Source organism: Sturnus vulgaris, chromosome 3, assembly GCF_052056855.1.
Source record: "Sturnus vulgaris isolate bStuVul1 chromosome 3, bStuVul1.hap1, whole genome shotgun sequence".
Lineage (NCBI taxonomy): Eukaryota > Metazoa > Chordata > Aves > Passeriformes > Sturnidae > Sturnus > Sturnus vulgaris.
Window position 1 is genome coordinate 35,541,757 of NC_142245.1, and position 121,896 is coordinate 35,663,652.

Here is a 121,896-nt window from a genome sequence, read left to right on the forward strand (position 1 = left end):
GGTAAGACAAGTTTGTCAAGCATAAATAAGGTTGAACTGGTTTGTTTTCCTTCTGCAACAGGGATAACACATCTTGTGGAAAGGGCAAAAGCAAGAGTTTCCACACCCCATGGTTCTAACCACGCCCTCCCCAGCACTATTCCTTTTGATACGACAGTTTAGGGAAGCACAGTTTGGATGGTTGGTTCTCTGTCTTTTCTAATGTAGAACCCCAAGGAACCTCACAGGGCTCTATAGTAAATTCTGCTTACTGAAAATATGCCAGCTTCTCTTTGCTACATTTCATAAACCCCTTAAAGGTGGCATATCCAAAACCTAAAGACAATACTTTCCCAATCAGTGGTTCACACAGAACAGCCACAGTACAAAACTGGTGACACAAATTACTACAGAGTAGCCCCTGGTGGTCCTCTACTCAGTGTAAAACATATAGAGGTGGTTTCTCTAGAATCTCATCTCAGTTTCCTCCCTCTCTAGGTAATGATCCAAAACACAGAGGCCCCTGGAGTCATAAATCATAGCTGGGAAAGATCGAAGGGGAATCAATAAGCTAATTGAAGAAGCTGAACTCACATCAACAGTGTTTGTCTGGTGACAATAAAGTAAATACCGTTCTTATAAAAGCAAGACTACAGACTGCAAGACATGAGAAATGACAATTCTGCTCTACTCAGTGCCTGGTAACAGCTCATCTGGAATATTCCTTGTGGTGGTCTGGCTTTCATCCCCGCAGATGGAGAAAGGCAAGGAAAAAGCAGCACAAATGACTACTGATCTAGAAAATACAACTTTGAAGCAAGATTGAAGGAACTGGTTTCTCAGACTGAAGGAAAAGAATATTTTAAAAGTCGGGAAGTTCTTTTATGTCCTTAAATATGTTTAATGTTGCTTGAAAAAGGAAATAAATAAGCTATTTCTCAAATTCACAATGAAAAATAGTAGGCTTAATTTACTGCAAAGGACACTAAACATAAACATTAAGGAAAACATTTCAATATTAAGGGTTGCAAGGTGGAGCCTTTGGTTTCCCTAAGGCTGTAGGTCTTTGAAACATGAGTCTGCCAGGATCAAAGGATCAAATACACATCATTTAGGTTTAGGTCAATGGATTGATTGGTCTCAGAAGTCTCTTTACAGCCTTTATTTCTAGGAGTCTGTAAAGCTGTTCAACTTAAGCTAAGATAATATCTGATAGCAGATTTCAGCCAGCCCTTTTAGCCAGGTATCTCCACTCAAAGAGATAGGATAATTTACAATAAGCAGTTTTTTATAATACTGATTTGTTGTACTATTTTGCTTGAAAACTACATAGATGAGACTATAAATCCAGATTGTATCTGCTATTTTATTTGCACCTGGGTTAAATTTCAGTTATGTCTTAGACTTTTTGTAACTTTGCCCATTTTTACCATTGTGGATCTACTTGTAAATCATTACATGACTTGAAAACCTTGACTGAACTCAGCATAGTACAACTGAGTAGATATTTAGTCAACAAACTTTGTTGCCTCTATTCACACACATCTGATTGTTTATGTGCATGCTGAAGAGCACAGGTTCCACCACTGATTCCTTAGGGATTCCACTGAAGTCCTTTCTCCAATGAGAAAATTCTGTTTTCCATTATTCAACCACTTATTGATGCACAAATTATCTTCCTTCTAACCACCTGGCAATTTAATTATTTTTGAAAAGCTTCAAAGGAATCCAACAGGCATTGTGACTTTTCTCTACACAGTATGAGACCTTTCCCAACATACCACATTTATCTCTGTGACTACTAGTCTTACTCTGTGCCATGACCCTGAGTGGAAGTCAGGATTGCTGCTCTGTTTCCTGGATTAAAAATTAGTGTCACATCTATCATCTTCCATTCCTGTGGCACCACAGCTGAGGTATTATGCCTAGATGGATTACATATCCAAGCAGTAGCTTCATGACTCAATATCTGAGTTATAGCTATATTCAGAAACCTGGTCTGAATAGCTTCTGGCCCTGCTAACCAGACATTATTCACATCAGCACTTCTGAAGTCTCATTTACTCATTCTTTAGTTAGAGGAAGGTTTTTTTGCCATAGAGGAAGGCTAAAGTCCAACACAATGAACACCAAAACTTTCCTGCTAACCTTATTGCCAGGGCCCACTAGCTGTCCTGCTTGCTCATTTTACACCTCAATATCATGTTACTCTCACCGACTTCTGGCTGTTAGGGTAAAATCCATCATGCTGGGTCTGACAGCTCAAGAGAGACGAGTCTGCTACAGCTCCAGACCCCAGGTCAAGCCAGCAGTGAGACTGGAAATGCATTCCCAGTAGGTACAGGCACACAAAGCACTCCAAGTCACTGAAATCCCTGCCTTTACCCTCCTTTGGTTCCTCCTCTAAGCATCTTGTCATAAGGCATGAGTAATTCCAAACTGCTTTTCCCATAATGTGCCCTAGAGCTCAAGACAGTGACGCCTGTGGATCAAAATGAGTCTGGAGAGCTGCTCCCAAGGACACAAGGATGGACTTCAAGTCTGGACACTGGGGCTGAAGTCCTCTGGGGGCAGCCCTGGGAGGAGCCTGGAGAAGTTCCTCCCTCATTCCTTGGGGATCCTTGATTTGGATTCCCACTTGCTCCTGGGCCTCTGTGATCCTCTGGCTTCTGGAGATGGACCTTTGTTGGTCTGATGGTCCCTGTGATGGTCCTGGGAGGACCTGGGCAGGGTCTTATACACCCCACAACCTCTGTGCTCCCCTCTGGGTGTGCAAATGAGCTTTCATTACATAACGCAACCATTTCCTGCTCCTGATGTGTTTACAAACACATCCTCATTCTGATGTGCTGAAAAACATTCAATATTAACTTTTGCCTCTGGTGACTTGCTCTTGAAAATCTTTTATCTGATCCAACCTTTTTATGTTTACGTGTTTACCTTGACAGACATCATCTTTATCCCTTGCTTGAAATAAACTTTTTCTTTTTTTTTTTTTTTTGCAAATTTCTGTTAGCTTCTGCTGGTTAATTACACGGACTTATTTGCCTTATCAGGGGTCTTTCAGAGCTTTTATTCATTTAAGAGATGCATTTACTGGCAATTTCTAAAATGGTGTCCTTAAAGAACCTCTGGGATTCCAATAAGATATTATCCTCAGTCCCTTTTCAATTCCTTATCAAACAGTATCTTCATTTTTTTTTTTTTTATAACTCTTCTAAAAATACAAAATAAGTCAATTTTGTGGGGTTTGTGCGTGTGTTTCTCTTTTTTGCTCCTGCCAGAAGGCTGGATTTAATACATTATGAGCCCTGGTCTGGGGTTCTATGTAAATAGTTACCCACTGAGCCACATGCCCTGCTGTGTCTTTGCTGCAGGTCCTCTAAGGTCATGGATGCAGCATGACTTTAATCACTTTAATTAGTTTGTGACACCACTGAAGAGGATGGTCTCCCCTTTTCCCCCTGCTGCTGCTCCTTCCCCTCTGGATCAGGAAACAGAATTCAATAAAACTATGTGACACTTAAAAGTTCCATTTGAAGCCTGCTGCCTTTCACTTTGGGAACAGCGTGTTAAGCAGGGAGCTGAGCTGCCTAAAGCTCCAGCTCAGCTTCCTTCCACGTTTGGCTGGGGCTGAAAGTGCTGCCAAGAGCAAAACTTTAACAATTTGCCTCAGGCTCAGCTCTCATCCAGTTTCTTGCCCTGGCTTACCGCAGACCCATTGGGCAGCACATCCTTTGAGTGGTCGCTTGCCGTGCTTGAGCCAGAGGGCCTTTGCTCGGCTCCTGGAAAAGCCAGTACAAAAGTTTCACGGGAGGTTTATCAGAAGTTCACCACCTGTTGGAGGAGCAGCCTTTTGCACTCTTCTGCAGCTCTAAGGGAAAGGTTTTGGCCTCCGCAGCTGGTAAATTTTTTGCAAAGAGAAGGAGATTAAAAACATCACGCTTCTTACCACCTTTGCCAAAAGCACTTGAAAGCAACTTCAAAGAACATCCTCCCTCCACGCTCAGAGGGCAAAACATCCCTTTGTAGGGAGTCAAACCAGACCAATGAAATGGGGGAGAGACATCTTCTTTGATCGTTTGTTGCTCAGACAAACTCCTGGGTAACAGTTTCTAGGTTAACTAAATGTTACTTTGTACTGACAAGCTGAGCTCGTGCTAAAGCCTCAGGATTTGTTTGTGTGGCTGAAAGCTTCCACTCCCTCATAGTCACAGCATAAACCACAAACCTTCCAGCCTAGTAACATGCAAACATAATAGCAAACAGCAAGATACAAGACCTGACCTCTTGGCTTGAGTACTGGCTTTGGGGAATGGGCTTCCCATGTCAAGAACTGGTTATCTTCTCAAAATCCATCTCTTTTCTTTCGGGAAAGAAGCATGCATTCAGTTTTTAGAAACGTTACCATTTTTTGTTTTGTTGCTTTTTTTTCAGCTGCTCCCTGATCAGACTGGCTCAGTTAACTTGCTTTCTCTGCAAAAAAGAAGAAATGGGGAGGAAGAAAAAAACAAGTCTTGCCTACTCCTTTTATGATTAGGGGTAAGAGGAATGGGCACGTTACAGATGGAGGGCTCTGGTTGTTCTGTGGCTTTCCCATTGCTTTCCCATGCCTGTATGCCAAATCTTTCTTGCAAAGCTGAATGATAGCACAAACATCCCACTGTCACGGGAGAAGCATTATTCCCGTATGGTGCTACTTATCTGCTACTTATCTTACTCTATCTGAAATAGCTCCTGTCATAGCACAACAATTAAAGCAGAAGTTCAGCAGTTTCTTGGGCAGCTCTTCTTTACCTGTACTTTATTTTGGGCTGCTCTTCCAAAGATTTCAAAAGGCTTCAACTGCAGGAAGGAACAGAGCTTAAAACGACCATGTGGTGCTGTGGATGTCAAGCCCCTGGTGACCAGCCTGGCTGTGAATGCTACCACGGAAAGAAAAGTGTTTCTTTCTACAGGGACACTGCACACAGCACCAGATGCTGCAATGCAAATACTAACCAATGTTGGGCAGCATCTGCAGAACAGCTCCAAACAGACAGGTGTCTGGAGGTGTAGCTGGCAAAAGGACACCAGGGTCCTGATTGCTAATATGTGCATATGGTGGAGCACATGCAAAGTGACTTAGAAAATGCAAGGTAGTCCTACTCACAGAATTGCCAACTACACTGTACAAAAATCCCACATCAGGCTCTTTCTTTATATAAAGGTTTTTAAATAATTACATTTTAAAAATATACATGGCTTTTTGCTTGTTTGAAACCTTTAATAAAAAACAAGTAACAATTTCAAGCTTCTCTCTAGCTCATAACAGCTAGAATCTGAATTACTCATTTAGTCAATTATGGGATTTTCATGTGTTCACTGGGCTGTGGGAGTCAGGGCCCTAAGAGACCCTCTGGAAACATGATAATTACAATAAAATGCCTTGGTTCCACAGAGCACACCCTTGGCAGTGGAAGGGCAGATCTGTTTGTGGATTTCATTCTAAATAACTTTTGGATTTAATTCTCTTCTCCTTCAGTTATTTACATTCAGGCAATGTGTGCCTCTCCAGGGATGGGCTCAGGCCTCTCCCACCAGCAGAGATAGTCTGGCTCTCAGCCTGACCAGCAAGGGCCATGGGAAACCCTGAGAGGGGTTTGGCCCCACTACAACACGAGATTTCTGTTGTCTTCACACTTGGGAAGGTGCAGAAAGCTGACAGTGCAGCTTTCACATGGGACGTTTTCTGGCAGAGCCACTCTCTTTTAAAGCATCTGGGTACTTTGGAACCCTTTTGAGCTGGCATTTCCAGAAACAAGAACTGCAAGTCAGCTTTTAATTCAGTGTGTGGGGATGGAAACCAGCCAGTCCTGTGACCACCATGTGTGTTCTTGCATTGAGACACTGAGCTCAGGACATGGGTTTCAGTGGAGATGAAGTGCTGGTGGTTTTTATCATAAAGCTAATTAAGATAAAATGTAGGCTGTGAGCATGTGGCCAACCTCAAAAACCAGCACTCAGTTACAATGCACCTGTGCCCTGCCTCTGTGAGGTTTCTATCAGGGCAGTTTTATTCCAAGGTAATAATTCTAAATATCTTTCACAGGGCCAGGACTCTTGGGTAGAGGCAGTAGAAATGCAGCTCCCCAGAGCACAGAAGAAGAGAGCAGGATAGAGGAAGTATCAGTCAGAAGGCCAGCAGAGCTCCAATCTGCGTTCCCAGAATTATTCTTGCTTTTTGTCCAAAGACGAGAGTGCAATGTGTAAGCAGACCTGCCCTCTGCCCTGAGAGCACTCTCATCCCTCAGCTACAGGCTCTTTCTTGCTGATTTTCTCTGATGTGGGTTTGAACATCCTCCAGCTGAGAAAAGCTTAAAAGGCATGTGTCACATTTTCTGAGCACGTGTTCAAACCACTAATATAAAAGTTAAGCATTACCACCAATGCCCTTTTTTTCTTTTTCCTGCTTTTGAAGGATGCAAAAAACTCATTTGGTTCTGCAAGGCAACACGTTAGCACTAACCCTCAGAAGAGGACCCGGGTTTGGGTGACCACAGTCTGGAGAGAGGGACTAGATCTCAGCCTTTCTCAAGATGTCTCTTGAAGGCAAATTGTAACCCATAGTATGCCTGGTTTCCAGTTCTCCTTAAAGGGTGCCAGACCTCATCTGTCTCCTGTATCAAAAGCAGGAGCTTCAGGTTCTGTTTCCAGCCTGGCTGCTGCAGCCTTGCAGTCCCATAGCACACTCAGGACTTTAGAGACAATTGTGCAGGCAGTGTGGTGGACCAAGGATCCACTTTCAGCTTCTCAGGTTCACAGACTGATGGCTTTCTCCTGGCATCCAGTGCAGACTAAAGCTTGGCTTTGAACTTTGGAGATATTACTTCTGGCTGCTAGGGAATCATAACAAAGAATTTAAAAGGAAATCAAGAATGATTTATAGCCTTCAAAATTATGCAATTGAAATTTAATAGAAATTATGCTTCTGGTGTCAGATACTTCATGATTATGCACCATCAGAAAAAATACATGTTTAGTGAAATTATGCATTTTAATAGATTGCTATTGCATAACAAAATTCTGATTAGTTTCCTTTTTAATAAATCACCTAAGAATTTTCCACACAGATTGAAGAGGCTAACCTGACCTGGCAGTCATGAAAGACAAAGCATGTTTTTAATGCAAAGGAGTCTTGTCTAAGGATTTACTTTCAGAACACTGTTTTGGTAGGGAAAAAAATTACCATTGCTAAGAAAACATTATGTATTGTCATTCTAAATATAAATCTGCTTTCTAGAGGAATACTGAGTGATCTGTTCCCATCTTCAGGATAAAATTATATTTTTACTTCAGCACAAAACAATACTCAACCCTTTCACGGTCCAAGATAAGAAAATCATCTTGCCCATTGCAGACAGAAAGAACTTTTCTGAATCAAGATTAGAAGACTGTTTTTTATATTTCAGGAAAAATTCAGGAATTGTATTTCTCTTCAAATTGAATACTTGATGATGTTGAAAGAAGAAAATATGAACATTTATCTTGTCATAGTCAAAGTGTACTTTGTTCTCTGAGCATGACATCACATCCAAATAATTTTTCAGATTCCCCGAGCAATGCAGCAAGCCAGTCAAGGTCCCAAAAATTTCAGGTCACCATGGGAGCAGGATCATGCTGTGAAGATGGTAAAATCTATGTTTTATTATAAATTTCTGTGCAACTGTCAGTTGCAGGGCCTCTCCTGCCCTTTTAATTTTTCTGAAGCTGATGCCTGCTCCACGATCAGCTGGACTGATAAAGCCTGGTTTCACATGGACCCACCTCCCTACTTCTACAGTCTGAGCCATGTTGCAGACTTTCCATAGGGCCCCCATCTCCTCCTCCTCCTCCTCCTCCTTCCTCTTCTCCCTTGCTGCAGACTTTGTGCTCAGCTTTCCCCCACTGCCTTCTCCTGGCCATGCCCTCAGCACCCCAAACCACTGGGGCAGCTGGCAAGAGCTGCAGGCTTTCCAGCAAGCAGGGTGAGGATAAAGTTGCTGGTCTGGTCTGGAGAAACAGAAATGGTGACCATCAACATCCCTTCAGGTGTTGTACTGAGCCAGGCACACTTGGATCCAGAACCTCCAAATCTCCCTTTCCACAAGGGATGCCCTCTCTCATACCAGAGGATGAGGAACAGGCTGATATCACACCTTCCTTCAGCACGAGCCAGAGCCTGTGAAATTGTCTGTGAGGGACACTGCACTTTGTTCACAGGATTTTTTGTCCTTAGAAATATTTCACAACTAAGAAAGGAGAAAAGTATTCATGTCATGAGTTCTGTCTGCAGACTCTCTCCCACTCCTTGGCAGTGGAATTTATTAGTGGTGCTTTGGCACCATCATGCTCTCCCAGGATGAAAAGATCGGTTGTTCTAGTTGTTTCTAATTAATACACAATTTTAAATAAATTTTCCACATAAATTAGATTTTTACGCTTTTCAGTAGTGCCAGATGGACAGAACCATCTGTCAGAGATTAACACTCACTAAAGGACAACTAGTATTAAAAAAAAAATAACAATAATGTAACATTCCAAAAAAATTTTGCTTTGTACATTGGTTGAACAAACAATTGCATGTAAAGCTGCTCTTATTTTTAAAGATAATAATTTGTGAATGCTTGCATAATACTTTAATGAATTTGAAACAAGAGATTGTTAGATGATTAACCCATTTTTACAGCTTGGGGAGATTTCTGAGGGTATCTGATCAGGGATGATGCTGCATAAAAAATTGGAGAACTAGAAATCATACAGCCATCATAAAGCCATAGACAAGTCATGGATTGCTGCAGGAAAGAGTGAAGCCCTGAACAAAGTGTCTTTTCCTTTGAACTGAAAAGAAGAACCTGTGTAAAAGTTAGCAAAAGCATTGTTTAAATGATGGGCATTGCCATTACCCCAGGCTCCCTTCTGGAGTTCTTGTTTGTATTTTTTCTCCTCTCTGTTCCACCACCAGCCAAAGCTTTGCACCAAGGGATCACAAATCCAAGTCTCGTACTGATCCCCCCTGGCACCAAGGGTGGAGGGAGAGGCTCTTTGGCTGCCACAGCCCACTCTAGGGCCACACTCCCTGGGGACTGTTCCCCCATCCTCCCCTGCCAGCCTCAGCCCTTTTTGCCAGCCCAGCAGTGGTGCTGCAGTCTTGCAGAAGCTGCCCAGCCAACGAGGCAGCAGCCACAGGCGTGCTGGTGCTGCAGCCAGGAGCAGCAACACCATCCTCTGTGACGGGGAAAGGCAAAAGGCAAACCCTCCAGGCTTCCAAAAGCTCAGCCTGCCTTTTCAGTGTTAGCAGCCCAGGGGAAGATCTTCCTGGCAGGAGCATGCTAAAGCAGGTTTGGCTTGTTAAGTGCAGAGACTTGTGTAGTCTCTGCATGATATTACTCGTTATGGGCACTGGAGATGGGACTTGCTGAACCAGGTTGTCCTTTCCTTCACACCTTTCTATCACTTAAATCTATCAATGTCAAATTCGTCTAATTTTTTTTTCTGTTTCCACTGGAGGGGTCAAGCTGTGATTGAACAGCTGACAGAACTGCCATCAAAAGAGAGATTTCAGGGTACTAAAAAAAGAGAAAGCTATCTAAACTTATTTTAAAATTTCAATAAATTAAACATTTCAAACTGGTTGCATCTAGTGAAATTCCCCATAGGTATTTCCACCACTGGCAGAAACTACCTGAGAGCTAGCTGGGGTTACCTGAGAATTTGGGGTGGGTCCCACAAAACTGATCAAGAGCAAATGGAGTGACGAGCTTAATAAAGGAGGGACAGAGAAGCAAGACAACTGCAGATCAGTTGGCTGAACTTTAGTACCCATAAAATCACTGTAAGAACAAACCAGGATACTCGCAAATACATGAAAGGTGCCAAGCAGATGAGTGACGGCAAATACAGATTAATGAGGAACTAACATTTCAAACCTTTTCAGGTTCCTTCTGTGAGAGGATTAAAATGGAAACTCTTCTTCTACATAAGCAATAGATGTGCTTTGACTACAGTAAAGCTTTAGCATTTTCTTACATGGGGTGTTAGAGGGGGAGGTGACTTGAGTCAACACAACACCATTACAAGGACAGTTCAGAGCTGGTTAGAAAATTTACTTCTAAGAGTCACTGTGAGTACATTTCTTGTCAAATTAAAAGGATGCATTGAATATGGGCTTCACTGAAGCTAGTCTATGGTACTACACTCCGTCTTCATTAATGGATACTGAGCTCCTGAAATACTATTGATAAATTTGAAGGTGATGGCTAGGGTAGAAGGACTTCTACTATACAGGAGACAGCCTAGAAATTCAAAATTACCTAGCCAAACTGGAGAAAATATCTGAAAAACAGAAGGTAGTTCGATAAGGACAAGAACAAGTGCAGAGCTGACATGGGTATCTAGAAGAGTAGACATTTAACAAGGCAACACTTGGCTATACAGTTGTTCTGTTGAATTTAGGTGTCAGTGTGTGCCACAGTGACTTGTTGCTAAGGAAGAGGGAGCATCATCCTGGGTCACACCGTGCAGTGGTGACATATGTGAAAACACGAAATTATACTCCCCCACGCTTGGCACCAGTCTGGTCTCAGCATAAATGAGTCATTGTGGATGCTCCACTTTGAGGAAGTGTTGACCAGCAGCCCAGAGGAAAGCAGCAAGAGCGACTAGTCATGTTGTATTGGAGAGATGGGGAGAATTGGGGCTGCTCCTGACAGGGAAGAGAAAAATGAGAAGAGGTACAATAAGGTTTTTGCAATCAAAACCAGCAGCTGCAAAGGAGGAAGAGTTTAACAAGTCTGCTGGGATAGGAAAGCAAATGGAATTAAATTGCAGAGAAGAGAGCTCCACCCAAATGCCTCCCAGGAAAGGCAGTAAAGCCATGGTCCCCCAAGACCACGCTGGGGGGCTGGGGATGACCACACCAAAGGTTTTCCACAAACACAGCGGAGAAACATCTGCCACAGGGAATTTAAACTTGGGCATCCTGAATGGGAGATGGGTGGTGAACCTCCCAAATGTCACATGATGTAACACTGCCATCTCTCCAAATGCCTGCAAGGGCAGCAAGGCTGGTAAAGAGTCTGGAACATGAGTCCTGTGAAGAACAGCTGAGGGAGATGGAGTTGTTTAGTCTGGAAAAAAAGGAGGCTCAGGGGGGACCTTCACTGTCCACAGCTGCCTGGAAAGAGTTTGTAGTCAGGTGGGGGTTAGTCTCTTCTCCCAGGCAACCAGAGACTGGATGAATGAGAGGACACAGTCTTAAGCTATGCCAGGGGAAGTTTACCCTGGAAATTAGGAAAAACTCTTCACTAAAAGAGTGACTGGGCACTGGAACGGGCTGCCCAGAGAGGTGGTTGTCCTAGAGACGTTTAAAAACAGACTGGATGTGGCACTCAGTACCATGGTTTAGTTGACAAGGTGGTCTTAGGTCATAGGTTGGACTTGATGATCACAAAGGTCTTTTCCAAACTAGTTAATTCTGTGATTCTGTGTAAAGACCCAAACAGATAAGAGTAGAGGTCAAATAATGTCTTTCTGCTATCAAAAGGAAGTCAAGTACCATGGTTTCTGCTATAAAGATGAGGAACCTCAGGCCTAGATCCTTGGTTGGATGTAAGTTCAACATTTGGTCAAGCACAGAACTGTGCAAGAAGGCCAGTGCGCTCTCACACAGAACATGCAACCCCAGCACCAGGGATTTGGCAGAGCAATTGCCCAGCTGGCATAGACCTTTGGATAAAATGATCAATATTAGAATTAGGACTTATTTTTGTGCCAACATCACATTGCTCAGGGAAATATTCAAGAAAAACATGATGTTTTGTTTATAGAACAATTTAGAAAAAAGTTTAATTCCTTTTATGTGGTATAGACACAAGAGAAATTGGGAAGATGACATTGCCTTTCAGTTATATGCAAAATTGATGTACCCCTCTTACTCTTTAAGGGGGTGTTTTTCCCCCAATAAATTTCATCCTAGAGTTAGACATTGCAGAAGGTATTTGTCTGCCATGCCAAAAGGGGCAGCTAAAATAAGATTTAATTCTTATGATCTATGAGGGCTGAAGAAGCTTTGACATACTCTGGAAGATCTCAGGATGGCCAAAACTGAGAGCTCCTCCTAAAATATCCTTACAAAGCATTTTGAAAGCTCATGATTAAAAAAATACCCCATGGCAGTGACTGCACCAGTACCCGACTCTGTGGTATCAGTGAGACTGAACCCAGCACATCAAGGGTTCCTTTCTTATCCCACATCATATCTGGACACTGTGTCCAGTATTACCTCCACCCTCCACAGATCAAGAAGAATATGAAAAAACTGGGGGCAGCATAGCAGGTTTGGGGAGGGGGGGGTAAGATGCCCCAGGGATGGCTGTAGGATTGGAGACTTTGACACATGAAGAAAGGCTGAAGGGACTGGGTTCATTCAGCCTGGTAAAGTGAGGGCTCGGGGATTCCATTCATGCCTTCCAGTGTTAGATACTGAGAGATGATGAAGGCACTCTCTTCACCAGGATTCACTGTGATGGCAGTTGAGTCGTTTCAGGGCAAATTTTGTCTCCAGACACAAAATACCCTTCTCATGTGAGACCAGCTAAAGGCTGGGACAGACTGCCTGGAGGTGTGGTGGTATCTCCCTAGATGGAATACACAGGGCTTTGTTTGGCAATGCCCTACATCACCTAAGGACCTGCTTCCAACTCACCAAGTCCAACTGCACTTTCTGGCCCCGGTCAAGCTGGGCTTTCCCCCTCAGTTTCTGTTTCTCTCAGTATAGCCAGAAGCTGTCTCTTACCTCTGTTTTACTTTTCCTCCTATGAGGGTACAGCTCTGCACTAGCAACAGCCAGCCTCCAAAGGGCATCTTTAGCATCCTGCCAGCTACACCAGTGCAAAAAAAAAAAAAAAATCAACACAGACGCAGTAGCTACAGTGCCCATTTCAGCACACACCTTCCTGCTCCTGAGGAAAGCAACAGAGAGCAACACCAGTGCTATGTCTGCATTCCTTGGTAAGGACTAGTGATGGCACACTCCAGCACATCAGGAACTGCCACAGCCCAGATGCTCTCCAGTGATTAAAAACAGCAGAGCATGGAAAAGAAAAATCTGAATTCCAAAATTTCTTCACTAGGCTAACTCTGTTCCACTTAGAGACATCTGTGGGGGGGGGAAGTGGATGTTCTCTTTTTTCTTTTCTATTTTTTTTTTTCTTTTCCAGCCTGACTTTTTAGACCCTCACCTTCTGACTTCATTCTGGAATGCTGCTTAAGTATAAATTAAGCTGGATCTGGCCTGAGATTTCTCTCTCAGATAAAGATGAGGTTAGCTAAAAGAAACTCTAGTCATGGAAAAGTGCATATGTCAAGAAAATCTAGATGTGTTTAAAAAAAAAAAAAAAAAACAAAAACCCAAACTAGCAGTTTGACTCCTATTCCTTTTTTAATGAACAGAATAATCTTGTAAAATAAACTGAAGATCAGATAAACGAAACTTCTGCTTAGGGCTAGACAGCATGGATATTTATCTCCAGATACAATTTGAGTACATCTTCTTCATCTCTGTTTTTGTTCCACTGCATGGGCTGCCAGCACCCTCCTCCCACAGTCCCTCCCCAGGTTACAATGGCTGACACCTGGCTCCCTCACCCTTTTCTTGAGCAGTTCCAAATCTCCTTAAGAATGTGAAGTCTGATATGTCTCCCATTGACTTCAGTGAGAGGTCAGATGCAGAGGTATTTTTTCAAGCTTTGAAAAAATAAATATCTGTGCAGAGGTAGGGTGCTCAAAGATACATGGCTCAGTGGGTGTCCCTCATCTCCATGGGGGGAACCCTCCACTTGCCCAGCTACACAAAACACACAGAGCAAGGCCTTGGGGTACAAGGGTGGGAGATGCCATAGAGGATGATCACATCCCTCCTGCTATCCCCAGGTCAGGCAGGGCAAGCTCCAGCTGCCCCTGTTGCCAAAACCCATGGGAGCTTCACCACCACTTTTACAGCAGCAGGAACACGTGTTGAACACTTTCCAACGGCAGGGCCACTTGCAGCAGAGCTTAGGAGAAGCCCTTGCCTCATACAGCTGCCACATTGTCCCGAACTGAAGAATGCTCTCTGAAACACTACACAGACCAAGTGCAGCAGCTTGTGCAGGACCCACAAAACACGGACTGGTTACAGCAGAGCAGGAAAGTCTGAGCCCAGAGGCACAGTGGGAGCTGTGCCCTTGCTTCTCGAGACGTGTTTGGTTATGAGCTTTGTCAACTCAAACATCTGTACACAGGAGATGCTGTTTCCATTTTCCCTGCGGCTTGTGACAGAGGTAACTCAGCAGGTGACGATCTCCAAACTAACAAACAAATAAGGATTTGCATTTACAACACAGAGGCTGTTGGCAAGGGGGGCTTTTGGATATGGGCAAGAAGCTGAGGACAAGCTAGAAGAGGCAAGGCCGTGTGTGATATCGTGCACATGAGCGCAGCTGCTGCTGCTGCAGCCGCCGGGGCTGTGGCGGCGCTCCCACACTGACACCTAGCGCCGGCCAGCCCTGCCCCGCTCCGCGCACTCACACAGCGCCTGCCTTTCGGCAAGGCTCGGGGAGCTGCTGGGGTTCCTGCGGCCTGGATTTATTTTTGTCTTGAAATGAGCATGGGACTACTCGCGTAGTCTCTATAAAGTAGATTTACATCTGCCACAACATACTTGTTTTCCACTGATATGGAATTATTTTCCCCAGCAGCCCAGCGCTTTGAAGTTGGCTTGGAAAGACGTGGGCACTTGTCAGTACTGCATCCCCTTGCCTTGCTACCCATCTGATGGATGCAACGCTGAGCCCATTCCAGAGCTCTGTGCTTACACACAACAACCAAGTCAGTTTATTTCAGGACAGCTTGAAAGCAGCATGTGGTTACATCGCAGCTCTGCAAACAGAAAACCATTCCCTACAATACAGAAATGTGCTTTCCCCCTGGATGCAGCTGTGAGGCCAGACTGCATTTCCAGACCACCCACTTAGAGCAGATATCTTACTGACAGATTATTTGTAATACCAACTCTTTGCACTGTGATCACAGAGAAAAATAAATTTTACCAGTAAAAAATATGCACGAGTTCAAGACTTATTAATCATAGCAGAGGTTAAAGGCTCACTCTTCAAAATCTTTATAACAATTTTGGAGACAAATAAAAAGTAGTTTAAGTTTCAGCCGACAAATCCCAGGGGATGGGTTTTCCCTACCTGCCCACACAGACCAGGAGCACAGACAAGCCTCTGCAGCCCAGGCACTAAGATGACAACACCCCACTTCCTGCTGCAAGAGTTCAGCGGAAAAATAAACACCTTTTACCAGAAAAGGGATTTCAGCCAAGAGCACTGCAGTTTTCAGTCTTGTGAAGTTACAGTCACAGGCTCAGAAAAAAAAAGAAATCTGAGAAGTTTAGGTTTGTAGAATTCTTAGTTTGATGTTTAACACAATGTTTTATTATTTCTGTCATTTAGGTCTTTATCATATACAGAGCAGATATTAGATCACTCAAGTCTAAAGTTTCATTACTGGCTTCCTGTCACTGCAGAATTCGAGGCTCTGGCTAATTCTTTTAAAGAGATCTAAACACAGTTACTAGGATTAGAATAATAATAAAATAACCTGGGCCCCACATATTCTGAAAAAGGTATCTTGAAGCGTTTATAAAGAATACATTTTTATATCAAGACAATTGGATTGAGAAAATTATCTTCTCCTAAATCCAGCAAGAATCAAACACATGACCTTAGAAACCTGGGGAGTATGGAGGTCCATCTGTCACCTTTGTGACAAGGAGGAGATACCTTTATTTACTTTTATAACTTAAAGTTTATTTCAGCATAGGATTCTCACCCCTGAATTTCAACAAACTGAGCTCCACTTGACAAGATACCTCCAGCATGCCTTCTCTTTGAAGTAGCAGTAACAGGCTGCCCACCACTGCCCACCTGACTGACAGCTGCACTGGGCAGTGCTTGGCAGCATGTCAGCTCCCAAACGGGATAGCAGAACAGCTGCTGACATCAAACTTGAAAAGCAATCATTTTCTTCCTCATCTTCTCATTTCTCTGCCCCTTCCAAAGAGACCCAAGCCTCTACCAACACACCCTCCTGCAATCTGCAAGAAAACAAACTGATATAATTGCTTTCTTAATTTGGATATATCAGCACCACAGCATTTTCATTCCTGGGGCATAAGCAATGGGAGAGATGTCTCAGACCCCAGCTGTAGGGAATGCACATGCTAAATAGGCACCAGAAAAGACATGAAGAAACAGACACTGAGTTTTCAGCTAATCGTGGCATAAGACAACTCCCAAATGACATCAGGTATCTGGAAGTTGTCTGTAGAGACAAATTGTTTTCAGAATTAGGCAAAAATCAAATAAGAAAAAAATGAAATAAAACGAACTTTAGAGACAATAGATTGTACATTACTGAGAGAATAAAGTAATTTCACCCCTACAGACTATTCCAAGTCATGTTTTGCAACCACCTATTGAAAAGGCCATCTGGCTACACTGTGGGTTCCAACCCAAAATATTTCACAGCTTTGACATGCACTTCACTGAGCCCCCAAATTCGTACTTGGTCACACTAAAAATCTTTTCAAGACTAACTTTCAGGAAGTTTTGCCACTCATGTAGGAAGACAAAGGGATTTCAGACATTTCTCCAGAAACACAATTGTTCCGGCAATTTTTTGAGAGTGGATCAGATGTTAGTTAGCACAACTCAGCCTGAGGAAATAGCAACTGCATGGTAACTGATACCATTTCAGAGCCAAGCTTCCTTGGATGCAGAAATGAGCTTTTTTTTTTTTCTTGGGGGAATAAAGGGAAAATTAGAAACAGGAAACACAAAAACCCTACAGCTACAGAAACATGCTAAAGTACTGTGAGACTGTGTGCAGGTGTCAAACAGACACCATCTTCCCCCATTTCACTACCTGACATGTCAATCCAAAATTCCCAAGTAAAGCCTAAAGCAATATGCAAGGCTCCTCAGCAACAAGCCCCTAACAGGGAACCAGTGAGAGCAAGAGCTGTCTAAAAAAGTGAAGTCAAACTCAACATTTCTGAAGGCACTGAGAAATGAGAGCTGCACTGCAGTAGAACCCCAGCTTAAACGATAACACTGGATCAAAGCCACTCAAGTCATCTTTAAAATAAACAAATGGAGTCAAACTGTCATTATAACTTAACAAAGGCTGAGAGTTGGAGAAGCTACACCCAACTCACTCCTTGCCACAAGGGTTTCAAAGCAGGAGGTGGCTCTCAATGTCCACAGAGCCGTTCACTGCCCCATAGAATGATGCTATTTCAGCTTCTGCTTTCTCCTACTTCTGCTGATCTAAACACAAAGCAGTGGAAGACCTATTGTGCCACTTCAGTGTCAAAAACATTGAACTGAAGAACTAGGAACTCAGTAGATAGTACTTGAAAAGGACTTTTTTAGGGAAGTGTTTAAGGGAAACAAAATACCTAAAGCACCTTTGTGAACATGAGAACTGAAAAACAGAGGAGTATTTTAATCAACATGTTCACAGAGTGAACATTTCTCTAAAATGCCAAAATTTTAAAATGGGAATCATGTTCCTGGCTGGATTTCCTGCACCAAAAGAGCAGTCAAAGCTCAGGCAGTCCATGCATAAAGAAACCTTCAGAAAAGTGAACAGGACTTAAATATTCAGTATTGTCTAAACAAGACACTCCATCCCAACATGCTATGTACAAATGTATATTTAAATGAGACTAAAATGTGTGGTAAAGCTAAAATAATGAATTAATAGTCTTGAGTGAAGATTTTTCAGAAGATTCTGCTTTTACTCCTCACACATCTTAAACAAACACACCAGCAAAAACTGAAGTCAACTCCTTCAAGCCCACCAAAAGGAAAAAAAAAAATAAAAAATCTTGAGTTCTTTGAAATCAGGTATTTCCTGCTTTCAAAAAAAAAAAAACACCAAACTTTTGCAAGGGCTTCTAAGTTAGAATATATTTCACAAAGCTTTAAATTTCTCTCTGAGTGGGTTTCTGAACTGTCATTGCTGGTTATTACTAGTAGGCACAGAAATTCCCATTTTAATTAGAAACTTTATTTTTAAATACATTGTACAGTTTACATGTGAAGTGCTTTCAATATTTAATAACATTATGCTGAGCAAAATGGCTGACCAATTTCCTCAAAGCTCTTCCAGTTATGGGCTTTTTTCATTAAAACTAATTTACAGAACTAAGATGCAACTTAGGCATTTGTATTCAGAAGCTAATTGCTATGTTTACCTTAGGGAGAAAGTATATACTTAACTGTTCCAATTAACTGTATGTTTCAATAATGATGTTAAGCATTTGGCATAAGACTGAAAGAATCCCAAGCCCTAATTAAACTTGTAATCATCAAAGATTTTTAAAAACAACTTCATGAACAAACTACTTTGTTAATAAGGCACAGTCAGACAAGTATTTACAAAGACTGGCTACCAATTCAGTTTTACCTGCATAGCCTTCTTGCTGGTCTGTCAACAGTAATCTGAAAGTTGTTTTCCCTGTCTGCTGCTGAGACTTTCCAAGAACAAGGCAGAGCAGTAAGGCAACTAAAAGAACAGGCATGCACAGGAGTTTGGCATTTGGGATGGATTTTCAACATCTGCAAAGTAGTTCATTTTATAAATGGAGCATTCACCTGCTATTATTAAAATGGTGGCCAGGTGTGATAAGGTAAATAGAAGTGATGCAAGCATAGGGTATTTTAATAGGAATAAACAAGATGTCTGGTATGCTTTCAGCTAAGACTTGGCATGAAGCAATTCCCACAACTTTCAGAGATAATCTAAATTGAATTCTGAAATTCCCCTCTGCTACTTAGAAAAGCTGAATGTACCAGGAAGTTTCTTGATAGCAGGTGAAATATCAAGGAATTAATCTCCATTTAGATAATGAGCCAATACTGCATCCTACTTTGCATTTCTTATTAGAACAAAAGGAAGTCTTTGGGAATGACAACTGAAATCATTACATCATTATTTTGGCTGCAAGAAAATTCAAGAACTTTTGACATGGGATGTTTAGAAAACATGAAACAATTTTACCCACAGTCTAGGAATAAAAAATAATAATGGGGGGAAAAAAAGAGAAGCCTTTCCTTCCCCTTCCAAATAATCTTTGAGGAATAATTGCTCAAGATTAGCACTGTATGGCTTCTGTGGCCTACAAATACCAGATAGATATTCTAAGAATTAGCATTTTCAAGCTACTGTTTGTTTTCAATTTTTAGTGATTCCAAACAAAAATACGTAGTCTATTTCACTTGAATAATCAAAATGAGCATAAAAATCACTAAAAGTCTATTGCTGATACAAATTTGTATCATATACTAAAAGATACTACTTCATAGATTGATTGTGAAACAAAAAAGATTAGACTATACAAAAAGTTTTCCAAATTCTTTTGCACAGCTGAACTCATAGTGCAGGTTTAAGATAAAAAAAATCTGAAAATGATGTAGTCAACAAATGTTGAATACAAAATACATTCTAAAGTATTTTACAGAATGGCTGAATTATCAAGCATAAGAACTGAGGATAAAGAATGTTAATGACAAGCAGCCACGTACAGAACACAAAGCAATAAGTTTAAATCAGACTATTTTGGTTTGTGTAGCCCTTTATTAGCAACTAAAATAGAAGATATCTGTTGTACATCACGGGTAGTAACTGACTATACTGGAGTTTTATTATATTCTAATACAGAATCATTTATAAATGCGTTGTTTTCCTTTTTTTTCTTTTATTAAAAAGCTTCCACCCCCTTTTCCCCCCCTTTTTCCGTTTACAACTTGCAAAACTATTCTGAAAGCTGAGTATATGTGCACAGGTCTGCAAAGAGTGCAAATTTAGGATATGGTAAATGCTTTACATGTTGTATTTTTAAGGACGGTCTACCACCATGCCTTCATAGCCATTATCTTTTCCAAAGAAAAAAAACTCTCACAAAAAGCTCTGATACCAGTCTTCCTTCCATTGTCCTAAACAAGAAAGCATTCTTAAATGAGTTGAAACTAAGGAAGGACTACACCTACTAGAAAAGAACAGAGTTCTATTAGTTTGAGGTTTCAGTATACCCAAAGACCAGGGACTGTATCTTTGTAAGGGCTAGGCTGGGACCCCGTATACAGAGTGTGTGCAGGTGCCATCCCTGAGCATTCAGCAGTTCAGTGGACCATAAGTGCTCCAGCTGCGTAACTCACTGAGCTGTCTTGCCAGTTTCGACACTGGCTTGACTGAGCATAATTCAAAAATGAAAAGCTCATGTTCATTCCATTCTTCTGGAGCTCGTTGATAGCCTGAGGAGAGAAAGAGAGCTGCTTAAAAAAGTTATCAGCGAAATTACATTTCCTAGGTCTCAAAGGTCCTTGCACAATGTCTCATAAGCTCACTAGATAAGCACCTCCCAAAAACTAGTGGACCTAGCCCATTTCTGGGCTGTTTCATTCACTGATGCTTCTCCCACTGCACTGTGCACATCCATGCAGTTCTCTAAAGCAACACTGAACCGTTCATGTTATCCCCTTTAGAAACAGTGCTTTCAGTTCCATGGGGAATTTATATAGAAATACAGATGCAACAGAAAAAAAAAAATCTAACACTATTAACACTTCTCAGATTCTCTCTCTTCCATTAAGAAGAAAGAAGGCACAAGGACAATTTATTAAAAGTGTGACAATTGGCAAAAGTGAATGAACAGAACTTAGCTGTGATTCACTGCAAAACTAATAATTATCTGAGGGCATGAGTTGGGTATATTTGCAGAGTTTTCATAGTACTGAACTTTGCTATATGCATTCCCAACATTGATATTGTTCATACAAACTTTTACAGGCCCCACTTCAAAAGGTTCCTCTCTACATTCTCCATTCAGAACACATTCCCAGTGAATTAAGTTTTCCCTTTTAAAAAAGTTAACATGTTTGCTGTTTCAGATTTGAGTTACAGTAAAAATACAGTGAGAGTCACTCAAGCAGTATGACCAATATGCAGCACTCCACCAGTGCTGTAAAGCAACTGTGACCAAATTTAGACAACTAAGTTAAGCCAGGTTTATGTTTGCACTGCATCACCAATGCAGACTATGGTAACCAGAAAGTAATCTGAATTCTAATTGCTGTTAATTTATGTGTTAATGGTGTTCTGCACTAGTACTTATAGAGGCCATCTCTCACCATATTTGCAAAACTCAAAAACATTGCCAGACATCACAAGGCACTCACAATAGCTAGCTAATAGCAATATACAGAAAATAAATACACTGTTCATAAGTACTGATTCAAAAGAGTAAGTACATGCTTCTTCAGGGAGATGGATTTATTTGTTCATTTATTTAGGGCCAAGAGAAAGTGAATTATTGCATTTCACTGAAATTCAAAAAGGATTGTGGTATCTCATCTCCCTTAGGGAACTGAAAGCCCTCAGCCCTTTCAAGAGCTTATATTTGTCTAAATGCAAGACACAAAAATCAAAGACCAAATTGAGAACACTTAAAATTAATTCAAGGCCTGATATTTCAGAATTAAGGAATTCTGCAGCAATATTGTGTTTTACAAATACAAGTATTTTTCCAGAAGTTACATTCTTCAACAAATCAAAGATTACTTACATTTAATAGCACTCCAATAGGATGTCTTCCACATATTGTATTATGGTATTTCTTCAAGTAATTGCTAAAAGATACAGGATCTAGCTGCTCTATAATGCTCATACCCTGAAAAAGAATTGATAGCAATAATTACATCACACATTCACAAGCAGGTGTTTATACATCATCTATTTGTTACAACAGAGCAGGAGGCGAAACCCTCTACTTTGTACCAAGGATATCAAAGGAATCTTAACATGTGAGCTCTAGCTTGTAGTCATCTTGTTTCCATTCCTTGCCAAACTAGAAGTGCAGGAGCTCTTCCAAAGTTGTTAATAATCCACAGATCTGTGAAGTTATCTTTGCAAATACCAGTGAAGTTCATGTTAAAAAACATCATCCTGCAGACTAATTGATCGTCACCAAGAGTGCCCTACTTCTGTAAGATTTGGTACAGCTATAACCAGACATTTACTAAAAGGGCAAAGCAGGAAGAAATTGTGCCTCCATCTGCTCTCCCTGGTAACAAGTTCAGGGCCAAGCACTTGTCTGGGACTTCTGGGTGTCCAAAAATCCTAGATAAAATCAACACTATACACATGCAATTCACACGCATAACAAGCAAGATAGATCCCAGACACATCAGGCATGCAAGGTAGTTGAATGGCCAGGGAATGGCCTGGCCATTTGCCTAGAGCATAAAAATCAGATCCAGAAAATCTCTAAAGCACCATCAAGTTGGTACACAACAGAAATGTAAGAACCAGATGATGTTACTTCCACTTTACATGAGACAGCCACCCTTTCCTCCATTAAGGGCGAGACCCATGATCCCATGGAGTCATGCTAAGAACACCAGCATGTGTGTGGGAAACAAAACCTTCCACATATACAAACATTTGCATTCTTAAAAGCAAAAAGAATCTTACAACTCCGGATACAGCCTACTCTTACCCCATCCCATAAAGCAAATCAAACATCATGGAAGTAGTTTAAAAACAAGTCTAAATCAATTATTGTCTCTGTTTCATCATAGGTTTGCTCTTTTGCCTGTATTATCTTCTCCTTCCTCTGAAAATTAATTCCCTTCACCAGGGAAATGAGCTCCAGACACTCACTAACTCAATAAAATACAGTTATGCTGCTTCTGTTGGTGAAACAGTAAGTTCTTCCTTAGAGACCAGAAAAAAAAAACATACTCTGCATGGGAATAACTAGAGATTGATACCAGAAAGGAAGATAATTTCTTCTAAGAATTCTCCGTTTGTGCCAGCTCTTTCCCTACTTCTGGGTGATAGATAGATAAGCCACAATGCAGGAAGCAGTCAGTCTGAAGTCTCCACCTCAAGAGTGAAATCTCCAGAACACTCTGCAAGGGTGTTGGCTGATCTGGCAGATATCTGCTAATTATACAGGCTGGATCACAGCTTACAGTGGAGGAGCAGAAGATTCCCAGGAGAGCTGGGAAAATTATAAAACAGCAACGATAATCACTACCTTGAGTAGTTTTTAGAAACAGACATAAGATGAATTCACAAAGAAATACATATTATGGAAAAACAAAACCAAGCTAAACAGGCCAATTGGTGGTAAGAGCTCAGTTCTTCTGGAGTCATGGAGAGGGTGTTTGGACCCCCCATCAGTAATTACAGCTGTTAATCACTCCAGACCTACACAGTCTAAATAAGTGCCAAAAAATTAATGGTAGCTATTCTTTAACTAGTAGTGATGACATAGATACCATTGCATTTCCAAAGTTTCCAAAGCATATCTTTCAACCATCCATTTACTTGTAGATTATACATGTCAATACACAGTTAAAGAAAGAAGAACTAAACATGACTACATACTCAAGAGAAACTAAAGATGCATAAGGCACTTACTCAGATATTGAACAGTTCATGAGAATATAGTTTATCTGTTTCTAAAACCTTTTCATGACCTTTGAAAAAAATGAAAATGGCTGCTCAATTAAGAGACTCATTTTACAGTCACTGGAACATACTGGGCAGAGGCATTTGAGCATTTGTCTCAAATGAATGGACATGGATTTATGAGAATGCCTAGTAAGCTTATTTCAATGTACAGTTCAGCACTGCAAAACATTTACAGCTATGCAGTTCATCCCAGAAAATGCTAAGAGTTCCATATATCAGAGATTGGAGAAATCTATAGGAAATTGGTATGAACAGATGTCCTATAAGCATTAGGTTGTACAGAATTTTTCAGTCTTCTGGATTTAAAAATCATTGTGGCAGAGGAGCAAAGACTATCAAGCTTGTTTTTCAGTCTAAAATGGTGTTGAGGAACAAAGGAAACATTTTTGCCAGGTTGAGTTTTGTAAAAAGCAGAGGTATGAACCTAAAAACTTTCAATACTCAGAACAACTCAGCCAGGTATAGTTTAGAACAGAGTTAAAACACATAAAACCCATATGATAAAACTGTAAGCACAGTTCCACGGTTTATCACATGGTCATTATGGCATCACACAGAAATTGTATACCTCAGTTACCCAGATACACCTAATGGCATCTACAATATCCTAGCACAGTGCACTTAACATGATTAAAAAGTTACTATTAAGGGATGACATTTTAAAATGTATCTACAAGCCTACAAAAAAAAAACTTTAAAAATAATCACCCCACACACATAACCCAAAACAAACAAAAATGCCCTCCAACATAGGCTCATTTTATATATATGCCAATAATGCTTTGACTGGTCATGTTAAAAATTTGTTACCAGTTATTTCAGCTATTTCTTCACACTTAAAGGTCTAAACTAATAGTACTCTAATGGTAGTGGAAACAAACTTGGCCTTAGTACTATCCAGCCCAACTATATTTGCATGTATGAATCTCTCAGACTACACAACAAATAACCACCAGGAAAAGTACTGTCTGGGCACAGACAAGAGAACAGGGATCTGGGCATCCAGGCAGAGACTCAATCTTATTTTATGACCAGCCTAAGAAGCCTTCCCAGGCTGGAGCACTGTGGAAGGTCCTGCACACTGCAGCAGCACTGCAGCAGCCACCAGAATTCATTAGATCATTAGAGGCACCTGAGAAGCATCTGTGCTGAGCATTTTTCCTGGCTATTCCTGCACAGCACTCTTCAGTGCCTGCATTTTCCCCCATCAGCATTCAGGGTAACACAATCCTCCCATTGACTCAAGTGAGGCGTAAAGTATCCCATACCAAATATATGCTCATATAAAATGAGCAATGTGGTAGAGAAGATTGAAGTGAGTAGTCTGCATTTTCTGGCTAGTCAATCAAAAACAATTACTCTTCAGCAATGTCTTACAAAATACTTTTTCTACTTCTATGTAAAAACATGGTGTGTTTCAGGTTATGATATGAAAACTATTGCACATAAGCTGCTCAGTTGTAACTCTTCATTTGAGGATTCTCCCCTAAGTTTCCCTTCTAAGCACAAGGCTATTCCCTCCTTTTGCCATTATATCACAGTGTGCTGTGGTGGCAGTGGTCAGATCAACAATTACCATGGAGAAACTGATGTCTGCCCAGCAATATTTAGTATTCTCTATTTGTTTTATGCTGGGGACTAATGGCTCTAAACTTCAAGGCCCAAAGTGTTCAGCAGTTTTTATGCACTAGGTGAGAAAATGCATCTATATGTAAGGTCCAGTCCAATTAAGGAAAAGGCCATCACGCTCCCACAAAGGCATTTCTAAGGAAAATTGATTTCATCTTGCCCCAGAATACCTTCCTGCTTACAAAGTGCTCAGTTGACTGCTTCCCAAGTTAGGGCCAATAGAATTAAGCCAGTTTTAGTACAGTTTTGTCTCTATCTTAATGCTGTTTTGTCTGTGTAGAGGCCTACTGGTTACAACAGTACAAGTTTGTTTAGAACGTCAAATTGCATGAAAAAAATCCAATACTTATCTAAGGAAGCAAGAAGTAGCCAAGTGGCACATAAAATTGAACAAACTTCCAAAAACTGGAAAAATGTGACAGGGAGATATTTGTGATATCGCTAACAAGATATCTCTGAAAATCCTCCAAAGAAAACCTCCTCCATACAGCGTCTGAATATGGAGTCATGTGTTCAGATATGGCATGATATAAACAAGCAAAAAATAACCACAGTATGCTGCTATACAGCTTATTTAGTTTTCTAGTTAAACTAAAGATTGAAAAAGCATTTTCATAGTTATTAAACAGTAGACATGATTTTCCATGTTACAAAAAGTGTCACTTCTATTTAGCTTAACAACTACCAAAAGTAAGAGCTGGTGCAGCAATATATTCCCTAAAAGTAATTAAATGCCAAAGTCCAGATTTTCTTCAAGCTTTCACCACAGAATTTAACAAGGGGAAACTAATGTTTGCTAATGCACTATAATCTGTTCTCCTGCAAAAACACTCAAGGCTGCTGATTCTGGGATTCTGTAGAAAAACACTTTTCTTGATAGATAAACCTCTCAACTGGCTACAAGAATTATTAAAAATGGGATAAACAGAATGAAGGCAAGTTATTTACTGTTATTATCTCTATTCCAGCAATTAATAGTAGAAAAAAGAGGTTAATATGTATACACAAAGCAAGAAAGCCTAGAGATCTCTCCAGCAGATGGGATTTATTCCTTCAAGACATGGAAAAAATTAACACACCATGAATAGGAACAGCTCTCTCTTCTAACAGATTCTACAGAAGTTACATAAATTATGCAAACAGTTGTAAAACAAATTTTAATGTTATGTATTTCCAGAAGAGTTACTTCTATTCTGTGCTTTTAGTGTTCAACATTAAGTTGTTGGGGGTTTTTATTTTAAAAATAACTCCTTAGTTCCTGTGACTGCAAAAAAAATGTAACATAATTGGCATTGGACCTATATGTATTTAGCATTCCTTTCAGTCTTTGGCCAAACCCAAACTGAAGTATGGTCTACTGCTTTTCCCCCACTGCCTACTACAGAGTAAGGAGTAGGGGGAAGGCTACTCCCAAGGAAACACTGGCTTTCATTTTCCTGACCAGTGCAATACCCTACAGCCTTTCCTCCTCCAAATGGGTGTTGCTGAAACCTTTGCATGATCACAATGCTGTTTCTATATGCAGGTATCACAGCTACCAAGCTGGAACTACTACAATTCTCCATACATAATTTTTTTTGATTTTCAAAAACATAAGAGGGTATGTGGACAGAAGTCATGTTACATCAGGGCATTTTAGGTAGGTGAACATGCATTTATTCTCATTAATTATGCTTACTAGTTTATACTCGCAATATAATTTTATGCAGTCAGTAAAAGGGAGAATACTAGCTAAAGGCAGCAGCTAAATTCTTATTGTGGTAAACAAAGGAAAATTATACATTCAATAAAATAGCTGATCTATAATATCTTGTTAGAGAAACTTCTCAAGTGCTCAAAGAAATGGAATGTACAGGAGAAATTTGTTAGTTAGTTCCACCAAATCTGAAAACTTACCATTTTATCTAGGTGCTCAATGGATCTATAAATTTCTCCTTGGGATTCATCATAGTAACTGTAACGGAACCTCTGACCTTGAAACAAAAATCATGTATAAAATAAAAAAGGGAAAAATTGTAGCTAAACCACTCCCTAATACTTACTAAATATTTGAAAGTATAATACTTATAAAGTAGTAATCTTCATTTATTTTATACTTTTTAGGTCCATTGAGGAAATTCTAGGGCAACCATGAAGTAGCAGCCCAGAAGTAAAGTAAAAAAATACATGATGATGGGTGGCTAAATTCCTAAAGAGAAATCTATATAGAACTGACACCAAAGTATCACTCACTAGTTGCCTCTTATTGCCTTAGCATCTAATTCTGTAAATTAAGAAGTAAAGCAACATTTCATTTCCCTATCCCTCTTGACAAAGTCAGCCATGGAGTCAGGCTATTTCTGCCTGCACAATACCCACAGCAAATGAAGGTTAAAAGAAAAAATTCATGATAATTCAATGAGCAGTTCTAAATGGGTCATTAGCCACAACAGGACCAAGTCATTCTTATATACACTTCCACCTACTCCACAATTCAAAGATGAGTGAAACATGCACTTAATTAAGTTGACCAAAGATGACAATGGAAAAAAAAGGAAGGTCTGTTGTGTCACATATCTTTCTGAAGCAGTCTCTTTTCCAGCTACTATCACACTTAAAAGAAAAATAAAATTATAAAGCAGGACAGAAGTCAAGGCTTCTGGAGTCTTTATATCTCTGCCACCAAGATGAACTGGGGTAGCACTGGTGAATTGGCATAAATAATCCATCTGCTAGCTTATACAACAGTAAAACATACAGAACTTATTTCTGCCAGAGCAATGTGGCTGTGCCCAGTGAATTTTTAGCTAATTAGTTTTGAAAGTTGTTTTGAGGTGCTTCAAAGAAGAGTAAAAAGAGCAAGCAACTTCAATTATTTCATTGCAACAGTAAAGTGATGTATATAAATCCACGCACCTCCACCATTTATTTCCTCCACTACACTGAAAACACATTACCACATGAATATTTTTTACCTATTATTACAGATTTTAAGGACTTTTTAACTTCATGAAGGCATTTAAGTTGAAAAAATAAATTTACCAGAAGTTAAAATGTTCAATGTTTAATAAAATACATTATTTGAAAATAGCTACAAAATATTCAATATACTCTTATAATGAGATATGAAACTTACCCCAATGGCAAAAGTCAGAAGAAACCACAAAGAGATTACTAGGATCAGCTAGGTATTTACTGAAGAGTTTTCCAAATTCCTGCTCTTTTGACTCACTCAGTGCTCCGACCAACACAGGAATAATAGTAAACTCATCCTTATGGCTTATAAGCAAAAGAAAAAAGGTTGTAATTCAAGTAACATGTGAAGATTTTTCAGGGCTTGCTAACTGAAACTGCAGCATGTTTTAAAAGGTTGCTATTGATTTGAGGATAGTAATTTGGTAAGGTTATACTAGGATGTTGTTTTAGAACCTCAAAATACTTCAATTTTAGAAAACATACACCCCCAAAAACCAATATTTCTCTCAGCTGCAAAGTAAAAAATACCAAGCAAACAAAAAGAAAAGACATAGTGAAATCGGCAATGAAATAAGAATTAAGTTTTCCCTGTACAGATGCTGCATGTTTGGTAATTCACCAAAGTATATGAAACGTATATGAAAATGCTCAAGACAGTACTCAGGTATATACTAGAACTGTAGGAAAAATTCAAAACACAATGAAAAAAAAAAAAAAAAAAAAAAAAAAAAAAAAAAAAGGGGCACATGTTAGGGAAGAAACCCCAACACAGATTGACAATTTTTACTTAAACACCTGAAATAGCAGCTACACACACACCCCTGATTTCAAAATCAGTATTAAGGCTCCAAACAAACTTAAAATCCCCCACAAAGCTATTTGAACTTCTTTCAGAGACGCCTTGAAAAGTGGGGGAAAAAAAAAAATCAGCTATTGAAAAAAGTTCAGGAAAGCATATCTAATATTTACTCTGTTAAGTCAACCTGTTTATAAGAGGTGCTATAACTTCATCATTTAGGTGTTTGCTCTGCTCACAATTGCAATTACAGCAGCTTATCCTAGTCTTTGACCCTCTCCTTATCAATATTTTTATTGGGGGTTAGGCGAATACAAGCATTATATACACCATAAGGTCATCTATGCCATTAAATGTATTATTATTTCCTACTGCACTTTACAGCAGCTCAAACATTCAATGCACATTCTTGCAGAAGTAATTAGCCCTAGTACCTTTCCATGGCTTTAGCAGTATAAGGCAAATGCATTTCAATACTGTGTTCATCTTCATCTGTCTGTAGGGACATGCGCTCAAACATTCCAGTCTTCCACAATTCTCCATAAACTGAAATGAAATTAAGATCAGTTTTTACCACTTTTTTGGCTTATTTTTGAAAACTACTTCAAGTGCAAAAAGCAAGCTACCTTTATCAGAACATATCTACTATAAAAAATTACCTGCTTCCAAGGGCTATCATCATAAGCCATTTGTTTCTAAACAAATTCAGAACTAAAATTGTGCTCAAGTCATTAAAATATAAACATTATTGATTCAGTTTAGAAAATGTGTTAAATCAGTGACCTTATTAATATAGTGAAAAAGACTCAGGATACAAAATTTAATTACACAAATAAAACACATTTGAAAATACACATGCATTTGCCCAGTCAGTGAATTTTAATTTTCATAAACTGCCCATTATGTGTTTAAAAAAACCAACAATTCATCAGATGAGCTATTGCTCGATTTGTTACTATGTAACTGAATTTATTATTGACTGAATCGTGGAATCTAGAAACAGCCACAACTGATTAAGTAATCTACATCTGTAAACTATCTTTCCTACTCTCAAGCATACTTGAGAGTATACAGACTTATCTCCACATTTTGATAATTCTCCACTGGATGAAGGATTTGATGTAGGGCTGTGCTTCCTTCTCAACTCCATAAAGGAGTTGTACAGAAAGCAAAACATTTCTTACCCAAGGAAATTTCTGCAGGCACTATATAGAAAGCCTGAATTAGCTTGCTTAATCAGTTACAATGAAACACAATATATGTGCTAATTAGCCTTTCTGATAAAGATACTGTATCACTTAGGTATACCTCAAAACACATAAAAGCCAAAATATCAAATTTATCTTCATTGCACTTAGTTCAAAAGGCTGACATTTCACAAACTAACAGTTTCTAGTTTGCAAGTTAGAGAGTCACATGCAATCCAAATAAAAGCAATTTTTGGTTTCTCTGTTATTCCTTGATCAGAAATCAAACTCAAATTTACTTTCCAGCCAGAACACTTCACATGAGAATGGAGATGATGTTTAGTGAGTTATTATTTGATGTAACACTCTTTTTAGTTTTAAAACCCTGAAGCACACACTCAAAATTGAAAAGATAAGCAAAAATGTAGAATTCTTGCCAGAAGGAAGAGAGACACTACTGTTATAGTGTGACCATGTCTAAAACAACCAGGATCACTCAGAAGTTAGTTTTGTTGCACTGGAACCAGATTTGCACTTGAATGCCACTTACAGCAAGGAAGTGCCCAACAAGAAGAACGTCCTCAGCACTGTAGTACCACAGTCAATACTCAAGCCTCAGTGAAGTCCAAGCTTTATAATGCACTTACTCTTTTGGTCAATTCGAAGATCATACAGAGGTGTTCTGTAAATGTCCACACTGGAAAGTGCACATCGGGAGAGGGGCACGTGATGGGAAGGCCCAAGAATGAAAATTTTTCGGCTACAATAATTAACACAGAAGGCCACAATTTAGACAACTGCAATTGTACAGCAACCCAGCGTGGAATAACAAGTTTAACAAAAGCATACAAAGTAATACTTTCTCATGGCTACAATAGTTTTACTCTGTTGTCAGTAAGACCCCACATCAATCCATGGCCCAACCTTGTTTGGTATCTCAGGAATTATCATGAGATCCATTCAATAATGCTCTAGCCTTAAATCGCTTAAGCAGGTTATATATCAGAGAGCACTCATCAGTTAGAAATTTTTCTGACTTCACTCATTTGGAGGCTGAACGATGCATTACAGCCACTTAGATTTTTTAATTCTCTCCTTGACTCAACACAGCTACTCACCACCTTCAATATATACACGATCAAACAACAATTATCACTTTATCATCTACTCAGAGTTTTTCACTTATTTACTTGATTAGTCTTACTTAGGTTTCACTAAATTAAATTTTAAGTCCTTCTCAAATGCTAGGTTTATGTTGTTATATGGGTCTTTTTTGCTGTTGCATCAACAGAGACTGGGACCTGCACATTCACGGCTTTAGCTCATACTGCAGCCTTTAAACGTCATCATGACATCTTTATTTCATCAAGTCCTCAGTCCCTGGCCCTTGATTAGATGTTAAGGGTCTCCTGCCACAAGACTAACATGAAAAAAGAAAAAAAACATAGGCAATTCAGCTTTTCAGATTCAGGATTATATCATCTTGTTTCTGGCACTGAATTAAAGGGGTGGGAGACATATATAGCTCTGAGGGGTTTTTTAATCCCTTACACAAGAGTGCTATAACGAGGTATACTAAAACACAAACTTCCTGCAAAGCTAATAAAAACAAATATCCAAATATGCAATAGTTTAGCTCAAAGATGAAGTCTAAACATCCCATGCAGTAAAAAGCAAATGATCCAGCAAGTTCACTCAATGCCTTATCAGTGAACCTAGGGAAGGAAGCTTGTTCCAGAAATTTTAGAGAAACTACCTATCTACCATACCATTTTCACATCATTTGTAATAGTTTAGAAAGAACTAAAACCATTGCCTTTGAAGAGTATTACAGTCTGTTATCTTATAAACAACTAGTAAGCCTAGCCAGTTTTTATTTAGCATTGCAAAATATATACTTTGAGTAAATACCAGAGATCTTCTTTTATATTTTTGTAATTTAAAAAAAAGTTGCAGTCAGCAGAATGTAACAAGAATTACATTCCTTTGCCCAAAAATAACTGGATTCATATTTTCAGAGGCAGGCACAGGCTACACATGTTGGGGTTTTTTTAAAATTTTTCTTTTCTTATAATTTGGAGAAACAAAAGTCCACTTAAACTGATTGTGACAATTAATTTTCACTGACTTCACATATTATATAAACACACTGGTCACTGCTGTCACAGCAGAAGAGAATCCTAGCAGTATTCAACCCATAAACCTGCACTAAAAAGCCGATGTAGAATCATGGTGAAGTACTTTAATAGACTTAATAAAACAAACAAAACCTCCCAACAATAACAAAAACAAACATCTAAAAAACAAACAAAACCAACTTGGGCTTCTATTAAACCAGTGGCATCAGTAAAACTCCAGCCATCTTTAATCTCTCCCTTGTAAAAAAGTTAGTTACCCATTATTTTAGCAATAATCCTTTTTCTTCCCCTTTTCTAACATCCTATTTGAACATTTATGACGTTAAAACAGAAGTGATGCATAGAAGGCTAAAGAGAACACAAAGTTAAAACGTGAGTACTTCAAGATGTAAGAATGTAACAAGAACATTCCACTAATCAGAGAATTGCAATCTCAGGGTCTTAGGCTTTATAAAGAAAGCTGCAATACTCACGTGATATTGGGGTCCACTTGTTTGTAAGCATGGGCTGCACAAGATCCACAATAGGTATATCCTGCATGGCTGCAAACCAAAGTGCACAAAACAATGAGATTTAAATATTGCTTAACATCTTAAATATGTTGATATTCAGTGTAAATCTCTCAGGATTTATTTTTTTTTTTGTCCCCAGTGAACTAGAAATTTTAAGAGTGATCCAAAACTCCTGAAAGAGCAGGAAAGCACTGCTGCAGTATTGATTACATAAGACATATTTGTTGAAGAACTGGAAATGACCATTTACTGACCAGTGAAAAACTATCAGTGACCACTGAATTGTCAGGAAACCCCCAGATGAGAGGATCTTCTCTTATCTGTAAAGGATGTATGCAGACTGCACAACTGCTGTTATCAGAAGCTCATGATAATGCTAACAGTGTAGCCAGGGAACAAGGGAGTGGCAAACTCCTGGAGAAAGCTCTTCTAACCACAATCCATAACTGAATATAATGGCACTAGAGAAGTCTTGGCAGAGAGAGAACTACATGTCACAGCAGATAAAGAGAATAAAAATGCTCTGTCATTGAAGAATAACTTAGTGACAGAATGAACACATGGAAAGGAGTGCAAGGCAGCATGCTAGCTTTTACTGCAGGTGATGAGCTACATGCTTCACCATTTCCTATCAGTCTGGCCTGGTCCTTTCTCAACCTCTTGTTTTTGTGTGTGCTCCAAAACAATTGATAAATATTTTCACTAGTTGTTTCAAATATTGCCTTCAAATCTGAAGGCCCTTTCTCTTCAAGACCATTAAAACAGGTGAAAATTCACTTTACACTGCTAAAAGCATTAGTTTCAGAGAACATTCGTTCCTAGAGTCCCAGGTCAAGTGGCAGAAAATGGCTCCTGGCCATTTTTTCAGCAGTATGCCCACACCACAGCTTTACACAATGACACTGAGAACGATGTATGCTGCAAAACCTGAGGTATAGAGGATGTTTGAATATACAAGTTCCCATTGAGAGCACTGAAGGATTTTACATGTATTTATACGTATGTATGCTCAGATACATCTATATTCATCCATAGACTGATACCTGGAGCAAGTTACCTTCAGAACGACCCCAGGATTTTACTTCAACATCACCCTAATTATTCCAAAGAGTTCAGAAAGCTATTAATGTATATACTAAGGGGAGAAACAGGAGACCAAGACCTCACAAATGAGCAAGGTATGTTATAAGACAATGTCAAAAGAGCCTGCTGAAATGCTCCCTCTGCTACAGGCTTCTTCCACAAAAATATTAGACATGTTCCATTTCACAGGTGGCAAAAAAAGGGCAAGATTAACAAAAATACGTGGTGAGATCACAGGAAGCCCTCCAGGAATTCTGGGTAAAGAACCAAACTACATAATCTGTAGGTGAAGCATCTCCTTCCTGACATTCCAGCAAGAAAGACTAAGGCAGATGTGAGAATTTCTTCTGCACACTCAATACTATTATGCAATACTTCAAACATTATGACAATGCTATGTTAGCACAGGAAGAACATAGTTAAGGTGCTTTTTTCTAATGTTTCCTTCCAACTCATAATTACATGGAATGACCAACGTATTTTGTCATTACATGTCTCAGTTATCTTCAGGAAACTGAATTCTTCCTAAATGGTTCAGATGATCCCTATTTCAACTGTGGACAAATGGCTCAAACAAAACCAAACTAAAATAACAAATGTAAACCATTTTGGACAGTTGAATAGTGTTTAATTACTTCTTGCTTTTAAGCTTTGCTAAATTTTATTTATGGGGTGTGAAGGATGCAAGAGTTTTGCTTATCTTGTTTTGGGCTAGTTTTCTATTATTGGAGAGGTTTTGTTGTTTTACTCATTAATAGAACTCTGACCCATCTTACTGGATCACAGAAAAATATTATGTGTGCAGTCCATCCACAAAAGCAAGCTAATCATACACCAAACGTGCAAAGATTTCTGCCATTCTATGCTATATACAAAATACTTATTTAGAAACCACACAACACTCCTTTCAGCTAAATACTAGCTTTTACCAGTTTTCACCATCACTCAGGAAAAAACCCAAAACATTTAACCAATCAAGTATTAGCTAGACTTACGGTGCAATAATGGCTCTTGCAGGTCTTTTCGTGGACTGTACTTGAGAAAGCCAACCTTCTAGCTGTGCATTCAGCTGGGGTCCTGTAAAAAGACATGGAAATACTGAAGCTATAGAAGAACCTAATACATCTCAATAGTTTACAAATAAAGTTTGAAAGCCCAGCAGATTTAAAAGTCATTGTAAGCATTAAAATCTCGGTTAAAATCTAAAAACAAATCAACAGAAAAAAACATCCCCCCAAAATACCTAATGCAACAACAAAAGAAATCCCAACTCTGTAACGTTGAAGGTTACAGTAGGAAAGTTTCAACCTCCTGGTCTGGGAAGTTCATTTACTGCACATCTAAACATAGATTTATTGTTTCTTGCTCTGTGGGGACTAATGAAGACATCACTTCACCATTTGAAAGAATGGCTGCCGATTTCAAAAGAATCACTAACAGATGATTGTTTCCTCTCGTAACTATATTTGAGGAATTCAGAAGTAAAAAGTAATAATCTTTAAAAGTTATGATCAAGAGAGTCCAATATGAGAAGATGACATAATACAAAGGCCTGATAGTTGCATGATAGCCAATAACTATGGTAATAAATCCTTTATTAAGCAGGTGCAAGAGTATAATACAAAACACTGTAACCTGGAAAATCTGTAAATGCACAGGAAAAAGCTACAAATGAGAAGGCATTATGCTTATCCTAACACCTTAACTTCTGATCAATCAACATATACTAGAAGCACATAATCACTTCAACATTAACTTCGATACCTGGCCAATCCAGAATTTAAATTTTTTAAAAATGAAGTTCTGTACCTCAACAAGTAGCAAATATTCTTAATTTAATCACTTGACAGATGATAAAAAAAGCCTTCTAGAAATACATTAAAAAAAAGACAAAAACCAAACAAGCCACATTTTGATTATTTCCCATCACAAGAAAACTTTCTGATGTTAAGCTATCATTCAGGAAGGAAGTCTGGTAAATACAGTCCAACATTCTTTCATATTAAAGAACACTAAACAAAGCTTTCAAGTAAAACTCATTCAGCTGTTATTGTAGCAAGTAACATACCATTAACAAAGAAAATAGATGCACGTTTTTTAGGTGATACTATGCTTTTGACAGCACCCTATGCCAGCAGAATTTATCTCTAAAGGATGGTGCAGCAAGCTGCTTTTCTCCTTCCATGCACATTGTAGATCTTTGTATCTTCCCCTCGCAAGAGTTGAGCTACCAACTGCCAGTGTAAGTCAAAACCAAATTAGGCATCTGAAGCCATTTCACAGATGTGTTCCAAAGAGTCCTGACAAGGGCTGACAGCTCTCCAAAAGGCTGACAAGAACCACAGAGGAGAGAAAATATGTCAATTCTTGCAGAATCCAATTAGTCCCTGACCAGGGATAGTCAAAAAGTTTTCCCTAGAAAACGCAAGGGTGAAGGTAGAGGTGTTGACGCCACTAGTTTTTATACAAAACTGAAATCCATTTGTGTTTCTTTAAAAATGACGGCTTCTGTAGTTGTGAAAAGCCCTACCTTCTTACATGAAGGAAGTGACCAAGTGCAGCACCATTTTCCTAAGCCTTCTATTACACCTTGAAAGCCTCAGTTACTGTCAACAACCCTAACAAAGTGAAAGAGTGACATAGATTGGCTGCTATCACTCACGTAATATGAGAAATGATGAAATTGTTATAAAAGTTCCACCACATACCAATTTTGTTCTGCTGCTCTTGTTGCTTGGGGAAATTACAAGCAGCTGACACGCAATAGAGATAAGCATAACAACATCTTAGAAAATGGAGGCTATTTGGGAAGCCAAGTAAAAATAAATAGGTCTCTATTTCCACCCTCCATCTAATATGAGACTAACAAAATAGTACTCTTTTACAGTATTACCACTTTTATTTGTTACATATTTGAAATAAGAAGCAAATCATCTATTTTTTCCTAATTCTCACAAAATACATAGAAAGATAAAATACTTCCTGAATAAAGCTCTTGAAGAGGATACTTCTGTTCCCCCACCTGACCCATTCTCCTCAAAGAAGAGTATCCATAGGCAGCATAACTGCAAAAGGGACAGAATTTGTTGAGCCAAGGGGAACTCTTCCCCTGCAAGGCACTGTGCTTCTTTAACAAGGATTTTTCACTAAGAATGTGGTTAAGGCAATTTGCCCTTGGTTGACGTAAATCAGATAACCTGCTGAACAGTTTAAAGACAAAGGTCAGAACATCTGGTAATATTGTAAAATTTCATGATTGGTCGAATCTGACTAAAACTTCCAATCTTACAGTGCAGTAAAATGCCCAGGTTTGCATAGCCTGCTGTTACAGATACACACTCTAACAAAATAACATTTTCATCGTAGAGGCAGTAAAATAACAAATCTGTATAAGCCAAGGGAAGAAACTTGTGTCAGTGTTTACTGAAGGACCAAGTAACACATCTGCTTTCAGATTTTTTCCCTTTAATTCCAAGTATAAGGTGCTTGTTTAAATAATTCATTTTGACCTAATGTAAACTTTCATTTCAACTTATACTCATCTGCACTATTTTAATAAAAGATGCAATCAAATTTCTCTCTCCAGACGACTAACAGAGAGAGAATGGATAGTACAACATACCTATGGCCTTTTAGCTAAAGAAAAAAATTCAAGCAGTACCCATACAAATTGACAAAAGCATAGTCTACCTGCAGCTTCCTATGCTTACAAATACTTTAAGGTGGATACTATATAACTGTAATTTTCTTGCTACCAAATTAGCATCAACTTTTTCTTGAACTGTTCAGAGAAGTTCTTCTCCCAATTTCTCAAACATGAAGATGCTTAAAGCTGAAGTCAAAATATTTGAATTTGTTATACAAAATATAAATAAACCCACACTATCACAGTAGCTATGCTCTGCCATATGGAATTGTATTATAGTACATGAGTAACTTCTTCATAAAGAAGTAAGTTTTGTTCGTATTTAAATGAAACTTAACTGGAAAAACAGTCATCAAGACAATCTAATGGACATGTATCTCCTTAGCTGACCAGCATGAACAGTGAGCAGCATGTATTCTCTTGCTGCTGTGGTGGGAAGTAAAATAGGTCCTGGCTTCTTGAGCCTCAGGTGGAAAGCTCATCTTCATAAAGCTGGCAGGCAGGATGAGAGCAAGAGGGGTTTTTAACCCAGCCAGAAGGGCAGAAAACCATATGGATACAATATTAATGCTAAAATATGTTGATTGTTGCACCCTGAAATTGTAAGTTTAGACCATTCATTGATCAAAAGAAGGTTAAGCAGCAAAATGTGAGCTACACTGAAGTATGTAACACTAGAATGTGCATTTCAAACCTATGAAGTCAGGTATAAACACAGGTGTGTAATGAAAGATTTCTGAAATTACCTGTGGATATTTCACATCCTGTTTTGTTTTGAAAATCAGTAGAAGTTATGCCAAGGTTTAAAATAATTGCAAGCACAGACCAAGTCTCCACCAGGCAAATTTATGGAAACAACTACAGACATCATTTATTCAATTATCATGCCTAAAAGGACAACTTATTTTTAAAAAAATCAACATTATCCCATCAAAAAACTCTAGAGTAAGTAAGAAAGAATCCTCCCACATCACTTGCATGCCATTGTTACCCAGGGAATAGTAACACAAAGACATCTGGTAGTGACTCAGCTCCAGTTCATCACCCCAATTTACAGCTGTCATGGTCCAGACTAGGTTAAGCCAAACCAGCACATTCCTTCCACAGCCAACCTCCCTTCGGTGAGGCTGAAGTGCTTATATGCCAAGTGTCCACACAATGTAATGGCATTTTGCTCCTTTTCCTGCAGCCACCATTACACATACAAAACATACTTTTTCAGATTGGTAGGGAAGGCTTCGTGTTTGTGCTGAATCCTCAGTCTCACTGAATGCTTTTTTTACTGGAAGAGCATAAACCTCAATCAAAATTTAGAGCAGCACCAGGGAAAGCTGTTCAGGTGCCCCTTGCTGCACGTGTACAGCACTTGCAGCAAGGCAAGTAATGCTGGAGCACGACAATAACACTGCAGTCCCCAGCCTTGACAGCTTTTACTCGTCCAAGAACGTCTCCTACCTATAGGAGCCACCACCCTTCTTTGAGTCTACCACTTCTTAACTACCTTTTCCCATTGATGAAAAAATGTCTCCACCTTAAAAATGTGTCTAATAAATACTACAACATGTGGTAAGGAGTGAATAAGTCCTTATTCCTGTAGCGTGTTAGAAAAATCAAGTAATAGTGAAACCCTGGGGGCTGGCATATAATTAGTTTAGTAACTGGAACCTAGAGAACTCCTTCACAATTCTGGAGGTGAATCTGAAACAATTAAATTGTTAGGCAAACTCAAACCTGAAACATGACAGAGGACTAACAGTTTAAAATTACAGAAAGTGTAACGATTTTTCAAAAAACACAGACCGCACTTGAAAAAAAACCCCAAAACTATTTCTCGATGCAACAAAAGCCAAATCCTTGAATGAAGAACAAGTTTCAGCTATGCAAAGACTAAGATTTGTCAGGAATAGAAGGTGATTTCCAACAACTCATGTTAATGGGCACATTCTCCACTGCTAGCATATACTCTCCTCAATATTGATAATATAGTGAAATCAGACTACAAGCAAGGCAGAAATTTACCTATGCAAACAAGAGCCAGGGGGGAAATTAAGATGCAAATAGAGATTACACCAATGCCACATTAATTCCTATTTATACACATCGTAAGATGGAATTAAAACTGCAAGTAGTGCTTGAATGGGGAAAAATAAAACTGAAGCCACAACAGAAATATTAAAATTGCTTTGGTGGCAGTTCTTACTTGCATGCCCCAGTTCTCCAGTATTCCACTAGTTCTTGATTTTCCTTTACTGAAAGTTGGCAGGAATTTAAAAAAAAAAAAAAACAAAACCAACAAACTGTAACACCACTCAAAGAATATCAACCAACATGTACCTAGCTAGCTTCATAAAAAACCTTAGTACTCCGGCCATTCAGAGATCCAAACAAATGATGTTCAGTTCCATGCCTCTGAGAATGATTTTGGCTCTAATACACACTAAAGGTAAATTAAATTTGTGAAAGTATTCACTAAGTGATACTTGCAGGCCTATTTTAGTGATACCAGAACTAGACCAAATATAAAACTCTTTTACAATTCCAACTGCACAGTGTAAGTTGAATCTACATTATTTTCTTGATGTATGTTGATTTTGACAGTATTTAAGTGATTCAGCTAGAAATAATAGCCTAGAAATTGTACTTCAAGTTATTCCAGTACACTTTTTCAGTATACAATGCTAAATAATACAGTCTGCATATTAATGCTGTGTTCCATGTTTAATTCATAAAAGAGTCACTAATGACACATCCAGTTTCACCATAAAAAACCTAAAAAAAGATAAACGACCAAAGAGAGAGATATTACATTTGGTATTTAACATTGCAAAGCAAATACTTGATGAATTTCTAAGACACTATGATTAGTTGTTCACAGATTGCAAGGTAAGAACTTAAGCTAACAGCTGTATTTGTAATGCTTCAGCTAATGTCACAACATTAAGATTGCATGATCAGTACATTAATTATCCTGCTACTGCAGAAAGCTCTGTTCACTATAAGAGATCATGGAATTATTCAAGCTGGAAAAGACCTTTAAGATCAGAGAGTCCAACCATAAGCCTCACACTGCCAAGTCCATCAATAAAATACATCTGATTTCAGTGACCTCCACATGCTTTTTCCATGTTTTCCTGGATCCATTTGTCTATGAGCATCTACAAACACCATGATGATTCATTACTTCTACATTACATTTATGAACGAGCTGTGATGAGTTATTCCAATTTTGGGGAGTATGCCAGGGTTCTTGGCACACCACAGTAAACCACTTTTATAGACTCTTTTATGACATAGAGAACATCTTCCTCAAGCCCTCATCTGCATTCCTAGTCTAAACCACACAGAGTCACACATGTGATTCCCTTCTGACCACTTGAGCTGCAGCAGAGACCCATATCCAACACGCTACAGAGAAGAGATTGTGCCCTAAGTTAAGGTGGGATACAACCACTCAGGGTCAGCGAACCCAGCAGCAGCATCTGCCCTCAGAAAGTGTGGGCAGCAGGCCTGGGGAATGGATTACACATATTCAGCAACATCACAGCAAAGCAGAAACAGCTGTAACTGATGCACACACTTTCTCTAATGCTGATGAGAAGTTCCAGCCCATGCCAACAAGCATACAAATGCTGGGATTACCACACTATTCCTTAAAACGAACAGTCATTCTCACATCACTACTCAGTGCCCCCAAGCCCCAGAAGGCACAAATGAAAATGGTTTTACTATCTCAGAATCACACTGCTATTGCACTTTGAAGCTGCCTACCTCACAGAGCTACTAACAGAGCAAGTAGGTTTCAACATCAGAAAAAACAGTATTTGGTACAAAAGGCAGTAAAAAAGCATTAATGCCGATTTTACTGGGGATTACAAAGGAAGAGAAGGGGTTGAACATGTTTGAAAACAGTGGCCAACTTTGAGGGGAATGCAACTTCTGAATTGATCATTCACGGCACACAATTGCCTTTTCATTTATTTTCTGATCTGCTGAAGTTCTTCAAGGCACTATACTTTCCTGCTGATCTACACACCATCAAGAAGTCTTCCACCCAAAAGACAAGGTCGAAACATGGCTGGCTGTATGACAGCTAGTTATTTGAGAGTTCTGGCACTTCTTGTCCAAACAAGCTAGAAGCTTAATCCCTATAAATGGTAGCAACAAAACGTCAGTGCCTACCTCCTTTGGGGTTCTTTTGCTGACAAGCTAGGGCAGCAGAAAACTCTAAACACAAATGCAGCACTAAGTTGAAAGTTTCTTCAAATATTTACTGGCCATTTACTTGGCTCATCATAAAAACAGAGCTTTGAAGACAATGAGCGCTATGGTGTTTCAAGTCGACACAGCAATTATTCTGCCAACTCACATTTGCATTAAGCTTATGGAAATTAAGGTTCTCCTAGTTCAAACAAGTTGGCACAGACTAACAGCACACCTCTGGCCACTATGGTTTGGTATGGGAAAGCAGAGAAATAAGCCCTAACTAATACAACAACACACTTGTTTTGCAGGGCAAGTTTCACATCACACAGTATAGTTATTCACACACACTCCCAATTTGATTTTTACTCCTGTGACCTGAAAGAGCCTACTAAAAGCCTCCGTGTTTTACCTGTATCACCATGCCACTGACTGGGGAAAAGCTGAAACAAGAACTCTTATCACACACATTAATAAAGGAGTACAGTATTCAGTTAGCACTTCCAGGGGCCAGACAAGGGTGGCCAGTTGTGAGCCAATAAGCCATGTTCAGCACTGTAATGTGACATCCCACTTGTCATGACGTGCTGCAGAAGAAAAAAAATATGCACATAGCTGATGCTTATTTCCATTTCAGGAGCATATGGATTGATTTCCCACAGCAATAATTGCCCAGCACTTACTGAATCTACTCACATTGAAGAATAAACACCTCTATCACGCATACAGTCTATGCTTAGGATAGCATGCCATTTCCATTGCATTTCATCTGCTCCTTTTGTATCTAGGAATGTCTGCCTGCATTCAAAGACACTGAAAATTAGGCCATTTTTGTTTCAAGTTGTCCTTAATCTTCCTCTTCCACCTGCTGGTTAAAAAATCAATTTCTCAAGAGGTCTGGATACTAGGTGGTTGAATTAACACAGCAGGACTGAGACTTTCTTCCAAAAATAAATGTGAGTGTACTATTTTTCACCACACAACAGTGGTATTTTTTAAAACAATCTACATGACAGCAATACTGTGTGATATTTTTATTTACATTGTATGCTTTTATCTAAATTTTGCAAATATTTTCAATGGCCAGCATACATCAAGCTGCTAGTCCACAAAAGCAATCGCATGTCATATACCATTAATGTTTTTAAAAAGTAGACATGCAGATCAAGCTCTGCAAGTAAAAAACAAGGCTGTTTAGACCAGTGGCCTACTATCAGCAATGGTCAAAGCACAGTTTTAGTTTGGAAGCTCAGCTGTAAAACTTCCCATGCTCAGTGGTGCTGCTAAGGAGGAGGAACAACTGACCAGATTTCACTGTTCTCTTTGCTGCCCATCAAATGCTCCAGAGGTATACACCTGAAATTCATTAAGATGCTGCACTGACTGATGTGGAATGAATATTAACTTCCCCACATCAAGAATTGAAGGGGAAAAGATATAGCAATCCTTTTGGTTAAAATTTTCATACTGAACTCACCTGCTGAAACTTCTTAAAAAAATTAGTTTTTAGATTTTTTTTTGTTGTTATTGTTACAACAGCACACAATGAAGAACACATGGGAAGTCAAATGCTATAACATAACATCATGGTGAAGCTCATCTTCCACTTCTTGCCCCCTTCTCAGCTTTACTGAGTAGGAAGCAGTGAGCTTTTTCTCCCTGGGACCTAACTTTCCCTCTAATACAAAGTTGTTTACTTAAATGAAACACTGTAACTCACATGTGAACATGCCTGGATATGTATAATTGCACAGCCAGTCCCACCTGCTCTACAGCATTCATTAGCATCATACAAGTAGGTAGCATATTCAAACTAGAATGGAGTCCATGTTTATATTTTCCAAGGCAGAACCTAAGCAGTACATAAGCCATAGCCGAAGAAAATAATGGAGCAAGGGTCTATTTTCAGCTGAAGCAATTGCTGTCCCTTGGAAATGAGCACAAGAGGTGGCATTTCTTCCAAACCTTCTTACACACACTGCATTGACCATCCACAAAGAGTAGTAGCTTCCTTGTGGTTGTGACTTCACTTCTGATACTGCTTCCATTCCTGGAGTGTAGAGGAGAAAGCTAACCCAGTTTAAGAATATTCTCTGCCCACAAAAGCTCAACTACATTCTGGATCCATCCTTTGTCTTCTTCCCCCTCAGCTGGCTTTGGCCCTTCTCTCCCAGAGCTGACGTCTACAGATAGATTTTAGAGAATTCTTTTTTTTAAATAGCAATGGATGCTTCACTTTTGCAGTAAACCCCCCTGTCAAGTCCAGGATGCCATGCATCATCCTGCATGGTGTGTTGACGTTTTAGCCCTAGGTACCAAGCACCTCAAGATAAACTACCACTTAAAAACCTTATCCTCACTCAGCCTCTTTAAAAATTCTTTCAGATGTAAAGATTTTGAACATTGCAAAAATCACATTTCTCATTACCCTTTTAGTGTAATCAAACTCAGCTCTGTAGAAAGAGAGCAGTTTGCAGGAAATGGGAAGCTTAAACGCTCGCCAGTTTATATATAACACAGCAAATCGCTTCTGGGCCGAGACAGTAGTGCAAAGAACAGAGGAGGTAGGAGGACTTGAAAAGACAATTCCTGGAGAACCATGGGAACACACTGAAGAACTATCACAATTCAAACTAATCCCTGCCTCAGCTTCAGCCTTGAAGCTATGCAGGCTGAAAACACATGGTAAAATCCACTTTCTTCAAGTAATACAATTGAGGAGCCTATGTTATAAGTTTGACGAACCAACTGACATGTGAATCTGGCCTGAAATATAGGAAGATTTTAAGTTAAATCTATGATGAACACATACCCTCTTCGTCTAAATTTATTTTCTCTCGAGTTTAGATGGACCTCCCTAAATAGCATACAAAAATTAGCTTTCAAGCTACTAATAAAGGTAGTCTTTGTCTTGCTGAACAGGAACAATTCCTGCTCTCACATACCCAGTGCAAACAGCAGAAGAGAGTTGTATAGCAAGACACATAATACTCCTTGCTCATTTAAGGAAAAATATATTTCCAAAATCCCCAGATTATGCAACATCAACCATTTACCCCCACCATACACAGTGCAACAACTTAACTTGTCACAAGCCCAGCTGTCATAATTCATTATTACAACATGATTCACTTTGGGGTTTTTTTTCATGCAGTGTGTCTGTGCAACCATCCCTCATCTCCTCAACAAGCAATTGCCAGAGAGCTGCCCAAATGCAATGGGAGTAACAAGCTTTCAGACGCCCTACTACAAACAACTAGTACTGGCCAAACTAGTCACACACACTTACCAGAATACAGTCTAAATTATGCACTTATTTTTATAGAAAACAGTTAAACACAGAGTCCATGCCTTTTTTTTTTTTTTTAATCAAAATTCTTATTTGCAAGTATCCAGTAATAACTTGACTTTGAAGCTCAGTACCAAACAAACCACATAATTTGCATGTAAGGTCATGTAGCTGTTCCATATCACAGATTCACAGATCAGTTTTCTGCCTTACTCATAAATGAAAATATAAATTGCAGGACCAAGGTGATTACCACAAAGCTCTGATGTTTTGATGTCTTGGCACATGGTTAAATCTGTACCTTTAACATGATTGGAAATAAATGTAGTTGCAAGCTGCATGAAAATTTAAGGCCAGTTTTGTAAGGGATACAAGAATTATGTTTAGAATATTAAGCTGAGAAGGAAAACAATCATCCTCTATTGTTGTCTCGAAAATGCCTACCCAACCATTTGAAGCCCAGCTACTTATCACACAATCCGCCTCTTCCTGTGTTACCCTCCTCCCTGTATTTCTTTTCTTCCCTTTCATTTATTGCCTCATACCTCGTTCATCAATGTATGTTGGAGAGGGGGAAAACACATCTATTTTAGCCAAGAGAGGTGTATGACTTTTCACATCCAATGCTTCTTAGATGTTAATTTAGGATCCTGAATGCAACACTTCATTGTTTGGTTTGGTTTGGTTTATTTTCAATTGTACCCCCATCCCTCTGAACTGCTCATTATGACAGCCTCTTGTTCATCTAAGCTCGTTCACCTGCAGTTTTGTAATCATCTTTACTCCCGAGGCCAGTAAAAGAACATCCCTTACAAATCTCATTAACAGCTCTGAAAAGACAAACGTGCATCCTTTTCACAAAGGCGGTTCTGCCCCAAAACCGAACAAAACTTATCTCCGAACACATGTGCTATCAAGCCATTATTATGTGTTTCTGCCGTTTTTTTCGGCGTGGGCGCGGGGATCTGTAGCTCGCTCTCCAAGGCACGTTTTTCTTCTATTCTTCTGCAAGTACCACATGTTTAAATGGACAGAGCCACTCTGCATTATTGCTTAGAAACTTTTCACTCCTACTGAAGAAAGCGCCCGGGAAGGAAAAATAGAAGGTTTTCTTGGACTACAAGACGAGAAACAAATCCCCCTATTTTCACACCTCGACAAGAAGTAAAATAAAACCTCCTTATTTTCACACCTTTCCCCCTACTTTCTAATCCCGGACAGCCGGTATTTTCTCATAGAATTAACAAAACAGAACAAAAAAAACCCCAGGAGCAGTTGAAAATTCTGAAATCCGTCGGTGGGCTCTGACAGAGAGCAACGCTCGGTACGAAGCTCAGCCCCGGGCTGGCTCCAGCCCCGCCGCCGTGACACAGGGAGCTGCGGCGAGGCGCGGCTGCCGGGCAGGGCAGGCACACGAGGCGCAGCCGAGGGGCCCGATCCATCCCCGGCGACGACCAAGCGCCGGTTTCCGCCGAGAGGCGCCGCTGCAGGCTCCCGTGCGGGAGCAGAGGGACAGCGGCGGCCGGCAGGTGTGTTCGGGGTGCTCCGCGGCACCCCCTCCCCGGCTCTGCCCGCTCCCCGTCGGCGGCAGCCCCCAGCCCCCCCCCGCCCGCCATGTGCCGGCGGGGGCGGAGCCGGCGGCCCCTCCCCGCGCCCGGTACCGGCCCCGGCGGCCCCAAAGTGCTGATTCAGCCCCAGCCGCCCGCTCCCCACTCCCGGCGGCGGTACCTGAGGCCGTGTACCAGCTGCCGGCGTGGCTGGCCTCCCGGCAGAGCACTCGGTTGGACATCTTGGAGCCGGAGCCGCCTATGGTGTTCGGGGGGGGCGCTGGGGGACGGGCCCGCCCGCGGCGGCGGCGGCGGCGGCGCTGCTCCCCCTCCTCCCCCGGCACGGCCCGGGCCCCGCGGGCGGAGGCGGCGCTGCCGGGGCGGCGCGAGCCGGGGGCACGGGGCCGGGCGGGGTCGCGGAGGGGGGACGCGGGGACAGAGCCCGAAGCCGCCGCCGCCAACTCCGCGCCGGCGAGTGGGGGGGCGCGAAGAGAAGGAGGCCGCGGCCGCAGCTGGGTTTGGCCCCGCTCGGCTCCCGTGGACTAAGGGCCGCGCGGCCGCCGCGCCCCCATTGGGCACCAAAGCAAAAGCCTCACAGTGATTGGCCGCTCGCCCTCCGCCGGCCCCGCCCACCTCTTTGACAAGTGCGGCACCACCCCGCGGGGGAGGGGGTAGGGGGCGGGGCCAGGCGGGAGAGCCCGCCGCGGATTGGCCGGCACGTTGCCGTGGCGATGGGTGCTGTGCGCGCTGATTGGCCGGGCCGTGTCTCCGTGGTGGCGGGGCAGATTCCGGGCGCGGGTCAGGTGAGGGGAGCGGCGCGGGGGGGCCGGGAGACCCCCGGGGTGACCCGCAGGAGCGCCCCGTTCTCCGCTGCCTCCTGCGCCCGGGACGGCCGCGGGGAGCGGCTGGGATACTGAGGGCTCGAAGGATGGAGCACCGTTTCCCAAAGGCATCTTTGGGAACATGGATTTTGCTTGTGCTGGGGCTCCGTGTTTCCGAACTAGGATCCTTCCCTAAGCCTCCCTGCCCGTGCCGTGACGGCCGTGGCAGCGTGGCACGGAGCGAGGGCCGTGGGAGTACAGCTGTGTGGAAGTCGCCGGTTCTTCTCAGCTTAATACTTCCCACCCCTTTAATTTTTTTTTCTTTTTTAATTATCTGGGTGAATGGACTGCTGCCATGGAGACGTAAAGCGTGGCTCAAAATAGCTAACGAGGCAGAACTGAAAAGGGGAGTATGGCCGGTACAAAAGGGGGAAGGGAAAAAGCAATTTCAGCCGCTGACATGAGAGATGCAACCAGCAGAGAGGAAACCACAACAGGAGAGATGAGGGCCTGCAGCCATTAAGGCCTTAAAGGCAGGCTGGGGCTTTGTGAGGTGGAGCACGTGTGGGCCAGGCCAGGAAATACATTCTCCTCCTCCCCCTTTGTCATCTAATTCTTCGAAAAGTCCTCCAGGCAGTTATAAATTAGTGCAAAATACGGAGGCTTGAGGGCTTGTTTTGTTTTTGTTTGCTTGGTTTTGCTTTGGTTTTGATTTTTTTGCAGTGAAACAAAGGGAGTGAGGGGGAAAGCCATTCGCGGTATGCCTTGGAGATCAAAAAGGCTTATGGCATGGCTGGTCTCCTTTTTATCATTGAGCATCCTCCTCTGTACTCATAACACTGCCTTGCCAGTGCAGCTGAGGGGCAGTAAGGACTGCCGTCTCCAATTAATAATACTTCACATAGGTAGCCATGAGGAAATGGGGCCCAATTACCCCAGCAAATGTCTAATGTTTTACAAAGCCTTCACTGCTCTACATATCCTTACAGTATTCTATTGTTATTTTACAGTGTCTTCAAAAAGATTAATGCCGATTATAACTGCTGCCTAGACTGGAAGAACTACCCTACCTGACTGTTTTAGAATAAAACTATATTGGTAGTTGTGATACCCATTTATACCTCTCAAATCGTTTACATAAACTTCAGGAGTAAGAGTAGTTCCTGAAGTGATCTTTCAATACACTAATCCTTCAATAAAATTAACTAAATGCAGCAGAGGATAAATTTTACTGCATGGAGAATAATACATGTTGTGATTATATACTTTAAAAATGGGTCATTCCAGGGTATGTTCAAGTTATTGATACACTATTGTCCCACAGTCCATCACCAACAGTTGGAAGAGGCTGCTAGGAGGAACATTTTATTATAAAACATAATTTTTAATTATCTGGTATTTTCTATCACTTAGAGGAACAGCTTTCATTTTCTATAAGCATTTCCCTTTCAATTAAATTAAAATATAAGAACTGAATAGTAATCCAGATGGTTTAGTAAGTAAAAACATTTTATAAGTATTTTCTTCACCTTGCCTTTTAAAATTTCTTAAATATATTTCTTCTTGTTGCTATACAAAAGGCTGGATTCCTTTTCTCCTTATGCTTTTTTAAGCTTCATTCTCCCTTGCTTTCATTAACCTTCCTTTCCTTGTGTGTAGTTTTATCTCTCCTGGACCAGGTGCAGATTAGGATGAAGTTTTTACTAGGTGTAACATGAACACGGCATCCATGTAGACACAGAGGAACATTACAGCTCAGTGTCAGCAGGTCACAAAAAGCACAGACTTTCTTTTTGCTAATCCTTAAATTGTGGTATGTGCCACAAACACTGTGACAGGTGAATCTTTGCCCTTCTCTGTTATCAATTAGCACTGTCAATCCAGAGCCCATGGAAGCTGGAGAATGTCCTCCAGTTTTTGCTTGGTCCTGACAGAGCTTGTCAGCCATAACATTACCAAAGGAACTTTGGCCATTTCCACTAAGGTAGGACATTTTTTTGTACCCTATCACAAGGGATCATAATACTATTGAACAGTGTTTAGTGATTTGTGGGTTCCTGCTGGTAACTATCCTCTCCTGATCATGATCTGTTTGTGTAAGGCCCTCTGATGTGCTCCCTCAGTAGCACGTGGAAATGGAAGAGGCAGAAACACAAAAGCAGCCAGGTCTTCAAGAAGTGTTTGGAAAACGCTCTTAGGCACTTGGTGTGAGTCTTTGGGTGGCCAGTGCAGGGCCAGGAGTTGGACTTGATGCTTGTAGGTCTCTTCCCACAATGGCAGTGTTGGACTTTCTGATGCTCAGGACACAGAGTATAGAAATGTTCTAGACACAAACTGAGAAACTAGGCTGAGCTTTCAGTGGAATGATGTGAAGAAAGGGTGAGGTTGGGAGATGCTTCTGATTCTTTTACAATTCTTCCAAGCACTGTTTGTATGGCGAACAGTAAGAGGAGCACTTAATAGTTCCAAGCTGTCATTCCAGTCATTTTTTTCTGATATGCAGGAGCGAGCTGACACAATGCATGGACAATCCCCCAAGTTTGCACACCCTTAAAGCACAGACCTCTGCTGCACATGGGTCTGTTGGCAGTTTGTTCCTTACCTGGAAGAAAAGTGTGAAGGCACTGGCAAGTGTCTTTAGCAGGCAGGGTTTTCCTTTTTCCTTCAGTAACACCCTGTGACCAGCAGAGATGGGACATTTTCAGCTGGCCCAGCTTTCATGGTCTGTTGCTTTCTTGGTTTTTGCTCTCATTGTCCTCTTGCACGTGGTTCTTTCCTATCATATTTTTCACAATGCCCGCTTCCTGTCCCCTCCCTTCTCAGGAAGCTGTTCACTGTTACTTTATGTTTTTCTATTTACAAACTGTCCTGCATCTGAGGAACCTGCTGTTCCCACCAGTCTTTCCTTCTACTGTTAAAAGCAGACACCCCCACCTTCAGAGTCCTTACAAGGGAAATATCTCCACTTCCTGTGTAAGATAAGAGCATCTGACAATATCAGTAGGTAATTATCCATCTTGTAAATACTTTTCAACCACCCAGAAGTCTTTTATTAATTTAGGCTCCTCTTGGAAAACAGGTCTGTTACACACAATTGCAAAGCAAACGTCAAGAAGAGAGCTAAAAGCACGTTTGGAATAGGAATATGAGACATTCCTAGTCAGTGTTGCACTAGCACTGATGTAAACTGCCCCATAATTATTCATGGTACATTTACATTTGAAGTCTTTGCTTACAACTGTATTTGAATGGGAACATTGGCAGAAATGGTACTGATAGACTTCTCACCATGGTAAAATGCCTCTTTCTGTAACAGCTAGCATTCTGTATTTCTGTGATCTAGGCTATGTAGTCACTTTTAAAATGAATCCTGACTATGAAATGGAATAGGGAACACAAGCTAAAGCTTGGCTAAGAATAATTTGTTATGTAATTAGTACAACGTTAAGAATATATCAAAACCTCCACTCCATGAAGTGTGGCAGGCATAGGAATTTTTCTCATGTTTCCTTTCCAACCTACAGCTTTCAACTGCTTGTATCTTTCAGAATTTTTCAGATTTTTCCTTTGTTTGAAAGCAGGTCTTTTATTTCTAGAAAGTCTGATGGGGAGAGAAAAGTTCTTTTGATCAGACTGCTTTTACAATGGTGACAGTGCCTCAGAAAATAAAATTGAGTGCTCTGATGTACTGATTTTGGAGAAAGTCCTTGATGAATCAGAGGAGCAAAAAAAAAAATAAAAAGGATTTGGCAAGTCAAACTGTAATTTTAGGTGGTAACAGGCTTCAGAATAGAAGGATTTAGAATCCTTTGATCAGAATTACTTTTAGTGGGAAATCCTTTTTTCTGTCATTGTTCCCTTCCAGGTAAAAGACTGTTCTCACTGGAAGCAGTTAAAAAGGCACACTTCAAAATACTACATATGACTCATATATAATTCTTTCACAGTTACTGAATAGTAACTTCTGGATATTGGAGATCTAAAATAGTCATCTTGAAAGGCATGTTGTCAAGTAAACTAGGTATTCCATTTTATTTTCTACTCAATTTTACTGCCATTGGGAGCATATACTCAGTTACCTGGGGTACTGAACACTAAAAAAAATTGAAAAAGAAAGAGAAAATGGCTTTCAGCTACTTAGCAGTAGCCTGTCATACATCTAAAGTTGCCATTTTCAAGTACTTCTTCAAGCTTTTACTCTAAATGTATTTGTATTTCAAAATTAAATACAATATATCTTAAAGCCTTCAGACAGTTATTTCCTGTGGAGAAAGAATGTATCTTTCTAAATTAAATGGGATAGCAAGCATCTGTCAAGTCTCTTTACAGAATTTTCATTGTTTTGTAGTGAAGAGTTCAAAACAAGTAAATGCTTTTAACATTTAGACTTTATCATTACTTTTGTAACTGAGAACTAGATAATACAGGTACTAACTTGCTACTTATTCCTGTTAGAGAGTATCTTTTATGCAGAAGCTCACTTGGTGAAGCCAATTTAAGTAAAGGAAAATGGTTGTGCTTGTCTTGTTGACTCCTCATACCTTCACAGGAATCACTAAGATTTAATTCTTAGAGCTGGTGAGTTCACTGCTGCTAGTCACATTTCAATTTATTTCTTAGAAGAGGCTGCCCAGAAAAGCTGCAGTAGTAAATCTGTTAACATCATGACTATGTGAACATGGCTTTTGCATTCTCTCAAATTAAATCTCTAGCCTAGATAGGAAAATAATAGCAGATGACACCACATACCAGTGACGCCAGCAGCTGAGTAAAAGGCACTCTGCTGGCAGGGACAGCTTCCTTTAGCACTGGTACTTTGATGCTTTGAGATTGCAGGTTGATGCAAGAGCTGTGCAGAAAGCCAGACTGTTTCATGTTTTGTGCAGCCACTTGACAGGTGTTACTGTGAGGTAAGAAATCTGATTGTATTCTGAATCCAGGTACAACAATCTAAGAAAATTGCTCTGTCCAGGGAGGATTAAAAGTGAAACTGCTTCTTTTTCTTCAGTCTTGCACAAATTCTCAGCATAGAAGCTGGAAAGCAGCATAGATTTTTTGCATTTAACAGTTCTTACAGTCTTGCAAAGTTATTTCTTGTGAAATATTGGAATACCATTTTAGCAATAAAAATAGTAGTACCAAGTCCTTATGGTGTTTCCCTGTCTTCACTTAAGTGTTATTACTCATTCCAGAAAGTCAAAACACTGTTGTTAAAATCCTTTCAGTATCTTTTTAGTGTCACTGTTTGATGGAGACTCTGTTCACCACAAGGCAATAGAATTAGTAATCTCCTTCCAAATTTTGGTACATTTCCCAAAAGACAGCTTGTAGGCTTGATTTGGGGTTTGCAGGCTTCTTTCAATTTTTGTTCCCCACTCTCGTAGACTGTACTAATTCAATGTTTCTGTTTTAAGATACCAGGATATTTGTAAAATAGTGAGAACCTTCCTACTAACAGCAAGATCTCAGTCCCTTCAAGTTTTTACACAATTCAACTAAAGGTAGCAGTACAGAGAACTGAATTACAGAACTCCTATACATCACTTCCAAATTAATTTTGTGTTTCAGCTGAATCCAGTACATTGAATCCAGTCATAGGAGATCAATGACAAATGCTTAACAGCAAACCTCATTAATGTACCTATGTGGACACTGGATGCTGTCTGTAGGTGACCTGTTCAGCTGCTGGCTCTCATTGTTTATTATAACTAAACCCATTTCCGGGTGTTCTGAAGCAAGTTCTCTCCTCTAGTTAATAAATAAATTTTAATTGTTCTGCATCTGTTTGCTTTCTGTTTAGGCATGTTGCACTGGAGGGTGCTATATAAAATCCAATTAAGTTATATAAATTATCAACCATGTGATTCTTGTAATAAATAGTTTCCCTTTATGTCATGCATTCAGAGGATGTAGCCCCATGGAATTACTCAGACTTTCATCTAGTAATGCAGTTTCAGTACTTTATTCTGAAAGTCTCTTAATAGTTAGTTTAAAACAAGAGAACAATTAAATGTAAAGTGTTCTTTATTAAATAAACTCAAAAGATAAAGCAAACTGTGCAGTTAAGAAAGACAACAACATGGCCAAAGGATTTTTACAGCAGAAAACAAATTGCGGCAAATGAGCATTTCAGTCTAGCAGCCAAACTGTCCTCATTTTTATGGAGTTAATTTCGGTCCTCAAATTGTGACTTGTTTTTTAAAAGATATGCTGCTAGAAATTCAATGGGATTGGGTGGTCTGCAAAGAAAAAAAGTAAATCAAAAGCAATTATTTTTTATTATATGAAATTAGGTAGCTGAAGGACCAATCACCTTCCCTTAAAAGCAACAGAATTCCTCCCAAACATTTCTAAGCATCGATTTAGGGATGACCAAGTACCAAGAGTGACTGTAAATTTCCAGGGCTACGTCTAACGAGAAAGTTTTTAAATGGGGTCTTAGTCACTGCTGGTTCAATGTTACTAAATTGCTAGAACAGTTACACACCTAAAACCACAGTCTGTAAGCATAAATACTGTATGTACATCATTGGATAGGACATGCACTTGCCTATTTATTTAACTCATGCTATTTAAAGTAAAACTGAATCTCTGGTTTTTCCTTATTTTTTTTCAAGTGGTTATTGCATATCAGTGTACTAAGAGCTGTTTTCACAGCTTCTGGCAACTGAAATGAACACAACAAATCTTCAAGTTTGAGAAGTGCTGTAACTTGCAAGTAGTAAATAATAAACACTTTTGATCACTGGCCTTAGTTTGTAGGTTTTTTTTAAAGAACTCCAGCTATACCATGTGAATCCTGCTAATCTGGATTCTCTCCACAGAATAAATGGAATACTTATACCACAGTAGGTCAAACCAAAGGTCTGGCAGTGAGCAAATATGCCTATAAAGAGCACAAAAACAACAACAACAAAAATATGCAGAGATACTTCTCGGGACCATCATTTTGGCTTCCAAGCATCTACCAGTTTCTGAGCTAGCACCCTTAATAGTCCTGGGTCGTTTCCTCTACAGCTTTGACCAGTTGCCTCTTGAGCACAAATAAAATGTTAATGTTCTCAACTGAAAGCAAAAAAAATAGCTGATTTATGTGACTGGTGAAGGATCAGCCCTTTTGGTTGTTATAAATTTGCTACCAGCTTTGTTTGATTACTGTATCAGAAACGATAATAAACACTCCATCCCAATCTGTCATCTCTGAGCTGTTGTGATTTAATAAGCACCTAATATGTTCATCCACAGAAGCCTCTTTTCTAGATATCATCTATTCAGTCCCTTTGTATACAGAGAGCATTCCGTACTTCTGACCACCTTGTCACTCTTTCACATTCTACCAGAATACAGGGGAAGGACACATAATACTAAAAATACATGAACATCACAAATTTCAATAGTGACATTTTGCTTGTTTTTAACCCTTTTATTTTTAAGTTGGTTTTACCCCTTCAATTTCTAAGTCCTACCATTCAGAATTTAATTTTGAATAAAGCAATGCATTGACATATACATATAACAGTTTAACAACGTTTTTTCACAAGGGTAATTTTCAGCTTAGGATCTAACATTTTGTCAGTAGTGTTTTTCACTACCCTCTGAGGTCCACAATTTTATATTCATTTGTATTCAATGTCACTTTCTGTCAGTTTAAATTTTTAATGTAGTCTTCACAGTTTTATGAAGTTCCTGTGCAATTATTTACAATTTATCAACTTAAAAAAAAACCCAGAAACAAACACAAAACTCCTTAATCTATTCTGTAAAACTCAGTCTCATTAACAACTTTTGTCAGCCACTTCTTCAAATTGTTATAAGTAATCCTTTCCATGATTGTAGTGTTGAGCTCATTTCACCATGAAAATTCAACATTTACTTCTACCTTGTAATCTCATATCTTCCTTCCCATTAGTTCCTCATCCATATAAAGGCATTTCCTTTAATACCAACAGCAATTAACTCTCTTAAAAAGCTCTTAGTGAATAACTATGTGAAAAACTTTCTTGAAATTTAAAGACAGACTGCATCATCTGCATTCCTCTTCATGTATGCTTCCTGACTGCTTCAATAAACTCAACGACATTTAAAAGACCTGATAAAAATTTTGTTGACCTCTTCCCAAGTATGTAATTTATCCATATGCTCACTATCCTGGATGGTAATTTCTACTGAATTCCAGGCATGATCATCAGATGTACTGGGCTGTTCCCTGAACATTTCTACATTCCTTGAAAAAGAACTTGGCATCCACTAGATACTTTCCTGTTCAATTTTAAGCAGCAGATTATACAGCAGAGCTGACAGTTGAGCTTTCTCACTCCTGAGGGTTTATTATGCTCAGCTGAACAGCCAGTTTGACCTGGCAGGTTCATACTATTCCAATTTTAACCTGTATGTTCCCCAACCCCTCCTACCAATGATCCAATTACACTCCTGCGATGAGCACCCATAAAGAAGACGGAAAAAAGGCAAGACAAGGCAAAGCAAGGGGAAGGGAAAGAGAAAGGAAGGGGAAGTTTGCCTGTCACACAAGTATCCAGAGTGTAAGGGTGGTGTATTAACCTTGGGATGTGTTTTACATTGAGTCTGCAGCAGAACTCCCACAGATGTCAGCTGAAGATCTGCACATACCTCACATGGGATGGACCTCCCTAGGTGCCTAATTTTGCTTACTTAGCTGTCTGTACCCTGCAGTTTAAATTCCCAACTCCTTTTAAAGTTCATACACTGTTGATGGTTTTTCTCACTGTAGGTGCCATGATACAATTATGGTCATCTATATCAGCTTTTGATTGTATTATTTCAGTTTGAGAGATGGTTACACACAGTACAGTTTGCCACTAGTCAGGATACACCAAAAGGCTAGAAATTAGTTTTATTAAGATGAAGACCTGTTTGCTGTTATTGAAGGACACTTTTCTACACTGACTGGTAAAGAGAAGTGGGGCACCTCAACAGCATAATCTTTACTCAGAGGATAAGCCACCACTCTGCTTTTTACTGTGTTGAGAGTGCGGGCTCAGCCTTACCATTAGAAAATATTTTAATCTCTGTTAAAGACACATGTCATGCCTGATTTGTCTTTCCTTCTCTTAAATGTCAAGCAGAACTCTTTGTAATTCTACACTACAAACATCTTCAGAACCAGAACATCCTCTTGCCTTGCTTCTCTAAGGTGAATTACAAGATAAAATTATTAACAAAACCCCTCCCATTTTTCCCTCAAAAACTTTTGCTGTAGCATACCTCATTAGGAGATCATGAATTCAGTAAATAACTCCTATAATGCCATGTGTGCCTAAATGAGGAACCCATCCTGCATGGTTAAGCACAGTAATTCATAGGTTTGTAAACCTGTTATAATGATGATCTTACAAAGAGCAAAACCAGATTCAGTGTGCAAGGCCTGAAAGGTGCTGCACTGCCCTACATTTGTTTGAGACCTACATTTTCCTAGGAACAGAAGGAACACGGAAGCATCTTACCTCTCTTTTGCAAGAACAGCAAGTCCCTGTAGCAAGATAGGTACAACTGTCTGATCCAAGTAGGCACGTGTGGGTAATGACTGAAGATCCACCTTCTGCTTCGACGCTTTCTCAGCATTTAGTTTCTCATTTTCTACTATCCTCTGTAGTTAAAAAAAAAAAAAAAAAAAAAAAGGTGAATGAACACTGGTAATAGCAGCCACACCTACTTTGAAGTGTGTGTGCAAAATACCCGTCTCTGCAATTCAATGGCAATAATACTTTACATGTTTTAAGAATATTTAACTGCACATTTTCCCTTGCACAAAAGCCTAATCTAGAGGAACCTTCTGTTACTCCTATGTTTTGGGGAAACATTGTTTTGAAGTTGTAAATTTTCTACAACAGAAGACATCCAATCCCAGTAATTTTTATTTCTGCTTTTGCATTCACTCATTTTGACTCTACATCACTAAGACAGGAATGAGTACTAACGAGAGTCTCAGTTACATGGTTCCTGTATGCACGTGCTTCTAACACAAAATGCTAAAAGCACAAGGAATTCAGGTGGAGCCTGACAAAGGGGACTCTGCTGAAGTCCTTTGTGACTATGCTCTACCCAAGTATAGATGGACATTTTAAAAAAAACATAGGAAAAATGCTTCCAGGTACTTTTTCATCAAAAAGTGCTCAATCATCTTACACCATTAAAGTAGTTGAAAAGTGATATCCTCCTACTGCCAGTAAACCAAGTGTATTCAATGCAATGTACATGAATCTACTGACACAGGACCAATGTGTTATGGCTCTGTAGGAACCATGGAAGCTAAGGCAGGCAGACAAGCAGTTATCAGACAGATGAGTCTCAGAAGATTTAAGAATAGTTTCTGCAAAAGCTTGGCACAGAATAGGAACTTATAATTAAGGGTGACTGAAGGCTTCTCTTTAATTAGAAGAATAAATAAATGACATAGTTAGGAAGTGATTGTCCCAGTCTACCTAACACATGTAGAGCCTAATGTGGATGCATTTTTGTGCCATAATATATATCTATATCTCTCACAGCTAACAATAAAACAGATAAAAATTATAAGATACTTAAAAAAATAAAACCCCAACTCATTAAAAGGCCCATTATTTACTTCAGTACCATTCAGTACAATGGAAGTAGCACAACAGAAAATATATGTACAGCCATTTCCGCAAGGGATAGGTATTGCTTAGCTCCATTGATAATGTTACACTTTCTGAAGTTAGACTCAGGATTCAACTTTTTTTCCCCCTCATTACAAATGTGACTTCCACTGCAACAAAATCTTTGTTACCTCTACATTTTCAGTGAGGCCGTATTCGGAATGAGGATTTTCTGGAACCTGCAAAATAACACACGGTTAGCAAAGCTAAAATGCTCCTTTTGCACATATAACATAAAGCACATAAAGCGTTTCTTGTAATACCTGTGGCTGTCCCTCCATAATCTGTTCTCCCTCCATGATTTGAAAAGTGAAATTTGATCGACGTACAGGAAGATCTTGGAAAGCAATAAAAAAACCGGTCAGCAGGCTGAGCTGAAGCCCATGTGAGTTAAATCATATTGCATCACTTTGTTACTAATGGTTACCAAGGCACAATTACAAGAAAGCAGAGAGTTGCTCCGTGCTCCCCCCCGCGCCAAACTTGAACTGGTTTCTCCCGCACGCAGAACCGAGAAGTGCCTTTAAGTTTCGCGTTACGTCCGCTGAAGAGAGGAGTACAGGGATTAGAAAAGGCAGCACTCATCTCTCCGGGAAGCCGGAGCCATCCCTTTCTTTCCTTCTGTCCGTCCATCCCGTGCCCACCCCACGCCGCAGCGCCCGGAGAACCCCCTCGGGCAGGGCCGGGCTGGGGGCCCGCCGCAACCGCGGGCCACGTGCGGCCGCCGCCCTCGGCCGTGCTCCGGACGCCCCGCGGGGACGAGGCGGCCCCGCCGCAGGGCTCTTACCGCCGGTCGGTCCGGGATGGGCGGGACACCGGGATCGGCGGGACACCGGGAGCCGCTCCGCAGCAACCGCGGCCGCTGTCGCGAACTGTTTTGACGTCACTGAAGCGGTCGCGCGGCCGGCCCCCGGCGCACTGCGCCTGCGCGGGCCCCACCCAGCCCCGGCGCCGGCCGCGGGGAGGGCGGGGCCCAGCGCGAGGCCGGGAGCGCGTCCCGTCTCCAGGTGTCCTGCCGGGAATGAAACTCAAGGGGTGTGCTCGCTTCCAAACCGGCCTAGGGTTTCGGGGTACACACATGTGCTCGTAATCAATGCGGCTTGGCGTCTGAGGAGGTCACTGTGGTGTTCACGAAAAATAACGTTGCTGAAGTTGATTTGGGTCTGAAAGTGGGATTTTGTTAACGAAATGAGCTTCCAGAACTGCACAGAGTGTGGTTTGCACAAAAGTGAGCGCTAGCCGTAAATTGTCTCTCTGTTAACAAAATCGCAGCTGCTCAGCTTTCACCGGGTGTCAGCTTCAGTCATCCTGTCCTGACTTGAAACTGTCAGGAAATAGCAGAGTGCTGCTTCTGAAGCACCGTACCGGTGTTTGAACAGCTGTGCCCGACTGCTTTTCTTTTCATTAGGAATTAAATTTGAGGAAGAACTTCTTGACACTGAAGGTGGCTGAGCACTGGAGCACAGGCTGCCCAGGGGGTAATGAAGTTTCCTTCTCTAGAGGAGACTACCTGATTCAAAACCTGCCTGGATGCATTTCTGCTTTTGAAAACCCTGCCTTGGCCAGGGGGCTGGACTAGATCATCTCCAGAGGTCCCTTCCAACCCTAATGATTCTGTGAATTCTTTAATTCACAGGTAATGTGGTTTGTGCCAGTGAATTAAAACGCCTTAAGAATATTTTTGGGTTCAAACTGACCAAGTCGTTTCATTTCTGTAAGTTTGACTTTTTGGAAGGTTTTGGTTTGACTGAGGTTTTGTTTGAGTTTTTTCTAGAAAATAAACTTTCTTATGTTATTTTACAAAAATAGGTCTACTTCTTTTTCTGTCTTCTTGCTGCAGTGATGACGATGCATACGAATGATGTAGGTGATGCTCCTAAAAAATTTGTGAAATGGAGGAGTAACAGAAAATGCCATGTTTTCAATAGATTCTGCTCTGATGTAATCATCTGGTTGTGGAAATAATGAAGTTGTGTACAGAAATGAATTTGAAATAATGTTGGCAGAACTGACAATGTTACCACAGTGATAAGCAGGCTCAAAAACTAGTGCAGTCAATCACAGATTTGATACTGAACTGAAGTACTTGGAATTAGAGCAGAACTGTGTCCTGTCTTTGTGTCTATTTTAGTACCTAGTGCTGGTAAACTTGCCTGATGCTGAAGAGGTGAGGTGAAAACACTGAGATTTTTTTACTGAAACTTAGAACAGGAATACAAACAAATTCTTAATGTGAAGAAGCTTTTCAGTCAGTATTGAGCCTCTCTCTGAATTTTTCATCGTGTTCTAGTAATGGCATTTTAGAGACTTTCATTTAGAGATCATGTTGGGAAAGAAAAAAGGTTTTCCAACTTACCTTTTTGTGCAATGGTGAATCATGGTGTCAGGGTACTTCCACCTTTCTAATTCCTATGGCTGTAATGCTGGTCTGCTCAGATGACCAAATCTTTTGCTGAGACAGCAGATTGTATCTCCTGTATTTCACAAGTCCTCGATCTTCAGAGTAGAGTCGACAGTTGCCCGCACCCGAGAGGGAGGCTTGACTTCTTCCAGCCCTTGCTGATGTTCATCAGAACCCTTGCTGAGCCAGGAGATCTCACTAACCAGCAGAAAGCCACAAGCCACTCACTGCTCTGATGTGGTTTAAGGGTTTGTGCTTTATTTTTTTTTTTTTAACTAGCATTCATCTTTACGAGATGATTAATTAGAATGGTTCACTGGCAAGTCCAATGACTGCTAGGGCGATAATACCGGAAGGTAGGGAAATTCAACTTGCAGAGCACTAAAATGTTCAATAGCCACAATAGTGAACTGATTCTGTAGGTTTTCACTAAAAGCATTAAGACCTTCTCACAATTTCTCACTGATTTCTGCTTTTGAAGCTGTTTTGGCATGTTTAGGGGCATGTTGTTACAGTTCTAAAACTCTTTTATTGTCACGATACAGTCACATGATTCACAAATGTGTCGTTCTAAATTTTTTAAAAAGTAGAAATAACTGAATAAAATGACTAGTCAGGATTGAGATACATTGTCTTCTATTGTCATTCAATCTGTCCTTGTTAAAAAATTTACTCCTTTGCTGGCTTTTCTATTTTGCTCAGGAATGGGATGATACTTTAGATAGTAGTGGGATAATAAAGACAATAGATCAATAATCGGTTGTTAGGGGCTTATTTCACTTTTTTGAATGCTTCTTAGTGTTAACACTGCTTGAAGCTTCTGGAATTTCTTTGGTACTACAAAATCTGTTAAACCTTTAAATCAGTAAACAGATTTTTTTTAAAGGACAGTTATGTTTACTAAAAACAATTCTTCACTCATGAGTGGGCTGGAACATACTTGATAATATTTTCATAATAAAGTACATAATCCTTCTTACAAAATACAGAAGAAAAATACATGAGGTACATTGCTGCATTCTTTTCAGCACTGATAGGTTCACTGTCTGTCTAATAATGGTCTAGGTCATGAATTGTTGTTATATGTTTATATGTTATTTTATTTGTAATAAATTTCTGTATTTTATACAGTAAGAAAACTATACTGTGTACTGTTCTGTCATTAAAAGAAAATCATTCCACTCTGTCATTTAAGAAAATAAATACACATTAGCAGCGAAAACTGGAAGTAACTTTATGAGGCACAAACAAGAAAAAAACCCCAGTCGTTTTATAGTAATTTTGGAAGAATGAATAAAATATTGCAGACAGTAGTGATTTTAGCTTGGCACATCCTTTTAATTAACATGCCCCACCTGCTTGTGCACTGAATTACCTGTCTGCAGTTTTGGGACTGTCTCAGCTCCTGTGTGCAGTTCAGGGGTGCAGCAGAGAGGTGATCTGTCAAAATCTAATATCACTCAGTATTTTATTTGTAGAAGAGAGAGTGTGTGACAAAGAAAAACAATGGTGGAAAAGATCAGCCAACAGACAAGGCAGCCACAAGGAGGGGGAAGATTGAAGCAGAGAGGGAGGTGTTTGCTGAAGTGGTGAATATAGATAGTGCTGCTGTATGGGTGCCTCTCCTAGGTTACTGGACCAAAGGTACCAGAGTATTTTTAAGGTTTGAAATAACCAAAGGAATAGGGAGATGGAGGACCTATCTCTTTGGTAGAGACACAAATAAATAAATAGTATGGCTGGGCAAATAATTGACAAGGGCTTGGACAACTGCGTGTTCAGTTCTGGCAAGGAGAGCGGAGTAAAGATTTTTTTTTTTTTTTTCTCCAGAGCGATTTATCTATAATGTATAGTGAACTCCATTAGCTCCCTGCATGTGAGCAGCCAGCCTGTCATTCCCATTACAGAGCTGCGGAGCAGACAAAGCACGGGAGCACACTCCCGGGGGCAGCTGCAGGGCGGCGGGAGCAGGGACACCGCCGGTGACTGGCTGCTCCACGCCTCTCCGTGCGAGGGAATTCCCTGGGCTCTGCCTGTGTGCCACCAGCAATGACTCCAGGCGGGAGCGGCGCCAGGAGCCTGCGCTGCATTGTGCCTGCGGGGCGGCTCACAGCCCCAGTCACAATAACTAATCCTATTAAATTATTCATCGCCCGGCCACTCGCTGCTTTTCGTGGGCCGACACTGAACGGCCAGGCCAGGGCTGGAGCGGGGTGGTGCTCTCCGTGTTGAGGTGCGCTCTCCACAACTGCCGAAAGGAGGCTGTAGCCAGGTGGGAGGATGGCACTTCTCCCGGGCAGCCAGCGAAAGGACGAGGGGACATTGCCTCAGGCTGTGCCAGCGGTGGTCCAGGTTGGACACCAGGAGGAATTTCACCACAGAAAGGGTTGTTTAACAATGAGATGTACTGCCCGAGGAGGTGGTGCAGTCACCGTCCCTGATCATATTCAAGAAACGTCCGGACGTGGTACTTCGTGCTACGGTCCAGTTTGACATCGGTCAAAGGCTAGAGTCGATGACCTCAGAGGTCTTTCCCAACCACATTGTTTCTGCGACTCTGTGCTTTCCAGGCCCAGCGCTGAGCGTCCCTCGGGCCGCGGGAGCGGGGCAGGCCGGCCGTTGTGGGCCCCACGCCGCCGCCTCCCATGGTGGCAGGGGCGGTGCCGCCTCTCTCCGCCCCCGGCCGGGGCCGCCCGCAGCCCGCCCTCCGTCCCTCCCCCTGGGCCGGCCGAAAGGGGCGTCGCCGCCGCCGCCATCGCCATGGCCGGTTGTTGTCAGTGCCTGGCAGCGGGTTATGGCGACGGCGGTGAATGAATTCTCCGGGCGGCCGAGGGAAGAAGAAGGGCTCAGCCGGCTCCAGTTCCGCGCCTCCGACCGCCGGCTCCTCTCCCTCCTCGCCGCCCGGGCCGGCGCCCCCCGTGCCGCCGGCGGGGGCGGCGGCGGCGGCGTCCCCGCACAAGCGGAACCTGTACTACTTCTCGTACCCGCTCTTCGCCGCCTTCGCCCTGCTCCGCTTCGTCGCCTTCCAGCTCGGGCTGCTCTTCGCCTGGCTCTGCGAGCGCCTCTCCCGCGGCGCCCTCATGGCCGCCAAGGGCAGCAGGGCCGGGGCCAGCGACGCGCCCGAGCCCGGCGGGGCGCCCGAGACGGTGCGGGCGTGCCACAAGCGGGCCTTCGAGTGCATCTCCATGGCTCTGCGCATCGACGAGGACGAGACAGGTAGGGAGGGAGCACCCGCGGCCGCCCCGGGGTGCGGGGGGAGGGCGGGAAGGCCCTGTGCCGTGGAACCGCTTTCGGTTCAGAGCGAATAAAGCCCGCTCAGGAGGGAAACGCGGGCTGCGGAAGGACGGTGTGTGCGGGGCTTGAGCCGTGCTGTGCCCGCATGCGGCGGCGGTGCTTTGGTCCCCGGCCGGGTCCGTCCCTGCCGCAGCCTCCCAGTGCACAAAGCTGCGGCTCGGACTCGTTCCCCTTGTAAAACAAGTGCTTGTGTTTCTCCCCAAAAACTTAAAGAGTTTTTGCCGCGGAGGTCTGGGCGAGGCGATGAAAAATTGCGGGCGGCTGTGTGACTGTAACTGGCCTTCACCAAGCCAGCCGGACAACAAAAGCACCAAGGACAATAATAAGGGTGCATCCTATAATGCAGTGCCTGACAAATGATGTGAGTGCTGGAGCGACGCTTCGGGCTACTTGGCCCTCAGAATGCTCGTTTAAGTGGTGTGATTTTTAAGGAAAGAAATACCTAAATTTTGGCAGTTTCTTAAAAAATGTTTTTCTTAAACCTTTTGACATGCATACTCTCAAAAATCCTATAAACCTACCACTGTGTGACGAGAAGACCTTAAGGAGGATGTTTAGGGTTCAGTGAAATAAAACAGAGGAGTGAGGACTTTTTTTCATTTTTTGTAGAGAATTAAAAAAACCCAACCACACAAGACTCTTGATACTGAATTTAATTTAATTATTTATTCTAAATGCAGCAGCATCGTTCTGTCAGCATGCAAAAGGTAGGCCTTGTGGGCATGCTGTGCTGGTTTTTAAAATTCTTTGAAAAAGTCAGAATGCTTTATTCTAAACTTTCAGTTGAGCTTTATTGAAACTCCTAGAGGAGGAGACTAAAAATATAGGAGTAGGCCTTCAATTGAAGCTGCATGCTGAGAGCACCATAGAAGCGTGGGATGTATCCACCTTTGCATTGACGATTTGGGAGTGGCAGTGGTATGCTCTGAAAGAGGAAAAAAAACCTGCACCATGTGCAGCAAGGTTAGTTCAGCACAGATGTACGGTGAGAGAGCACTGAGGGTCATAGGAGCAAAGCATGAAAGAACGGGAGGTAGCTGAAAGCTTCGGTGTTGATGATGATTGCTCTGTGAGGAGTAGCAAAGTCTTACCTTATCAGGCACCTGTTCCAGTGTTGTGACCTTTAACTGTTGGTGGTTTGGAGGGTAAGCCCTTAAATACCAGTTTTAATCATGGACTTGCTCTGTAGACATCTTTAGGGTGATCATACATGAATTAGCTGCATAGGCCATACCTTCAGTAAGATGATCTTTGCTGCTAATATAAGCAGTTGCACAACTATTACAGCCCTGCAACTGCACTATAATTCCACTGAGAAAGAGCTCCTTTTAATACACAGATTTGTTATTTGCTGATCTGATTTTGCCAGAATACTTGTCTATCTTTGAAAATTTTCTGATTTGTAAACAAGCTTTTTATAGCTTCAAAGAAAAAACCGTATTTTAGACATAGTGTGTGAAATGGTTGGAAATTCTGAATTGTCTAATAGCCTGTTAGTTATGTGGCTTTTTTTTTTATTATTGTGGGAGCTATGCATACTTTAGTAATTTTGATAACACTTCTGGTAATTTTTTATGCTTCTGAATTAGTGGGGCAATTATTCTTGTTTTGGTATTTTCACAATTGGCTTAATATCTTTTCCTCAGAAGGCCAGTGTGGGGTATTGACCCTTGCAAGCAGTTAAGCATCCACACAGCTGCTTGTTTACTCTTTTCGGTGGGACAGGGGAGAGCATAGGAGGATCAAAAGTGAGGGAGGAAAAAAAAAAAAGAAGTGATAAATCTTACCAAGCAATGATTGCCTTAGAAGACAGCCCCCATCCAGTTATTAATCTACCCAGGTTTTTATTGATGAGCATTATATTATACAATGGAGAATATTCCATTGGCAAGTTTGGGTCAGTCATCCTCCTGGTGTTCTCTCCCAACTTCTTGTGCACCCTCAGCCTACTCACTGGGGATCTAGAAGGGAAAAAGAAAACCTTGAGGTTGTGCTGTTCAGCAATACCCTAAACATTTCTGTGTTCTCAACTGTTTCAGTCACAAATCCAAAACACAGTGCTATTGGGGCTCTTTGAGGAAAATGAGCTCCATTCTGCTCAATATAGCCAATAGCAACTATATAGTCAATAGAGCCAATATAGCAAATCAGTGACTTCCAAGTAATGTGGCATTTATTGCATTTTTAAATATCATAATCACTGAGAACTACTCAACCATTCTGTGTGGAGTTGGGGCACAACCTTTGTGAACAGCTTGGTGTGGTATTGAGCTTTTAAAAGTTCCTCCAGTTAAAAGCTGAAAGTGAAATTTTAATGATGACCTTGGCATGTTTGCAGCTGCCCCTAAGAATAACAAAGCAATTCAGGCTTTGTTAGCAAAGGTGGCTGGAATCATCTCAAACCAGATTTTTATTTAGCTATAATCAGTATGGGATTTACGATTTACACTGCAGTCAGAGCTGGTTCTGTGGGTGGTAAGGAGAAGAAGCTTGAAAAAAACACCTAAAGAGAGGATTGAAGTCACTTACCTTGGATGATTTAATTTATCTAGATTTGTCCTTAACCATCAGGATATATGAGGCTGGTGAAGAAAGGGCAGTAATAAAATTACTCCCAAGGTGTGTGGTGTTCATGACTATAGGCAGGTGCTCTGTGGTGTGTGGTGGTAAGAAGAGCAAAGCATGAAATTACCTTCACAGAGGAACTTGCCAAATGTTACTATTTAGAGATTTCTTTTATCTGAAGAGGAGCAAGGGAAAACCCTGAAGAGGATTCTAGAAATGAAATTGAAATAATTTTGCTAACACAGAAATTTGCTAGAAAATAGGTTTGGGACTGAAGTTATCCAAAGATTTGAGTATAGAAGCACACAGCCACTGGTAACTGTCACTTAGGAATAGTTCTGTGAAACATGTCACCTGAAACTAGGGTAATGATATCTGAAGGTTCATTGTAGGCATTTTTAGTTTTTTCTACCATTAGTAGCTTGTTAATGCTGATCAGGTTTTTAGTTCTAATACCTAATTTGTTATATTCCTCTGTGGAAATGCGTGCTTAGTGTGATATAATTATGTTGCAAAAGTATTTTTCCATATGCAGGCAAATGTATTTTTAATGCAGAGTATTTATGGAAAGGGAGCAATATGAAGGAGATATTAATAGGACTTAAGTGGCTGACTTGCAGTCATGGTATCACATAGCTTAGGTCAGACATAGGCATGTTCATGGTTGTGTTTGCTGTGTATCCATTCAGGACGTGGTTGGTACAGAGGTGTGCTCTAATTCTGCTTGTTCTTCACGTGAAAGTTGGCACACACCTGTAATACAGCAGTTTCATAATAGCATAAACAAAGAAATACCCTCATGACAAATGAACTGCACTGTAGGAGAGTTAACCAGAGGAGAAGTGTCTCTCATCTCTCCCGTGAAGTGTCTTTGACTTGTTGCTTTTCTTCCTGAGTTTCTGTGCTTCTAGTGTTATTTTGGCTGTTATTAGTGTTATTATTGGCTATCACTGGAAGATTAAGAGACACATCTCTAGCTGATGTTCCAGAAGTAGAAGCTGTTAATTTCATCATTTCTATTGGGAGTGAGTATGTGTGGGTGAGCTTTTTTATCTTTCTTTTCTGAGCAGGGGGAGGGGGGATTTATTTCTTTAAGGCAGATGAAGGATTATTCTTAAAACAGGCAAAAGTGATTTGAGTCTGGTGTAGTACCAGTTTTTAACAGAAAAGCTTATTTGATATTTTAATAGATATAAAGTTGACAGTGTCCCTTTAAGACCTTTTTAAATCACAGGATTTTGTTAAAATCTCTTCCTCTCTCTTACTTGTTTTATACAACATTTTATAGAACCATTTCTAAGCTTTAATTCGTTCAAGAAAATAATGAGCTCACTTCCTTTTTAAGCAGGACAAAAGGAACAAGCTGTTGAATGGTATAAGAAAGGAATTGAAGAACTGGAAAAAGGAATAGCTGTCTTAGTAATTGGTCAAGGTAAGCCAGTTTTGAGTTTTGTGGAACTGATTTTGGTTTATGGCTTCTTTGAAGTGAGAAATCAATATTACTAAACATAGGGGCTAGGAGCAGCCTGCTGTATGAATTACTTCATAAGAATCTTTCTTATTCCTGTGTTAGCTGTAGATGAGCACTGGTCCATTTCTGTGTTCCACCTTAATATTCTGGTCTATATCACATGCAAATCTTGCTCCAAATATTTTCAAGACTCTGCAAAATCATAAGGAGTTCATGAACACTGTTAAGTAAAACACATGATTTCTTATATAACGGGAGTGCCAAAATACTCAGTTTTGATTTGAATTGCTGAAGTTGACAGTTCATGTTCTCACTTATGCAGAATTTTATATTCCCTTCAGTATAATGTAAAAAGCAACCCCCCAATTTGGAACGGCCTGACGTTGTGTTTCTGAGTAACTTTGGCCAAAATAACTGAACATTTCAAACAAAGGAAGAAAGCCATCTCTCTATATGGAAACATTTTAATCTTTAGAGTAGAAGCAGGTATGTACCATAAAATACAGGTGTAGTGAAGGACCTGCTGAGAATTTCTGTCCTCAAAATAATATTATAACTATAATAATAACAACCCAAATCTAAACCTGTAAGTGTTTTTGCAGACTTGCATTTTGCTCCTCAGCTGTGTTTAGAAGTATATGGTGATCTTACTTAGGAGGCAATACCAGTGGCATTTGATAGAACCTGTTTAAATTGTACAGCTTAAAAAAAAAGCTTGACTTGAACAGACAGTATTTCTTAGGAAGTGGTGGTGTTAATGTCTAATTCTGTGTGTTTTGAAATGTAAAGGGACACAGTCAACTGAATTTAAATCTGTTAATTTTGTCAAGATGAATTCTTTCAAATTGTACTTGCCTCTCAGTCACTTTTCAAGCTTTTTAAAAATCTTTTTTTATTTGATTTCTGTTCAGAGAAATGCAGAGACAAGGGACATATTAGCATGAAATTATAGGCAATGTGCAAAGCAGTGTTTGGGTTCCCATCACTCTATAAGCACTATTGGAAAGCAGATAGTGTCAACTAACTTTAAATTCTTGATTAAATAGGAAGCTTTAGTGTTTATTTTCATTCGTTTTATAATGAAGTTCCATAGTGGAGGGGATAGATAAAGGGGTGGGAGGAGGAGGAGGGAAGGCTGGGTATCAGTATTTTGGCACTTAAAGTTAATTTACTGAATTGTGTTTTAACACGGATTTTTCTTTGTAAGGTGATCAGTGTGAACGGGCTCGACGTCTCCAATCTAAAATGATGACAAATTTGGCAATGGCCAAGGATCGGTTGCAGCTTTTAGGTACCAGTTACAATTCATGACTTTGGAAAGTTTGTAATTATTTGCACAACTTCATTTAATGCATTCTTCTAAAATATTACTTTGATTTTTAAAGTAAAGGAGTCATTATCTTTGTAGGGTCTCTTTAATTTAATTTTTAGTTGAGAGTAAGTGCTGTTGATGGATTTCAAAAATGGAATTTCATTACCCGCTTTCAGGTATAAAAGTAACTGAGAAGTCTTTATATTATAGCACACTTGACTCAAAATGAGGAAGTCTTGATTAACTCCTGATGGAGTTTGTTCAGCATTTTTCTGTTAGTAATGTAGTGAAATTTATGATATATTGCTGATCATGGGTGCCAAGTGTGCTTCCTGCAAGTGTAACACTTCATATTCTGTTGATTTTGCTGTCACTTAGATTAACAATTTTCCTTATTATTGGTAAATAACAATAGTGATGGTGATGATGATAATTCTTGAACATCATGTAGACCATAAGGTTGTGAAATTCTAATTTTCTTGATTCTTTTCTAGTAGTGTTCTATTTTAAAATTAGAAGGTCATTTTTTTTCAGAAGCATAGTGTTGTATAGCTTTAGCTTTATTAAAATTAAATGTTGTATTTAAGCTCTTAACAGAGTAAAGGTCCTCCCATCAAGCAACAGAACCATGGCTCTGTGTAGTGCATCCTCTAAATTTAAAACTTTAAAAATGCTTTCAGTTCAGTCAAATTAAAATAAGGATTTCTTTCTTAATTGCTCTTTAAGGGTACACTAACCAATGTACTTGATTTTAACTTGCATATCCTGGCTTTAATCTTACCCTCTTTTGTGTGGAGTTCTACTAACTCCTTCTTCTAGGAGCATATAGAGCAGATGGGAAAACTTGGATTCTTTTCTCCTCTCACACTTCATGGTTCTGTGGTCCTAACTGATGGTTGATAGAGAAGTTGTGACAACCCCAAGGAAGTGAGCTCCTTTTGTGTCCCTTGAGTTCCTAATGTCTTTAGGACAGGAGATGAAAGAGGCATCTGTCTTTTATGCTTTAATACAGATGTTTTTTGCTGCAGTTTTAGTATATGGAGAAAAGATAAGATATTTTCCACTTACTAGGGTTACAGGCTGACTTCTAGAGGTAATATGAACTAGGGAACAATAAGTGATTACCCGCTAACAATCTTTGATAAGGTATGGCTTGTTGCACACATCCTAATGGCAAGTAACTAGAATTTCTAGAGAATTGCTGTTCCTCAAAGCTTGAAGTAACAGTGTTTGTGTTTTGTGGGTAGTGCTTCATCCTTGCTTGTATTACTTTAGTAGTGCTTGAAGTGTTGATAAGTTGCTTACTTGCTATGGTCTGATTGAAAAGAAACAAAGGGTAAAATTCACAAAAAACCCTAAAGTTGAAGTATATTCATCTCTGCTACCTGAACATGTGATCACATGCTATTTGTTTGCTTTGTTCAGAGTGCAGATTGAAAGTTAAACAAATAGAATACTGTTTATTACGTTAGTCGATGTAAAATAATGTTTTAATTTATTTTTAAATTATCAATTTAGTACTTTGTTCTGCCTAGGTTCTTAATTTTTACTGAGGATGTGCTTCATACAATGTACCTAAAAGTGAAGTTTAGATATAAAAGGAACAAGTGAAGTTGTGTGCCCTTTAGGAAGATAAAAGATGTGGTTTGGAGAGATATTTCAATGGCTTGAAATCCCTACAAGTTTGATCATTAGGGTTCTATTTGAGTAATATTTTTATGGTATCTAGCCAACTTTGAAGTATTGACAGCATCTTTTTTTATTATCTTTGTCTGTCATTTTATATGGATTTTGTAGAAATTTAAGGTAATCTAGGATTGAATTCCATGTGCCATTCTAAACACACTTTTAGCCTGTTATTATAGTAACAAATATTTGGAAGTTTTTGAGTGGTGTAAAGATCCTTTTGTAGTTGAATTAAGCATAAAGCTATTACATTACTCTTTAAGCTATTACAGTTGAATGAAGTGATTTTTCCTGTGAATTGAACTCATAAGAGTGTTGTCTGCTAGCTTTGTGGAATTTCTCCCTTTCTTAAGTCAGAATATGCAAGTCCTTTATTGCATTAGCTGAAAGGATAAAACACACCAGACAATAATACCAAATATTTCCTCCTGCTTGCTAGACGGAGATGTGATTACAGACTGCCTAACTCAAATGCCATCCAGTCAGGCAGGTTACATTGGTAGTACATAGACAGTGAAAATTAAATCATACTGATGACAGCTATCCCTTGAAAGTGCTCAGTGTTGTTGGTTTTTTTGTTGTTGTTTTATTTTTTTAAGTGTTGGTACATCAGTGTAAGTTTAAGTTGCATGGTGGGGGTGTTGGACACCACTGGTGAGAGCCTGATGTCTGATCACACCCATGTGTTACCACTGTGTCACCACACCACTGATGCCTTTTAATGTTGGAAGAGGGTGGAGCTACCTAGTATGGATGATGAGTTTTCTGCTTTGAGCCCCGTTTTCATCCCAAGTATAAATTATGTATCTTACTCTGTTTAAGCTGTACTGTGACACAGTCTGAAAGCTGAAGTGATGTGTGTGTTTCAGGTCATCTCAAGGGGACTTGATTGCTTGGATTGTCCATTGACAATTAGCTGTAAGGGGACTTGAAAATTCTTGCATTTGATTTGATGGTGGCCCCCCATTTTTTACATGGTTTAAGGTGTGTTGGTTGTGTGGTTAAACCGTGCTTTGATGGTCTTCACACACCTGGTCTCTCCTGGATGACTGATGACCCATGTTCGAGTCATTACATTTGATGCATTTAGAATGACAGGCGGGTATTAGTTTGCTCCAGTCGATACGCAGAACTTGGCAGCTTGTTGTTCCTAAAGATAGATGGGCAGTGCAATACTATTCAGTTCTAATGCTATTTGTGTTTTACCTATCTGTGTTCTCTCATTTCAGAGAGACTTTCTGTAGCACAGATTTCTGGCACAACAAATGGCTTTCTGTGTATTTAGTGTAGCTTCAGTATTTTGGTTTAATGTATATGACACATAATTCAAATATCTGTCATCAGTATCCTCTTTGGAGTGTATTAATATTTCTCTATTTTGCCTGTATAGGTAGGGTCTTCAATGAACACCTTTTGGAGTATTTCACTTTCTTAGAGGAGATGGTGCTTTTTGCTTCAGGCTTATATTACAGGGTTGCATTTTTTTTAGTAGAAATTAGATTCCTTGATTTCAAGTTCTAGTGTTGCCTAAATAAGACAGTGGCTGCACTGCTGTTTGTTTGGTAGGTTTATGTCAGCATTGTATCATCAAGGTGAAATAATGAATGAGTATCTGTAAATTTTCTGTCAGTGTCTGGAAAAATAGGGAGGAAGCATTTAAATGGAAGATGATGGTATCCTGTAATTCCCTGGAATAATATTTAAAAGCTCAATTCATTTTTGATATTCCAGAGGATCCAGAGCTATACTGTTGTTAAAGAAAGATGATATATTTGCTATTTGAAATTTTATATGCAATACTAAAATGACGTGTTAATAGGTAATGTGATGAGAGGCCTCTGAATTAAAACTGGACAACAGTTGGATTATGTTTTTTCTTTTTTCTTTGGTAGGAGCTCTGGAGTTCCTGAATATAACTAAGCATTGATAATTGTAGAACCCCAGTGTCAAATTGTAGCATTGAAGCAAATAGCATTTCCTGCTAGAAATTTTGTGGTCTTTGTTAAGCTCTGAAATGTTCTCCGAAACTCAGCTGATTATCTAGTATCTTAAAAGTCTATTAATACTAATTTTGCTTCCTAAGCTTTCTTTCTGTTTGGGTTGCATGCACTGGGCAGGGAGTAGACAATTCTGCTGCCTCCTTTTGTAGTGCTGTGTCCACTAAAGTAGTACACTCTCTGCAGTCAGTTGTACTAAAAGGACTTTCCTTACCCTTCTGGAGAGGAAAGCTTATGAGGGTAACTTCTAGGCTGTTCTTGTTTGAGTGACTTTTTTTTGTTTTGTTTTACTCTGACTCTTCAAAGCTTTCAATTTAAAATGAAGTAAACCTTGTGTATATGTACTAATCTTGAACTTTAGCTTTTCATATTTGCCCTTGTCTACCAAGTTTTCATTCTAAAACACATCTTGTTCAACCAAAATGATATTAAGGCATCACTTTACGAGGTGTAAAGAAACTATTCAGGAAAGCTACGCAGTGAGTGATCAGGAGCAGGAAGAAGAAGAAAGGAACAAAGCAGAAAGATTAGAGAAAGATCTGTAATAGGTAAAGAAACCTAAGGAAGGAAGTGCTCATGTTGTACCATCTGCAGGCTCTGAATGGCACTTCTTCCTCCAGCCAGGTTATTTATGGTCTTAATTGTGTACGTTTTCAGTAGAATTTGTCTGCTTTTGCAATATATGCTTTCATGCTACCAGAGGATACCGCTTCTCTAGTTGGCATCTCTTTTCTTGCATCTTCTTGGTAGTGTTATCTCTTGCAGGGGAGAGCAGAAGGAAAAAGGGCAGGGAATGAGAGAGCTTGACAGTGTATGCCTTGTATTCTTACAGACTGTGGTTGGTTTTTAAAACAAGAGGGGTATGTGTGTGAAATAAAGGTGGGAGAGGCAGTAAAGGGCAGGAGTGGTGGCTGGGCTACAAGTAGCCTTAACTTTTCTTTTGTGTTTGCAGCCATTCACCTCTGACTTATGGTTTGGCTGTTTCTCGTTACTTCTCAGAGTTAATTTCATTCTCCTTAATCTTTAGCTTTATAAATATTATATTCAGGTGTTTCTGAAGTTAATTTTCCTAAAGAACACAATTTGCATTGCAATTTCATTGAGTTAATTTCAAGGCAATTAAATATCTAAATAGAGATTCAAAAGACATCGTTGTAATGTGTATATGGTGTTCTGCTTGAACTTTGAAGGTTTCTGTAAAAAGTTAACTGGCTGGTACTACTTAAGTGGAACATTTCTTATGTGGTGAAGTGAGGATCTTTGCACCTGATCAAAAGTAACACCTTGAGGAGAAGTTTCAGAAATGTGTTACCAACATAAACATTTATTAAATTAAATTGGGTTAATCCTGAACATTGTTTTTGAGAAGTAACTGCAATCACTAGACTGGAAAGATTGATGTAATTAACTCAGCCGTAAAGGGCGAGTTTTAAAGCTGTTTTCAGTCGTTCTCATACTAACAGAATTTTCTTACACATTTGCTGAATGTGTAGAATAGATAGAAATATTCCTTTTTATCTTTAACTATAACAAAGCCAAACTTGACATTTCTGTGTTCAACATACATAAATTTTCTTGGTTCATTTTTGGTTTTTGTTTGTTTATTTTGTCCTTTTTCCTCCCTCCCCCTCTGTTCTACTATGTAGAGAAGCTGCAGGCAGTTTTGCAAATTTCCAAGCCGCAAATGGAGGTCTATAATGACAGTACTAACCTGGCATGCCGCAATGGACATCTCCAGTCAGGTGGGTTTGGTTTTACCAGCACCTATTGAGGGGATGTCTCTCAGTTCCTGCTGTATTTCAAGGCACAATAATGCAATGCTATATTCTGGCCCCACCAGCTTTAAAATAAAATTATTTATGTTTCTGTTTTTAAAGTCATTGTATAAAATACATCCCATCCTTTCCATGGCTTTGACAACACTGTTTTATTTTGTAGTACTCAGTTTTCTGTTACAATGACTGAATTCAAATCTATTTACTAAAGCAACATTTCAGAAAATATCTCGTGTAATGTTCTTCAAGGAATTACATTAAACCTGTTTTAGAAAGTGTCAGTGTTGGATATATAGGTTATATGTTGTGCCTGCATTAATTAGCTCTTCCTTTATAATATTGTGAATATGCATTAAGCAACTTTAAATTTCAGGGGGTTTTTATGTGAAGAAAGTGATACACAATTGAAATGAGGGGGGGAATGACAGCAGCTCTTGCATTTTGTCAAAGAATGTTGTTTTAATCCTTTCCCAGAAGACTGAACCAAACTTGCTAAAATAGCAGAAATAAACTTTTTTTGTCCATAAACAGGGTGTAAAGTTGTGGAAGTCCAAGGTTTACCCAAAGTACTGAACTTTTGCAGCTGTGGGATCCCAGTACAGTACCATTAAAGTCAGGCTATTAACAGGCATCTGGATTTCTTAAATGGCTAGTGGCTGTGCTCTTGTGCTTCCTTTTTCTTTTCTGGGGTGTAGGACAAGGGAATGTTTTTTGTAAGAACTTACCAGTAATACAATTTTTTCTTAAAAACAGTGTAAAAAGGTGATTGTGCTTCAATCTGCTAATCATCTTGTTGTTGTTTTTCCTTTATACATGTAAAGCAATGTTTTCATATAGACAGCTCTAATCATTTAGAAACACAAAGTAGATAACAGAATTTCTTAGAAAACTACGAAATCAGTTTGCAGGCTACTTCAGATAAGAGGACTGTTGTCACTACCTGAGAAGGTAGAGGTACTTCAGAGATATTGAGCCACAGGGCTCTGGCATAAGCTTCGTTTTTCTGTCTGTGGAAAGTATTACCTGCCTTGTTGCCTAATCAGGTTGGGCTTTTTAAAAGTTCAGTATTTTATGAAGTATGAAACATGGTCATTCTTGCTTTTAACATAAACAAAGTGTCTTTTTGCCCGTCATTTGGTCTAAAATTACATTGCTTCCTTTTATTTGCCTTTAAAGGCTAGTCTTTACAGATGTTTTTACTTCATAATTTTGTGTAAAATTCTGTTCTCACAGTATGTTGTGCATTTTTTATATTCCCGAAGTGTTACTGATTTGAGATTCTTCATTTTCTCAAGATGACCAATTTACTTGATTCTTACACAAATGACTGCCTATCCCTTCAGCATTTGTGGTTTCCAAACTTACATGAATAGCTAGAGATTTTTCTTTAAAGTTTATCTTCCAGATACAGACTGAGGTTTTCAAGACCTCGTAGAATATAGTATCACCTGCCCTTCAGTTGCAGAGGGCTATGCAGTAACTTGTCTAAAGAGTAATAACAACTAGCCTTGACCCAAACCTTTACTTGGAAATAGTATTAATTTAATATTCATCATTCTCCTTCTCATAGTCTTAAATTAGATGTAAAACAATATGCCTGTATTTCCCCCCCTCAAATGTGCTTGTTTTCCTTTGCATTGTGGATTATTGCTTGCTTTCTTTTTTTTTTTTAAACAAGCTAGGGAAGAAGATTATGCCAGTCTTGTCAAAGGCAGAGTTTGTTTTATGAACTCATTTACTAGTCATGCAATACTTAGAGTATTACAGTAATCCCAGTGTATACCATTTTACGTGTCAATCTCAGCATGATGGATGGCCAGAGAAAGCATTACATATCTGTTACCTCAACATGAATACTGTGCAGCTAGCTAGTATTTTATCTCAGTTTTCACATGGAAGGAGTTGCTGGCCTGTCTTTAATAGAAGACATATACATGCAAAGATTGTCATGGTGCAAAAGTTTTATTTTTAATACCGAAGTTTTCAAAGCAGTTCCCTGAAGCAGAAGAACAAGTAGCAGTAAGATTGTTTTTAACAGCATAATTTGACAAAAGCTGATCTTTGATGTGGCTCTGTCAGTTCAGAAAGGAGAACAGCTGTAATTCCTGGCTTGTGTAGCTGTGCTACCATTGAAAATATCCAGCATGTCCTTCTTAGTTGCTGGAGTTTTCTCTTAAGTAGCTTTTATTATTTGCATCTACCTATTTGAAAAATCTGAATTGAATTTTTGAAGAATTGCAAATTTGGGGGGCTACTGTGAATGCTGATCCTGAATAATGATCAGTCTTGTAATTGCCGCAAGTTTAAAGCGGCAATTCAAAGTTTTTTGGGGTTGTTGTTTTTTTAAAACGAAACTACATGCATAATGTTACAGATAATTTTAGACTAGTAGTTTTTTCTTCCAACTTGGTGTCCACAGACTATGTACAGTAACTTGTTTTAGTCCCTTTATATTATTTATCAATAGGCAGATGTAGGGAATTTCTGAGGAATATCCCCTGATAATTTTTAAGATGTCACAACTAAAGACTGGAAATGGTTTTGCAGTACTGGAATTGCTGCTGTTAATTTGAATTTAAACTTTCTTTTGGGTCCTTAAGAAGTTAGAGACTAGCAGAAGCTTGTTTACTGACATGTGCTTTAATCTGGTTGAAATACAGAAAAGAAAATATAATGGATTTGCTTTTTAGATATATAAAGGCTGTTGTTATATTAAATAAATGAGCTACAGCTGCATAATTCTAAGACTGTTTTTGCAATTCTAGGTATTTAATTTAATCAAGCTTCTCTTAGATTTGTTCAAACACATTTGTACTTTAAAACCAGTTTAATATAGTATCTATGTAATATGCTAACTTTTAACATTTCTTTCTAAGGGAGTCTGAAATTGGGCACCTTTGTTTGCAGCTTATCACAATTAAACCAATAGAAAGCCCCAGACAAAATTTTGCTACTTTGCTTGTTTGTAACTTATGTTGTGTGTGTATTTGGATGGCAAATGAAAATTGCAGGGATGCTTTCAGGACCAGACAGCTATTATGTCTGTGTAATCCAGTGGTGTTAGCCTAGAGCTATAAAGTAAATTATTCTGTCCAGAATTAGAGAGTAAAATCAAACTGATTAAGCATCCATTACTAGCCTATATGAAGTAGACAGCTGAACTGTTCAGTGTTTCAGATACACTTGAAAAAATTCCGTGGTGTCTCTTTGTGATGAGAACATGTTTTAGGTACTTCCTTATTGTTTTAAACAGAACAGTGAAACATTTGGCAAAAGGCTGCTGGAGATATTATGAAGACATAAAAGTCATTTGCTATGTATTTCCCATCTTTCAGTAGACAACAGAAATGGATAAGAAATGTGTCTGGGGGGTTTTGCATTTGTTACGGCAAAATATGCATCTTGTGTAATGGAACAGTAGGAGCTGTCTGACATGATGTTCACTTAAATACGTCATGCTTTAGAAATAGATAAACTTTAGATATACTGTAATTCTGAACGATTTGATAACATTTTTATTTGTTACTTCAATGAAAATTTGCATATAAAATGAAGCTTCCCTCTGGGATTGACATTCAACAAACAACTACGTTCAGGAGCTCTTCATCTGTGCTTCTTTATGTGCTGCCTATCAGGACTGACAACAAAACCTGTAAACTTACCAGTCTTGAGTCCTGGAGGTGTAGTTAGAGTAAATCATAATTTGTATTAAACTTTGTCTCTTTTCCCTTCCTTCTTCCCTGTTTCCAACTTCCTGAAGTACTCCTTACCTGTGCAATTTTATGACCCTCAAAATTGCAGTATCCATGTACTGTTCTCAATGTGTGGGAGTAGTTCTGGGAGAGTGAGATAATTGAGCAGCATATTAGGGTGAAGGACATGGAGAAAAACTAATTTAGGTTTTTGAAGCCTTCTCACGTTGACTTCAAGCCAGCTGTGCAAATGAGGTTGAGATGGGCTTAAAAAAAACCCAACCAAGCTGAGTGCCACCTTTTGATTAAATTGGACCAGTCAAAGTGCTGAGTAGCTAGATGTGTTAATAGAGTCATATACTGGTTTTTGAACTTGAAAGTTACTGAGTATGCCTAATTTTAAAGAGTTTTTGACTTGGAAATTCCTGTGCAGGAATGACTAAGTATCCAGCTCTGGAGCTCTCTGTGTTTTAGTCAGTAGCCAGTTTTGATGGTTTTTCTTGTTTTCTTTTTGGTTTGTTTATTTGCTTTTAAGAAGAAACATGCTACAGGTAAATATATTTATATTCTTCCAGTTGCTTTGTTTCTTGCATGTTAATACATCTGCATTGTTTATTATGACCCCTGCAGAGTTTCTGTAATTCTAAAAAGGGATAGATTTGTGACTGAAAAAACGCTTTAGAAACTTTTTCACTGAGTTGTTAAGGATACCTGCAGGCTGTGTAGAGATTTGGTCCTGGTAGTATCTTTAAAGAGGCTGAGAATATAGAAATAATTAATTGATCCTTCCATTATACTGTTTGACTGTATTCTTTGAGATTTTTAAACACAACATTTAAAATTACGAGGCTTTTTGCTTAAAGTATTTTTCATTGAACTGCAATGTTATAAGTTAAAAATTTTTCATAGAGTCACTAATTTCTGTAAAAATCCGAGTTCTTTGGCCTGTTCCTTAAGCCTAGCAGGTCAAATTGAGTTGCAAGTTTCTACAATCCCAGTGAAGACACATGTAGCTGAAATCTGTTTTGAGCTTCCTTACCTCTGATGCCTGATTTCTCTTAGCTAATCAAAAGATTCCTTACTTCTTTTAAAAGGATATAAAATAAGACAGTATTTATAGTTTGCATCGCAGACAACAGTACTGTACTAGACAGTTTCCAGTAGTGTATTCCCACCACAAAAAATACCCTAATGTAAAGCTATGCTCTAATCATTAACCAGCCTGACCGACCTGCCTGCTTGCTGTATCACCTTCTTACCTCTTAATCTCTGATTTGATATTTTACACTTGCCATTTCTGTGCCAAGGAACTTTATTATATCGTGTATCCCATACAGAGAATGTAGACATCAAGTGCTGTCTTGTTTACTCTGGATCAAAATGGCTTTTTCTAGTTTGATGACCTGTGGCCAATATTTCAAGCTTATCTGTCACCTAATTTGAGACGTTCCAGCTTCATCATAAAGGTGAATAAGTAGTATGAGTGGAATGTCTGGTGATGTGTAAATATATTTTAAGACTCAATTTTAAATGTAGGAAGGTAAGCTCCTTCAGGGTTGTCTATTCAGAATTTACTTACACCTCAAGATTCCTAAAGTGAAAGCGAGTTGAAAGAAAAAACACCTGACAGACACTTGCAAGTATAACTACTACTATGACTTTTCCAGATTAAAATGTGTTGGTGAAGCTTCTGTGTGGAAAGTGCTAGATAATGTTAGCTGGCATCCAATTAACTAGCCTGCTAACATCACTTGAAGAATCAATACTCTGAAACTAAAGGCTTGAAATTTGGGGGTTATTGTAATGATTATTTTTAAGAGTTGTTGAGAAAGAAGACAGCAGAACACGAGCCAGAAGACTTTGCATCATAAGGAATAGATGGAATTCTTCCCTCATCAGGAATAAGTTATCTCTGGCTTTTCTAAGATGGTTAACTAGGGTTTGTTTTGAGAGCTCCTAAAAACTAGAATTTTAACTGTAGGTGAAAGCAGTCATCAATATCCCCTTAAAAACTGTAAACCTCTTTAGAAATGTGCATTTTTCTTCTATTATGCAATATTATGTATTTCAACAATTCTATTTTCTAGTTGCAGTTGATGATAAAAGTACAACTGCTGCAAATGTTCTTATGACACTGGTTTTCTTTATAGAAAGTGGAGCAGTTCCAAAAAAGAAGGACCCCTTAACACACACGAGTAATTCCCTTCCTCGTTCAAAGACTGTTGCAAAAACCGGATCCACAGGCCTTTCAGGTCACCACAGAACGCCCAGCTACAGTGGGGTATCATCATCTGTGTCTAGACCAGCACCTAACGCCACACCTTCAGCTCACAAGGTATAGTGAGGATAAATATGGAAGTATACACTTGAATAATCAAGTGTAAATTCCAGAAGAAGCTTTGGATTTAATACCTTAATTGCAGTGTTGTAACAATAGAGAGTTTTTTGGAAAAAAACCTGAAACTGCTAGTTTTTAGCCAGGCCTCTTGAGGTATGCTGCAGAGTGGATTTTAGAAGTTGGAGGGCGTCAGTTGGGTGCATGGGCAAGAGGATTTTAAGTATAATCACAGTAATAAATACTACTTGTTTTTAAAATTGCATGGGAAGCTGAGTGAAAGTTACCTAGAAGAAAAATAAATAGAGAAGTATGTAAAAGATGGAGAGATAAACCTCTTACTCCAGAACAATAAGATCTTTCCCCCTGCATGTTCTTCTCTTCCAAAGCTTATATGCATGCACAGGTTGTTTTGCAGCCACATTGAAAAGCAAATTATGGTTAGGCTGGGACTGAAACACAAAAGTAAATCTATAGTAAGAATACAGAAAAAGACAGCATTTCTGTCAATACATCTTTTTCCCTTCCATCTTATTACCCAGTAAAGTAGAATAAAGAGCCAAATGGACTGAACATAACCGTTCTGTTAAAACCTGATTGTTGCTATAATATAATATGAAGACTTTTAAGTGGCCTATTACAAAATATGACAGCAGTAGGAATTCTTGCTTACAGATACTGAGAACTTGAGATGGTTTGTGGTGCTTATTTCCAGAGTATGCTGGGGGAAAATACTGTAGTTAAATAAATGAGTTATCAAACAAAAAGCTCAAACCTCCTTCACTACTGGAGCCTAAGATATTCTTCTCATGCTGACTAATATGATAGTATGATTTGTAGCAAAATACAGCATTAGAATATTAGGTATTTGTTAAGACATTGTTTTACTGGAGCAAATAAAATATAGATCTTATTTTGTTTAACACTACACTTTCAAAGTATTAATGTGGAGTTGGTTCTTTTGTTCCCTTCCCCCCCTCTCCAGGCTGCTCCTAAAAATAGCAGAACAAATAAACCTTCTACTCCAACCACTGCTCCTCGAAAAAAGAAAGACACAAAGATATTTAGAAATGTGGACAGCAATCTTGCTAATCTTATCCTAAATGAAGTTGTTGATAGGTAAGTAGGAAGAGTAGTAGGCTTGTCGATCCAGAAATCAGTTTTGCATTCAGTACAATCTTGGTCCACTTGGAATGAAATTAGTAGTTCTACTGTGTTGGATTTTTTTGGAGGAATTTTTGGATGGGGTGGTTTTATTGTTACTTTGGCAAAAGGATGTTTTAAAATACTTAACAATATCAGTTGTAGATTTTCTCAGAAGGGTTCTGTATAAATAGTCAAATGCATTAAATTAGTCAGCTGCAGCTGAAAGAGTATCTCATTGTTAGACTAATTAGTATTCCATTTCTTTGTTAGTGGGCCAGCTGTGAAGTTTGATGATATCGCAGGACAGGAGCTGGCTAAACAAGCTTTGCAAGAGATTGTTATCCTTCCTTCTCTTAGACCTGAGGTAAGCAACTGGGTCTTGTTATCAATCTGCAACAGGATCAAAGAAATGTGCTTCACACGTGAAATGATGATTCTTGAATCCTGTTTTGCTTCTTATGATTGCTATGGGTAGCTGTGGGGTCCGAGTCATTTTGGAAAAGAAGAATATAGAATTTATGTGTTAAAATACTACCATATAATTCCTTGTCTTCTGGATAATCTGTGTTGCAGAAAGCAACTGGAGCAAGGAAATAAAGGAACCCCCCCAAAAAACTCAAGCCCAAAACAAATCAGCAAACCACAAACCCCTAAAGAAACCAAACAAAGCCACAACATCCCCACAACCCCATAAAACAAACAAATAGCAAAAGCAAACAAACAAAATTCTCACCATTTGTCAGGCTGACTGTTCCAGATAGCTATAGCTGTGTGTCCAACCCTATATGGCCATGTAAAGGACAAAGCCCACAACTAGAAGGGTGAAATGGGAGAGATTTGTATAGGTAAATTAGGTCGTGACTCTATCTGATTTGGAAAATGTTATTGTTACTGTGGTTGTCCTCTCTGTGAGGATGTTGAATAGTTTATTCACAGATGGAGAGGATGCAAAAAAGTGTACTGAACAAACAAATACACTGAAATATATAACATTTGAGAGCAAATTTCTTTGCTTGACTGTATGGAAGTTGATCATTTAGGCTTTTATTTATCATAGATGGTACCTCAACTACTGCGACTGCCTAGATTCAGGCCTAGTCTACATACTTCTGGAATTTTCTGAGCTACTTTTAAGAAAAAATTAAATTGGTAATTTTCTGAAGCTGAACTTACTAAAAGTTGCAGTACTTTTGAGGAAATTGCATGCAATGATTTCCTGCAGTGCTCTCATGAGACCCCACCTGGAGTGCTGTGTCCAGTTCTGGGGTCCCAGCATAGGGAGGGTATGGACCTGTTGGAGCAAGTCCAGTGGAAGGACACCTAGATGATCAGAGGGCTGGGAGCACCTCTCCTGTAAGGAATGGCTGAGAATTTGAGTTGTTGAGCTTGGAAAAGAGAGGGCTCCAGGTTGACCTTATTACATTATTTCAGTACCTGAAGGAAACCTAGAAGAAAACTGATGAGGAACTGTGACAGAACAAGGGAAAATGGCTTCAAACTGAGACTAGGTTTAGATTTGGCTATTAGGAAGAAATTATTCACACTGAGGATGAGAGACACTAGAACAGATTGCCCAGAGAAGTTGTAGATACCCCATTCTGGAGTTTTCCAAAGCCAGATTGGAAGGGGCTTTGAGCAGTATGGTGTAGTGGAAAATGTCCCTGCCCATAACAGGGAAGTTGGAAGCAGATGATCTTCCAAGTCCCTTCCAACCTAGCCCTAATTTACGATTCTGTGATGATTGAAGAAAAATTGCTGTTTGTACTTCTTGTTTCCTTGTGGGTCTCATTTGTTACGTGTACAGGTGACTTGAGTTGCTCTGTGGTTTTCCCCTTAATGCAGCTACTGGTTTTGAAGTAGCATAGGGAAGAAACCCTAAACCTGGCACAGCATAGGAGCTGTAAGGAGAACAAAGCTTTGTGTGCTCAGATGTTGTTATGCAGAAGGAAGATGTCATTACAACATCTCTGTTACTACAGTGCCATAGTATATCAAGTGTGTTGTTCAGTGACACCAGTACTGTGAGCTGGGTGGGAAGGATTTGGAGATGGGAGGCTTGGAGTAGCTTTTCCAATTACGTGGTATCTTCGATAAGGTTGTCTCATATTACTGTAGCTAGCAATGGGCCTGACCTTGGTGTAGGTTGAGATTGAATAAGGACAGAGAATCCCATGAATTTTTAACTTTCCCTTGGAAGTAGAGAGGGTTGGTTTTATTCCTTGTAAATGAACACAGTAGACATGACAACTATGGGGGGGATACTTAGTAAATTTACACTAATTCAGTTTTAACGAGTTTTGAACTCAAATTCATATTTAATAAGCCGCTGGTATTTTTGTAGGAGAGCAAAGGTTGAGGTACATAATCTGGAAAGATTGGCTGCAACTGTTTCAGTGGTAAGATGCTAATGGAATGGTAGCAGTTAGTTCAGACCATGTTCAGTACAATTAGCCTGTTACACAAAGCTTTCCGTTTTTGTTATCTGAGTAATAAATGTCAGTGCAGCTGAACTGTAGGTGATGATCAAGGTGAGGAAGAGTTACAGATTTGATCTGAGCTGTGTGAAAATGGTGGAACTCTCCGAGAACTATTTCAAACAAAAGAAGTCAGACAAAAAATGCACATGGTGGTATGCAGCGTGAAAAGTAGAAACACTGGAGTGTTCACTTGGTGAATAGCTGGGTAACTACTTTAGGGATCAGAGTCAAGCACAAACAAAATGCTGTGGATGATGAAATGGAGCTATTTATTGTCATAGATACTGTGGAAAGGAGTGCCTGCTGACAATGCTGTTTACACATGGGATGTATATGAGATACCCTCCTATTGCTTTTGCTTGTTTATTGGAATTCTTGGAAGCTGGAAGGGAGGGGGTGAGTGTGAGACCAAAAGAGAAACTCTGAAACTTTTGAGGGAAGGGGGTATAGACAAAGTGCTAGAGAAAACAGGCAAGAGTAATAACTAAAAGTTATGCATTCTGTGAGAATTTGTAGACTTGCTGGCTGTGATGCTACATATGGTGGGGGCAATTTTATGGAGTAGGAAAGATGAATCTAGTGCAAAGTGAGAGAGAGGAGATGAGTATCAGTGGCATAGAGAGAGTAGGTGGTTGTTAAGTAATATTTTAAATCATTTAGTTGAAAGCTTGTCTTCTCAAGTTTCATTTAATAAGGAAAGATGAAGGAGTTCTTCCATATGGAGTTAGTAAGAACACTACTTTAGCTTTCCTACTGTACACCTGCATTACTCCTTTTTTAACTGGAACTGATGCTTTAAACTTGATTAGGCTAGTCTGTCTTGTGGAAAGTGTTTTAAACTGCTTTCACAGTGCATCCAGGCACAGAACGATTAGAACATAATTTAGCTGCTGTGTGGGAAACAATAGTGGTGTGCATTAGGTCAAGTTACTAACAGCATGTAGTTCTCTCAAAGCCTGGACTGTTGTGGCACTCACTGCTACTGTTACTATATCAGTGCTGGCCGGTGTCCTCAGTCTTAAACCATTCTCTTACAAAGGTAAAGCAACATTTTATTCAGGTCTTTGATGATAACACATGATGATGTCCTTTTCAGTTATTTACAGGTCTGAGAGCTCCCGCACGTGGTTTATTGCTGTTTGGCCCACCAGGAAATGGAAAGACAATGTTGGTGAGAAAATGACTTCATGCATGAGTTGGTGGGCTTAAAATGTAACCACAAGGGGTGGCTTTCAGTTTGGGGCTTGGACTAATAGTACATTCTTACAGTATGTGTATTATGGTGTCATTTTATATATAAAAATGCAAAAATGTTCTTAACTGTGGATTTTATGGAGGGAATTGCTAAACTGTTCTCTCTTTAATTATTTTCTTTATGACAAGTAATATTTTAAAACTTAAACCAGGAAGTCCAGGTTTCATTTTCAGAGAGAGCAAAAGGAAGTGGGTTAATTGTTTTGTACAGCAGTGATTAACCAGAAATTTTCTGCTCTCCACTGAAACATACTAGAAGTACATTTTGGAACTGGGGAGCGAGCACAGTAGCAAAAGAAGGGATTGTCTCACTGACACACTGCTGTGCAGAGTGTAAGGACTGTGGAAGTGCCTGGCCACAGCTTTTGTTCTCAGCTTGATGTGCTAGATCCAGGGAACTGGAGTGCTGTGTCTGTGCATCAGGCAGGGAGCATCGAGTGTCCTGATGCAGCTGAGCCAGGCACATCGTCCTGATCACATGGTGTGGCTGCAGCTGCACACTCTGCTGACACTGGAGCTGGATCAGCTCTGAAGTGCAGGAGTGGGAATGTAGAGCAGCTCATGTAGGCTCATCTGTTATGTTTGACATACTGGAATATAATTGCTAGTCACTAAAATTAGACTCTATAAGCAGGGAATAATTTTCCTGAATGTGGTGAAACTGTTAAAGAAGAGAGTAGTTTGAATGAGCATTCCAGCTGATTATTTGCCCTAGCTTTCCTCTAAAAACAGCTTTTGCATAAATAAATGAGGGGAAAAAACACTGTAATTTTTTTATGTGATTTGATGTGATTTTTATGTGATTTGATGCCTTAAACTACTTCCCTGAATTAGTTAAAACTGGCTTAGATGTCTATTCAGGATAAATTGAAAGGAAATGGAGACTTTTATTCTTCTGAAAGCAAGTTGTAGTTGGCTATAGAGCTAATGGGATTAGAGAAGTCTATGGGAGTCTATTCATTTGACTGCATAGCCATTCTCATTTTAAGTGGCCTGGACAGAAGTTTTCTGTTCCATTTACAAGGTGCTCCCTTTGAAGAAATAGGGGAAACTGTCCATCAGGACATGAGTGGTCACTATAGATGCAGAGAACTATCTTCAATATGATAGTTTTTAAAAGTACTTTTGTTCTTCCCCCCTTTCCTAGGCCAAAGCAGTCGCTGCAGAATCAAATGCTACTTTCTTTAACATCAGTGCAGCGAGCCTGACTTCAAAATATGTAAGTAGTGGCTGTAAATTAGATCGATTGGAAAACACCCATGCTTTAATTGGGGCTTAAGAAAACCATAGACTTCTGATGAGACCTTGGTGAACTGTTTGCCTATAATGAAAACAGTTTTTAAAAAATTACTTGTGAAGTTAAAAAATTTTGGTTTGTGCTTCTGGTAAATCAATGTCAAAGGTTTTTTTCAGCTCAGCAATGGCACTGGCAGTAATGCAGATGGATGATTGTGGGGTTTTTCATCTTTAAAAAGTGAGTTAGTTGAGTCCTAGCTCTCTTTCAGTGTGGTAATTTAGGTACCAAAATCTCTTAGCAGTTAACTCAGTTGTGATAATAAGAGAAGTTGCAGTCGTCTTCTTAAGATGTAAACAATACCGTCTGTATGGAGCCAGTGATAATCTGAATATGTATAAATGGACTAAGTGTGATTGGTTGCCAGCAAGATTTTCTGGGTCCTTCTGTTAGCTGTCTTGTAGTAAAAATTTTTAATCCCCTAAAAAGCAGTTTATTGTTATTTTAGGTTGGTGAAGGAGAGAAACTGGTGCGTGCTCTATTTGCAGTAGCCAGAGAACTTCAACCTTCTATAATTTTTATTGGTAAGACCTTAGATGTTAACTTTTATTTACTTTCTTAAATAGTCTTGCTTACCAAAGATTAGTAAGTAATTAACTATTGGAATAGTTGGGTAAATTTATTTTGAGTAATTCTGCAGTTCAGGACAATTGTCTCAGGTATGACCTGCTGGCCAATCAGTAGTTCATATAAAGCATGTCAGATTACTGTTATATTATTTAGGTGGTGCTAATAGTGGGAAGAGGTGCTCTCGAAAAATACTGTACTTCATTTACGGAGTAAATCTGTTAAATTTCAAACGTGAAAATGTGTTTTGCTTGTCCTGAGTAGCAGTTTATCATCAGAGAGATGATTTTTTTATTTTTTTCCACCCCTCGTGTGTGCTTGGCATTACCTATTCAAAGGCCAACACATCACTCAAGTTTTTAAACTTTCCTAAGATCTGTCAGTCTCCTAAAGGATGAAGATCTGGTCTTGTTTAATAGAACCTTCTATTAGCAAAGGAGCTTAGGCAAATCCAAAAACTTTGATGTATGCTTAACTAAGATGTTTTTCTTTGTTTTTTAGATGAAGTTGATAGCCTTTTGTGTGAAAGACGAGAAGGTGAACATGATGCTAGCAGGCGTCTAAAAACAGAATTTTTAATTGAATTTGATGGTGTAAGTATTTAGTCTTATTATTATTGGATTTAGCTAAATTGGCTAATGTAGTGGGTGCCAGTACAACCTGTAGGTGAGTTACAAAGGGTTTGGCTGCTGGGGCTTAGCTCAGCCTCCCTACCACCTCACCATAATTGGCAAACAGCTTTTTTTGGTTGTTCTTCATTTTCTACCTGCTTACTGTGGTATTCCTGAAGATGCAGGCTGGACTGAAAAGTAGCAATCTGGAGATGAGCTGTAATAATGTGTTGGAAGATTATGGACAGAGAAGAAAGGATAACAGATGGCAGTAGTAAAGGAGCTGTGAGGACAACTGTTCTTACAGGGCAAGAGGGACATTTGAGGGTCACGGAGAGTTGAATCCATGTTTGCAATTGCATAGCTTGATGAGTCACTTCTCTTTATTCTGGCAAAGCAAAAGAAGATTAAATGACTTTTAAATAGTTTTTGGTTTCAAAGGAATTTGTGTCACAAGCATGCAATGTCAAGGGGTGAGACTTCAGGGATAAGGATTTCAAACAGGCTAGTTCAGATTATATATATATAAGCATGTATAGGTATCTCATGTATATGCAGCTCTGCTGATACATCTTAGTACACCTTTTATCGAACTATAACTTTTTTATTGGCATCATAAGCTAGAGAAGACACAATCCAGTAAGAAGCATTTAATGGCATGAATGCCATTATGGAACTGGATTTCATAGTGGAACACACACACACAAATGAGTATCAGAATATTGTTCTGTCACAGCACTGTTCTTGTATTGAATAATTTTAGTTTTTGTTCCATTAGTGCAATGGAATATTGCTACAGTGGTGAAGCAACAGTAATGAGGTACAGAAGGAGCAGATACCAACATGGAGAGACAGGGAGATTGGGAAAAACTCCAAAATGAAAGAATCAGGACAAATAATGCAATGTAACTTTGATATGCAGAAATGATTACACACACATGCAGAGTTTTCCCTTAAAATGAAAAGGGAAAAATAAGCATAATGCAATGTTTGCTGACTTAATATTTAAGGTGTACGTATGTCATACAGTATTTTTGAGGAACCTTTTTAACATGGTATGGTAGCAGTGAACCTAAATCTATGAAGAATTGAGCACTAAGTGAATTAATGTCTCTGGTAGCCCGATGTTTTGTCTCAAGTGTGGAAGCTCTAAGTCTCCATATTCTTGGGTGTAAAATGAGTGAATTGGGAAGGAACTTGCTGTGTCTTTCTGCTATTATGATTATTTGATAGCCTATTTTGATTACTGGATTTGAGCAAGGCCTGTGTTAGATGGATCTCTACTCTGATTTTTTGGTTCTGGCTGTACTTTAGTTTAAAATCTTTATTCTCACCCTATAGGCTTCAAAACAGTGTTTGGTGTTAAAACCTCAGAACAGCAGAAAGTCTCTGGCTTTTTCAACATAATTATCTCCTGATGACTAAACTTATGAGTGCCTTTTATAGTTTTATAGTCTCAGTTTTTTCCAGAAAGACTTTTTTCCTACCTTTTCCTGGTTTGACTTTACATTTATCTGAGGAATATTTTAAACCTACCTTAATGGAATAAAACCCAAACCATACATATATTAAGATCCCCATCAGTGTGCTGAATACATGGTAAGTCTGTAACTAGTTTTGTTGCAGTTCTGCTTAATTGAAATGTAGACTGTGTAAACTGAAAGCTCTCTTGCCTTCCTACATTATATAGGTGCAGTCTTCTGGAGAGGACAGAATACTTGTGATGGGAGCAACCAACAGGCCTCAGGAGCTTGATGATGCTGTTCTCAGGTATCAAAACATCTTTTTCTGAATATACAGCAAGATGATATTCATTATGAAGAACAGGTTTTGGCTAGTATCTTGGTGAAGTTTTGTAATAAGTAAAAGCTGTTCATCAAGGCTAAATTACTTAACCTCTCAAAGACAGGCTTTACTCTTTTCTTTTGAGATGCATCTGCACAATCGTGATAGTCTTGGAATTGTCTAAAACCTGTTAAGATCAAGTGTCTTTTTAAAATTTCTTGAATTTAATATTTTGCTTTTTTGTTATTTGGATCTTAATGGCAGAATAAAGGAGAAGATTTGATCAGTATTGCAGATTGACCAGAAATCCAGCAGTTCTTCTCTGTGAATATTGTCTTCTGGCATCCCATGCAATTACAGATCTTGCTGTAGATTTGCCTTAGGGCTTTTTTTGTTAAAAGTACTCATACTTTATTCTCTTTTCATTCTTGATTGAGAAAAATAGATATGTCAGCACTGCCTGAAGAAATTATTCCAAAGACTTTTTTGTGTAAAAATTAAGAGATGCTTCATTTCATTGCTGGTAGTCAGTGGTATTTCTGCCTTTAGAGTGTTTCCCCTCTGGGAGGAGTCTTATAACTTCGGATAAGAGTAAGGTGGCATCAGTGGCTTGTACATATTTTTTGTTTGCTTGTTGGTGTTTTTTTCGAAATACCCAGTTCTGCTTCCTACAGTTTGATGCTGGAGGTGAAATTTTCACTTCACCAAACCAAATGTTAGATTTTTATGTGCTAAATCATTGCAGAATAGTGTGAACAATGTATACATGTTTGGGTTTTTTACAGACGATTCACCAAACGGGTGTATGTGTCTTTACCAAACGAGGAAGTAAGTATTGTTTTCCACTCATATTTTTAAGACACGGGCAATTCTTAACTTGCTTTTGTGGATTATTACAATTCCGTGAACTAACTTCTGGCTTACCTTGACATATACAATGTACATTAATTCTGGGAACTATTTTAATTTTTGTCTTTTTTTTTCCCACTCATACTAGTAGCAAATCTGGTCGTAGCTACTTTGTACCAGGCTTACAGACAGGCAGACATAGGCAAGTCTAAAGTAGGACTTACAGGAGCATGTTTGTTTGGCTGAAGGAGAATGCTTTATTGGAAAAGATAAAAGTAATTTTCCTAATGTTTCTCAGTTCAACAGGGGATCAGGACTTTTGATGAAGATTCTAATGACTTATTTTTGATACTAGTAGTTAGGCTCTTGATCTTGTTTTTACCCAGTCCTTATCTCTGCTCCTGAAGAGATGATATTGTACAGTCTAATTGCACAAGCACTCTAGGCAAGTTTAAACTGGTGAAGCACAAAAGCAAAACTGACAAAAGTGTAATTGTGTTCTTGCAACACAGTTTTAACTGTTCTGTGGAAACAAGTTTTACATCTGATAATTTTCTTTTTTTCAGACGAGATTGATTTTGCTGAAAAATCTTCTAAGCAAGCAAGGCAGTCCATTAACTCAAAAAGAGTTGGCTCAACTAGCTAGGTGAGTGTTTTGTAATAAATATATTCCTCTACTGCATTCATTCAGACTCTTTAATTGATTCAAAATGTAACTAATGTAAATCATCTGACAGCAACAACATGAATTGCATGCATTTGGGGAAGATGGATCCCTGTCAGGCTGTATGAAAGTGCTTTTATATATACGTATATATAGGATACACCCAGTCAGGTTTCTGTTGTTGAAACATGCCCATCAGCTCTTTACTTTGAGGAGGAGGATACTTCTTTCCACCCCATCCCTCAAGGAGTCTAGCTCTCCTCCCTGATGCAAAAAGATAGCACCAATTTTGCACTTGGCATTCGTTTCAAATAAAAGGCAAGTTCTCTGCTGGTGCCTCGCTAGGCTTGTTGAATGTATTACCAACATAGAAGAGCAAGCACTGGATAATTTTAGGTTCTTTTCACTTTCAAATTTGATTGGGAAAATGTGGGTTAATTTTTCCCTCCTATTATGAAACTGAGTTGTTTTATGTTTTTCATCATTGAGATTGACACAGTACTGCTGTTAGTCACCTAAATCTAATAATGGATGTGAAGGAGATGAGACTAAAAAGCAGGTGGGGCAGGAAGGAGTGAAAACAGAGCATGTGATAGCAAAGATAGGCATGTACATGTGGATGTACTTGAGTCTGTTTCTCTTTGTGGTAGTACACCAGAGGTTAGTACAGTCTTGGATGTAGCATTTGTCAGTATCTTAGTAATGTTGCAGAAGTTGATGTGTAATCCAACTGAAGATATTTCCTCTGTGCTTGAAGGTTGTCAGCCCAGGCCACATGTAGGCTGCAATAATAGCTAACTGGAGGAAAACCACAGTCCTGTATTCTAACTACAAATATAAGAACCAAATTACAAATGCAACTTGATTACACCTTTTTTAAAGGGTTTAGAGAAAATGTAAAAGTTGAGCATCCTGCCTGCTTCTTTTTCCATCTGTCTTTGTTTTGAAAGACAGAAGTATTTAACCTCCATTATGGTTCTGTGTTCCATTTCCCCTCTGCAATTTCTATAAACTATAACAGACTTCAGGATCTCCAGAAGACTAAGCTCTTGTGGCTGCAGCTAGCCATTGCTCTATAAGGGTGGTGTGGTGTTTTTGTTTTTAAACTTCCCTTTAGGTAACCTGTACTAGTCATTTTTACTTATGTTGGCAATTTGTATTAGTGGCTTCCTGGTTTAGTGTGGAGCCTTTCTTCTTCAAAGTATTTCATTGGTTGACTTGGATATTAAGTGTAATTCTGGAACAGCTCCCACAGAGTTTGGCTCCTTGGTTTAACTTTTTTTTTTTGGTTTTTTTTTACTCCCTACCATGTAGTTCTGAGGATTTGGGTGATCTGTCAGGTTTATAAAACAAACACACCAGCCCTAGTGGGTAGCAGAATTTACCTTCCTTTCAGTTCACTTTCTATCATATTAAACATGTGGTATTGGCTTCTCTCATTTTATTGATAGGATTGAAAGAGTACAGGCCCAGTTGATATTTTGGTTTTACACTAACTGACAAATGTTGATGAACTACTGGTACAGAATTCTAACAGAAATAGTGAATGCACTTGGGATCAGTTTTCATCTGCAAGTCCTAGTTGCTAATCTTTTTTTATTTTTTTCCTAGAATGTTATTTGGGACTTAAATATCTGTACTTCAGATTTAATCTGTGAAAGATCACTTGCAGTGAAATACAGATCACTTATAGTGAATGCACTTCTGATTTATTAAACTTGCAAAATAACATCAAAGTAATACTTCTCCTGATTAAATAACATTTTGATTATCTGCAATTAAATTTATGTGGTTTGAAGCAGATTTTTGGTTTTTTTACTTCCTCCTTGACCCCACTTTTTCCTTTGACAAAGAATGACAGATGGATACTCTGGAAGTGACCTAACTGCATTAGCGAAGGATGCAGCCCTAGGCCCCATTCGAGGTAAGCTGCAGAGATTTTTATTGAGGTTTTGACATTGGAGATATATTCTCTTACATCTTTATAATTCTCTGACCTCAGAGATTTAACTTTTTACATTGGATTTTAGTCTGTTCCTCATAATAGCATCTTTATAAGATTTACTTACACAAAACCCTTCAGCATCTCACCATGTGAAACAGTAATTTTTTGTGTCATAGGAGAAAAGCAGTGTGAAGCGTTTCTCGCTGATTTGGAGGGTTTTTAACTAGTGTCTTTCTGAGGCTGTCGTCAGTTCTGTTGTAACTAAATTATTACTTGAATGGCATTACTGATTGCATTACTTGTCTTTATAAGTGGTTCAAATCTCTGCCAAGTCTAAGGGAAGGAAAACTGAAGCAAGCAATTTTTGGGAGTTTTTCTAGATACAGTTTAGATAGTATAGCTTTTTATATTTTTAACTCTTAATGTTGAATTGTGATCCAGATAATAACTGTGAATGAACTAGAGTTTTACTTACATTTGTTCTTTCTCTGACATGTCCAGCTAGGCAAAACCCACAGTTTTAACGTGAATACTTTTTTCTTACACCTCCTCTCTTTGTTCTGTTTAACTAGCTAGTTATGTGTCCAGTAGCCACATCCGAGGGAACTGATCTTGTTTAGTGGAGATCAGTAGTGGGATTTTTGTGTAGAAAAGATTGTGAAGATTTGGTGTTAGTTTTCTGCTTGTAGACACATTGTTGTACTTGACAGCAAGGTACTAAAGCCAGGCAGAGCAGAAGTGTTCTGTAATATCAGCCTATTATGTGTAAATAAAAATTGTTGCAACTCTCTTAAATTATTTATGGGGAGGAGAGGTCTGTTTATGTTTTGTGGGTGTGTCTGTGTTATTTTACATCCTGCAGCATGCATTTTTGCCAGTGCACAATCTCTTTTGGAACCAGCTGCTGGAATGTAATGTTTTTCACCACTTTCTTTCAGCTGCTGAATTTGTAAAGCACATGTTTCACAATCCTGCATAGTAACTGGGAAACAAAACTGCATTAAATGGCTCTCATAAGAGACATCATATCTCCTAAGAATTTGAATATATTTATTTAGAGTGGTGGAATTAATTATGTATGCATTTACTTATGTAGGCTTTACTTTGCTGACAACTCACTTCACACACAAGTCCATTTCATGAAGAGACTGTGTAACATCGTTCTGCACATTTCTTTCACTTGCTCCTGTATTCCACATAAAACCTGTTTTGTGATACCATCCTTGTCCATCCTGCCTGGATTCTTTTTCTTGTACCCTGGTAGCAAAATGTTTGCTGTTACATGTTGATACCATGAGAGTATTGCAAGTAAAAAAAAAAAATTGGTGAATGATACAGGAGTATTTAGATCCCATGAGTGCAGCATAGGGCAAGAAGCACTGTGATGTGCCCTGCTTGATTTTATTTCACTGTTCTTGGCTGACTGTACCTTCTGTTTCCTGAGATTCAGTAGGGAGATTGTGGATACCACGAATAATATGGGGGAAGGTAGCTCTGTTGGCTTGTGTGCTGTTTTCCATTCTTTAGGAAGATGGAGTAATTCTGCTACCACTTTGTGCTGCATCTGCAGTAACTGAGTGTGGGAGCAGCCTGTTTGAGGTGCTGATAAATGGGGAAGGAGACAAAAACACCATGTACCTTTCTGTATAGGAGACTGTGTTGAGGCTGAAAGGTATAATTTTTAGCTGCAGGATTTTTTTTCCAGAACAGAAGTGCTTTTAATATGTTTTAGTTGTCAGAAGTGATGAAAGTTTTTGTATTAAAGTCACCCATCTATCTTTATTTTTACAGAATTAAAACCAGAACAGGTGAAGAACATGTCTGCCAGTGAGGTAAGCTATTCTAGCAGCTGTATTTTCCCCTTTGAATAGAATGTTTTCTCACTAGAAACTTTTTAAGATCCCTTTTTGTATGTGTAGTATCATACAAAATAGGATAATTTTGGGGGGTATTATCCTTTTTAATCACTTCTTCATTAAAGAAAATTCTTTAGAAATAGAGATGGAGAAGATCTGTCCTCAGATGTCTGAGGCTCATGGGTAGTTTGTTGGCTTTCAGGCTTCAGAGCGCTTCTTTTTCTGTTAGTAAGTCTGTTCTTCATTTCATCTGACTGTCCTGTCTTTTCCTTCACGCTGAGCTGCAGTATTTGTTAGCTAGCTGATGATGCCAGAGGCCTGGCATTTTTTTTATCACAGTGTTACTTCCCAAGAACATTCCCAGAAGTGTTATGGGAAATTACTTCTACCCCCTCCACTCCATCTTTACATAAAGCAGGTTAACTTAGAGAGAACCTAAAACAGATTTGTGCATGTATATGTGTAATACTTGCATTCATTCACATGGACTATCATAAAAAAAAAGGTTAAGCTCCTGACCACAAACTGCAGCTGTAAACATCAAAAAAAAAAGGAAGCAGTTGGTCCTGTCTACAAAAGTTTCTGTTCAGGTGTGTGTGCAAACCACGGTTACACAGGGAGAAATGAAGCAAAAGCTAATTTCTCAGTTGCTTTTTGTGTTTAGTCTGAGATCATGGCTAAAGCTGTAAGCTGGAAGGATTTGTTGCAGGAGGGTAACAGCATCTGTGATATTTTCTTGTCATGTCCTCGTATGTATGCATCAGCTCACACTACCTACTGAATCAGGAAGTAATGACCCAGTCTAAGGAGCTATTAAGTAACAAGGCAAATCTTACTATTAGCAAGTATTAGTTTATTAAAAATGGTACATATTGGTAGTCTTAAATTACTAGACTCTTGCATCAGGTCATAGAATAATAGAATACACCGGTTTGGAAGGGACCTTGGAAGATCACCCGGTCCATCCTTTTGTGGGAAGGAGAACTTAGATGAGATTATTTAGCACCCAGCCCAGTCATATCTTCAAAACCTCCAGCAGTGGGGACTCTACTACAAATTCTTGGGGGATTATTGCAGTGAATGACTGCTCTTACTGCAAAAAAAAATTGTTCTTACATCAAGATGCAGCACTTGTAGAAAGTGTTTTGTTAAAAGTGAATAGTCAAGTACTTGCTGAATAGCCCAAAGCACATAAACCACTTGTGACCCTGATGTCTTTCATTTTCTCTTTAGATGAGAAACATCAAACTGTCAGATTTCACAGAATCTTTGAAGAAGATCAAGCGCAGTTTGAGCCCTCAGACCCTGGAAGCGTACATTCGCTGGAACAAGGACTTTGGAGATACCACAGTGTGAGACACTACTTGAACTGAAGCAGTGCTGCCTGGGGAGCAGCTGGTGCAGACAACTGGGAAGCAGCCAGAGTTTACAGGACTTTACAGATATTTAAATATCTGCATTAAAACTTGAGATTAAGAGAGAACTATACAGTGTGAGAAGTGTTCATCCAAACCTCCTTGCCATTTAGTGATGATTTACACACTGTAAGTGAGAGCACAACAGGACTTGAGATAAGATTCCTAGCAATCCGATTCTGGTTTGAACATTAATATATGTATATTGTTTCTGCTACAAGGCCCTGATGATATTGATCATTGGAGGACCTTTCCCTATGTTGTGTGTGTGTGTTTTTGTTTTTAGTTTTGCCATGACATTGATGAACAATGAATTTGGAACAATGATGTTCACTTGGAGGTTTGTAAACTTCAGTTCATTTCTTTGACTTTTTTATCCTTAATGTGCCAAATAAAACAATTTCCCTGTGCAAAGTGGAAGAACAGCATTGGGGAATTAAGATTATTAAAATGTTAAAAGTAGCTGGTCTGTTATTATTTGTCTTTTTGTTTTGTTGTAATTTGACTGAATGGTTCACAGAACAGGATTAAAGACCACCTTTGATAGCAGAACAGCAAAAAAACCCAACCTTGTAAAGCCAATTAAAACTGCCTTTTAAAAGCAAAGTTACTAAATAAAAGAATAGACTGAGATATTCATTTACTGGCAGTATTTTCTCTTAATGCATTTTGTAATGCTTTCATTGGTAGAATGTTAGCTTATGCTTACAGTGTACAACTTGAGCCCAGCTGATGTTTAAGAGAGTAAGTGATGCTTATTGTTGAGTCTCAGAAATGATGTGTTTCTACTCTGTATTTTGGTCTGTTTATGATAATTGAAAGTAAAATTTCCATTGTGATAATTTTTTTAATCTCCACATGTAAGCATTAAAATACAAGGCTACATGTTTAATACATGGCACACATTAATGTTTTTATAGCTTTCATATGTTTTGGTTTATATATTAAAGTATGAAACACTCAACTGATCTGCTTTTTTAAAAAGAAACTGCATCTTTGTACAAATACTTGTTTTTATTATATAAATGACAAGCTATTAAAAAAAATCTCTTAAATGATAGCCTTTAAATACCATAATAAAGGAAAGCATTTTTGCCTTTACTTCTAAAGGCCCAACATCTTGTTTACAAACTCTACACAGATCAAACACAGATGTTTGCAAGGCAGAACACTAGTTCCTTGTTAAGCAGGTTTGTGGGTTGTTGGTTTTTGTGGTTTTGTTTGGTTTTATTTCGTTGGAGGTGTTTTTGTTTTGGTTTGGTTTTGGGTTGTTTTTTTTTTTTTTTTTTTTTTTTGGTTTTCTTTTTTGTTGTTGTTGGTTTTGGTTTTTTGTTTTTGTTTGGGGTTTTTTGTTTTGTTTTGGGGGGTTTTTTTGTTGTTGTTGGTTTGGGGTTTTTTTGCACCTCTCCCAACTTAGTGATACTGTAAAAATGCATATTGTTTACCGTTGTTTTAATGAAAATAAGTTGTAAGTGTTGTTTGCTTTTGGTCTTAATAGAAAATTTGTTTTTAATTTTTCACTTAACTTATTTTTTTGCAACTACTTACCTGGAAGTTGACTATAAATAATATATTATATGTATATATGAAAGAAACAACAGCCCTAGCTGATAGCAGTTGTAGGTATAGTAATACTCTGAGAGGACTGTGCTCACTGTGTGGTATTGAGTACTAAATAGCAGAAACTCTGTCAAAACTATGAGATGCACATATGTAATATGTTTGGAATTCTTTTTATTTTTTTTTCCAACCAGAGATGCTTTTAACTGATCTTAAGATTAAAAGCAATCAAATAAGAGAAGATTGTGTTCCACTACTATGCCTTTTGAAATAGTCTAACCAAACCACTTCTAGCCTTCTAAGGATAGGACTCTCTCAAATGTATGTCTTATGTAAATCAAACACATGACTAGTGTGACTAGTTCCCCTGATTCACTTTTCTGGAGAAATGCTAAAAGATTTCAGATTTTTAAATCTCATGTCTTGCTTTGCTTTAGTTCTGCCTTCAGTAGACCATCTCTGTTGTTGGAGATTCCTGGCTGACTTGATCTATATTTGTAATATTCTTCAAAGTGCAAAGCATGAAAATTACTGCTGAATTAACATCTGCCAAATAGTTACAGCTAAGAAAGGGCCTTGGTTTTATTCATAAAGTTTTGGTAAATATTACTGAGATCTTTTGCAATTGAGAACCTTGAAGATGGTGCTTTTGGCTTCAAGTGTTCCTAAATGATTGTTATAAAACTCTTGGTTTTGTCCACTTAATTTTGAGGAATATACTGGTTTTTTATTTCAAATGCATACTCATTGGCATGGGATAGGTACCTGAAATGTTGAGATAGAAGTCCCCATCTCCTAAAGTACTGCCAGTATGCAGCACAAAGAGTCATAATCACCAGCTGCTACATAAAAAGAAAAGGGACCAGCCCTTTCACTAGTTTGTACAACCAGTTCAGGCCAAGAGAATCTGTGTGACTGATACAGCTGCTTTCTGGTCTTCTCTTATACCTGATTGTTTTCTGCTTAGTGGATGAACTACAGCCCTATAAATTAGTGCTGGAACAGTAAAAAGATAATTTTGTTCTGCAACATCAGTTTGCCCCACAGCTGCTGGACTCTTAGCCTGTGGCCAGGTGCTGTTTGGTTTCATAAATCTCCTTTAAATGTCTTATGCTATTTTCTGAATACTGTCTTAAGAGTAATTCTGTTCCACTTGAGGCATTATCTTGCATCTTACTCCTCTTTGTACATGTACTATGTCCCACCGCCGTGATTCCATCTCTATGTTGGATTAACTGATTAACTGTATAAAAGCAGATCTGGGGAAAAACAATCACAACAGAAGAAAGCCACCAAACCTTTCCCCTTCCCCAAAAAAACCCCCACAGACTCAAATTACCCATATTTCCCAAGATTTACATAGTACTTATATACAACTTTACAACTATATTTTCCATAAAATCAGGTTCTATTAAAATACAATGTTTCGAATCAGGATAAACAGGACAGCAGTTTGGGTGCTTTTAATCTTTGTAAAGACTACCATTCCCTTAGCTCTATGCACCAGTTTTTTCTTTTCTTTTGTTTCTTTCCCCTTTTTTTCTGTGAATCTGCCCACTGCTAGTGAATGAGTGACTTGACCCACTTTTTTGACATGATTAGTTAGCAGCTTGTCTGGTGCTCTGTAAGTGTGTTTTACTGACTTTCAAGTGTAGCAGTTACTGGGAGTAAATAAAACCAACCCCTTGTGTTTTTTATAACAACCTTCTTCATCCATCTTTCTGCTTTTATTAAGCAGGAGTCACACTTTTTGTCTTTCACCATACTAGAAGAATAGTATGTAGATTGCTCTTTCTCCTTAAAATGAGAATTTGTTGTGTTATGATGCTTCCTTTACTAATGTTGACTTTTCTGTGGATACAGCAAACTTGTACAGATTCTCTGCGTATGCTAAGACAAAACCAACACAGAATATTAAAGATAAGCCTTAAACTTGGCTATTGATGCACAAATGTTTCTCTGTCCTATTAGTTTCTTAGACTTTACAGCATTTAGTGTATCAGAAATAAGCATTGTTCCCCTGAGATGTCTTACTGACTCAAAGCCAGTTGCTAGTACAGTTCTGTTGAATATGGCCCTGCAACTTTATGTAGGTAACAAAGGTGATACTAACACTTAAAAATGAGTAAGAATGGGATCTCTTAACTGAGAAGGTATGTTGTCACTGCACTAATTAGAGGCTATTGCTGGTTTTACTGTTCCATTCTCTCAAATGTTTTTAAAATGACGGTTTTTATACATGTAACTCAATTAACCTTACCTTCTGGTGTAGAATAAATAGTATTTTTTCTATTCTAAACAGGTGAGGCTTAGCACCACTTGGCACTACTGTTAGGTCCCTCTTGTGAAATTTCAGTACTTTGTACTGGGAATACTGAAGTCAGATGTGCTGGCAAATAGAACCGAGACACCTGTTCTGCCACTGGAAATCAGCCTTCTCCTTAGGGTTTCCTTAATCACCTATGGTGAGACTTTGTGCCCTAGATTTTCATAGTGCTTTCCTACCCAAGGCATGGATGATGCATAGTTGTGCCTAGGACGTGCTTCTCTAGCTTTTCCAGCACTTTAGTGATACTCCTGCATGTAGCAGCTTTGGGAGGTGGCCGGTGCTACTGTACCTGACCAGATTTTCATTCATTTTCTGTGGTGGCCCTGAGCTTTTGTGATGCTTTAAGTGTTGGGGTTTCTACCAGATATCAAAAATGGAATGAAGAGTAGCAAGCAGGTGGTGAATGCAACTAGTTATCTCAGTCATTGTGCTAATTAGAGGCAGTTTTATTATTAGTTTCTCTTGAGCTGCTATTTAATGTTGAAGAATGTTGTTTTACTGACCTATATGAATTTTCATGCTTTGGATGATCTGCAGACATCCTAAGAGATGACCAATTGATCAGCTATTTTATTTTAGAATTTCTCATTTAATTATAATTTTCAATATATTTTCTTTTAATTATAGTAACTATTCCACAGGATGAGGAAGTTAAGTTGTCACTTCCTGCAAATACAAAATTGTCTTGTAAAATACAGGGAAATGTGTATTCTGTTTTTCCTGCTTCTTGTGTAAATCATTAACTGTCTTAGAGTGGAAACTTCTTACCTTGTCAATAACTACCTCCTGAGTTCAGCAATAATTGGCAAGGTATACACTCCTCTGGTGGATTCAATACACTGGCTCAACACTGCAGATTCTTCAGAGTCTGATGTTTGATTTGAAAACGCTTGACATTACTTCTGGGAACTATGGTGATGAACCTTGTTTTGCTGTAAGACTTTCCTTGCCTTCTTAACATACACTTCTTAAAAAAATCCTTTCTTCAGAGAAGGGGCTTTGAGGATAAAAGGTCAGCGTTCTTTGTAGTTGGTTAATACAGGCGTGGTCCGCAGAGGTGCCGGGGTGTGGCCCCTCAGCTATGCAGGGTTTTCTCCCATCAGAAGTGGGGAAGAAATTGCTTTGGCTAATAGTCGCACACGTGTCAAAGGGACTGGAAATACAGAAACTGTTTTTGCCACATGATTCCAGTTTTTAGTCATGTGAAGGGCTAGTCAGTTTTTTTCAGAAATCTGTATTAAAGTGATGAAAACCAAAGGTGGAGACAAAACACCGTACCCCACCCCCATAAAACATATTGGACAACTCCAGTCTGGGATGGGACTAATTTTTGTATTTTGTTGCTTAGAAGCACTTTTGTTTCACTGTTCCTTTAAGAATGTTTTCTGAAATGTTAAACACCGTTTTACTAATAAGCAATGTAAAAAAGCATGATGAGCAGTCACATAGCTTTAGCTCACAATAAAATGTTTTGTTTGTCCTGTTATTACTGTTTTCTTGTCTGTTTATCAGATAAAATGTCCAAAACTAAAAGCCTTTTCATTAAACTTGAAGCCTGTTAAATTGCTGCTGGTTTTAAAAAAAAATTTAAAACATCAGGTGTTGTATATCAGATGATGGAACAATGAATATGTAAATAAACCAGTTTCTAAAGAACATAACTCACGTTCTTAAAACTAATGTAAACAGAAGTGCTACTTCCTAAATAAATGTGCTTAAACTGAAAGTGTGTGCTTATCCTAGTCTTGCTAGATTATGGTGAAAAGCAGGAGGTGGTCATGGTGAAGTCCTGAAAAATCTGGAACAAATTTGCTCGGCTTCAAAATGGCTTTTCTTTTGTTTGGGGGAGAGTGCTGCTGTTAATTCTGAGTTAACAGTGTAATTTCTTTACCTATCCCCATTGCCTTACCATTTGTAATTCTTGTCTTCAGGCTGCATCAGGACTGTTTACAGCTATGAAGGTGTTCTGTTATTACCATTACATCCTGAAGATAAAATTAATCAAACTTTATTGTTTTAGATTCATTTTAATATTACATATCTGGCAGCATTATGAGTCTCCCAAAAACCAGCCATGACCACTGCCTTCCACACATCATCATGTCAATCACTGCTAAAACAAACCAACCAAATAAAAATCAATACAGCTAGGAGGGAAAAAAAACCCCAGTGTTTTGGACTGAAGCATATGAGCTATTCCTGCTTCTGTCAAGGAATAATTCCTAAGAACAGAAAGACATCACTGCGTCTATCCAAGATATCTCTGTTTGGCTGAAATACTACTGCTTGGAGGTAGTTTTTGAAACACTAAAATTATTTCTGTTGGTAACTTTTCTGTTACATGACTGTGGTAATTATTTCTGTTAGTGTATAGGTTACAGACATTCAGATATTTTATTCTTGTAGAGGAGAGAATTAGATAAATTAAAATTAATGAAGAAAGGAGAGCATGAAAAAATATATCAACCATTTGCTATTTTGAAATCTGCAGAGATTTTGGTCTTGGCAGCATACCCTGGACTGAAGTTTGTCTTGGACTCATTAAATTGTTCCAATTTTTAGCCAAGGTGGGAGGCAAGGCTTCATGCCTATTGTTAGACTGTTAGATGCTGGTGTATCTCAGATGGAGATCTGTTTATTTCTGTATTTTAGTTCTCTAAGTTTGCCAGAGAAAAGTCAGAAAAAAAGAGTAAGTTAAAACTTGTGGGTTTGTTTTTTTGTTTTGTTTTTGTTTTTGTTTTTTTTTTTTCCCATTTGTTTGGGTGGGTGGGGTTTGATTTGTTTTGGGGTTGGTTGTTGGGGTTTTTTTCCAAATCATGCCATCTTTCTGCAAATTTCCAAATATGTCGTTACCTTGTGAAATCAAGCCAGTTTCCTGCAAGGGTTCATATGGCTCTGGAGAAGACAGTTTTGTAACTTTCTCGAAGTTACTTTTTATTCTGTGTATCCTGATAAAACAGAAAATACATATAGTGTTGAAGGCAGAAAAATACAATTTAACTAAAATCCATCTCTCAACACTTGTGGGATTATTCCAGGTACTGTGTTGTATCTATATTAAAAAAAACCCCAACATGTTTTTCAAAATATCAGCCTACAACCAATCTACCTATTGAGCAAAGTGTGATGTTTTTACCACACAGTTTTGAAAATTCCACTTTTTTGGCAAGTGTATACTGTAAGAACAATGTGTTATTTCTTAAGTCTATAACTTCTGTTATTTTCAAATCTTATTTTGGCAATTTCTAAAAGGCCTCAAACTTGCCTCAGCTGTTAGATATTCTTGAATATCTAACAAAACCTAGTTTGAATATATAACAAAACCTAGTTTTGTTATATGCAGAATGCTATTGTGGAATTTTTCTTCTGTGAAGACACTTCTGCAAGTACAGTTTCTAATAACTAACTACTGGCCTCTTCTGGGAAGAAACACCCTGTGACATTAGATAAATCAAAAATCCCAATACTATGTCAACAATTAAGTAACCAAACACCTTTGTGGAGCAAATTATACAGTGGTTCACCTGAGTTCTGATTTCCTCATTAAATTTGAATGGAAGCAGCAGCTGCAGTTTGAATTTCTTGCTTGTCATCCAGATTCTAGAAAGAACAAACCTATTCTTTGCAAATAGTTTCCAAAACTTTTTCTGTACACTGGAAAAAAGCTTACTGGTTACAGCCAGGAGCTTAGAATGAGGTCTGAGATGTTAAATATATTTTATGGACTACAATTACCTGGTCAGTCTGATAGCTGTTCTTAATTAATGATGCTGTGTACTCTAAGGACCAGATACACTCAAAATCTGGAAAATAGAAATTATTTTATCTTTTTTTTTATCAATAATGAAATCACATGCTCTGCGAATGCACAGAACAGGAGACAATACACACAACTTAATTGTGAAGCAGATTTAAGACAGGCACATCAAATTAAACCAGGAACAAGCCAAACTCTCACCCACAGTCAGGTAAGTATTTTGGTATGTTTTACAGAACAAGTGAGATGCAAGCAACATTTTTAACCAGTTTAACAATGGGTACTGGGGAACTGAATAGACTCTTTAAAAGAACAAAGATTAAGGCAGTGTTACAGAAGGTTGTTTCAAAAGTTTCTTCCCAGGCACAATAATCTGTCTTAATAAAATACCACACTTCAATTTTTATTCCTCTCTTTTCCACTTACTTTGCAAATAATAATAAATAATAAATAAGCTGTTTTGTGAAACTTTCAGTACATTCAGTCCCATGCAGGTGCTTTGCAACACGATTTCTCTTAAGAGCTATCTGACCTTCCTAGATGACTTCTGTTCTGTATTTCGTTGTACTTTCCAAGCAAAGCGGTCCTGCCGTACACATTCCTTCCGGCAGGAACTTCAGGGCACAGCGAAGCGATCTGCTGCCCACCCACACCAGGGATTGCTGTCACCTCGCAGCCCTCGTGTCCCGGTGTTCCAGTAGTCAGTATGAGAATCCTCTTTCCAAGTCTGCCTTGGATAGCAGCAGACTCTGGGATGGGTGCAGATCCCTCCTCTGGACTGTGGTGCTTCTAATGTTCATCATATTCACAGCAACGGGAGCACTCCTGAGAGTCTCAGCACACAGCAAAGTGACTAAATTTTCAACTTAATTCCTGTAGTTTGGAGAGCTGCTGTCCTTTGGGGGTTTTGCTGGGGAGAAGAAATGCCTTTTGCACGCTGAGTGCCCTTAAGGCCGAGCACTGCGGCAGGGAGAGGGCTGGCGGTGGGCACGGAGGAATGCTCGCACCGGGAAGCAAAGCTATCCTTGTGGAACTGCTGTAGTGGAGTATCGTGACAGGCTATGACAGGCCTAGGACTACGCCAGTCTTAAGATGTGCCATGGGAGCTTTAGATTGAATACTACGAAGAATTTCTTCACAGAAAGGGTGGTTAAATATTGGAATGGGAAGTGGTGGAGTCACCATCCCGGGAGGTGTTTAAAGGAAAGCCTGGACGTGGCACTCAGTGCTATGGCCTGGTTGACATGGTGGTCTTTGCTCATAGGCTGGACTCTGAGTCTGTGATGCTCACCACCCGTGGGAGCCCTTTCCTTGGCCTCTCGCAGGCCGCGGGCAGATACGGGCAGAAGTGCGGGGAGGCAGCAGCCATGACCTCTACAACCCGGCCTGCCGCCGGCTGGGGAGGAGCGAGGGAAGGGCGCGCTGTGCCGCACATCCCGCGGGGTGGGGACGGGCCCGGAGCCGCCGCCGGCTCCCGGCGGGCGCCGCTTCCGCCACGTGTCCCGCCGGGCCCGCTCGTTGCCGCGGCGACGGGAACCTCTCCCGCCCCTTCCGGCCTCGCATGGCGCCGTCTCTTCCGCTGCGGGGAGTAATATGGTGAGTAGCTCCTGCTGGGGGCAAGGAGGGAACGGGGAAGGAAAGTCGTGCGCCGAGCACGGGGTGAGGAGGCTGCTGGAAGTGCCCGTTCCTTCGGCGGGGCGGCGGCGCCGCGGGGCGCCCGGGCTGGCGCGGCCCATAACGGGCCCGGGGCCCGGGGCAGCGCGGGGCGTCGCTGCCCGTGCCGTGTTTCCTGCTCGGGGCTCTCCGCCCGCCTCTCGAGCGCAGCCCCCGGCGGGTGCCGGGGCCGTGGGGAGCTCCTGTGCCCGAGTTGCCTCTCGAACGGGGTGGCCGGGCTGCTGTCTGAGCCTCGGAGTTCTTCAGCGGCACATCGGCCAGGGAGCTGGGACTCGCCGCAGGACAAGCAGGTTATAGTGCGCTTGCTCCCCGGTGTCGGGCTGTCACTCTGTGGGTCGCTTCTCAAAGACGAAAACCCGTTCTTTTGGGAACGACCGCCGCGTGTGCGTGTTCATCTGGGCGGCGAAACGTTCCCTTGTCACGCTGAGCACCGCTGGAGTGCCGTGGGTACGGATAACAGGTGCTGTCACCTGTTGGAGCAGACCGTGCCGCTCGCTGCACAAGCACGGCTTGTGGGGCTCTTCTAGCGCCTCGGGGCTGAGGTGTGGGGCAGCCGCCCTGCCAGCACCGGGCTCTCGGCAGCACTGTAGGATCGAGGGATGCCTCAGTGCCGGGGTGCAACACATGCTGAGCTGCTGCAGCTCGCTTCCAGGGGTGGGCTGCGTGGGTTTGCACGAGGTGCACGGAATGCTGTGGCATAGAATTCCCAGCTCTGATTCACGGCATCCTCTGTGGACAGGGAGGTGTGGCTGGGCGATGGACACAGCGCCAGCAGTGTGGGAAAGCAATGGGTGCACAGGCGACAAGGAGGGATAGGAAGATGTGAAGGGTCTGGGGGAAGGGGGAGCCATGAAAGGAGCGGCCGAGGTCACTTGGTCTGATCAGCCTGGGGAAGAGGAGAATAAGGACAGACCTCACTGCAGTTACGCCTTCCTTGTTAGGGGAAGAGGAGGGGCAGGCACTGATCTCTGCTCTGTGTGACAGTGACAGGACCCGAGGGAAAGACCTGAAGCTGTGTCAGTGTGGGTTTAGGTTGGATATTAGGGAAAGGTTCTTCACCTAGAGAGTGGCTGGGCACTGGAACAGCTCCCCAGGGAAGTGGTCACAGCACCAGCCTGACAGAGCTCAAGAAGAGCTTGGACAATGCTCTCAGGCACATGGTGTGACTCTTGGGGTGTCCTCTGCAGGCCAGGAGTTGGATTCAATGATTTTTGTGGATCTCTTCCAACTCAGGCTAGTCTATGATTCTTTGTGATTCTGTAACACAATAGCTTTCACAAGCAAGCTGTCCACTGCCTGTTAGAAAAGCTTTCCAAGGTGTTCTGGCATCCTGCATGTGTCTTAAGAATTAAAAATCACGTAATGATTTGCTAGTAAAGAAGAGAGTGCCAGTGTTTTGTCACAGATGAGCTAAACTTGGAATCTGTAGTAGTGCTTTAATTCATGCCACACTTGTATTTCTCAGATAATATGAAATGCAGCTGTGTTGACAAAATGTCTGAAAGTTAATTCAATGTATTTTGGTGAAGAGCCCGTTAGTATGTCTTTTTGCCTTCTACTGGCAGCTAAGGTGTGATAGCTTAAAATCAAGCCTTATTTAATCCGGCCCTAAACTGCTGCAGATGGCAGACCATCCATTACAAGTCCACAAATTTCTATTGCAATTCAGAAGGGCTTTTCATGTGGAAAGCTTACTGCTTTGTGGGGAGAGCAGAACGGAGGACAACCATCTAGACGTTTGGTCCCTCTGAGGAAAGGGAGACAAGTGCCATGGCAGATGAATTTCTCTGGCAATCTGCTCCTTGTCACACTTGCAGGAGAGCCATGCAGCACCCCTTTAGGTTAAATCAGAGGCAGGACTGTTGGTGTGTCTCGTTTTGTTGCTGGCCTTGTGTCCACCACAACATCAGTATTGTTTTTACTTCTGTGGTGGATTCTCCTTTATAGATCTATAAACAATGTTTTCCTGTTTAATGAATCCATTGCCTTTGGGTGGGAAGTGTGCTTTGATGAAGAAAAATATTTGTGTGTTCAGACTGTCTTATAGTAGTTTCATCTAAACAAAAGTTAAGTTCCGCTCTTTAAATGATATTTCAGTGTCTTTTTCAGTAAACCTGAGTTATAGATTATGTCTAAATGAAGCTTGATTCTAAGTCATTTGTCATTTTCTAATATAATAACCATGCGACATAGTTACCAAAATATTGTTGAGTTTAAAGTTTGTGATATTTCTGGTTAACAAAAAATTCACCTGAGTCTTTGATATAATTGTGAAAATAGATCATAAATGAAGATTTTCTTTTTGCTAATATAAATTATGGTTTTAATAAAGTTTTTAATAAAACTTTTTTTTTTTTTTTAAAGGGGACAATACACCTGTTCCGCAAATCACAGAGATCGTTGGTTGGAAAGTTAACACATGAATTTAGGTTGGTTGCAGCAGACAGAAGGGTAAGTATTGCTTAAAAAAACCTCATAATTACAATAAAAATACATTAGCTGTAGTAAGTTAAAATATACTACTAACTTAAGTCTGTTATGAAACCTTTTCTTTGAATTTTCTAGCTGTGCTTAAAAAGAATACATATATATCTTTGAAACTGTATTGCTTCTGTGCATTGTCCCTGTGAATTAGTGTTCTCCAGAATTATAGCTGGTGGGTTCAGTACAACTGTAAACTGAATGTGTTCAGATGCTTTGGGGTTCAAAGTTTCAGCACAAAAAAGGGAACCCACTAATATAAAGTTGCACAAGTTGGTCTTCCAAAGTCAGATGCTGTGTGCTGTAGTAAAATGCAAATGTTATAGATGGCTGGGGTTTTTTTAGACCAAAAAGGCATTTTAAGCATGGTGGCATTCATAAATGAGTTTTAAAATAATCTGCAAAGTTTAAAATAGAGTAATGGCTTGCTGTTCTGAAATGAGTGATGAATTTTTGGGTGGGAGGAGAAGCCAGTTCTGTTTGCATGACCAAGTACTGTAATACTGTTTTTTAAGACCAGATAGTTATATTTCCGTCTTGCAAATTTTGGAAAGTTTAAAATACGTATTTATTCTCATCAACAGTCCTGGAAGATTTTACTGTTTGGTGCTATAAATTTAATATGTATTGGCTTCCTGCTCATGTGGTGCAGCTCTACAAACAGCATAGGTAGGTGGCTCTTGTGTAACTACAACAAACTACCATGTGTTTCTTAGCTTGTGAAGTTCCAGCTGACTGAAAAAACCAAATCCAGTACTTAATGGGAGTTAGGGGTTTGCACAACCAGGTTCAGATGGTGCTTCCTTTTGATTTGCCACATTAAGCTTAGAAGCATTTTTCACAGACAGGTTTGGATGGGTGAAACTGTCAAAATTTGCAGTTTTTCAGTCCTGCTGGTCATTTGCGTCCTGCAGTAGCTTCTTCATCTTTAAGACTGAAAACTAGTAGTAGACTTTTTGAGTTACTCGTCCTCAAACCTGTTCCGTGTATAAGTAGCACCAGTGACGTGCAGAGACCCTCACTTGCAGTTGAATGAGGATGTTTGTAGCATGGAAAAGGCTTAAGGCTTCTTTGTTTCCAAGGAATGTTCAGCAGTAACCAAAATACTGGAGTGTTTCCAGCACCTCTGTAGGTGCCACTGCAAAGCACAGCACTCTGAGGGCTGCTGTGGGGAAATTAAGTCCAGATCAGCCAGACCCAATGCAGGTTTCTGTGCCTTCTGCTTTTGGATAGGGGCTTCAATGTCCTTCCTGTCTCCTATACTGAGAATAGAATGCGTTTTTAAATTTTGATGCAGGTTTTCTTGCACTTTCAGGATAGGTTAGAGATGCAAAACAAGTAAAGCATTCAGTTGAACCTACTTTTCACTGCAGTAATGCACATAAGAAAGATCTTTTACTTTGGTAAGTGATGTGTTTCTGGAAGATCTCCTGACTTTCCAGTACTTAAATTCCTAGTTACAACTTAGTCACAAATGTGATACCTTTTGTATCTGGGCTTTATTACGTGTTTTAGTCGAATTAGGATTGCCATAATCAACCTGCTTATGCCATTAAATATATTGGTGTCTTTAGAATAACCGGGACTTGGTCTATCAGCAGTTTATGTAGATAGAAGATTGAAAAGAGCTGCACAGAAGGGATTTATAGTAGGATAGGCATTTTGCATTGAAAATTAAGTATTAAGTTTTAATATTTATGTTTCTTTACAGCTTTAACTGCTTACACATATTTGACAATCTTTGACCTTTTCAGGTGAGTTTTTTTTCCCATTTTGTCTTACTCTTAATTTTTTCTGTGTGTTTCTATACATTTAAAATTTAGTTACAGGTTCAAAGACATGTAGCTTAGTCATCAGTATAGAAACAGTAACTGGTTTAAATATAGCTTAAATGAGTATATAATTGCACACAATAAACATGTTGTAAAAGCCACCATAGCTATATTGAGAGTGACTAGTAACTGACCAGTTCACTCAGGGATTTCTCCGTGCAGATGTGTGACAACATGAAGCAATACAGCACAAAACTGTTGTCTGGTTGTTCTCTCAGAACATTTTCCTAATGCCATAGTCACTGATTGTGAAGTAACACTCAGTTTTAACATCAGGAAACAAGAAGCATGTAATTCTATTTCAAAAACATTTCACAAGCTGGATGCCAAGCATTCTGCACATAAGTTCATTACATGTTTTCAGTATTTTTCTTGTTTTCTAACAAAATTATATTAAAACAACTTTTAGTATGATAGTTCTGAACACTTTTGGTAATATTGATAATTGAAATATATCAATAGTCAGAAATATATTCAGTTCTTATCTAAGACACAGAATGGTAGCAGTGGTTGGGAAATGAAATGTATATATTTTTTAAATGTTAGCCTACATTATCTTCCTTGCTATCCCACTATCTTATAAAAGGTATGGATCAGTTTTCTGAGTCACATGTATGTCTACTACATACTATAACTTACCTGACTTATAGTAAAACATTCATAAATAACAACAGCAAACATGCAGAAACAAAAATGACTTGTTGGGATAGGCATAAAAAAATTTGATCTATGACTGCATTAGAATTAAGATTTAACTTTAATGAATCTTGTATTTCTCGTAGAATTTTCTATCTACTGAATTTTTCTTGTCTTGACTCAAAATACCTTTTTCACTTTGGGGGAACTGGGGAATTGTTGATGTTGTAGTTTCCATTTGTATAGATTTTTTTTTTTTCTTTTAGTTTTAGAAGAAGGTAGAACACTCCTGGCACTCCTATATAAGGTTAATTAGGGGTTGGACTAGAACATTTTTCAAACTCACAGCAATCTTTTTCAAGAGTTTTGACTTGCTGTGAGGGAGAACAATGCTCAGTAATTCTGCTGCAAAAATCAATTTCTGCTTCTTTTAATTTTGTCATTTTCCTGGCTATATAAAAAGTCTTACTGAGAATATGAATTTATGGCTTTGTATATGAACAGTGTTACTTCCTGTGCTTTTATTCTACACAGTTGAGAATCAAGTTGTGAGGATGTGATTGTTCATCAGTTGTAGGGATGAGTTCTTGGTCCAGTCTGATTTAACATTGCTATTAATTACAAAAGGGCTGCATGAAAGCACAGATAGCACTGAATCCATGTGGATTCCAGTTGAAAAAATTGTTCAATAGAGAAAAAATTGTTCAAAGGAGGAAAAATAGGTAAAGGAAGCCGTACTCATTTTTGAAACATTCTGACTACTACCGTGGAGATTCCAAAATAATTGGAATTCTAGATGGTCGGTAGGAGAAAAATTTGGACAGAATATAACAAGAGAGACCTGTGGCTGTCAGTGACTGGCCAGTTAGATTAGAGCTCGTGTAGGTAATGCAGCCAAAGAAAGTTAATCTGTTTTGGCTGTATACATAGAGTAACTACACTGTGAAAAAGAAAGGCAACACTTGGTGTGGCCTCAGACTAATTCTGAATGAGTACCAAATCTAACTCATGGTATATCTCTAAAAGATGACTTTATTGGAGAGATTTCTTTGCTCTTTCTTTCACTCTTCTATCTTTCTTATCAGCTTCCTTCCCATTTAAACAGCCTTTCTCAGGTTCCAGTATTTCTAGGCAAGTTCAGAAAGCACATGAGGAGCACTTAGAACATCACTGTGACAGTGATGGAGGTTGAGTTCAGGGCAAGATGTGGCTGTATTTGTTTGTTAGAGTTCTGGTGGCTCAAGTGTATATTTGTAGATGAGGTTTGTAAAGGCTGCTGTTATTTATCACAGACTATTTCTCCCTCTTTTTTCAGTTTGGTAACATGTCTAATAAGCTACTGGGTAATGATGAAGAAACCCAGCCCAGTCTATTCATTTGGGTAAGTACAATAACAAGGTGTAGTGTTTGATAATTCAACATTTCATACCTTCCTCATTGTCAGTGCTTTGGATCCCCAAACAGCCATCAGTAATACTCTGTATGTGAAAGAGCCTAAAATGAGGAGGGCCAAGACTTATTGTAAAGAACAATTGCAGAGTAGGGGACAGACAGGAAGAAGAATGAAGAAATGCTTAATTTAAAGTGTTTCTGATGAGTGGAGTATTAAAAGAAACTGAAAATAATGCCTATTCCATAAAACTTCCATTTCCTTCCCATTTGTCTGCTGTTGAATGAATTGGAAAGAGTAGGTGTTTCCTGCTGGTTCTTGCACAGAAAAGATTTTGTTGGATGCATTGTTCAGTGTTCAGTGTTTCTAAACTTAATTCTCAAATTTCAGGTTTGAAAGGTTTGAAGTTCTAGCTGTATTTGCATCTACAGTTCTGGCACAGCTTGGTGCTCTTTTTATACTGAAAGAAAGGTAGGGTTATGTTCTGTTTTCTTTAATTTTTTAACATATGAGGATAATATAGTCCAGATCAACCAAAAGCCCATACATTCCATGAGTGCTGTATGTAGAGAGATACTTTAGAAAAAACTTAAAAGATTTAAAAAAATATTGCTAAACCTTACTGCTTGCCTACATTTAGTACACTACATGTAGGCTTTAGATGTAAAGATGGGAATTGATAAATGTACTTAAAAAGGTTTCTAGGGAAAGATTTAATGGTTTTAAGAATGCTTTTTCCAAAAGGTTGCATAATTAATTTAATGCATTTCCTTATGCATCTTGACCTTTTAAAGTTTATTAACAAACATAACTTTTTTGGTTTTACTTCTGTTACTTTTTGAAGTCAAAGCAGCTTCATAGTATATCAAGGATCTGAATGTTTAAAGCATCAAGTGTTCCACTCCCTCAAAGTTTTCTCAAGTATTAATTTGCCGTACCGTCTATGCTTGGCAGCATTTGTATTTTGGGAGGTCAGTGGAGAACAGTATTTTAGTTTTTAAAGATGATGCTATTGTTAACATCTGGAATTTAAAACTGCAGCAGTGTACCTTCCCTTTTTTTATTCAAGTGCTCTCTTTTCTGTCTAAAGGGCTGTATTTGTACTATATGGTTAATGTATTGAACTGACAGTCCACTGGAATGAATCACCCTCTGTCAAAACCTCCAAGTGTTCCAACATCAATTTTATGAAATTCCACAAACTTAGCAGGTTTTTCTGTTACAGCTGAAGCTTATTTGTTAACTCACTGATGGGTGAAAAAAGATCTGTATCTCCACCACAGGATCCAATGTCTATTTTATTTGACCTTGCTTAGTGTGAGGCTGTAAGTCAGGAATTTCAGCCTTAGTTTGTTGTGGTCACCAACACGGGTGGTGGTGCCAGTAGAAATTTTTTTTTGCATATTCATTTACAAGGATATTTTTATCATGTAGGCAGCATTCGTGGTCACTAGCACATATGTGGCACGGTTTGGAAATATTTGGGAAATCTAAATCACATCTGCTTCAATTCAGTGTTAAATGATTTTATTGCTTATAAAAGTTGCTGTGTTTATTTAAGCAATCCATTTTTTTGCAGTACTGTATCTATCAGTTTTTATTTATGAATGGCAGCTAATGCTAATAACTGTAAAAACATGCTTTAGGTATCAAGGCTTTACTGTATGAATATAACTAAAATTTTTAATTATTCTTGTAGTGCGGAGCGGTTTCTGGAACAGCCTGAGATACACACGTAAGAAATTATTTTGACATGTAAAATGCGTTATTGTCCTTTTATGTTTCTAATTCTTACCTAGCATATATTAGTTATGCAAGTATTTTCAGTACCAGATTGCTTTTGGTGCCTTAGCATTTGTTTCAAACCATGTGCAAGGTATCCTGCAAACCATTCTTTTCAAGGTACACTTGAAATTTAATGCTCGTGTTCTCTCAAACAGTGATCTAACTATATATTGCTGCTTTTCCTAGTTCAGTTCCTTTTGTTTCTTGTGGCCTCATGGAAGGCCTGGTGTGTGGGGAGGAAGGATGCTGTGGTCAACAGGGAACTGAAAGTTTTACAAAGAGGGTTCAGACTGTAAAGAACATGGGGAAAGGAAAAGAAGGTGTTATGGGGGAAAGGAATGGGATGTAAGTTCTAGAAGAAGGGTGTATATGACATAATTCCATAGAAAGCTAAGCTTCTTAGCTGTGCTGCTGAGGGGACAATGTTTTCTTATCTTCAAAGGGCAAATACATATGGATGTGCATATATGCAGTTAGCTAAGAGCTGTTACTCAGCATTACGAGCATTATGTGATAACGATAACGTACGAAGTTCAGTGATCTCCTATAACCCTTATGGTCATAAACCACTGCTGGTTATTAAGAGTTATACTAGTTTATCCTACTTGTTTTCAGCCTCAGTGAAGGAAACCAAGCCAAGTATTTTGATACTGTTTTTGGTAGTTGCAGCTTAATGTCATGCTCTGTGATGATGGGAAATTAAGACACCCTTTTCCCCCTCCCTAGGGGACGACTGCTGGTTGGTACTTTCGTGGCTCTCTTTTTCAACTTATTTACAATGCTTTCCATTAAGAATAAGCCTTTTGCTTATGTCTCTGAAGGTATGTGATAAATTAGACTGTAACAAGAATTGAGAAAAAAATGTTAACATTCATATTTTTATCAAGGTATAACTTGTCTGGTAACTTTTGTGACTAGTGGGTGTATATTAAAAATAAGTTAATGCAATAGTTCTTTTAAAAGCTCTGTTACCTTTTTTTACCCTTTTTCATGTGAAATAGGTTTGCAGTCATTTCAGCAATTGTAAATTGTCCTAATTGTCTTGTAAATTGTCCATAGTTATAAATATCTATTATACACTATATTATATAAAAGATAATGGTTATAACCTGCAATTATATTTGTATTTAATCACTTCAGATTATTATGAGAGATGGATGTTGTACTTGCTGTCTGGAAAAGACAGATTTTTGGCTTTTTTCAAGTGCCAGGATATCTGTTGAGATATATTTACTCATTCAAGTGTATATATTGGATTCTTCCCTTAAAATAAAATGTAGGTGTACTTTAAAATGTAGTAACTTCAAAATCGTACTTAAGATTGTGCTAACTTTATTACCTTCTTTCTTTTGCAGCTGCCAGCACAAGTTGGCTTCAGGAACATGTTGCAGATCTTAGTAGAAGGTAAAGCTTTATACTGTTTTTCAAAATCATTAGCTTCTGGAAGGCAGTGTTGGTTTTGTGTGTATAATAACAATTTGGAGAGGCATTGAAGCATAAACTTGTCTTAGAGCTTTTAAAATAGCTTTACCTACTGTAGCTCTCCTGTATGAACTCTGGAGCAGCCATTGTCTCCCATATTTCCCAGATACATCAATTTTACAGAAATACATCTTTCTAGGTATCTTTTCTTTGGAATATATGTGTTCAGTACATTGTATGTAATTCTCTTTGGATGAGAATAGGAAAACTAGCATTATCCTTTACATGCTTGAACTGCATTTCACAACATCCATTACTGAGATATTTTGTAATAATTTATGTTTATTTACTTTGGGCTGGACAAATGATTCAGATGGTTGAGTTTAAATGTGGTACATGAAACAGATTACTCAGCCATAGCTATGGAAACTCCTCACCTGTCCAGCAGGAAACTGCAAAGTCCGTGTCCTCCAGGGATATAAGCAGTGTTTATAATTCATCTTGTCTGTTAACTGTTTTGCTTATGTTGGATATCTGAATGCAGATTGTTTGCAAATAGTTTTGTCAGATGTCAGGGAAGTTTATTTTAATCCATCCATGTTCTTCCAACTGTCTGTCAGTATCTAAAGCAAAATGTTAAACCAAGTTGTAAAACATGTTAAGTATGCTTCAAAACCCATCTGTTTCTGCATCTTGTGATCTTTTTTACCGTTAAGGAAAGCAGAGAATGCTGACTTGATAACAGAAGAATTGATTTTGTATGGCTATAAGATGTTACATCATCAGAACCAAAATCTGTGAAATAGTTTTGGAAGACTAATAATTAGGTTGCCCAAGTTTTATTGTAAAAAAAAAATAAAAAATAAAAAGGTGGATACCAATCACAGACAGTAGCACAGCATTCCTCTTATCAGTGTAGAAACACAGTTTTAAGGGGAAAGACACTGAGGGATAACTTGAAAGGGTCCCAGATCAAGAGTAATGTAATTTCTACTGGGTTTTGAGATAGCTGTATACATACTAATTCTTTTTTTTTTTCATATTGGCTTAACTACATACAGGTTATTTCAGATGTATTATGTGAAGCAATGCTGATTAAAAAATATCTGCACTTGTATATAATTATGTTGATTAAAATTCTTAAAGAAGCAGGCATGATGTCTAAACATAAGTTGACTTTAACCATAGCAACAAAACATTTCATGTTGTCTTTGCCTTGAAATGCTCCAGGACATGACATGCACTTAAATTCACTGGGAAGTACAGAAACTCTTTTCTCTCTTCATACTCCCATTGACAGGAAATAGCTATAAATAAATACTTTCCCCAGCATTCCCTCATGCATTTTTTTGGTCTCCTCTTATTCAACTAGCTGGTCTTCTTTCTTCTTTCAGACTCCATGAATTAGTTTGCTTTGGCTTTAGGACACTCCTGCACACCAAGGTGGCAGATGAAGACTGATGATATGCTAATCTCTCACTGCCTTTAATAATGCAATGGTTGCATTACATAATGTCTCTGTGTAATACCAATATTGAACCCATGGAGCACTTGTGTTGCAGACAGCTGATACAGCTATATCATAAAGATGTGTTCCCAGAAAAAAACACTTGATTAATTTTTGCTGACAGCAGCCTTTGAGCAGAATTAGTGGGACTTTTACAGTACTCATCATATGCTGTGACAGCAAGGTGTGTTAGAAGTCAAATGCTAAATAATGGGTATAGTTTTCGAATTTCAAAGTAACGATGAAGCTCTGGCTGACAACTGCTTTTTCTGTTTTGTTGCAGTATTTGTGGAATCATCCCAGGATTGAGTAGCATCTTTCTGCCACGGATGAACCCTTTTGTCTTGATTGATATTGCTGGAGCTCTGGCTCTTTGCATTACATATATGCTCATTGAAATCAAGTATGTGCAGTTGTTGTTTTAAAACAGTAGCTCTTTCTGTATCCAGTCTGTGGGAAAATAGGTTTTTTACATGAAGGGGATGATCTGATCTAGAGCTGCATTTTGTATGGATGGCATTGCAACTCTTGTCAATGCATCTGTCTATTATCCAAGATGAGTGAGAGTTCAAATGAGATTAGTATGTGTGAAATTCTGTAAATGTATATAATTTAGAAGAATGAAAAAAGAATCATAAGTAAGTTGTTCTGCCTTTCAAAAACGTAAATATTAGTGTTTCTTTAAATTTGCTCTTTCTTCCTAGCAATTATTTTGCTGTGGACACAGCCTCTGCTATAGCAATTGCTTTGATGACATTTGGTACCATGTATCCCATGAGTGTCTACAGTGGGAAAGTACTACTCCAGGTAAGGCAGTCTCCCAAATCAACAGATTTTGTGGTTTTTGTTTTGTTAAATGGCCTCATTAAAAAAAAAAAACAAAAACAAAAAAAAAACCCCAAAAAACAAACAAACCCTTGAAATCTGTTTTAAGCTTGCAAATAGGAAGTGTTCCCATGGGAATTTGTGATATGCTACAAGAATGTTAAAGGTTGTGCAAATATGCATCACAAAGTCATAAGAATTTAATGAAAATGCCATTGGTCTCTTGTGTGGGTAGACCAGACTTAAAGGCTCTCTTACTTGAGCAGGGACAGTTAATCTTTATTATAACTTGTATTTTCTTTTCTTCTTCTTTTTGAAGACAACCCCACCTCATGTGATTGGCCAGTTAGATAAACTTCTTAGAGAGGTAAGTCAGTGTATAATACATAGCACAGTGTGTACAGCTAATAAGCATTCAGGAATGTGAAGAATTTTTCTGACTAGTCCAAGAAGTTGCTAAAATTATTTTCTAAATATTTTTTTTAGCTGGATGTAGAAAATATCAATCTTGCTTTCCAAGATGAATAGTGTCATTTAGGTATCTGGAACAAATCTATTTAAGTAGTGCAGGCTGGTTTTATTTAAATTTGAGCTACTATTAAAGTGGTTTACAAATGTAAGTTGAAGGAGGAAAAGGAGTACTGGCAGCTGTTGAATTGCAGCATATCAAGTTGAGAACATACTGCAATTTGGCAGCAAGAGTTACTTGAAATACGTTCCTTAAAATGTTTTTGATGGATTTGGATGTTTAAGGGTAGGAAAAGTGTGTTAGATAAGCGTTAGTGACATTAACAGACATCATCTGTTCTGTGTATGGAGCTTTTATTTCACTACTGAAAATTATTTGTTATTCAATTATGTATAAAAGTATGCTTCTAAAGGGATTTGAAACTTATAATTTATTTTCATATTTGTGGATGTTTGGGTAAAATTAGGTTTCAACTTTGGATGGCGTGTTGGAAGTTCGAAATGAGCATTTCTGGACATTAGGTTTTGGCACTTTGGTAAGTTATGTCTTTATTATCTTTCTAGCCTTTGAAAAAAAAGTTGTCAGATACTACTTTAATTTTTTACTTTACATAAAGTAAGATATTTCTTCTGAAATATTAATTATAAAAAATTTGATGGAGTCAAATAAGTACTCAGTCCTTGTGCTTTATTGTAAAACTTCTCTTCCCCAGTCCTTTACAATTTTTTAAGCTTTGTTGTTGGTTAATGATATTAATGTATACTGCAGCTGGCTTAAAGCATGCATTTTTGCAACTGGAATTTCTTTCATATTTTGGAGTGAAGAAAATTACAAACAATAGGAAAAACATTTTTCAAAATTATGTGTTAGTGTAAATTGTTTAGGAAGAGAGAAATAACTGTAACCCTTCAAGCACCAAAGGTCTACAGTAGACAGTACAATCATATGTTTTCAGCATTTCTAGGGCAGAAGGTAGACCAAAATAACTACAATTGTGTACCAGTAATTCTGTAAGCTGAAAGAGATGAAAAGGTATTTTTTGTGATACAGAATGATCACACAGAACTTGGTTATTCCTAAGTTAATGGAGGTATTTCGTGACAGCTGGAAAATTAAGACTCTTAGAATATTTCTTTACTGATTTTTTCCAGTATGCTACCATTCTTAAAACAACAAAAAAGGCAGCAGTACTCTCTTTCTGATGTAAAAATAGCTTTCAGTTTACTTTTCTGCCACTTACGCCTAAATTTGTACTTTGTTCTTTTGAGCCATTTTTCTCCCCCAGTTGTTGCCTTTCTTGCCAGCACATTTTGTATTGTGTAGTTTGGTTTTAACACTCACTTTTCCTGAATGATAATCTTGATAAGTTCATAAGAGAGCAAAATATTAGGAAAGATCAGAATATATCCTGTAATAAGATTCTTAATTTAGTCAGTAGTTTCCACTGCAAAATGTCTTTGTGCAATTCTCTTCTGGATAATTTACCTCTTCTTGGATGCATGTGGGGAATCTTTATTGGAATAACAATTGACAGCCAGCTTGTTTTTATCACTTTTTAGGCTGGATCAGTCCATGTCCGAATTCGGAGAGATGCAAATGAACAAATGGTACTTGCCCATGTCACTAACAGATTATACACCTTGGTCTCTACCTTGACTGTTCAGATTTTCAAAGATGACTGGATCAGACCTACCTTATCATCTGTGCCTATTGCAAACAATATTCTGAACCTTTCGGATCATCACATTATTCCAATGCCATCTTTGAAAGCTGCTGACAATTTGAACCCTGTTACCTCCACTCCAGCTAAGCCCAGCAGCCCACCACCAGAATTTGCTTTTAACACACCAGGCAAAAATGTGAGTCCAGTTATCCTTTTAAACACTCAGACAAAGCCCTATGGATTGGGCTTCAATCATGGATCTGCACCCTACAGCAGTGTACTCAATCAAGGACTTGGAATTCCAGGAGTGGGAGCAGCTCAAGGATTCAGAACTGGTGTTGCAAATGTCCCAAGCAGATATGGAACAAACGCACGTGGTCAACCCCGACCATAATAAACACCATTATTTATTATACTTAAGGGTATTGACTTAATTCTTTTATTACCCAATTTTTATAAACATTTGGAATGTCAAATCATTCTAAATGGCTGGGAACAAGTGCATTGTTCATATTCATGAAGTGGTTAAATAGCAGTTTTTTCCTTCGCATCAGCAGTAGCCTGTGTAATGCCACAGATATTTTGCAGACTTACAATACTTTTCAAGTAGTTTTTATAGGGTTTCTATTTCTACTCATCTTTTTTATTCACTCTTCTTCATTTATCCAAGAATGTATTGAGATGCAGCACAACTCCATAAGAGAATAAAATTGTCACCAAGTAGCGTTTTTTTTTCTAGCGAGAATTACTGGATGCTGAATAGCTGAGAGAATAGAAAATGGCAGAAATGCAAGTCCAAATTTCCAGACATGTTTGATTGTTGTATTAAGCCATGTTTGGGCCAAGTCACAATTAGTTTTTGGTTGCAAAAATCCGTCAATATTCATGCTGTCACCATCGTGGCATCTGGCATTTCAGATTGTAATTGATTTTGTGAGACTGTGTTTTTACATTTTTATTGATGCTTTTATAGAAATTCAGATGGTTCAGCAACCATTTTCTAGTTGTAAGTATTCCATACTCATCTCTGATATTTCTTACTTTTTGGTTTAACTGCAAAATTATTTAGCAATATACTGGGAAATAAAATACTTAAAACTTAAGATTAAGCACCTCTTTTTTACAATTAACCCTATTTAGGATACAGAACAGATGGCTATTGTTTCTGAAGCCAGTATTTCATTTTTGACTACGGAGAGTATGCTGTGATTTGATTGTGACTTTGTATTTTCCTCTTTGTATTTTTGGTAGTTCCAGGGGGAAAAGTAATTTATTTATATTCCTGGTTTATATCCAGAGTACAGGTCAGTGATCGCTGAGAGTTCACAGTGACTGCAGGAGTGCTTAACCTTTGGGGCACACTTGGAATGAGACCACTTAACTTGTCTCTGCATTTGCAGTACTGTCCTAATGTACATTGAGGTGTCTGCATTTCTTCAGGGCCTTTCTCAGAGAGCTCTTCTCATTGCTGTCTTTTCCTTCTCTGCTCTGACAACAGGGAAAGGCCCTTTAGAAATACTTTAACTTTTTTTTTCTGTTGCCCTGTGCAGTATCTATGTTACTGTTGCTCCTCTGCACATTCTTCTGCATCTCTTGGCCGTCTAGGAATGGGTTGCCCATTCCTGTTGTTCCACTTGCAACTCAGGGTGCTATATATTGGCTTCCACCTTCATCTGTGTGCTAAGTCAGTCTCTCCACTTCGGTGAGGTGGTTACATGGAGCTGTAGTATCTCAGGGATTCCAAAGATACTATGTTACCAGACAATAATTGCTTTGATGAAGAAATCTTTCTCATGCAAGTGGAGAAAGCAACCTTAATTTGAATTTTAAAGATCCATGGCCTCTTCACTGGCTGAGGATTTCTTTTTCTGTGTAAGAACGCTGCGTTCCTTCTTTTTCCTTTTTTTTTCCCCCCTCCATGACCTGTGTTTCTTGAACGAGTGCTTGGAGGAGGGAGTCAGTCTTGCAAAAGCAAGGTGACATTCTGCATGATGGAGATGCAACTTTTGGGGATGTTTTAGGCTGAGGGTAGTGTCCAGACTGCCACTGGGACGCTGTCCATGTCAGCTACAAGTAAGGAATCTGGTTCTGTACTTGATTTGCAGCAAGATGAAAATTTCCTTGCTCT

General features: G+C 39.2%; 4 protein-coding genes across 9 annotated transcripts; 2 read left to right on the plus strand and 2 right to left on the minus strand.

The window, feature by feature from the left end:
- Window positions 1–19,666: 19,666 nt before the first annotated feature.
- MEMO1 (mediator of cell motility 1) lies at window positions 19,667–46,905 on the minus strand. Its single transcript, XM_014889864.2, has 9 exons — window positions 46,753–46,905; window positions 34,885–34,966; window positions 32,768–32,836; window positions 30,804–30,916; window positions 29,404–29,515; window positions 28,334–28,476; window positions 27,115–27,191; window positions 21,674–21,778; window positions 19,667–20,363 (listed from the first exon to the last, which is right to left on the minus strand). The coding sequence occupies exons 1-9, from the start codon at window positions 46,811–46,813 to the stop codon at window positions 20,232–20,234; spliced, it is 894 nt and encodes a 297-aa protein (XP_014745350.1). The 5' UTR covers window positions 46,814–46,905; the 3' UTR covers window positions 19,667–20,231.
- A 6,427-nt stretch (window positions 46,906–53,332) lies between these two features.
- Window positions 53,333–58,963, minus strand: DPY30 (dpy-30 histone methyltransferase complex regulatory subunit). 2 transcript variants are annotated; one of them, XM_014889869.2, is made up of 5 exons: window positions 58,835–58,963; window positions 58,311–58,384; window positions 58,179–58,226; window positions 56,875–57,017; window positions 53,333–53,631 (listed from the first exon to the last, which is right to left on the minus strand). In XM_014889869.2, the coding sequence occupies exons 2-5, from the start codon at window positions 58,344–58,346 to the stop codon at window positions 53,559–53,561; spliced, it is 300 nt and encodes a 99-aa protein (XP_014745355.1). In that variant the 5' UTR covers window positions 58,347–58,384; window positions 58,835–58,963; the 3' UTR covers window positions 53,333–53,558. The 2 variants fall into 2 exon arrangements, with proteins under 2 accessions (XP_014745355.1, XP_014745352.1); XM_014889866.2 differs by lacking the exon at window positions 58,835–58,963 and adding an exon at window positions 58,475–58,587.
- A 4,230-nt stretch (window positions 58,964–63,193) lies between these two features.
- Window positions 63,194–97,402, plus strand: SPAST (spastin). Of its 4 annotated transcripts, none has more exons than XM_014889870.2 (17): window positions 63,195–63,664; window positions 67,653–67,739; window positions 68,986–69,069; window positions 74,420–74,515; window positions 80,391–80,575; window positions 81,561–81,694; window positions 81,992–82,085; window positions 85,295–85,369; window positions 86,600–86,671; window positions 87,195–87,270; window positions 87,815–87,906; window positions 89,615–89,694; window positions 90,495–90,537; window positions 91,125–91,204; window positions 93,076–93,146; window positions 94,959–94,999; window positions 96,257–97,402. In XM_014889870.2, exons 1-17 carry the CDS (start codon window positions 63,259–63,261, stop codon window positions 96,377–96,379), a joined length of 1,839 nt encoding a protein of 612 aa, XP_014745356.1. In that variant the 5' UTR covers window positions 63,195–63,258; the 3' UTR covers window positions 96,380–97,402. The 4 variants fall into 4 exon arrangements, with proteins under 4 accessions (XP_014745359.1, XP_014745360.1, XP_014745356.1 ...); XM_014889872.2 differs by having other exon boundaries at window positions 67,656–67,739; XM_014889873.2 differs by lacking the exon at window positions 74,420–74,515 and having other exon boundaries at window positions 63,194–63,664.
- An 8,183-nt stretch (window positions 97,403–105,585) lies between these two features.
- SLC30A6 (solute carrier family 30 member 6) lies at window positions 105,586–120,871 on the plus strand. Of its 2 annotated transcripts, XM_014889860.2 has the most exons (14): window positions 105,586–105,680; window positions 108,123–108,209; window positions 108,824–108,908; window positions 109,951–109,993; window positions 112,023–112,088; window positions 112,488–112,568; window positions 113,797–113,832; window positions 114,609–114,703; window positions 115,238–115,286; window positions 117,095–117,214; window positions 117,516–117,618; window positions 117,956–118,003; window positions 118,572–118,640; window positions 119,665–120,871. In XM_014889860.2, the coding sequence occupies exons 1-14, from the start codon at window positions 105,678–105,680 to the stop codon at window positions 120,160–120,162; spliced, it is 1,383 nt and encodes a 460-aa protein (XP_014745346.1). In that variant the 5' UTR covers window positions 105,586–105,677; the 3' UTR covers window positions 120,163–120,871. The 2 variants fall into 2 exon arrangements, with proteins under 2 accessions (XP_014745346.1, XP_088017473.1); XM_088161347.1 differs by lacking the exons at window positions 105,586–105,680; window positions 108,123–108,209; window positions 108,824–108,908; ... (2 more) ...; window positions 112,488–112,568; window positions 113,797–113,832 and having other exon boundaries at window positions 114,593–114,621.
- Window positions 120,872–121,896: the final 1,025 nt, after the last annotated feature.

Excerpts from the sequence above, each read along its gene's own strand:
- MEMO1 (XM_014889864.2), bottom strand. The coding sequence starts at position 46,813 with ATGTCCAACCGAGTGCTCTGCCGGGAGGCCAGCCACGCCGGCAGCTGG. Across the intron at positions 34,967-46,752 it reads CAGCTGGTACACGGCCTCAG|GACCCCAGCTGAATGCACAG; the intron begins GTACCGCCGCCG and ends GTCTTTTTACAG. Across the intron at positions 32,837-34,884 it reads GCAAGAGCCATTATTGCACC|CCATGCAGGATATACCTATT; the intron begins GTAAGTCTAGCT and ends TTTGGTTTGCAG.
- DPY30 (XM_014889869.2), bottom strand. The coding sequence starts at position 58,346 with ATGGAGGGAGAACAGATTATGGAGGGACAGCCACAG. Across the intron at positions 58,227-58,310 it reads TTATGGAGGGACAGCCACAG|GTTCCAGAAAATCCTCATTC; the intron begins GTATTACAAGAA and ends GTTATTTTGCAG. Across the intron at positions 53,632-56,874 it reads GCTGTTCTTGCAAAAGAGAG|ACCACCCAATCCCATTGAAT; the intron begins GTAAGATGCTTC and ends TTTTCTTTGCAG.
- SPAST (XM_014889870.2), top strand. The coding sequence starts at position 63,259 with ATGAATTCTCCGGGCGGCCGAGGGAAGAAGAAGGGCTCAGCCGGCTCC. Across the intron at positions 86,672-87,194 it reads CGAGCCTGACTTCAAAATAT|GTTGGTGAAGGAGAGAAACT; the intron begins GTAAGTAGTGGC and ends TTGTTATTTTAG. Across the intron at positions 90,538-91,124 it reads TGTCTTTACCAAACGAGGAA|ACGAGATTGATTTTGCTGAA; the intron begins GTAAGTATTGTT and ends TCTTTTTTTCAG.
- SLC30A6 (XM_014889860.2), top strand. Across the intron at positions 113,833-114,608 it reads GAACAGCCTGAGATACACAC|GGGACGACTGCTGGTTGGTA; the intron begins GTAAGAAATTAT and ends CCCCCTCCCTAG. Across the intron at positions 117,619-117,955 it reads GTGGGAAAGTACTACTCCAG|ACAACCCCACCTCATGTGAT; the intron begins GTAAGGCAGTCT and ends TTCTTTTTGAAG.